Here is a 139,654-nt window from a genome sequence, read left to right on the forward strand (position 1 = left end):
CATTTACATTTAAAGTGTCAAACATATGCCAATGCTATAATCGACATCAAAAACATACCCTCATGCTAATATAAATAAGTCAGAGTCCAGGAATACTTTAAAGTTAAAGCTATGTTGGAAAGAGAAATTTGTACAGTAGGAAATACATGCATACAGGCGGATTTTTCTTCATTTAATTTTCAATCATTTAAAGTGGATGGTGAAGAGGTAGGTCAGTCTTTGAAGAGAGTGACTCATCTGTCTGGACAGCCAGTGGAAGTACCCCTCTGCGTGCCAGGGACGAGAGGAGTCATGATGCAGGTGATGATTACCTATTATGATCTAGTATCTATAATAAAAATCACTAACTTCAGGGCATTGTGTAATTAATTCCACATTATTTAATTAACTGGACTTCAACCTTTCCTTCTTCCTTTTTTTTTTTTACCAGAGCTAAACACTTACAAACCAAACAGGATAAACATACTATAAACCCATTTAGGCTTTAAGCCTGATATCTGTTCCATCTTGCTTGGGAATTTTCTTCTTTCCTACCCAAATTCAAACACTGGGTGAGTCTACTGACATGTAAAACAAAGTTAGGTGTGGAGTGACACCTGGTGGCAGAAGGAAGAAATGGCGTCTTTCTATCTCTCTCTCTATCGGTCTCAGTTCAGTTCACTTTACTGGCGCAAATAGTAAAAAAATATATACACTGTTGCCAAAGCAATGATTAAATTATAAACTAACTATCTGCATTGATAAACATATATGAAAATTACAAACATATTTAATATGAACACTAGTGAGTAGTCTCCCCGCTCTCTCTCTCTCTCTCTCTCTCTCAAGCCCAAAAAAGCTTCGTCTGGGCCGAGTATCATCCTCTATAAAATACCGTACATCAAAATAAAACCCTGACTTCACCACTAGAGGGCACGCTTACAAGGTATTTAATTTTGATATATTAGCTCTTAGAAACTGGCATTATTCCCTTTAGTCTCGATTGTTTTTTTGTACTCATCAGTCGATCTGGGTCTTAGTTCAGTTTTAACAAAAGAGCTATCAGCACCTTTTACAGACATTTACCCATGCATAGTAATACAAGTGCGCCATCTGCTGGAGAAATCAAAGCTAAGACTGCACCGGTGCATTAACAAGTTTCCCATGTATTTGTGTGTCCTTATTTAGTAGGTTTGGTAAAATAAAATAAAAACAATGAGCTAAACAATCCTTAAATCACTGCTCGTCACGGTCCCACCTACTAGAACAGATTTCAGACATAGACATTCGACGGATGACTTAATTAATCCCAGAGGGAGAGTCGGCCTTTTGCAACACTTCCTAGTGTAGAGGCGCACGTGTACTGTACATGCAGCGGGGTGAGTGGATGCGCGCGGCCACGTGGTGGCGGGTGGGATGGAGGCAGTGAAAGAGAGAGAGAGAGAGAGAAGCGGTAAATGTTCCTAACACGGGGAAGACTTACAGTAATAACCGGACGAGTAACGAAACATTACACAGAGAAATAAAGAGGGAGGATGGAGACTGACATTTACGGTAAATCGCAATCTTTTTAAGGCGTAAGATGTCAGAAGTATTGTAAGAAACATGCAGTTATGAAAGTGTGGTTTAGGAAGAAACTGAATGATGCACAGTGTGGACAATCAGTCTTCTGTCTCTATATATAGACAGCATTGTCAAATAGCAGCAGTTAAACCACAGTGTAAATGTTACATCCGGACACTTTTCATGTTGTAAACTTTTCCTTAAGTACACCTCAGCCTAGGTTTATTGTAAAGAATAGCTGGGACTTCAGCAGTCATGGTCATTAGGGTGATCATGTAATATACATTATCAAGTTCAATGAAAAAAAAAAATCTGTTTTATGATATACTTTTAAGTTAGCAAATGCTAAACTGTACATGTCATGGATGTGTGGACAGGTATTGTACCTTTAATCTGTTTCTTTAACCTGGAGATCTTTTATTTTTTGAGGTGCAGTACACTATATGCACACATCAAGGGAAAGACATACTGTGCTATACTAAGCAGTGCAGAAGATGCACAGTTAAGGGTACACCCGCAGAAATAAGTAAAGGTACAGCTTACTGTCCTTTCTGTTTTCCCACAGTGTAAATGCAACTAAATCCAGAATCTAGTATGGCTAACGTAATAAACAGTAGAGTATAATAGCGAAATGTTTTGATGATTATGAATCAGTGCCAGCAGGGTTGGGGTTACACAGTCACCAAAGTCACAAGATCTTCTTTTATTCAGTACTATTAACTTTTTAACTTAACTAAAATGTGTTTTATTAGCTCATGCTAATAATATAATTATAAAACAACTGCTTTTTATACCTTTTTTCACTGTGTGAGGTAGGGCAGGACAGATGAGTCGTTCCTACTGACATCCAACTGAAGGTGCATGGGTTGCACTTTTTGAGTATTTATGTTGATATGAAATATCTCCATACAAGAAAGGGGATCATAAAAGTTCATTAAAAAGTTAAATCAGTATTGGATCTTGATTTTCAGATATTGTGTATTCTGATCGACCTGTTTTTTTTGTTTTATGTGGTGCTGAAGCATCAGACAACACCAGAAATGGTGTAACAGGATTTCCTGTCTGAATTCTCAACTAAGACACAGCACAACCCTGTGTGTGTGTGTGTGTGTGTGTGTGTAAGAGAGAGAGAGGGAGAGATAGAGGTTGTATATATATTTTAAATGCTGTTTATGGTTACTTGGTGAGAGTGATGGCTTTATTTATATATATTTTAGCAAGACAAAATGAACAAAGCACTCCGTTTTGGTATGAGCTAGATATACAGGAAATAAGAAAAAAAACATAAACGGCAGGAACTCAGATGTACTCCACCCATTTCCAATTCACACATGCCAGCAACACCTGACACCACTGGACAGTGTGTTTTGTATTCATACTTCACAATTAAGATCAATGACCTTTGTTATCCCCTGGGTTAGAAAACTTTTTTTCTGCAAACATTTTACAAATATACAAACTTTTTATATCTAACAACAAAGTGTATGGTGACAGATTTTTGGCCATGTTGCAAAAACCACTCAAATATAGCAAATACACAGAGAAATAGGGAGGATGGAGGATTATTTTATAAAAAATAGTAAGAGATGACAGTGAATATTAGATCAGGTGAGAGTTTGTTGTGGCAGCACGGAGGCGTAGCGGTTAGCACTGTGGCCTGTCACCTAAGAGTCTGACTTCAGCTCTTGCCTTGGGTCTGCGTGCATGGAGTAGTTTGCATGCCCTCCTCATGCTTGGCGAGTTTCCTCCTGTTTCATCTCACAGTCCAAAAACATACAGGTTTTTTTTTTAATTACCCATAGTATGTGAGTGAGTGTGTGCTTGTGGATTGGCACCCCATATGGGCTGTTCCCCTCCTTGTGCCGTACGTCCCCTAAAAAAAAAGCATTCAGGTCTTCCATGGCTCTGAACTGGATGAATAGTATAGAGAATAAGTGAGTGAGTGTGAGAGTATGTTGTTGTTGTTCCTTGGTGTACCCAACGACATGCACTGAAACCTTGTGGTTAGAGTGGTATGTTATCATGGGATGGTAATTATGAATATGCACGCACAGGTGACTCTGATCTCTGAGCACTGCCACGGTTGCAAGCTGCAGACGTGGCAATGTGTCACATCCAGGAAGAAGCAAAGCTGCACAGCAAACCTCTTAGTCTGTCCTTACTTTACCTTATCCAAGTGTCTGTCAGCTCTCTTAACTCTTCCCTGCTCATGCATGTGTACAGCAGTGTCATTAGCAGAGAATTTATGATTGTATTTTTATTTTTTAAGACATTGGTTAGAACAGAGACAGACAGCTGCAGCATTTGGTGTTTTTTCTTCTCCTAGTTTTGACTAGCACACCTCTCACACAAGGTTTTTGTTTAGCTCATTTATAAGCACAACTGATCCCAGTTTAAGGTACATTTTACCAAATTACTCTGATCAATTTGATTAGATAATGCAATGTTTTTTTTTTATGTGCACATTTGTGGAAAAGTTAACTGTAGATTTACAAATGTTGCAGTTGCTTAGAAATCTCAGTAGAGGGCAGTTGGAAGTTCTGTTAAACTTAATTGTATAGAAATGCAGTGAGAAAGCACCTCATGTTCATACTGTGGACATGAGTCACATGAGTCTAGTGAGCTAGAGCCAAATAACAAATTTTATGACTTTAACAAAATGAAAAGAAAGACTTCACACTTTGCCTTTTATACTGTACTTTGAATGACTTACAAGATGGAGTGTGCCAGATTTTCATTAACGACAGAAAGAGAGAGAGAGCCTGCTGGAAATACTGTATTATCCCAGTGGTGATCAGACAGAGACAAACTGACAATGATTTGTTCCTGTGTTGATGTGACAGACGATGTTGGTTGTGGATTTGACTCTATGTCCATTTATCCTGTCAGGGGTGGGATATATTAGGCAGCAAGTGATGCCCTATTCAGATATGTAATTAGAATAAATCATACTCATGGATTGTAACACTGCAGTGTTGCCTGTTCGTTCAAGATCCACACAACCTTACCATTATAATTAGCCACAGTCACAGGCATTGGGTAAGAAAAAGGGAAAAATCTGTCGTTTAGTGGCAAATATGGCCGGTGTAATCCAAGGACTGTAAAATTTTCTACTAGGGGTAAATAAAAAAAAAATAAAAATTCAGCATTAGACAACCCTCATATAACATTATAGTACTAAGAGAGCAAAACGTCACTGTAGGTTTGGGATGGAGCTGATTATATGGTACATGCAGAATGCTAACAAATGCTACTTAGAAACATCACTGTAACCATAACCATGGTAACAAATGCCTATTCAGGAGATGACTATCTCTGGGGGTAAAACATGGAATTATCAGGTATAACTGAGACAGGGTCAGTGAGTACTCTCGCAATTTAAGAACCTCTTATAATGAATACACTGTATATACCAGCACTTTCATAAGCAGTGTAAGAGAGATAGGGAAAAGTGAAAGACAGAAATCTATCTAATTCATATTTATAGGGAATGATGTTACAGTGATCATTCCCTATAAAGATGTTATTGAAATGTTTTTATTTAGTATGCTGTGAGAGTGAAAAGCCTGTCTGGCTTCTGTTACTTCCTGCTGTGTAACTAGATGAAACGATTATGCTACATCATATACTGTATAAACAACCAGCTGATAGGGATGCAGCCCTAGACTATTTATTTTATTATTATTTTCCTCCTCATTTCCACAGCTTTAGAGCTGTAGTAGTAGTGTGCTTATAATATCTAATAGTGGAATCTCTGCACTTCAAAGTTGCACATGTTAAATAAAAAATGTAACACTTAAAGGTTGTCATGTTATTTGCATTTGTGAAGAGATAACTACTCATACACTGCTAAATAAAATCAAAAACGCTATTGAGACATGACAAGAATTGAAAACAGCAGCTTTCAGCACATAGAGACTGTAGTTCAAAAATCTCAGGGTGGAAAGAATCAGTAGTTATAGTTGATATACTATAAATGGGAGAAAAACAGATTTTCAGTGTTGTATTCAGCCTATATATAGACTGTGCATGTATAGTATTGTGTTTAATTGAATGAAGACAAAGTATAGAAATTAACTCACATCCCACATATTATAGTTAACAAAAGAGAGAATATTTTCTATAGGCTTTACAGTCTATCAACTGTCTGCTCATGAAATAATAATGGCAAACGAATACACAATATAACATTAGACCATCAAATATAATACCCTAGACTGTCATCAATATAAACACAGAAGTCAATTGTAACCCCAGCAAGTTATAGAAAAAGCAAAATGAATTTGTATACAAATCAAACATGAAAAATATATATTAAATCTAAGCATAAAAATCATAGTTTTACTTATCACATATTGCAGTTGCCTGTTGTCTTCTGTTCATGTAACCACTTAATTTTACATTCTAGTTTCACTTTCTAGTTTTCAGATCATGTTAGCTTACTGAAACTTATTGATTCAATACGTTTCACGTCTGTAGGCAACTCATTCAGGCTGCACACAAGTTTAAATGAGGGCTGATTTACAACTTGGTTAAACTGTCTTGATGTCATTATGAAATTTATGCTCAACCCAAGTGATGCGTAAACATAAAATGTTTATATGAAAATGAATAATTGATGATGTTCTAAGAATTGTATTATTATTATTTATTAATTTCCATATACTGGCCAAAAAAAAGATAGACCACCCTTAGCTTTGATTATCGCTCACATTTGCCATGAAAGTGTTTCAGCAAGCTTATGTAAAGTCACAACATTTATTTCTGTCCAAAGTTGCAAAAATGTTTGGCTGAGATCTTGTATTGATGACCCGAGATTTAAACCAATCCATAAAGTATTCTCGAGCACGCCCAAAGACTTTTAATGGGGTTAAGGACAGGTCAGCTCTGTGGTGGTCAATTCATGTAGGAAGACACTTACTCATGCTCCCAGAGCTGCTCTTTCACAATTTGCGCCCAGTGAGTCTTGGCATTGATAACCTGGAATATTTCCATACCATTAGGGAAGAAAAATATTCATTGATGGGATAAACCGGTCATGCAGTACAGTACATTCAGTTAGCTGACTTCATTCTATTGCTGATACGTTGATGAGCCTAGCCCTGACCAACAGAAGCAACCCCAGATCATAATACTGTCTCCAGAGGCCATAAAGTTATCAATATCCCCATACTGTAGGTTTTAATAACACATTGGACAGTTTTCAATCCAATTCTAATAATTTCAGTAACCTTCTTAGTTGTTTTCTTTGCTTTCTGCAGACCAGTAATTCAACCCCCTGTGAAACACTTTAACATCTTTTCAACAACTAAGGAATGCATCTTCTGGTTCTTTTGGTTGTTTAAGAAATGAGAAACTATTTGCTGCATCAGTTAGATTTAAAGAATTGTTGCCAGCTGAAACACATCAATCCATGTTATAGTTATCCAATTAATAGCTCTTAAGTATTTGTTTGTTTAAATAAAAACACCCATCAGTGGATTTAATTTTTTTCTGACGGCATGAGCAATTTGCAAGATGACAAAGCCAGGATCATCTGGGTCAAATTGTAAAAGAGTGTGTCTGGAAACACTTTCACACATTAAATGGTCACCACACAGTCATGATCGTTACCCAACTGAAAGTGTTTGGGATGTGGCAAAGAAGACTTTCTTGTACAGAGTGGTTCGACAGTCTCATCATCAAAACAAGATCTAGGACAAAGATCTGGATGGAAAAATATATGTACCTTGACATTTAAAATATTTGTATATAAGTGTATATAAATGTTAAAGTTTGTCAAAAATATTCCCTGGCTAATGTGGACCATACACAAAGCTAGAAGCAGCCTATTGTAATGTATTTTTTTGGCCAAGCAGAGTATGTTGCTCATGTACTAGTTTGTTAAATGATTTAGAAAAGATTGCAGTCAGGTATATCAATTATTATAATCAAATAAACCAGATAAAATCTCTTCTGCACACATTTAAAACCAATTATGTACTGAATTGATGTTGCAGTGGAACTTTCAGAGACTCTATTTACCGCCATTTTGTTTTCCATTTAAAACTGAATACAGATACTGCCACTGTGCTGTAGCATACACATACCTATTACTAATTCTATAAACCTGGAAAGAATCAATAATAGAAATAATAGAATAATCATAGCTCTGAATCATATAAACACACAGACACATTAGATCACCATAAAAAAGCTTACTTAAAACAGCCATAACCACAAATAGCAAAGTCTATGACATCATTAAAATGCACTGGAGAAAGTGATCTTTGTAAGAGTTTGAGTGTTTATTTATTTTAGGTTATCTTAGACTCATTTGATCATAGTTATTATTAATGCAAAAATATTTTTAAAGGTCACTTTAGACATGAATGATGTGATTAGGATTGTAAAAAGACTGGAATAAAAGAGAAGGAAGGAAGTGACAGTGCATGAGTAATAGGAGATAAAATAGGGAAAGTTTAGGAGGGATCTGGAAAGTTCTGGGTGGATTTTTCCTGACCAATCTCAAATATCAACCTCAGTTTCCTAACTAACAATCTAAAACTTCCTGGGGTAATGTTTGAAGCTTACTAAACTATGCTAATAAAATGTAGTTTTTAACTTAAACAAAGACTTAAATATATGAGAAAGAATAAATATGTTTTGAAATATGACTTTAAGTTGAAATGGTTTTCTTGGTAATTAGATAACTCTGATCCACTGCTGAAACCATGAAGGGAACATAACCTTTTATGAGTAATTACATCTAAAGAAAATGCAAAAAACTTTGTTCACTGTGTCCATTTAGCCATGATGTTGGAAGAGGAGTCGAGTCATCCTAGGATAATTTCAACCCAAAGGGTTCAGGGCTTTTTTTTGCTTTAAACCATGTTTTCATGTTTTTTTTTGAGCAACATCATGGCAATACATGTTTTTGGACCTTTTCAAGTTTTTGTTGATTTTGCTATATACTATAGATATGGATTGTTGTTTTTTATTTCTATATTTAATTTGTATTCATACATTTTCAGTAATAAAGTCCACTGTAGCCAATCATAGGGCACCATGCACACACATTTTTACCTAGGGGCCATTCATATTATCCAGTCCTTCCATCTTCCAAAAGAAGGTAAAAATGTGTGTGTCATGGTTACCAAACTGGGGCACTATTCTTCTTGAAAATCCCTTCAGGACTTTTATTATCAGGAAACTACAGGAAAGTGCAGATTTGCACTCAAGTATATTAGGAGTGTTACTGTTGAATAACATTTTAAAGTTTGTAGAATATTTATCTATTTAAAATTAGAGTATTTTACCTTTATTTATTACAGGAGGGAAAGAATAAAATGGAACAAATGTGTTTACCTCCTTACCAGGCAAATATTTTAGACTTTATTTTTATACATGCAGACACACCAAACTGGGCATTCCAGGCAGTTATTGTATATAGATATAAAACTTTTATTGCAATATGGAATCCCAATTTAAACACGAAGAATGTGTACACTGCCTGGCCAAATAAAATATGCAAAAACCTAATATTCTGTTTGGCCGCATTTGGCTTTGATTATGGAGTACATTCCTGTGGCATCGTTTCATCAATCTTATGTGAAGACACAACAGCTGAGATCTGAGAATAATGGAAGAGTCGGGCGATGGTTTTCTTATGGCCACACAGCTGTTTAGTCCCAATCCTGTGAGTTCTCATTGCCTTGTGCATGTGGAAAGGCTCTTTTTTTTTAACTTTTAAACGTAGCTGTGATTTATACTGTCAGTTTTTTCTGATGCAACTTCATTATGTGTTAGTGATCTCTGATCACAGTCAATTCCAAGCACATTTTTTTTATCAAGCTGACAATTCGCTACTGTCCTTCCAGCTTTTAGAAATGAGTTCAACAGTTCTTAACCCAGTTCCAGCTATTTCAGTAACCACCTTAATTGTTTTCTTTTCTTGATGAAGGCCAGTAATTTGACCCTTCTAAAACAAAAAAATATTGTTTCCATGACCACAGGATACATCTTTAGACATGCATCAGTTAGGGTTAATAGAATTCTTGTCGAAACATATTAATTGCTGCAGTAATTATCCAGTCAAAGGCTGTTAAATATTTGCCTGTTTAAATGCAAATAGTGACTGCTTCTTTGGGCCAGGCAGTGTGTGTATAAACTGATACATAGCCTTGCATGACTTTGATTCTCAAAATTATGATGCTGTTACATGCTGACTAAACTGGCCACTGTGCAATGTGTGGGTGTAAATGAAGAGGTGTGGTGTGAAGTGTTAATGTGTTCGTTGCGTATGTGTATGAAACCTATTGGCTCTAGGACTATTTTAGTGCAAGAGCAGGGAGGCAACAATAGCACACAGGATGAATATAAACACAGAGTGGAGGGGAGAGAATGATTTGCTCTGAGAGAAGCTCTAACAAATGGATGAAGAGCTACAGTATAGTGTCAATGATAAGAAGAAAGTGAAGAATGGAGTTATTGAGTGGGAGGAGAGGACACACAAGGGACTCAGACAAACCAAGTGATAGACTGACAGACAGCACACATCGGTGTGAGAGCGCTTTGTGCTGAGCTCCACACGGTTTGGGTACACCTGTCTCTATGAACGTTTTCATTTGGAATCACTAACTCGAGAGGAATAAAATATCTGCGCAAGTTCCCTCTTCTTCTACAAGGACTAAAAAAGGAAGCAAACTATTTTTCACTTTGACTGTCGTTGCTCCAAAGCGGCATTCTCTTAGAGTCATTCACTTCTGCACTCTGTGAAGGGAGATTGTGTGTATTGAGTGCTCTAAACTGAGATGGGGACGGTGAGCGAACTTTGCGCTTCCAGCTTCCAGGCGTTCATGTGTCCCACTGTGCGCCCAGCTGCACCAGCAGGTCGGTCTGCTCTCAGCATGGCTATGCGTTTGTTTGTGATCCTTCAATTTTTATCGGCTGGTTAACTTAGATTCTGTTGATAATCAACATTTCACAGTAAGAAAATTCTTAAATAGTCCATGGAGTTCAACACTTGGGTTATTTTCTCTGTAATGTTAAATTGTTAGATCTGCCTAGTGTTGTTACCGTGGTGATAGAGTCTCTCCAGATCCTGGAAGTATTTTGTGTGTGAGTGAGAGAGAGAAAATGTCCAATGTGCATATGCACTATATTAAATCAGTGCTTTGAAAATATAGCGATATAACCTGAGCTGAAATGAGCCAGCTTTAAGTTTGGAGAAAAAACACAGCATTTTGTTAAACTGCTGCTATTTTAATTCCATGTATTTAGAGAGATTTAAAGTCAATTGTCAGATTTAAGAGTTGTTAGAGTTAAGATTATGTGTGTGCATCTAGATTTGGTGTTTGACTTAAATAGTATTTAGATTAGGTGTTCTTTCGGAAGCTGGGGGAGACACACCAAAATCACCTTCTAAAGGGAGCCTCAGGACTACAAGATTTATATGAGGGAGACTTATATGTGCAAATCATGGAAATGCATTATAAAAATCACAGGTCACTTATTTATTCAAAATCGAAAAAAAAAAATCTTCATGTGTGTTTCTTTTGATTTGGTCAACTTTTTAAAAAAGTGTCAATATGTTGATTGATCTAGTTTTTTTTTTTTTTTTTGGTGTTTTGGGAGAAAGTCCGAAGGGGGGTGTTCTACATTGCTATGCCCAGGGTTCCCAGAATAGGTTCTGGATCCGTTGTGACTCAAGATTAGGTAATTACTGATTAATTGATGTTTTGTGTGACAGTAAGCAACTTTATCCATCTTACTAATACAGCATCTTCAAAAGCAAAAAAATGAATCCATGCTCTGAAAAATTGTTGCTCCAGTGAGATCATTGAGCATGTGTCAAGAAAAGATGGATCTACTCATTTTTGGCTTGCACCGATGGTTTTGTTACCCTTTCTTTGTGATAAAATTTATTAATAATAACAATAATAATATATAATAATAGTATTTGTATAATTATTTAACCCGAAGGTTTGGCCAATGTACAGTAAGTGTCCCATTTTCTATGAAGAGCTTAAACACACACTCATGAAATGGAAGTTGGCATTTTCACTTCACTGAAATGTTGCACTGACCTCCCAGGCATAATATTAGAAACACTTTTGTAACAGAATTTCCTGACCCACAGGAATCACTTTTATTCTTGTTATATTTCTATACAATTGTGATATAAATACTTTCAGAATATGCTATGTATTGACTTCTATATGTAATAAGCAATTGCTTGTCATATAATCTTGTAAAAAAAAAAAACCCAGTAATATGAGTCTTTGTGAAGAGAGGAACCTTTTACTGCATTATTGCAAGTTTTCTTTCTCTTTTTTTTTGCCTTGGGTTCTGCTTACTGCTGCACTCATCTTAAGGAACTGGAAAGCTGTGTTTTACCAGTGCACACCAAGTCATATGATCTGTTCTTGTAAATAATGAGAAGGAGCAGCTTGTGACCTAGATAGATTTTGACAGAACAGCATTAACCATGAAACATGAACATGAACATGGACAATATATATACAGTATATTCACTTTTCATTGGTCAATCAAAAGAAATTATTAGTATTGATTAAAATTATTGATTAATAAAGAAATGATATATGGACTTTAATAGTAATGGTTATAAAAGGGCTGGTACAAAGGATTGCCTTACTTGGACCTATGAATGAGCCATAGAGTAACACCTTGGTCATAGTGAATTTAGAGTGGGGTAGCCTTCTTTCAGGTTCCGCTTCTTTTGCTGTTGAATTCAGTTGAAGGAACTAGGAATCAGTTGCTACATTTTTTTTCTGAAGTTTTCAGTGACATTCAAAGTAACCAAACATTTTCATATGGCTGCTATATTGGTCATCATAGAATTGAGTCAGCATTTGTAGGCGGCATTTTAAGATCATACTCATAGCAAATGAGGGCTGGATGATGCACATGGTGGCCACCTGCTCTGTGGGTCTCCATCTTTTTCTTTTGCATATCATTTTCAGATGATACCGTGACATAGAGACTGTAAGGACTGGCAAAGAAAGATGTTTAAGATTGGAGAATTTGAGACTCATATTACCGGACGTACTCGAAAGGGATTTCAGTTTCACATAGTGGTGCATATCGTCTGGTGCTTGAACCTTCCAGGCTTCCTGAATCTGTGACGCAAGCAACAGAAATGAGAAAAACAGAACGGTATAATGTGAGATACAAACCACGATGTCCAGCAGCATGCAGGCCTGTTGCTTCTGAATTACAACCAGCTTTTGTTTGTGAGGAAAAACAAAAATCTTTTTTCACTTAGTTCACTTTGCTCATATTGTACCTTCACCTCTAATCCCTTTTCTCCAAAATAGGTATAAAGCCTGAAGGGATAGAGAGCAAGACAGGAACAAATATTTACTAAGAAAAGAATATAAGAAACATTACAACAATAAAGAGCAGTAGAGCAGATAGCAGAAGTGTATGTGTAGGATGTAATGGCCTATAGAGGTTACACTCTCTGTCTCTCTCTCTCTCTCTCTCTCTCTCTCTCTCTATCTCTTACACACACACACACACACACACACACACACAGAGATTATGATTCAGAGACAGTGGGTTTGAGGGCATTTAGAACCAGGAATTTATAATAATAATGATGAGTCTATAAAAGGGTGGATGACAGTTATAATCATCTTGTTATTCCAGTAAGTGTGTGTGTGTGAGAGAGAGAGAGGTTTAATAAAATAGAAGTAAAAACATCTTGCACTGTGACTGACCTCCTAGCGGTTGTGTGAAATTAAATGTGTGTGTATGTGCGACACCTACCTGCTCCTTTGGACCCTGCGGATGTTTATTATTCAGTATTTATTTAAATACGTACTGTTTCCTTTTGTTCCAATTGCTTTTCATTTACCAGAACTTTCAGGTGCTTATGCAACCTTTTCATATACAGTATTTAAACTGTGAATACCATTCATCATACCATTTATCATACACACAAAGAAAGATGTTGTGATCGTTTTAAGGGAACAGTTGGTGGATAAGCTTATGCTTGGGCTTGGTTTTGGATAGTGTTGCCAAATCATTGATTCGCCCTGTTCAATACTGATCGTAGGCGACTTTTTTGCATATTTGTCGCACTTATGATCTACCTTACCAAACCAATTTCAATATTACACAAAGATAATCCAAGTAAATACAAACTGCATTTTTTTGTTTGCATTATTTACCGGAAATAAGTCTTTCACGTCGCTGTGGAGGAATTTGGCTTATTGCGTTTTGCAGAATTGTTTTAATTCAGCCACATTGGAGGGTTTGGCCACATTGGCCTGTTTAAGGTCAAGCCACAGCATCTTAATCAAGCTATTACAATACCATTTTTTAATGAGCCATTCAGAGGAGGATGTTTCTGATCAGGTCATGAAATAATGGCCGGACGTTCTCCTTCAGGATTTTTAGATACAGTAGAGCACAGAGTTCATGGTCTCATCAGTTACGGCAAGTTGTCCAGGTCCTCAGACCATCAAACTACCACCACCATGTTTGACTGTTGGTATGATGTTCTTTTTATGAAATGCTATCTTAGTTTTTATTTAACTTCAGTCTCATGAGTCCACAGAATATTCGCACAAGAGTATTAGATTTTTTCAAGATCAAGATTTTTTTTTTTGCCAAATGTGAGATGAGCTTTGAGTTCTTTTTTGGTCAGCAGTGGCTTTCACCTTGGAACTCTCCCATGGATGCCCAGTCTCTCTCTTATTTTTTGAATCGTGGACACTGACCTTAACTAAAGCAAGTAAGGCCTGAAGTTCTTTAGATGTTGTTTTGGGTTCTATCAGCTCCTGGATGAGTAATTTTGGTAGGCTGGCTGCTCCTGGAAAGATTCACCACTGTTTCAAGTTTCTCCATTTGTGGATAATGGCTTTCACTGTGGTTTGCTGGAGTCCCAAACACTAAAATGGCTTTATAACTCCTTCCGGACTGATACATGTGATTTCCTCTGTTTTTATCTTTTCTTAAATTTCTTTAGAATTTCAACATGATGTGTTGCCTTTTGAAAGCTTTAAGCATGCTTCCCTTTGTCAGACATGTTCTATTTAAGTGATTTCTTGGGTGTTTTTACATAGTGTTGGCAGGTTTGGACAGCTTTTCCTTACTAAATGAAATTATTATTTAAAAAAACGCATATTGTATTTACTCAGGATTTTTTTGTATAGTATTACAATTTGTTTGGTGATTTCGATCATTTAAATATGACAAATATGCAAAAAAATTAAAAAGGCGCAAATATTTTTTCATAGCACTCTATAGTTCTGCATGTTCTGTGGTAGCACTGTTCGGTTCAGTTGTTGTCCCTGTGGCCTCACACCTGTATCTCACTTCTGCTCTGTGTGGATGGAGTTTGCATGTTCTGTTGCATGTTGCTGTAACACCCCCCCACCCAGTCTATAGACATACAGTGTGGACTTTTCCAAATTGCCTGTAGTGCATGATTGGATGTGAGTGCTTGTTCCATGAGCTCCCTGGGTTAGGTTCCAGGCCTTTCATGACCCTACACAGGATAAAAAGTATAGACAATACATGTAGATGTTGATGTTCTTTTTATTCCCAGCTGGGTCCAAGCTGTTTAATATATGCACATTTGTTCACATAATTCAAAATGTAAAAAATTTTAACCAGTGTAACATGTTTTCCATCTTTTCTCCATCCTTATTTGTTTTCAATTTCTGCTTTATTTATGCAAGAAGAAGTTATGAGTGTCAGTTTATAATTCAAAATTGTGAACATTGCTTTCATCCAAGCAATTCTGTTTTTACTTTCTGCTATGGGGAGGGCAGTTTTAGAGCATACTAATTGCATGCTACAGCACTGTCACGTCTTCCACTTCACTCCCACTCTCCTTATTTTCCCTCTCTGTACTATAAGTACATGGATCACTGCTTACTTACCAAGGCATGATTATAGTGTAAAGTCTTGTACATTGGTTTTAAAGTTCTGGTGACAAGGAGGAGAAACAGCTTTATGTTTCATTTCTAGAGTACACAAACACACTGAATACTAGTTGCATGCTAATCCCTACCAAGTCATGATTAATAAGTGCATATTGACTGCTCTTTAAGGTTGGCGCTTGTGTTATTGTGTAACCCAAAGGCAAAACCTTCACCATGCTGATCAGCTTAATAAATGTTTGCTGTCTAAAGATATCTAGCTGTGAATAGTACATACAGTATTAATGTTTAAAAAAAGCAGATCATTTGAATGAATTAAAGAGGAAATAGTATATGAGAGAAAACAGATGACTAAGGGGACACGTTGTTAGACAGTAAGCCACAGTATTTTTGCTGCTGGCTAGTCATTATGGATCTCCTGTGATGCCTGTGTGGTGGCCTGCTGAGCAACATGTCCATCTGACGGAGTTACATTCTGTAAGAAGAAAAAGTAAATGCCAAATCGCACCATCCCATTTGGCTTTATATTTCAGATATTTTTTCGCCCCTTATTTCTTTTCTGTTGCTGTGGTGCTGACCTTTTGTAGTCTTACTTTTCTAAGGAATCCGATCAGTGCTTTCCCAACAATTTCCATTTTTTCCAATTCAGGACTGGGTGGATTCCTACCTGTGCCAAACCACTTTGTTCCCATGATTTCCAACTCACTGGTTTTTGGTCCAATTGGCAATGAATTGGCACCCTGTCAAGGGTCTACCCCACCTCGTGCCCGAAGTCTCCTGGGATAGAAACAGAATAAAGCAGTATACAGTGGTGTGAAAAACTATTTGCCCCCTTCCTGATTTCTTATTCTTTTGCATGTTTGTCACACAAAATGTTTCTGATCATCAAACACATTTAACTATTAGTCAAAGATAACATAATTGAACACAAAATGCAGTTTTTAAATGATGGTTTTTATTATTTAGGGAGAAAAAAAAATCCAAACCTACATGGCCCTGTGTGAAAAAGTAATAACTTAACTGTGGTTTATCACACTTGAGTTCAATTTCTGTAGTCACCCCCAGGCCTGATTACTGCCACACCTGTTTCAATCAAGAAATCACTTAAATAGGAGCTACCTGAAACAGAGAAGTAGACCAAAAGCACCTCAAAAGCTAGACATCATGCCAAGATCCAAAGAAATTCAGGAACAAATGAGAACAAAAGTAATTGAGATCTATCAGTCTGGTAAAGGTTATAAAGCCATTTCTAAAGCTTTGGGACTCCAGCGAACCACAGTGAGAGCCATTATCCACACATGGCAAAAACATGGAACAGTGGTGAACCTTCCCAGGAGTGGCCGGCGCAGAGACAACTCATCCGAGAGGCCACAAAAGACCCCAGGACAACATCTAAAGAACTGCAGGCCTCACTTGCCTCAATTAAGGTCAGTGTTCATGACTCCACCATAAGAAAGAGACTGGGCAAAAACGGCCTGCATGGCAGATTTCCAAGGCGCAAACCACTTTTAAGCAAAAAGAACATTAAGGCTCGTCTCAATTTTGCTAAAAAACATCTCAATGATTGCCAAGACTTTTGGGAAAATACCGAGACACAAGTTAACCTTTTTGGAAGGTGCGTGTCCCGTTACATCTGGCGTAAAAGTAACACAGCATTTCAGAAAAAGAACATCATACCAACAGTAAAATATGGTGGTGGTAGTGTGATGGTCTGGGGTTGTTTTGCTGCTTCAGGACCTGGAAGGCTTGCTGTGATAGATGGAACCATGAATTCTACTGTCTACCAAAAAATCCTGAAGGAGAATGTCCGACCATCTGTTCGTCAACTCAAGCTGAAGCGATCTAGGGTGCTGCAGCAGGACAATGACCCAAAACACACCAGCAAATTCACCTCTGAATGGCTGAAGAAAAACAAAATGAAGACTTTGGAGTGGCCTAGTCAAAGTCCTGACCTGAATCCTATTGAGATGTTGTGGCATGACCTTAAAAAGGCGGTTCATGCTAGAAAACCCTCAAATAAAGCTGAATTACAACAATTCTGCAAAGATGAGTGGGCCAGAATTCCTCCAGATCGCTGTAAAAGACTCGTTGCAAGTTATCGCAAACGCTTGATTGCAGTTATTGCTGCTAAGGGTGGCCCAACCAGTTATTAGGTTCAGGGGGCAATTACTTTTTCACACAGGGCCATGTAGGTTTGGATTTTTTTTCTCCCTAAATAATAAAAACCATCATTTAAAAACTGCATTATGTTTTCAATTATGTTATCTTTGACTAATAGTTAAATGTGTTTGATGATCAGAAACATTTTGTGTGACAAACATGCAAAAGAATAAGAAATCAGGAAGGGGGCAAATAGTTTTTCACACCACTGTAGATGATGAGTGAGTGGAAAAAGGGTTCATTGAAGACATGGCTCATTGAAGTGCTCGGTAAAATTAATTTATAATAATTAACCCTTGAATTTATTGCAAGACTTTCACATACACACACAAAACCTGACATCCCACAATGTTAAAGCCTTCAATCCAAGATTTTCTTTCAAATGCTGCTGTCTTACAATAGTTTTACTATTTACTAAGCTGCCATAAGTCTTAGATCTCTCTAAAATGTGTCTGTTAATGTTCCAGCTGAAATTACACTCAGATCATGGATTCTGGCAGGCCTGAAATCTCTTTTGTTCCTAACAAGCTGTTTCAATGTCTGTAGCATTAAAATAAATATCCCCACCCCTTTGAGGAAGTGTACTTTTCTACATAGTCAGAATGCAGGAAATGGGACTTCCCTCTAATGTATGCAATAGGTCTATGTAAATCTTTTATTAATTTTTTACCCATAAAATAAAGTCATATTAAGGAGAAAAATTGAAAAAGGCAAGGAATGTTTTACTCTTACTTTTTTGTGCATACTGGGGACCCCTCTGAATGTCTAAAAAGGGACCAAAAAATAAATTTTGCATAATTGGTCAGCCTAGCAGATAGTTCAGAATATACTGTATGTGCTGTATACTGACCTCAGGTTTACTGAAGTACCTTTGCTCCCTCTTTATTTCCAAATCCATTATCTATTATGCATGCAATTTATCTTACCCACTTGCACCTGGGTGAAGGTTTCACACCAGGCTACCATTTCATCTTACCTTATCTCTTCTTTCTTGTTGTTCTTTTGCTTATACATACCTCAGTCTATCTGTCATTTCCATTTGCATATTGGCTGTTTTCTTGTGATGATGATAATAGTAGGAGCACTGATATCCAAATACGGAATAGTTGGTCAGAATTGGTACTCACACCTGCCAGAGTACTCAGCAATAAGCTTATGAACACACACGGCCTCTGGGGCTGTTTCTGCCTCATGTTCTTTTCAAAACTGCAGGGAAGGCTGTCAGCATTGTGGTACTGCTTTGGATGCTGTGTAATTTGTTATAAATGAGTGTTTGTTCCCCCTCCCCCTCTTGTAACAAATAGTCCCAAACTTTGATGCACCACAAACTCTGTTCATCAAAAATAGCAGATGTTTTTCATGCCACTAGGGTTCATGGGAGTATAAAGCCATCACCGCTGTATTGTTCATGCATTATTGCAAAGCAGTCAGATTCCCAGTGATGTGAAGACAAAGTTTATGCAGTCTGTCATATGATTCTTAGGCCCCAGTTAATCTTCTTTTTTTATTACATCCCATATATCCCTACTGGTTACCTCCCATAGTCTCATCCATTCTTTCATCCATCCATCTATTATTTTTCCATTTTTGTGTGTTCGTGGTAGTGCACTTTAGTAGGCTGCTTCAGTATTGTTTTTGTCTGCTCACGTGATCGAAATGAAGGTGAATCATTTCGTTTGAATAGAGTAATTCTATTTTAAAAAATCACCCTTCTTTTTGATCTTTATACAAAGTTCTCAAAAAGATTTGCAATTATAATGTAATGATAATCAACTGTACTGGCTTTAATGGAATGGTTTAATAGAGTTTATGTACTTTTCATTCTAATATATACCATTTTGGTAAATAGATATGTTACACAGTATGACAGATCAACAGTGAAAGTGTATAATAATAATATGCATTCATGTAATATAGTACTGTAATCTTTAAGAATGAAGGGCATCAATGTTAATTTTTCTATACGACCCCTACTCTAGTTTCAGAGAGAAGTGAAAAATGCTTCTCACGACTAACCCATAACATCTGTTTGGGGTTTTCACCTTAAGTGCCTTCTTCCTTGCAGTACACCATGAAAGCAAAAGGGTGCTAGCTTATGGTTTACCATCATCTGCATTATCATAACCTGAGCTGGTTCAACTAATTCACCCTCCTCAGGTACTGTAACGCTGAAATGCTGACATATATAAACATGATGTATACTTATATATTTGAGTTCCACTTAGAAAAATCACTATTTCACAGCATTTCATATAACACAAGTCCTGGTGCTTTGTGTTAAAAAGTGGACAATGTGTGAATGAAGTGATGAACCAAATAAACTTCAGTTGAAAGATACTTACATGGATCTTTGAAATCATGGCAGTAATCTTTTCTCGGCTTTTTTTTCTCTTTTCTATGGCTTCTATGGTCTCACGATTTCTTATGCACCCCGGAGGCCACTCTGGCCTCTCTCTCCTCCCACATTTTATCAGGATTTCTACATTCTACATTTTTTTTTGGTAAGCAGAAAGTAGAGAGCAGGAGCAATAGTGGTAGTATGATGCTGGAAAACGTAATCACAAAGGTATCTCAAATAAAATACAGTATAAAAAATAAATATATAGCATATAAATATGAATATATAGCATGATCTTTATGTTTGTTACCTACTTCTCATATTTGTTTACAAAAAGTGCACTTAAAGAAAAAACTTAATCTGAGCATCAATGTAATTAGTTATTTTTTTCCCCACCTCCACACTGTGAATCTTTAGCACTGTACAGTAGGTTTATGAGACATGGCTCCACTAGCAAAGCCTGTACTGTATTTTAAGTAAAGGATTTAAGCAAGAACAGTGTGTCTTGGGCTTAGATTGCCATGTTTTATGGGGATGCAGGTATTTCTTTTTTTTATTGTAAAACCTTAGAATTGTACCTTCCACACAGCAGGTGGGTCTATTTCTCAATCACCATAGTTACCACAGCCATTTAATAGAGTCTCCACCTCAGACGCTTACTCCCACACATTTTATTACATTTGAAATCCTCTCTGAATATTGTGGTGGGACTATGTCATCAATCATGCATCTGCATATCTTCACATGGAGATGTCTCCTCCCCAGCAAAAACTGGTCAATTTGTAGGCAATTAACTAATACAGACAACACCTCTACAATGCTTCTACACAATCACTTAATGAAAGCTGCCCATAATAACAGGAGAGCACGGCCACGCTGATACATAAAGGTGTTTCCAAGGTTATATGTTTACATTCACAACTTGTGCTCAGAGTATTTAGAATTTCTTCAGATCTGCACAAGTCAGTGTTGTAACGCTCTGTAGACGAGACCTTGAGCGTCATATTACAAGCAAAATATCTCATGCCACTAATATTAATTACTCTATCATATTTATCCCTTAAAATCTTGGTTAGTAATTCATTAAGATTTATGAATTTTGCAGTCCAAATACAATGTGCAGTAAGTAAGTAAGAAGATTTAAATGAATGCAGATTTGCTTCTCATTCACAGGCATACCCCAGTTTAGCCACAGGACACTGAAACAGAAAGGCCAGTGTATTGGGCGCGCGCACGCACACACACACACACACACACACACACACACACAGAGTGTTTCTCTATGGCAAAAAGGCTTCCTTAGACACTTGCAGTGTTGTGTGTTTTTATTTATTTATTTATTTTTTATTATATGTATGTAGCGTACTGTCACAAAAAAACTTTATAATAATTTTTTTGATAAACAACTGTGATATACTGCATTGAAACTAGTTTTGTCCTTTTTTTATTGTTTCTGGAGGGAGTGAAAATGTTGCTCTGTAATAAATAAGGCTTTAATTCTGATAGTTATTACTTATTGACTGCCTTAATTGTGGCAGGTCTGTTGTTTATATCACAGCTTTGAAGTGAACGTCTGGAGAGAGTGTGTCATCTACTTACCCAGCACCAGAGAACCACATATTCACACAGATAAATCGGACAGTCCCTTTGGACAGAAAAATTGTGTTGTAAACAGGTTTGAAGTGGCAGAAAGATTGCTAAAGAAAATGTGCTCTGAAAAGGAATCGAAAGAGACTCAAATGTCATTTTATTATTCAGTGGAATTTTGTCCAATGTAGCTCACGTTGTGTTAATGTCTGTAATCAACATTTTGACAAATCCTGCTCAGATACTGTACTTGTGCTGCTGAAACTAGAGGTGAAGGAAGAGAGGACATTAATGTTTCTATTTTGAGTTAATGGGCTGTAGCTGAGTCCTTTTTGCATTTTCCTGTGCTTCAGAGGAAGTTAGCAGAAGTTTTCCTTTTAGAAGGCTCAAGACAAGCTGTCATTTAGCTTTCTTTCTAAAGGTTTGCGGTAGTATAAAGTATGGTGTGAATTAAAAATAAAAAAATCCTAAGAGTGTAGCTTAGTCTAAAAGTTTGCATATCACCAGGACATGATTTGTACACTTGGGTTAAGTTTGTTATAGTGAGCACTCTTGTCTTGTAACTGACAGAAGCCGGGTTTAAAACTGTTATTGCATTACAAAACGATGTGATGAGCGACGCAGTCTTGAGTGACGCAGTCTTCCTGCTCTTCTGCAGAGCTATCTGTCACATAAAGGCCATGGACTTGATTTGTTAGAACTGCTTTACTAATGGAATGTGTTGAAGTGAACAAATTCATTAACATTTTTAAATGTTTACCACATTGTCCTTGACTAAAAATGTGCCTCTTTGTCAGTTTGTCAATGTCACTTGCTGTGGTCCTGGTGCTTTGAATGCCAGAATGTTTTGATGAAGTCAGGGCTGGTTTCCATTAATCCTAAGAGGGATGTTCTTAAAATCAAATGCATAACACATGCCGTGAACAATATTTTGACCCCTGACATACATTTTATAGTTTTACAAATGACCCAAACCACCAGCCCCAAGACAAGCCTGGTGTCCCAGTTACAGGGACGGTATAAGGTTCTTCTCCCCTCATTTGACCTCATACAATAGCATCTGTAGACAGAGTGAAACAAAATGGTGGCTGGTTTGGTTTTACATGGCTCTGGCGTCACACGCAGGATCTCTAAAGAGGCAAAAATCATATAATTTTGTCACTGTCCAAACATTTAAGGATGTCACTGTATACACGCGTAGACAAATAGTTGCTACACTTCCATTAAAGAAAGAAAACCCACAATAATCACTGAACTAACTTTAAACTCACAAAAGTAATACTGTACTTCATGGAAAGTGACCTGGACTAAAATGATGGAATGATGGGGGCTTTAAGGTAATATTTTGTTGTTCAACCACAACTTTTTTTTTTTTTGCCAATTTCAGGCAATTAATGGCAATTAAGTTATTTCTGTAGCTCTTAATGAGACTTCTGCACCTGTCAACAGGTAGTTTGCAAACAAACTGCTCCAGTTGTTTCAGGTTTGAAGGTTGCATTTTTCTGAATGTTTCAACTCTTTCCACAGAACTCATAGACAGCTTCTTCACATAGTCTAATTTTTTTGTCCTTACCGTTCTGGTGGGAGATGTGTTTGGGTTTTATCCTGTTGCAGGACCATGATCTGCGACTGAGCCTGAGCTTCAGACGTATGTTTACATTTTACCAGGAGGTTTCTTGCCTTGATAGTCTTGAGATTTCATTGTATTCTGCACAGATTCAAGACACCCTGTTCCAGATGTAGCAAAGCAGTTCCAGAACCTTCTTGTTATACAGTATTTACAGTGTTCTTTTCTTTGAAAGCTTCACTTTTGCATCTGTGAACATGATGTGACTTGTCAAAAAGCACCAGTTCTGTCTGATGGACCTTCTTCAAAAAGCAGTCTGGCTTATGGAAAAGTCTGCTTGGAGGTGATTTTACAGGCTGTACTGTTAACATGCTTATGGATCATTTTCTTTATGATCTCCTCAGACAACTCTTCTGCGTTGCTTTCTCTGGTCCAGGTTCAGTGTGGTACACACCATGCTACCAAACAGCACAATGACTACCTTTCTTCATTTAAATAGGCTGAATAGCTTTTTGCGAGACTGAAGACACCTGTGATGCTAATTAGTTATTTGCAGTCTTTTCTAGAGGTACCAACTAATTTGTACAGGCCATTTTTATTTTTTTCTTCTTTTTTTTTTTTGTTGATTCGTGATTCAAAGGCATTGTCTGATTTTCATTAGCATTATTATCTACTTATCCATCTATTATTATTTACTCTAATTATTATATAATATCTTTTTTTCAGTATATAGTCATGTCAGTGAGCAATGTGGCTTTTCCCTTCTTAATGGAAGGCTACCAACAAACTAATTGTATGTTCTAATGTTCAATTTGTTAACATTTAGGACTTACTGTGAAAGATCCACTCAATTCATGAAAGTGTATGTTTATTTCAAGTGAAAATCTTGAGAGTTAATAGGCTTGTAATCGATCATTTATTCTTAATTGAAATTTATTTATGGCAGCCACAGTGGCTGCGTCTGGGTTTTGAATGTTGCCGCCAGTCTGTGTGTGTGTGGAGTTTGCATGTTTTTGTTATAATATGTGTATTTCCTTTGCATTTTCTGGTTTCCCCCGAAAAAAATGTTGTAAGATTGGTGTTTCCAAATTGTGTGTAGCGCATGATTGGGTCTCTCTCTTTCTCTCTCTCTCTCTCTCTCTCTCTGTATGTGTGTGTGTGTGTGTGTGCCTGTACTTTGTGATGGGTTGGCACCCCATCTATTTATGGTTGTCTGAAATATTTTCATGAACAGGAGAACAATTTAAATTAAAAACCAATATTTATTACTAGTATGGTTGTTTAGAAGATGCAAAAGCGTGTCTGTATGTGTATGTGTGTGTGTGCGTGTATTGGTCAACACAGTTATACACAACCTTTATTCACTTTAATTAACTTTCTTAGGAAAGAACAGAAAAGCATTTATTGCCATGATAACAGTCTCATACCACAGCTAAGAAACCAGTTTCTCCTGTGAATGTTTCCCTGCATGCAGTTTTTCTGACATTTATTAAGAAATCTTTAACTCTTTGCTGTTTAAAATAATGGTGTTTTTTGAGGCCTGGTGGAAACATAAAATGCAAAATGCAGGTTTCCTGCAAAAGGTTGCAATTAGAGTTGGCATACCAGTTGGAAACACAATGTGTTGGCAAAAGTGTTAGCAGTTTCTTGTAAATGTTTTACAAACCGTAAATAAATATAGAAAGTGGTATCACTTTTAAGACAAGAAATGGATACCTTTTGATGGTATTTTTGCTCCAGAGTAATTTGTATTCCACACACACTCGGGTTTCATAAACCCAGGTGCAAAAATTGTAAAAAAAAGTTATAAAGTCTGACATCTACTGACCTTTTCGAATACTGCATGTTTTCAGTGTCTGTGTAGTCTTGGTGTTCAGTCTCTCTGTACAAATGTACTAATGTAAAATGTTGACTGATAAATGTCCCTGTTTTTCTTTGTGATAAAAACATTCAGTATTGTTGTATTTTCGCCACAAGATTTGCTTACAGTTGTGTTTCTTTCTTCTTTTTTTTTTACATTTTCCCCTAGAAGTTCTAGATAAGCAGCATTGTGGGGTAACAGATTCCTTGTCACAGCTTTATGGTCTCTGTTTTGATTCTGAGCTCATGTTAATGTCGTTGTGGAGGTTTGCATGTTCTCCCATGTTTGTGTGGGTTTTCTTTGTCCAAAACACCCAGATGGGTGTTTTGGCTAAGCTTAAAATGTGCTGCTAGGTGTGAATGAGTGTGTGGCTGTGCATGGTGAACTGAGATGGTCTGGCATCCCATTTGGCTTTGATTCTCCCATCCTGCTCCCAGTGTTTCCAGAATTGGCTCTGAAACCAGACCCACACCGACTGGGCCAAAAACATGAGTGCTGAAAATGAACGAATGATATTTCTACATTACCATCATCATCATCATTAATAATAGCAACAGCAGCAAAACAGGTTCTTCTACTACTACTGCTACCATTACAGATAACAACAACAACAATAATAATAAATATTACTACATCATAATCATGTTGGTAACCATAAATACAAAAATACATGTATTTGCACTAAATTTTGGGGCATTATGCTGTTCCTGTAAATGCCACATTGTGTATTTAGGATATCCTTTTTTATTTTTTTATTTTTTTGTCAACAGAAGAAAGAAAATGTTGATTATTTTTTTTTGTTGTTGTTGCATACCAAGCATCTTTTTGCCTTGAATGGAAGGATGCTGGAGGACCTACTTTTGTTGAATTTATTGTATTTTTTTAAATTAAATTTAATATTTATTTATATTATTTATTATAAATATACATAAAATATTGGGATATTGGGTTTTACAATCTGAAAGCAATGAGGCAGAGATTTGATTAACCATAATGTGCAGCAGTTTATGACTTTAATTGACTTGTTTTGAATAATCAAATTTAGAAGCCCGCACACGATGCATATCTTTTCATTTCTTATATAAAGGGCCTCCAAGAACCTACATTTTCACGAGTAACAGCTGTGTCTTTCTTACGGGAACATTGAATTACTTGACTCTAGCCATGCGGCGGGGGGCGTGACGTCAAACGCACGGTGAAAAGTGTACGTGCTATGCGAGTGTGGGAGGGGTTACGTTGCAGCGCGTGCGTCGGAAGCGCACGGAGCAAACAGAGGGGGCGGGAGTTGTATAACTGAAGTCAGAGATTGGCTGTTCAAAATGAATGACTGGTATGCCCCGCCCCGCCTGTGAAGCATGGCATTTTGTCGCACATACGTCGGGTTAACTGGCTGTTACAGTATTTTGGAGAGGTGTTTTTGAGTAGGCGTTAGAGTTGGACTTTTCGTTTGTAGTGAGTGAACAGTGTAGATTTTTACCGCTCAGGTTTTTGACTGTTCTCAGCGGTGTTTCAGTGAAGGCAGGAGTGCACAATGGTGCTGAAATCGGAAGCTGCAATCGGTGAGTGAGAGTCTTCCTGTTTATTATTTATCTGTTTGTTTTTTATCTTCAGCGTTGAAGCTTTCGGAGGAAAAGTGTTACCAAATCATGTGTCTGATTTAGATGATTTTATAGTTTATATATTTATGTTAAGACTTGTCTACATGTCTCTGAACATGCAACAGGTTCGTGCTGTTTTTTTTTTTTTGTTTTTTTTTACAGCAGATGTGTTGAACTGGTGAGATACAGTAGTTGGCAAGAGTAATGTTAAACTGCCCAATTGATTTTCTTTCTTTTCTTCTTTTTCTTTGCCATTGTACCAAATATAATATTTATTATTATTTAATATGAAGTAAAACTTCAATAAAAGTCCATACACTGAGTTTCTTTGCCCAAATTCAGATAAATGTATTGTTTTAAATGACCTTAGGTTGACCTCTGATATAGAATACATTACAGTTATAAATACAACTTAAGCTTTTCTGTAACTGTGCTTAACACTGAGGTTATAACAGTCGGTTGGCTTTTGCTTGTCAAGTTTTCTGTTTTGGTTGTTACAAAGTTTGTACAAAGTTTTCAAAAGTCTCTAGAAAACAAATGCCAAAGTCAAGTCCTTCGCATAGTATGAATTTTTCCAGTGCAATTATAACCCCAACAAAATAGCTGTATAAACAGCCACCTTTGCTTTACCACAAAGCCTGTTTTAAGTGTTGCATTTAGATTTGTGGTTCAGTGGTTGGGATGGTTGACGCCATCGCATTTAATGCACACACTTGTGCATTTGCTATTTTTAGGTTTGTACTCTGCTCTTTCGAGCTAATCCATTGGCATTCTGCTGAAAGGGTTGCCATGGTGCGTCAGAGATAGAGAGAAAGCATTTCCCAATTTTCCTTCCCCCTAGTAGTAGGATGGCTGTGTAATTCAAACTTATCTGGCAAATTTAGTCTCATGTGGGAATGAGTAGACAACATAATAAATGATAAATGTTGTCTTTGAAAGGTAATTCTCTTTAATAGTTTCTGAGGTACTGCAGGCAGACTGGAACAGAAATGAAAATGTGGTTCAGTTCAGTGGTTGGGTGATTCACTCCCGGTTGCCATCACACATTGTAAACAAATGCTTCTGCTTTTAGTCGTTTTCCCCTTTTTTCGTCTTCCACCATCCCTTTTTTGGTGTTCTGCGCCGTGAATGTGTCCAGACAGAAGTTATTCAGTGCATTATTACATTACAAATTGCAAAACACTTTCCTGTGATCAGGTAACCTATTGACAGATTTATTTGAATGATTAGAAACGGTACAACTGCTGTATACTGTTGCATGTCTAAAATGTTTTCTCTACTGTATACTCACTAGAAAACTGTACAAAAAAGCTTAGTAGCAATAATGTTTTTTCTTTGTGTGTGTTTTGTTAAATAAATTGTAATAAACTAGTGTTCCATGAAGGAGAGACATAGAAATGACCAGGGTTTTATATAATTTAACAAGAATTAATAAGCTAGTTATTAGTGATGGAGATTTCAAGCTAAAATTCTACTTATTGTTCTCTGGGAACTATTTGTCAGTTATTCAAGGATCACGCCCACAACACCAACCCAACCCCCACTCACACACACCACATGCCCACACACATAGAAAACACAAGACAGTTCATCTTTTTTTTTACTTAATTTATTTTAAATTGTGTGAAACCCCCAAATGAACTAATCCAGAACTGTCTATCTAACTGTCTAACAAACTGCTAAACCAAAGACCCTATCAAAATGGGTATAATGAACGCCTCCTTTTTCCCAAGAAACATAGATAAGACTATAAATCATTTATCTTCCTTGTTTCACAGAATTCTGACTCTTCAGGCTTAACAGAAAAAAAATCATATGTGGCAATGCACAACCTAATACGGAAAAATTAACTTCGTAACAGTAATGCAGCTCAACGAGTGCTTGTGTGAGTTTATCGTTTCACTCAGATCACAACAAAACTTACATCATGGGAAATGTGCACTGAGGTCAGCTGAGCTGTAACGTTAAGCATGCTGGTAATGATTTTTAACATGCCATAAGTTCTGAACATAACCGAGTGGCAGGAAAGCTAACATGCCCTTCATCATAATCTGTACGACATTGAAATACTGTTTCTGCTGGTTTCATATTTTTTTATTTTCAAAAAATATGAAATTCTGCTGATTTTATTTTATTTTATTTTTTTCAGAATTCGACTGAAACATTCTGTCTCCTAATTTACAGGGAAATACATCCAATCAAATTTTTACTTCATTTAGTAAAAATTAAAATACATCCAATTAAATTTAGTTATAGATAAATAAATAAAAAGAATATCCATATGATTAGGAAAAAAGGTGGGTGCACAATCCAAAAAAAAACTTCAATGGCTGTGTTTTTTGCATGTTTCTGCTGTTTTAGTTTCGCTGTAGAGAAATAATACACTGCCCTAGTTACTCTGTTATTACTGTGTGTCTCTAAAGCAAGGGAATCAGTTGCTCTTTGTTTTAAAGAAACTATAATTGCATTAAATATTAGATTGTGTAAAATTTAATGACTGTTCAAATATTTTTTAATTATTGCCTATTCCTATTAATTCTCACTTTTTTGATTGGCTGAATTGTATCCTAACCCTGCCTCTTAGTCCAGATAGAAGAGATTTAGTCCCTTAGTTTTTTCCCCTGTTTTAGCAAGGTTCAGTAAGAAGCCAATAAAAATTTTTTTAAATAATTAATTAAGTCAAGTAGACCAATACTGTTTCTGTTTAGTATTCAAATACATGAGTAATTGAGATGGCATGGCCTTTAATTTAAATTAGGCTGCATAATTTGTCCTCTTGAACAGCTGTCATGCCAGCTGAGAAGAAAATCCTCCTGGTAAAAACGCCTGTTTACTTGAGTGGAAGAGGACATAGTAAATTTAAAAGGAATTCACCTCCAGCAGTGATTAATTATATAACCATCCCTTTTGCTTTTGCTTTGTGCTTATCTTGATTAACATTGACCATGCTAATCTGCTAATGCAAAAGCATGGGCCAGTATGAATTGACTGCAGGGACAGTGCCACATCTTTATGCAGGCTGTTTATATTATTACCCTCATGCTCTGGCAGATATGATCAACATGTCCTCACTCACCCACAACAAACTAGTAGGCTGTTCACCAGTTCACTGTTTCTAAAATAACTAATTAAATATTGATTCTGAACTTAATTTAGTTGCAACAGTTCAATAAATTAAATTGGCTTGAATAGGCATCTTGATTAATATTGCATATTATTTATTAATGCACACTGATTTCTAGCACTAGGTAAGAGCACACACAATATGCTGATTGTACAATTCTTATGATGTCTAAGTTTCTGTGAATAGGATGAGAGGGGATGTACTTGTTTGTTCTCTGAAACAGGAAGGATAAAATCAAATCCCCTGAAATGGGACCACTCTATCTATATAATTCTTGTTTTGTGGATTTTCTTTTCTTTTTTGTTTTCTCTTGTCTTCCTCATCCTGTGCAGCTTCTTTAATTTCAGCTCTCTCCCTTCCTAACTAAAATATTCCACTGTTAGTGCACAGTTTACCACTAGGTGGTGATGAGCGTTCTTTTGTATGTGTGTTTTTTTCTGTAATATATGAGGGAGGAGACTAGAGGAGGATTTATACGGATGAGTGGTTTTGCAGATATATTACAGAGAGTAAAGAGACCAGTTGTAGTAAAGCTTTATTGCCTGCACTGCCAACTTCCTGTACTCTACTCCAGCATCTCCTTCCCATCATTCTCCTCCCTCTGGGATTGGGGTAGCGGTCTGTTCTAACATCAGCTTTTGAAAGATTGAATGGCTCACTAGGGATTACTAAAAGACGCCAGGAGGTCTTGGTTCTGTTAGTGGGATGCTAATCCTGATCCTCAGATCTGAGTGGAAAGGCTGATTGGAAGAAAGCTTGCCATAATGAAGTAAAGTAAGTGTTCAGTGCAGTTCTCACTTGAAGCAGAAATACTCATATGGATGTTCAGTGTGAACAACATTTACTGAATACCTCAGACATTTTAAGATGCATATACAGATAATTAAAAAAATAGACAAGCACATATAGACACATTTTCTCCATGTGCATTAAGTTGAATGGCAAGAGTACATTGTGTCCTGGACTCAAACCCAAGCACATTTTCTCTTTTGATAAGGCTTTTGTGTGTGTCTCAATTGCGGTTTGTTGGTTCATTTGTACTGTTTGTTAGCATTGCCCTTATCAGTGTATGTGCAGGAATACTGGCTTCTCTGTTCCATGTTAGACAACAGCAGTTTGTTTGCATGTTTGGTTTTCACTAAAATCAGTGAAGTAGTTGAAGTAGTGTGAACTTTTACCACTTAATAATTTTGAAACACACAGTTCTGACTAATTCTATGTTGGAATTGAAATGTTATTTTCTTTTTAATTATAACCCAATTCCATAAGACAAACATTATCTTATTTAAAGACTTTTATTCTAAAAATGTATAAGTCCATGATCATGAAGTATTAGGCCATGTGTAAAAATATTTGTATGGTTGACTATTTTATAGAATATTCTGAACATGAGACTTTAGGCATGTATCAAACATAACTGTGGCATTTGTTTATGGAACTATCCTTAAAGATATTTATGTCCTGCCATACTATTGATATGTATGTCCTGCTATACTATAATACTATACTATTAACAACTTTTTGGGTGTGATTATAGATCAAATAGGCTGAAGCCAAGAGATGCACCGTTAATAGCACTTTCCGTCTTTTCACATGTTATGTTGTCACAGTCTTCTCTTTTTATTTTAGTCATGTCACATCGACCAGATTTGGCTCACAAACATCTATATTTGTCCAGGTATAATGGGCTGAATTATTAGGAATGCTATAATCACAGCAAGTTTAAGGACAAATAGCATGTTGGTGACACTTTAGGACTATGACTTTACAATACATTGTTGGTACTGTTTAAAGAGAAACTGCTGTGGTGGCTTTTAGTAGCATATATCACACTGCCTCTCTGAGCACACCAGATTCATATTCAGGCCTAGTCACCAAGATAATGTCCACTATAGTCAAACATTGTGATAGTTACTGTGTCTGATGGGGCATGACTTTATTGGCTCTTTGAGAATTAGCAGGTGTATAATAGATTAGCTGTCATATATTCTTGATCATTCCATGCTTCTTGATTCTAAAGATTATACAGTCTCTTTTGAAAGAATTGAAATGGCAAAGTCAGTCATTTTGTTTTGTATTTCCTGATATTTGCTACTACAAATAACAACATGGCACGTTTTGTTTGAACTGACACTTTTCTTTTTTTAACACTTGATAGCTCTGAATATCTTCTCTTTGTTAGGTGGAGGTAGAGTCATGGCTTGGGCTTGCATGGTTATTTCTGTAATAACCTCACTACTCACTAATCTTTATTGATGATTCAACACATGATGGTAACAGCAGAATAAATTCAGAATTATACTGAAACATTCTGTCTCCTAATTTACACAGAAAAACATCCAATCTAATTTTTAGGAACTTCAGCAGGAAAATGATCCAAAGTACAATGCCGACACCACAAAGGACTTAATTAGAGGAATAAGTTTTCGACTGTCAGTCACCCGATCCAAACCCAACTGAGCATGCATTTTACGTCCTGAAGAGTAGACTAAAAAGGGAAACCAACAAACAAAAACCTCAAAGAAGCTGCAGTTCAAGTCTGGAAAAGCACCACAAACATAGTTCTGTGATGTCATTGGATTGCCTGCTTTATGCATTTATTTTGAGCAATTGATATGCAACCAAATATTATGTATTGCTTAATTTTCTATACTTTGCCCCTTGAAAAGTGTGTGGTCTACTATTAAAATGTGTCAAGTTGTTTGACAATTCTAAAAGTAGTTTTAGAAAACAAAAGTTAATATGCTGATGTTATCTCATATTTATCTTACGATCTCAACCCCAAATGGAACGATATGCAGAAATAGCTAGGGTTCCCTTGTCATTATTGGCTGGATGCTACTACCATTTTTTCATCCAACAGAATTTTCCTCAGAGCCAGAGGGGCAAATATTGGTTCCACAGATATGCTAATATGTGAGCTCAAGTTGGCAGATCCAGCAGGCAGGACTTTGGATTTTTTTTTAAGGTACACAATACAATCTAAGTGGTGTGTTAGTTAAGCTTGGATCAACATCACTTTTGTTGCCTAAATTTGAAGATATGCAAAGTTAAACTTTCTCCTACACGACATGGAATTAAACTACCTCTGAATCTCCTTGTGTTAACACTCGAACTGAGTTCAACACCCGGTGCCGTGCTTTTTCCTGCTAAAAATACACGTGAGTTTGGCTTACAGAAGATCCTCACGCCACACACTTACAGATTCTATTTATTCTCTAGTGCTAAACAGCATCTGTATAGGAACAGACCCTAGATGTTTTTCTTTTTTGCCTATAGTTTGGGTTTTAGGTCAATTATTAGATTGAAGAGTCTGAATTCCAAGTCCCACAGTTTCTCATATTTAAATAATCGAGTCTGAATACTAGATGATGTGGATCTACTGTATTTTACAGTCCACCACACTCTTAAACAGGCTGATATGTGACATTCTTTTAAAGTTGGTGTTGCGTTGTGTCGGGGACATGGTTTAGATTGTCTTATTCTGCTTTTCTTCTTATCTGTTTGACAAAGCTGCTCTGATGGCAGTTCAGAATAACTCATGATGGAAAGGCCTGGTCAACATTACAGTAACCAAGCTGATCTAAGAGCTGAGAGCTTGGTTTCAAAAATAATATAAGACTTTTCTATCTGAAACTACTAAAGGTGTCTAAAAAAATGCTAGCCTCCGAACTAAATAACATAAATAACTAAAATAAGTTCAAATGAGCAACAACACATATGCAAAAATAAAGAAAAACAGAAAATAATTTCCTTTTACAAAACAAAAAAATCTTAATTTCTGTTCTGGTAAGAAATCATTTTTCTTGACTTGTGTTTATTTTCATGATCATAATTCATTACTGAAAGTTTTAACAGAATTATAATTTCTATAACAATTATAATATTGTACATTTATATTTTTCAGCGCTTGTGAAAAAGAAAAATTAAGCAAAACCATCTAGAACAGTAGAATCAGGCAGGCCATTAGTATTGTCTTTCATGAAAAGTAGTGTTTTTCAATAAGACATCTTTGCTTTGAAATGCATGCATATAATTTAATTATCTTTGTGCGAAATATACAAATACAACGGGCACAATCTTTTCCTCTTTCTATCCATTTCAACACCTTTCCTCAGCTAAATCTTTTTTAGATGTGCCACGTAGACAGAGCACACTTGAATTAGTTTAGTGGTGTGTTTGTTGGATGTCGGAGGTGGGGTTGGGTGGTATTTAAGTACTTCTAGGTATTTCTTCACTGACCTGTGAAACAATTTTAGCTAGGTTGTTACCATGGTGATTAGCACCAAGTTGTGGAGAAATGTGCTTGTGAGAATTATAAAGTAGTGTTTGGTTGTGGGGGTCATGAAAGTTTAGTTGACTCAGGATTTTTAATCATGCATTGTGAAGGATAAATTGCACAAGCATGGTCAGCATTTGCAAAAGTGCGATTATACTAAATATGGCTTAGTGCCACAGGTAAATACAGCTGTGCTGATATTCAGTATTACAATACAATCTCAAATGCGATATTGCTTTTAAACAACAGTACCAAACAAACTCACAGTTTGGATCAAAATTGCAAAAAAAAAATTTCCCCCATTAGTGAAAATAGATCCTGAAGAAACTACATTACTGTAACTTTACCGCCTTCCCTGGTAAAGGTCCTTTTGTTGAAATTTCCTTTTGTCTTTATCTGACAAGCGGTAAAATATGAGTCATAGGTTATATGTGTTTTATTTATAAATAGGTATGATTTGCCATAAAGGAAGTGAAATTTTATGTGACAATCACAGGCCAGCAGAGTGATATATACTGTGTGCAATGGCAATCCGGGATGCTTTGCAGGCCAACTACACTGTTTGTTTGGTTACCACCATAACTCTCTTGTAATTAACATTCTCATAATTCTCTTTTCCATTTCTGCAGTGCCAGATGATCTGACACCAGAGGAGAAGCAGGAGCTGGAGAATATACGCAGGCGAAAGCAGGAGCTGCTTGAGGACATCCAGGTGAGGATTTTCTTTATATGAGTTTAAAATATTCTCTGTTTAACATTTAGAGAAGCAGTTCTTTAGTTGCTTTCATGATCTTGTTTGCATATTAGTAGAATTAGGAAATATAATTAGCTATTCTAGATATTAGGATGCCGGTATGGAGGTCTGGTCAGAGATTTTTTGGGGGGGTTTTCTGTAAGATGTTAACATGTAAGATGACTCTTTTTAAATTTTTTTTTAATAATATCACAAATCACACTGCACCATGTTTGTGCTTTGACAAGAGACTCAGTAGAGCAAAAGAAAACATGTAGCACATCCAGGGTAAAGTGGGTGGGACACACATCCATCACTCAGAAAACGACAGTACCCTGTATGAGGTGAGATCTTGAGAGGAAAGTGTGCTGTGAAGCAGATGGTGTTGCCACATTGATGCATTACTCACTGAGAATGCTGATCATCATTCATTATCCTTCTTAGATTATTTGACTTGATCAGTTGAGGAAAATTTTTTAACAGTTTTGTTTTCCAACAATTGTTTTTCAATGTTTTCCATTTGCAGTTACTTGTACTAAATGCCAGTCTTCCACACTGTGTGGATAGAAAAGTTACATCTTTGCACATACTGTAAATGTTGTTAAACCTTCCCTCTGGGGCTTTCCGTAAAGATCAGTATGAGCATTTCATGATTTGTCGGTGCTCTCATTAATGGGAAACACTTTTTACTTTCAGGAGTTACATTTTGTTCATACCTTAAGGTCACCTCTTACCCTTTTACTCTGTTTCTTTTCCTTTGCCTGAACTTTGACATTGTTATACTGTTAGCACAACAGTACCCTTTTATCACTGCTCATGTTCCTGTGTTCCCGACATCATCGGGAAACCTCACAGAAATATGTGAGGAATTGTACTGTTGTCAAAGCTGACGCATTTTTTAATATTGTGTAATTTATAACAACTTTCAAGGAAACGTATCACATGAAGTTTTCTTGTGATGAACTGTATATAATTAGATTGTAAGAGTATTACTGTCAAGAGATACTGTTCAGTGTAACACTGTTAGCTCTGTGAATATGGCTCCTACATGTAAATAGTGTATTGTGAGGTAAAAAAAAATAGGTCAGAGAACTGGAGTGAACTCAGACCTTCAGACTGAGCTTTTTCAGACTGCTGCTAGAAATCTGAATGCTCTTAACTGAAAAGTCTTGTGATGTGATATTGTTTGGTGAAAATCATGGGAATGTCATTTCTATGTGAACTGTGTCATGTTTTTCCAGTAGTAGTCTTAGAAATAAGACATGAATAAGCATTAGCTTTCAACAAGAGTTAAAAGCCAAGATCAAGCCTTCACCAATCTCTGCATACTTAGCACCAACCTTTCTCATCCTAGGACTTGAATGTTGTAGTATACTCATACTGTACAGCACTACATACATCCTTTCAACACTATTTGTTCTTCCACAATCACATCCTTTAATGATCCAACTATTAAGCGCCACAGGAAGAGTTGGCTTACCTATCGAGTCAGGTTTCTCTTTTCGGGTTTCTTAATCCTTTCGCTTGGGGAGTTTTTGTCTCGCTACTATCGCAACATCTGGGTTTCATTAAAACTGCTCTGTGAAGGGTTATTACTGAAAGCACTATACAAATAACATTGTATTTGTTTCTTGCGGCAGGAGGACATGGCAGTGGAATTAACCCAGTATATCTCTGTAATCATCAACGTTTCTTAGGGATAGTGAGATTGCGAAAGGTGAGCTAGGAAAAATGAAAGCAGTGAAATCAGATGGACGCAAGTGGACAGCCCACTGTTGCCATTCTGAGACACTCATTGCCTAGCAACCCTTTCACAGGACATTTTTTACCTGCTGATTTGTTCTGTCTCAGCAACACAAGTCCCTTCCTTAATCAACTATGTCTGCTTATCTTTTCCCTTCAGAGCACACCAAACTGAACTGTTCAACTCAGTTAGCTGCCCCTGTATAATTGATCACTGATTCTGCCTGCAGGAGAGAGTGGGATTGATGAGGCATTCTTCTTTTCACAGATTATTATAGCTTCCCAAACATTGTTTTATAGCAAACAGTAAAAACAATTGTTTTATCGAATATGAAGTATTTACATAAGATTTTTAAACATGATTGCTACTTGTGATGGTGCTCGAACTATTTTTGTACAACTATGTGTACCTTCCTTCTCAACAGAGTAAATAGGGAGTATGTCTTTCATATTATGAAAAGCCACTTCATCAGAAGTCAGCTTGGGGTATTATTCCAAATTTATTTATTTATTTTTTTACCCTATTTATTGAGTGACATCAACATGGCTGTCCATAGCATCAGAATTAAACAAAGGAAAACTTTTTACCTTTAAATGCGTTCTATTTAATGTACAAGCATTAGCTGTAGTTTAATCAATATAAAAACATAGGTGTTTGTTAAATCAAAAACACTGACCATATACAGGTAGTTCCCTGACTGTAATTCTTGCTGAATTAAATATTTTTTCACTGTACTATTATTTACAATTTTAAATAAACTTATTCATGTGACTTTTTTACCTCTAAAGTGATGTTTAAATCCTTTGCTGCAAGAAAAGTCCTCAGCAACATGATGCCTGTGTAATTTATTTAAATTAACCAAATTAATTGGTGGAAAAAGTTGTATTGCATATATTAATGTAAGACTTTGTACTCTGGTCATAATATGTGCTAAACCCAATCATCCTGTACCAAATAGTTTAATACGAATAGGGAGGTGATATGTTGGGGTCTGGCATGTTACCAGAGGATTCCAGAGGATTTAGGATGCCCTCTAAATCAGCGAATTCAGTCAGACAGTTTTGCATTAAGTATATAAACTTGCAGACACTCGAGGAACTTAGTTTCCATGTTTACGTTATGTAAACATGGAAACTAACTGTTTTGTCATGCATATTTTTGAATGTGCAGCACTAATGACATGATATATAGGTGGGGGCCATTCTGGCCATATCAGGTTTCACAACTTCTTAAAACATTCCCCATTTTTCTATGTGCCTAAGGAATATATTCCCCTTCCATTTACATTCATATTGCAAATTGTGGAGACATGGAGTTAATTTCTAACATAAGATTGCATACCGAAAAAAAAAAGATGTAGAATAGAAGTTTACACCCACCTAAAGGATTATTAGAAACACCTGTTCAATTTCTCATTAATGCAATTATCTAATCAACCAATCACATGGCAGTTGCTTCAGTGCATTTAGGGGTGTGGTCCTGGTCAAGACAATCTCCTAAACTCCAAACTGAATGTCAGAATGGGAAAGAAAGGCGATTTAAGCAATTTTGAGCGTGGCATGCTTGACGGGCCAGTCTGAGTATTTCACAATCTGCTCAGTTACTGGGATTTTCACGCACAACCATTTCTAGGGTTTACAAAGAATGGTGTGAAAAGTGAAAAACATCCAGTATGCGGCAGTCCTGTGGGCGAAAATGCCTTGTTGATGCTAGAGGTCCTTTATGACCACCATGTACCCATCCTCTGATGGTTACTTCCAGCAGGATAATGCACCATGTCACAAAGCTCGAATCATTTCAAATTGGTTTCTTAAACATGACAATGAGTTCACTGTACTAAAATGGCCCCCACAGTCACCAGATCTCAACCCAATAGAGCATCTTTGGGATGTGGTGGAACAGGAGCTTCGTGCCCTGGATGTGCATCCCACAAATATCCATCAACTGCAAGATGCTGTCCTATCAATATGGGCCAACATTTCTAAAAAAATGCTTTCAGCACCTTGTTGAATCAGTGCCACATAGAATTAAGGCAGTTCTGAAGGCGAAGGGGGGGGGGTCAAACACCGTATTAGTATGGTGTTCCTAATAATCTTCGGGTAAGTGTATATATAGATAGAAGTATGTTTCCACCCATACATGCACCGTTACACTTCTAAACATTACTAATATTATGTGTATGATCTTTGTGTTTTCAAACAGAGGATGTTTTAATATACTTTATGATACATTAGGACTGTCATAGCTACAGATATGTCTAGACACACACACACACACGAAGAAGAAGAAGAAGAAAGAAAGGGAAAAGTGGGAGGGCAAATAAATCTGTGTGTGGGTGTGTGTGTTGGATGGCTTTGTTGTATGAGTAGTATTGATCTATGTCTAAGCTGCTGGAAGATGATGAATTGCTAATGCAGTAAGGTTATATGATAGCAGCTGCAAACACACACTCACCATCTCCCACACATACACAATCTACACAAGTACACGCTTAAGTTCACGTTTACATTTCCCTGCATCTGTGTAAGTGGATGTCCTGAAACCCTGGGGTTGTGTGGATGACTTCCAAAGGGGGGTGGGGGGGGCTCTAAGCCTTTGTCCTTCCCAGCTATTCAGTAGAGATAAGCGCATTACTTAGGATTGTATTTGTTATTTGAACATTCTTTCTCATGCACCTAATTTTTCTTTGCAATTATTATTTTTCTTGTTTTTATTATTTGTATTTCATGCTTGGACCAGATTGGGGTCCATACGGTGAAATATCTCACATTTAAGATTTCTTGTCCGATTTAAAACTTTTAAAAAGTAGTCCGTTATTGGCTATTAGAAGAGATCTAATTTCAGTCTCTTCTTTCTCTCCCTCTTTAACGTACAGCGGCTAAAGGATGAGATAGCAGAGGTGACGAGTGAGATCGAGAACCTGGGCTCCACTGAAGAGAGGTTTGTGTGCATGAGTTTGTGTGTTTCCTTAAAGTAGTGGGTCTGATGGAAATCTAGTAAAAGACTAAACAGCAAAAACAAACCACACAGCTTTGTCATAAAACCAGGCTTCACAAAAAAATTAATATAAGGTCCTGGGTTTTGCATGCAAAAGAAACAGCAAAAACAGGCTGCATCATAAAGCCTGATTATAGAGTTTTGAAGATTTTGTAGGTAATACTGTATATGGGTCCTGAGACTTTAAGTTGCATATGTTACTTTACTTTAACTTTGTCACTTTATGGTAGAGGCTGCTGATTTATTATGTGGAAGTCAATTGCACATATACTGTACTCTGTAATTTGGTTTAAAAAAAGTGAAAATCTTTACATTTTTATTTAACAATATTATTAGGATTAATTTTAATAGTAATTGTTTAGAGTGATGTGATGTAGTTATCAGTTTTACTGAATTTAATCCAGAATTATAATAGTGAATATAGATAATGAGGACTAGTTTTAGTCATGTACTTTTTCTTAATCCCTGTTCTTGTTCAGGCTTTTATTGTCATTTCTCCTTTCCCCCTTTGCCTTTTTCCTATTAAGTATTTTATTATAGTAATTGAGTAGCTGATTAATTGATGATGAAAACCTCTCCTAGTACTTGATGTATCGCTCACTGCTCAGTGGGAGTGCTTCTAATTTGCTAATGCACTGAGATCTTGAGGTTATTAATGATGTCATTGGGATGCTGTGACATGCATGTGTTAAGAAGATGCATTCTTTAATGTGTTCATGCCACCTCACCTCTCTGCTCTTTAATTATTTTGTCCATGCCTAACAGATTAGGTTTCAAGATAGCTCGGTATCACTGATAGCTCCCATACTTTTTATTTTCACAGGAAAAACATGCAGAGAAATAAACAGGTGGCCATGGGCCGAAAGAAATTCAACATGGATCCCAAAAAGGTATTGCATATAATATATGCAATTTCATTTATTGTATTTGCACTGCATTTTGTGATGGTCATTTTAAATTTAACTATTAATGAAAAATGCATTTTCTCCCGAGTATTTTGCAGTTGTTTTTTTGCCATGTGAATATTTTGATCTGAATTAAATTTCTAAACTTTTTATCCAACATTTTGAACATCCTGAAATTAGATCTGTTAAGTTTAAGGGTGTTGGCAATGTGATAGAGCCGAGTAGCACATCTGTACTTTTTAATGTGCTGTCTCTTTACAGGGAATCATATTCCTCATAGAGAATGACCTGCTGAAGAACACCTGTGAGGATATCGCTCAGTTCCTCTACAAGGGTGAGGGCCTGAACAAGACGGCAATTGGAGATTATCTAGGTGAAAGGTAAGAATGACACGATTTCAAAACTAACTTGATGTGGTTGTGTGATAAAGCAGTGCTATCAATGCAGTTGATTTGTCACAGCACATCATTCTTTAGATTTGTGTACCTTTTACGAACAAAATTCATCATATTATCCTTTGGGAGGAGGGGGGGGCTGTTAAATGGAAGCATTATCAAAGTAGGTTTAATGCCACATTGACATATTTGGAGGGACCTTTGGAAAGGTGTTAGTTACATACAGATGTGCTGCAGAATTGGAAATCCATCAGTTATCAGCTTTGAGATAATTTGAGAAATTATTGATAAATGTGGTTATTGCTGTTCAGTTTTGCAGTACAGAGTTAATATTTTGAGAGTAAACTTAGCAATGACCTAATGGCCTTGTTTCGCTTCCAGGGCATAATGCTTAAAATCACTGTGTTTTTAGTCAACATCGTTAAAACACTTTAATTAATCATATTCATCTTACTTTCAGAGACGAGTTCAACATTGATGTTCTTCATGCTTTTGTGGAGCTTCATGAATTCACAGATCTCAACCTGGTCCAGGCACTCAGGTAAAATATCTAAAAGTTAATAATAATAATAATCGAATCAGGATGATAACTGGGTCCAAATGTAATCAATAAACTTTGCATCTTATTCAACTACATTTTTGTCGCTTTGGCTGCTGCAATGATCTGATCATGTGTATTTTCTGCCATTGTGTCATGAAGACAGTTCTTGTGGAGTTTCCGGTTACCTGGTGAAGCCCAGAAGATTGACCGCATGATGGAGGCTTTTGCACAGCGCTACTGTCAGTGCAACCCTGGTGTCTTTCAGTCCACAGGCAAGTCTGTGTTTGTTTCATGGCAATTGTAATGTTTAACTCTGTAAAAGTGAATTTAACCTTTCCCTGCCTAAGTGTTTCACTCCACTCCTCCTTTTTTTTACACCTACTCATGGTTAGTCATACAGGAGCTTTTTGCTCACCTTCCATAAAGATCAAGCTCTTAGTGAGTCAGAAGTGCTTACATATCTGAAAGTGTCCATTATGGTCATTTTTCTTTTTTACTTTGTTGTTAATATATGCACAGTCATCTGTTTCAAAGGAAAGAATATCACAAGCTTAAACATTCTCTAAATTCCTTTGCAGATACCTGCTATGTCCTTTCATTTGCCGTCATCATGCTAAATACAAGCCTACACAACCCTAATGTAAAGGACAAGCCTTCAGCAGAGCGCTTTATAGCCATGAACAGAGGCATCAATGATGGGGGAGACCTACCAGAGGATTTGCTCAGGGTCAGATTTCATGGTTTATTTGCCTCACATTTAAGACAAAAACATCATTAGTTATCATGAGATTAACTATAACATGAGATATCATGACATCATGAGATAACGATGCATAGCATAAATTACATTGTCTGCCATCTTCATTTCTTGTCCGTATCGTTATCAGAACCTGTATGATAGTATCAAGAATGAACCCTTCAAGATACCAGAAGATGATGGCAATGACCTAACACATACATTCTTTAATCCAGACCGTGAGGGCTGGTTGCTGAAATTGGGTAAGTGGTAAATATTCTCTTATTTGGATAAGATAAAATAATTATACAGAAAATTATTATTCCTGGTCTGTATAATCTGTCATCATGGTCCTCAGTAATAATAGTCCTTCTTATCACAGATTAAATAACATCAAAATCTTACTGCTAATAAGATTTTCATTTATTAAATTATCCAATTAAATTTGTTATTAAGGTTAATATATATATATATATTTCATTTAGCAATTAAACCACACTGATCACCTAATCACACTATTTTACAATAGTTCTGCAATGGCTGACATAATCATTCTACTAATATGTACAGAAGTGCCAAATTAGACTTTGTCTGAAACCCTGATTTGCCTACACAGTGATGTCATATAACAATTATAGCATAAATTATTGTCATTTTAAATAAATTGAGATATATATATAAATCATAAATAATAGCGCCACAATAGGCCTTAAACAAAGGCTAGCTATTTCTATTTGTTTATTTCGCCATCTAGTGGAAAGTGAAAAAGTTGCAACAGCTCATCCAGTTTTTATGCTATAAAATCACCCAAATATAAAGTTTGATTTATTAGAATTTTTTAAACTTATATATATATATATATTTGTTTTTTTCCCCCACTTTATTTTTTTTTCATGTTCTCTTTCTTCAGGAGGTATGTACACTAGTTCTTCCCAGCCAATACGCTGTGCTTCTGGGTGCTGTATGTGGTGTGCTTTGCTCTCATTATCTACTTTTTTGTCAATTTGGCTGTTTAAAAACTGTTATTCCAGTTTTTAATAAATGAAATGGTTTTAAGTTTCTTACTAGTTCTATAACACTATGCTATGCTGGAATGTGGCATTTCCTACACATTGCTCACAATGTGTGAAGCCCTGTAATAATGCTACTGCTGTGAGCTTGATGTTTAGCCATAAGCCCCTAACTCTGGATTATTTATTATGTTGCTCATGAGTGCAATTTCTGTAACATAATGAAAGCTCTAACATGTACATCAATGAGGCTTTGACAAAAATTGCATTATGTCCTTATATGTATTGCAGTTTGTCTTGTTTAGCTGCATTAGATCTTCCAACCTAATATAAGTAATTTTGAATGCTTTCTACTCCCAGATTTATATGTGCCCATATGACTGGCATAAGAATGTTTGTTTTTTGAGGCTATCAAATATAAAGAAAACTCCACGCTTTTTCCCCCCTTACTACTGTATATAATACTACAAAAAAAATCTATTTAAAGCTAAGTCTTTAGACGTTACTTTGGAATTGATGTCCCATTGTTATTTTAAGACATGAAACATGTCAAGACAAGTTATACTAAATTCTACCTTGTGTTGTGAACGACATATGTATAAGAGTTTTTATTTTGCAGTATAATTTTTTTGTTTTTAATTTATAGTCCTCTACTTTTGAATATTTACATTATATTGATTTTGTGGGATTCTTTAAACTTTTTGGTAATAAGTAAACCAATTATATCCTCATGCAATAATGTAACTTAACCATGCACATGTCTGTCCGCTGCAGTGCTCCAAACCTCATCCTGCTTCATTTCACCTTTGCCGTCGTCTCGTCCGCTCTTCTAAACGTTAACTAGTTCTCACTAACAGCATTGGGTTATATCTTTCTTAACTGTACTATTTTTCTATTGTACAGGGGGACGAGTAAAAACATGGAAAAGAAGATGGTTCATCTTAACAGATAACTGCCTCTATTACTTTGAATACACTACTGTACGTAACCTATAATTTGGGGTTGTTTTTGTTTATTAATTTTTGTTCGGGCATGAGTAAACCAATAATTTGCCCCCTAATGTAATATATACAGGCACATAACTCAGCATGTTTTATGTTGAATTTAATATCAACTTTTATTTTAGGATAAAGAGCCAAGAGGGATCATTCCCCTGGAAAATCTAAGTATTAGAGAAGTGGAGGATTCAAAGAAACCAGTATGTTCTTTCTTTTCTCTGTGTATGTGCACTGATCAGCTTTAACATTAACATCACGGAATATTTTACATATTAACACTGATTATTAATTATGTACCAGTAAACTGGTCACAGGATCATGGGCACTCAAGGCTCTTATATCGGGACCAAAACGTCCAGTCTGATCCCTGGAGCACAAAATTGCTTAAAAAAAAATTCTGATCACGATAGAAAAGCATGAAAACACTAATGCACCACAGCCTGCCATGTGTGGTGACCGGGAGGCCAATAGCACATGGCCGCCCACCCGACCTCCCGACTATTCACTATTGAATTAAGGAATCAATACTCATAGGATGAACCAGGATCCCAAGGGATCCACGGCGACTGTCCTGGTGCCAGACATCTCAAAAACCCTCAAAGGTGTCGCAGAGTCATGCTCTGAAGGGTTAGAGCTGCCCAGGCGGCAAAAGGGGAACCTGCAGAATACAGGGAATAATGTTTTTTTTTCATGGTAATGCTATGGCTGATTGGTGTGAGTATATATTTAGACCCCTTTCCTAGTTTTGCATTGCAATGCCCTGAATATACTGTATATTTCCTTAACTTTTTCAATAACCATCTTCACAGAACTGCTTTGAGCTGTTCATCCCTGACAATAAGGATCAAGTGATCAAGGCCTGCAAGACTGAGGCAGATGGTCGCGTGGTGGAGGGAAACCACACATTCTACAGAATCTCAGCCCCAACTGTTGAAGAAAAAGATGAATGGATCAGCAGCATCAAGTAAGTGGTCTGCCAACAACATACCAGGGGCAGTAATTCTGGATTTATGCATGGTTATTGCATGCTATTCTTAATATTCCTTTTTTTTATTATTATTATCATTATGTAGGTTATGTGGCAGGGACATAACCGTTAGAGTTACTAGGGTTTTTATGGAGAGGTGGTCAGTTATGAAGATTGGAAGACAAAGGAGGGCCACTAGTATGTGTTTTAGGTTTTCCTGCTGTAAAAATTAACACATTTAGTCCATTCATTTATTGATTTTTAAAAAAAAAATTGAGTTTCAACAGAACCATCATAGTTTCTTAGAAAATATTGCATGCACAATCGGTAACTGTTAGTCTCAAAAGGGTAGTGTATGCACTTTAACAATGAGTTTGCATAAATTTAACACTATTGCACAGTTTAAGTAATACAGAATGCAGAAAAAAACAAGACTCTGCATTCCTGGTCTGTTATTTAAAAAAAAAGTTTATTAATTATATTTGCACACTACATTGGGTGAATATTAATTTATTAGACAAAATTAAGAGTTGGACATAATTAGAAAACATTTGCTTGCCAAAAGGTATAGCCTATAGTCAATAGTGTTTTGAAATTTAATAGGCAAACTATGATTTAGTAATTTAAGCAGGTCGGCTCTTACTTAATAGAATACAAAAAGAATTGTAATAGAATGAACTTTTCTCCCGTCTCCAGAGCTGCCATTAGCAGGGATCCCTTCTATGAAATGCTTGCAGCCAGGAAGAAGAAAGTGTCCTCTATAAAGCGGCCGTAGATCTTCCTGACTCTTTGAAGCCTTGGTGCCGACATGTATATAAATGGTCCAGGTTAAGTGAAGAACACCCAAGTAAGAGCTGGCCTGTGATTTGGCAAGTGGACAAATGAAACCTAGAAGCCATTACTGTGGACTGGATCAGTCCCACTCAGGAATGCCCTGGTGTTATAAGGGGATTAACTGCACTAGGACTTTTTGTGGCCGTAAGTAACACTGCATTAGGATTGAATTTATGCTTCTTGAGTGAACATAAATACATAAACAAATCCTAATTCAGATATTTTGAATGTTTTGAAGGATTATAGCATTGCACAGAAGAAGTTCTGATGTTACAAGATAATGTTGTAATGTTACAAAATAATATTGTGTAATAATCATTATGTATAGCGTGTATCACTATGTATAGCTTAAATCAGCAGGTCTGACTGTAAAAGGCAACTTAATTAAAAGCTGCTGACACATACTTGTATGTCAGTTACCGTTTGTTTGTTTAGTACATGTACAGAGAGTAGGATAAGTTAGATAAACCTCACATCCTACTGAACATTTCATAAGCCGCGCTTTTTCGTCAGTTTCGACTTTTTGCTTGTAAAAATTTGCCTTTCTCGTCTGCCAAAGCTATTTTTATATTCCTTCTTGACTGATGCATTTTATTGTTTCAATACTGATTTGTCCGGACTATTGTTCACAAAGCTAAAATGTCCCATTCAAACAGTGGCCTTACATTCTGTATTTTCCAGTATAAACAAGACAAAATTTTTATTTTATTTTCCCTACACCATTTTTAATATGGGACTGTTTGTCTACTTGATATCTTTGTTTTTTTTGTTTGAACTGATTTGGTTTGTGCATTCATTTTCATACAAGACCACAGTCTATCATTCGTTATTCCTTATTTATCCGGGATAACAATGTTGCATTTTAAACTGAGGTGATGATTGTTATTATTATTAATAATAATAACAATAATGCATTGATTTGTGGAAATGGCTTCCAATGTTAGTACAATTTCAGTGTTAATCTTATTTCATTGTTGAAGTGCACTGATAACTATTAGAAAAGGCGATGTTAATTTATCAATTCTGTATATAACTCAAAAACTGTATTTTTGTCTAAATGTTGTTTGTATAAAAATATGGGTTTGATTTTTACTGTTTGGACTTAACCACTGTTGGCCTGTAATCTTGAGCTTAAATAAAACCCATTCATTGCAAACAAATAATTTATCATGTCAAAAATTCATCAACAAAAGAAATTATGCTGAATTTACTGTTGGTCATCTTGTGTTGTATATTGCATGTCGAATTTATTAGCTTTTTTTTTATCATGTTTTCGAAAGACTGAGAATAAAAAATTCACTTTTTGATGCTGTTAGCATTGATATCTTTGGGAAGTATTTATGTCATCAATTAGAAAACTCCAAAATCCAATTTTTCTCTGCTACCTTCATATGATTTTGTACACCATAACAACTACAAAAACACCTATCTCAGCCTTGTTCCAAAACCAGACAAATCATATTAAAATATGATTCTGACATCCCTGGCCCCGAGAGAGGCTTTTCTAAAAGATTTATTATCGTGACTGTTATAACTGGTGATAGAAGTATAAAATGACTTCTATAATAAAATGAAGTGTAAGCCATGTAGTAGGTTAAATCCATAGTTTGTTAAATGTGATAAACCTCTCACTCACTCATCTTCTATACCGCTTTATCCTGTATTCAGGGTCGCGGGGACCTGGGAGCCTATCTCAGGAGGCTTGGGGCACGAGGCAGGGTGCCAATCCATTGCAGGGCACACACACACATACACTCGCACACTACGGGCAATTTGGAAACACCAATTAGCCTAACCTGCATAACTTTGGACTGTGGGAGGAAACCAGAGTACCCGGAGGAAACCCACCAAGCACGGGAAGAACATGCAAACTCCATGCACACAGAGACGGGAATCAAGCTTGGCTAGGAACCGAACCCAGACCCTGGGGGTGCAAAGCAACCGTGCTAATCACTACACCACCGTGCCACCATGTGATAAACATGTGATAAAACTGTGCATGGAATAGGGATAAAGAAGAGTTTTCAGAAAATATTACTTTAAAGCTGTTGAGACAGAAATGAGATAAATACCAGAAGTTTATCATGGTGGAGCAGAATTGTACCATCATCTTGGACTTTTAGGCAAAAAAGATGATTGCTTTTAAAGTTCAGCTCAACCAACACTAGATAAACTTAACCCACATGCAGAGTTGGATTTTTGGACTGACAGCCTAATGAACATGGAAAATATAAATGAGCAGGTGTTGTTCATAAAGTCAAGCTTTCTCAGTATATGTGAAGGAGCTTTGCTATACACCAGAAGTCATCAAAGCCCATGGTGGGTGTTTAACGTGATAGAAAGTTTTTAATTTTTTCCACAGCTTATGAACCCAAAATAGTGAAAATTATTATAACACCAGGAAGCAGTTACATGCCAACGTTGGCAAATATCTACAAAGCCAGGGTCTGCAGGGTTTGCCCACTAACTGTGTGTCTTTTGAGAATGCCACCATCCTCTGTAGCACTAAGCACAACCTTTTTTTTTCTTCCCAAATGCCATGACAGTATAGAGAAAGCAGTATTAAATTGATTGATTGAAAATATTGATGAGACTGTAAAGCCTGTGCTAGACCCCTTCTTGTAAGGAATACAATTAAGAAGGGAAAGTAAGTAATGTTACTAAAACCTGATGATCTCATGGTCAATTTTTAAAATGGAAGAAGGTGACACTTTACAATTGGCTTGCAATCTCCCAACTTCCAGGCAGAACTGACCAAACAGCAAACTTCATTTAAGACTGATTTAAAGCAGCTACAAGACATTCGGCTTGCCAGTATCTCAGCTGCCTCAGAAAACGTCCTCAGTGACAGCAGGCAGAGTGACAAAATCTCAAGAAAATCAAGCATGAGGCAAGTGAGATTGAGTAAAGGGATTTCAAAATGCCATATAGAAAAACTCATTATGTTTTCAGCATTCATGTCAATAGGTGGTTGAAGCAAAAACAACAGAAGCAATGAGGTGAGAGAATTGTAGTCCTGCATCTATTCATGCAGTTCTAATGTTCTTCATTCTCAGTAACTCTATCTATTAGTTTTCTTTGATGGTAAAGTTCTCTCTCAATGCCGATATTTCAAGCATTTACTAAAGTATTTGATGTAGCCAAAATGTGAACTGAGGCTGCAGATGATGTGAAATAGCGAGTGGACAACCTTGTAGTTAAATCACCTACTCTGTTTTAGATTTAGTGTACCAACCACTGCTTGTTTGATTGCTTTCCAAGTATGAGGATAATTCAACTCACTATTTTATGCAGTGAAATGAATAATCCTCTTTAAGAGCAGGGAATAAGCTTAAAATTGCTTTTATCATGACAAAGTATTTTTAACCTATACACATTAATCATTTGAAATATTTTTATCCAAAAATTAAAAGAGACCAAATATTCAGAACTGGATGTCCTACTAAGATTCTCTTTCAATGCAGGCGTGGTATTACCAGTATATGCCCTAACTAACCAGAGATAATACAAATATTTTCAAATTAACCGTTTTCTATTTTAATTGTTCTTACATGAATTGCTTGTGTATAGTTAGACTTTAACTAAAATACTGTAGATGAGATTAAAAATCAGATATAGAAACCTTAGCCACATGCTGGAAAAAAAAACAGTAGAGTCTGAGACTGCAGAGAAAATGTTTCCCTAAGAATGGAAGAAAAAGAGCGCCATACAAAAGCTGTGTTTAATGAGATGCACGAAACCTAAATTATGCTATCAGGTCTGTCTGTCTGTCTTTATAGATTTAACACAGTATGTTTAATTTTGTTATTCTATTTATTAATTTATTTACTTTTTTTTTTTGGCTCAACGTATTTCCACTAACTTCAGAAAATTCAGTCTCATATTTAGTCTCAAAGCTACTGACCAAATATGTGGATGACCACAGTGTGGAATTTGCTGTGTCCTTTGAAGAAAGCAGCTTGTCCACAAAAAAGCTTTTTTTATATACAAGAAGGAAGATGGGATTTACCCCTAATAACGGCAAATTTCATAACGTGTCTCTGGGTCAGGAGGTGTTGACTGAGGCCACGTTAATCTTTTCAAAAATATATGCAACTAGAAATGTTAGATAAAGAACTATCTTTTGCTGGAATTTCCTGTAGCAAGTAATTTGGACTACAAGGTCAAGCTTGTGTGCTGCTAATGAACTCTACTACTAAATGTTTACCCTTTTTATAGAGAATATAAATCATTATCTACTTCTAATGTGTCCACATAATTGTAAAAATAAATAACATGCTTACTTGACACTATATATATATATATATATATATATATATATAGAGAGAGAGAGAGAGAGTCATAAAGACTGTTGGATGTGTCTTGATGTATTATGAATTATTGTTTTGCCTTCTTTTGCTTAAGTGATTGTATGAGATTCACTGATGAGATGTTACCACCTTTATGTGGCTTCTATCCTAATGCTGAGACTGACCTCCTGACTGTCACCACTGAGAAGCTCCTCCATACTGTATTGGATTTTCAGCTTAAAGAATTAGTCTCTGATGGAGATGTTAATATTTAATTTTACCTAAATTAACTTTTACAAATTTTCAGTTGACATCCTATGGAGGACTGGTAATTACTCAGACTTTGCTATTTCAGTTGAGGAACATCTTTTTTTAACTTTGGAAAAGCTGACAGCAAGATTTAATATGAGAGAGATCATGTCATAAACCCTTTTATTATTGTTGTTGTCAAATAAGCAAGAACACACACACACACCAAGGAAACAACGTCTTTGAGAGAATGCAGCTAAGAATTTTTTTTTTTTTCTGTGCGTGCGGCTTGTGCCTAGCCCACAGCAAATTATTTAAGGTAGAGACTTCAGTGACAGTTAACTATCACTATAGACACAAAAGAGCTACAAAGCCTACAGTTTTATTGCATCTTGATGGTTTCATTTCAAATTAATTTGTGATGTAAAGAGGCAAAATTATAAACTTATTCACTTTTAAAATAATACTGGACTGAGCATATGTATTTGTATCCTAATTATTCTGCGTAACTTTCTGTATTTATGGGAAGTGAAGACATGTACGTCTGACTTTGTCATACCTGTTGCAGTTTGGCCGTTGTTTAGACAAGGTGTGTCTGGCTGCGGAGGTGACTAAAAAGAATAGGGATAACATGACCAGTGCACCCGTAGACGATGCCTTTTATTTATGGTCTTTTCATGAAATATAAGATTTTTTTAATTGATCAGTTTTAGGACAACAATAGAATGTAAATTGAAACATGTTCAAGCTTTTATTTTAACAATAATAATGAGACTAGAATGCATGGGAAATAAATAAATAACTGAAATCCAAGCTTGTTTATAAGCCAACTGGTGAAAAACATCAGGAATTCTGACACTAAAACTCAGAACATGTAATACTGCAACAAAACAATGGCAAAATATGACTTTTAGACACTTCCATAGCTTGCATATTGGTCTCCTTCAAACAGGCTAAACCTTACCAGTGTGACTTGAAAAGATGATTAGTTTTAATATTTTAATGACTGACAGGCAAATAATAATATACACAGGCTTAGAAACAAAGAAAACATTAATAAACTGATATTAAGATGACAACTTACAGGCTTTGGTAAAAGTGAAATTGCTTCCAATCATGCTATAGAGTTTTTATTTTGTTTTAGGTGTTTTTTTTTTCTTTCTTTTAAATTACACATGAAAAGTTCATATATTTTAGCTAAGGTAAAGTACATTCTCCAGCAGGAATGAACTGCTAATAATAAATATGTGCATTATTTTAAAAATCCATACCCACTGCACAGAAAGGTTATGGTTATATCAGTTCTTTATTATTCACCTGACCTTAGTAATATCTTTTCATTGGCTTGTAAGAATACCTTCAGTGTTTAGCCCATCCATTTTCCTGGGTCCCGTCAACGTCAGAAATTCTTAGACGATTCTTATGTCTAAATGTAAAATATGGACTAAATATAAAATCTAAACTGCGCATCGTAGTTGTTTAGACGTGGCCAAAAGTTTTGAGAATGACACAAATATGAATTTTAATATTATTGTCAGATGTTACTATGGTATACTGCAGAAGTATATAGTATAAGCGTCTCATAAATGTCAAAGGCTTTGGTATGCTGTCAATCGACTTCTGGACCACATCCTGACTGATGACAGCAAATTCTTGCATAATAACAGTTTGGCCCTTGTAAGTCATTGTGTGCTTTTGGTGGTCTCCCGCCTTTTGAGGACTGACCACGAGTTCTGAATGGGATTAAGGTCTGTGGAGTTTCCTGGCCATGGACCCAAAATTTCTATGTTTTGTTCTCCGAGCCACTTAGTTATCACTTTTTGCCTTATGGCAAGGTGCTCCATCATGGTTGGGAGAGGTTGCTCTGGGAAGATGTTTTTGTTTTATTCCTTAATTCATGGCTGTGTTGTTAGGGAAAATCGTGAGTGAGCCGACTCCCTTTGCTGAGAAGCAAGCCCACACAAGAGTGGTCTCAGGATTTACTGTAGGCATGACACAAGACTGATGGTAGACTCTTTGCATAAACTTAATGTAATTGTCAGTGTAAAAATCCTTTGACACTTATGAAATGCTTGTAATTGTACTTCAGGATATCATAGTAACATCTGACAAAAAGATCTACAAACATTGAAGCAGCAGACTTTGTGAAAATGAATATTTGTGTTATTCTCAAAACCTTTGACTCACGACTGTACTGGTTCCCTGCACCACTGTAAATTTGGGGCTAGAGTACCCTGGGAAGAATTGCATCAATGTTAATTTGATAAAACAATATGAGCATTAATTTGGTTTGAAACATTTTCACAGGAGCTCACTGGGACACCCAGTCTGGTGCAGTTGCTGATGCCCTTTTGAAGGAGTTGACACCAGCTATGCCAGTAATGTCCGCTAATGCCATTTCTGTTGCCCCCCAGGAGACAAAAAAAAAAATGTATCTGACTGCCTTATGTACATGCAGATATGTATGGGCCAACCCATGTTTAATGTAAAAACTACAGAGAACCCAGCTAAGTGCTTTGCTTTTGTATGCCTGCTTCCTAAGTGCTAAGGCAGTATAATTTCACAGAGAAAAAACTTGTTTTTATGATGTGATGTTAACTTGATTCTGTTATTTAGTTGTTTACTTCTTTGTGCTCTTTCCAGTAAAATTCATTTGCTTCTTGATCTTTTCTTTTTGCCATAATGGTTAAAATCTTACCAACATATTCCCTTTTCCAATCAGCAGGGGGCAGTCAAACAGCATTGAATATAAAATGCTGCCATTTCATCAGTAGTTTCTTGTTTCGGTTGTTATGGGTTTATGTGCTTATGTGATATATTCCTTCTTACATAAAGAGGTTTTTGTCTCTGGATATTCTTCAATATTTGCATTTTATTTGTGCGCCATGTTGGATCAAAATCATACATCATGCAAAAAAACAGCTCCAGATGTTATCGGCAGAGGGCTAAAAGAGGTCACTGGCAGTACAACGTAGCATCTAAAGACTGACAGCACTGGAATAGCGTATGGCCAAGTTTGTGCTGCGGTCTGGACACACTACTCTACACTCAGCCATGTGACGGGATTTGGGCTTGGGGAACCACTGCAGTGACATTGCGGATTCTTAAAAACCCACTGTCTGCCAGCTTGTGTGCATTTATATTTACGGGAAAACTTTGAAAATAAAATGGAACTATTTCAGACAATGCAAAATCACAACAGAAATGCTGATTGCTTTTTTGTGTCTTCTCATACACAAATGCAATTCATGGTCTCTTTCAAAGTCCAAGTAATTGAGGTATTGATGGTAACAGGAGTATATTCCTGTTTTCCATCAGATTCACTTCATTAGCTAATCACATCATGAATGAATCAATGTTGGGTTTTTTTGTTGTTTTTTTATGTAAAGAGCGTAGACTCCCCAGTAGTGTAATGAACACCCTGTCTGAAACCAACCTTCCAAGGACGATACGTCCATACATCATCAGTCTATACATCAGGAATGCAGTACCTCAGAAGAAGTTTTTAATTAGAGGAGTGACCAACTTCACCCATAGCTTCACATAGCGGTTAGGTTGCTTAAAAGTGGAACCTGACACCTCTGTGGACCTCTGGTACAACATGTCTTGCTCCTGAATAACAAATGACACTGTCAGTGTTTTTAATACAACAGTTCTCTGTTCATATTGAACAAAATGCTTAAATAAAATGCTTGCATTAAATAAATACCATGTTTAATTGCATTATTACACAAGCAAAACTGTTATTATAATTAAGTTTAGCATGGCTGTGATTTGTTCGCAGCTGGATAATGTTGCGTGGTTGTTGTGGCTTTGCTAATGCAGGCATAATTACTGGTATAAAATTCTGGGAGGTTGTAGTGGACTTTAGTCTACACCGACTGAAATTATCACAGTTGTTAGCTCGTGACTGGGTTTGTGTGGGGAGTGCAGAGAATGCTGTAGCTATGAGCTTATATAACTTCCATCTGATAAGGACTGACAGGAACCTCAGCTTGTCCAAAGAGTTAAAGAGCATCTGACCCCATTTATGGTTACTCAAGCTTTATTACCACTCACATACAGGTTTCCCAGAAGGATCACATGGTCTAACCGTATATTATGGAGTAAACTGCAGTAGATGCAAGGGCTTTTCTGATATACTGTAATATGATCTTATTAGTTGTATGATTGTATAAGACACACATAAAGATGCCTGTAAATAGTTGTGATCCATTATATAGTGCATATAAAATATCTTTGTGTATGAGTGACTGACCTGTTGGAGCTGAGTCTGGAGTTCATCATTTTCTGTTACTATGGCTATCTGAGCCTCTATGTCTCTGTGCACAGAGCGATAACCAAAATTGGGGGAGCCTATAAGAGTCAGACATGGACGGTCGTTTCCTTCCAGGTAGTACCACAGTCCTGTAACGAAAGAAAAGTTAACCTGATTCATGAGGCTGAATTACACAGACCATTCTTTAGCCACAGATCATTAGCCAAATAAATAGGAAGCAAAAACAAAAAACAAACAAACAAAAAAAAAAAACAGAAAATATTTATTCATATTCCATATCCTGTGTTCACTCAAGCCATGTTCTTTCTCCCTAAGAACTCACAAAGTACCGGGATGTGTGAACATTACTTAGATTAAACCTCCCTATTTCAATTTGGCAATGTTTCACTGCTGGCACTGGATTTAAGGGTTCAACAACAAACATGGCCTCTATTCATCCCTTACAGGAAAGGCTAAACATGAAATATGATACATTGGTATTTCTGAACAAATAGATTCTTCCATGTCTTCAGTGCAAATACATTACAGACAATACAAAATATGTAACACTTAAGATTTCACCAAAAAACAAAAACACAAAAATCTCCACACAATTCCACACAAAATACATCAGAGAAGCATTTTATTCTAAGGTAGAATATCAGGTAACACAACTGACGGGAAGCTATTCAAAACTTATTTACTCAGGATTTCCTTGTATGTACAAACTATTAATTATGCATCCCAAAAGGCTTCAAGGTAATTCGATCCTGCACTGTGCCTTTACTCAATTTAAAAAACACAGTCTGGTTAAGGGAGTTACTCCCTCATACACATAACCTCTTTCTCCTCAATCTCCCTGCCTTTGTGCATCTCTCATTTAATCACTTATTCCAGCTCATTGGCCCCTGCCTGGGGTGAATAGGTCTATCGTAGGCAGAGGGCCAGAATGCCAGTTAATGGTCATTGATTCTTTTCCTGCTTGACCAAGAGGACCTCTGCACCCTGTCTATTCCCACTTCTGCTCCTGTGTTTACTAGAAATGACGGCATTGACAATGCTTTATCTAATAAGTGGGACTTCTCAACGGGAGCATGAAATTGAATTGCAGTGATGCTGCCCATATTTACTGAACTCGGAGTCTCTCACTCTTTTCTCGTTGCTCCCCTCCCCATCTTGCCAAGTCTAGGAACTTAATTATCACATGAGTGTTTGATGCAGTTCTGTGCACTTTTAACAAATATATGTGAATATATGCATTGAAACATGTAACAATACAAAATCTGTAGCAGGAGTGAAATGTTAAATGAGAAAACAATAAGGTTGAAATGCTTGAAGATTCAGCAAAAGTTAAAATCTGATTTCTGGTTTACTGATAAAATATTAAAGGGTAGCGAGTCCCTGATTCTGAATGGATACGTCATAGGTCATGCCATCCGAAAATAGATCCCATAAGGAGTTTAACAGCTAACAGCTGTAGTGTTTAGTATAGGGTTAAATACAGGGTTTATAAACCATAGTGAGTCTAATAATAGTGAGGTGATGATAAAAACCAGGGCAGAGAATAAATTCTATTCACCCTTGGCGTGGAAAGTCCAATCAGGCCGATGGTACTCGTGTAGGTGGACCCGATCCTGTTGATCCATCTCACACACCTATATATATATATATAAACACAGCATTAGTTTATAAACATTGTAGAGTGACAGAAAAACACCACTGTTTAACAGCATCCCTGCGATCATAACAACTGAGGTACTGTACATCGATTCGGGTGGATGGTTCATTAGAATGTCTCTAGGCAAGTGTGTGTGTGTGTGTGTGTGTGTGTGTGTGTGTGTGTGTGAGTGAGAGAGAGAGTGTGTGTGTGTGAGAGAGAGAGAGAGTGTGTGTTGCAGCTGGGGAAAACCTTTCACTTGATGCATTTTTCACATTTTCTGCCAAATATTGCATGTGTTTGTTTGTTTCATGTTAATTGATATAAACTTTAATACAGTATAAAATATTCATGTCTCAATACACTGAAGAAATTTGGGTTTGAGGTTAAAAGAAGAATACGAGACCATAAATCAGAATTTCAGCATTAATTTCCTGATATTTACATAAAGATGTGTTATACAAACTGGAGGCTTTCGTTAGAACACACCCATTTTTCACGTGATCAAAAATACTGGAACAAGGGACTGACTGGTGTTTCCTGTTGTGTAGGTGTGTCCTGTTGGAGTGATTACTTTAAGTGAAACAGTTAATAGAGCTGAATGTTTACTCTTTATTAAACCCTGTGTTTCACATGTCAAAACTGCATTGGTTGTAGTCATGCCATATAAATCACCCCAAAAATTTTTTTTTTTTGAGAAATCGAAATATGGGCCTGTGCAATTATTTAATCGCTAAATGTATTACACTAATTAATATACACATAGTCTAAGGGTATAAAGTGTATAAAGCAGCAACTAGATATCTGTCTATCAGAGAAAAGCAAAACATAAAAGGTTTGAGCCACTGCAGAGCGATTGAAATTTTACACAACAACAATCTGAAGTGTGCTGCAAAATAAAAAAAACTAGCAACCAGACATTTAAACAGGTCAGCCAAGAAAAACAACAGGAGGTAATGACAAAATTGTGAGCGGTATGCAGCAGGACCCAAATACAACACGGTTAGTGACATCACCAACAACCTCTACAGGGCAGGGATGCTTCACTGTCTGATGAAGAAGTACAGAGACCAGGGCACAAGATGAAGCATGGAGAAGGAAAGTATCAGCTCATGATCTACAACAATGTGCTTATTGGTCAAGCATGTCGAGGTAAAGTCATGACATGAGCTTGCATTCCTGCTTCTGGGACTGACTAACTAATCTTTATTGATGAAAGAACTCATGATGGTAGCAGATAAAAGTCTTCATTCATTTCACCTCCTGAAGCAAAGACTGAAGGAAGACATTCCTAAAATAAAAGCATCACAAAGAATGCTACAGTTTTGATGATGTGCAGCCAAATATTAAATGTCATTTACTTTAAAACTGTGTTTCTTTTGTCCACCTAAAGTATTGGTGCTGGGTAACAGACCTTGATGTAAATATCAGATAACGAAAGCCAACTATCGTCTCATATTTATGTTTTGACCCAAATGTCTTCAATGTATAAAAAAAAAAAACAGAAGATTTGGCATTGGTTTTCTGATACTTTTAAAGACAATGTGTATTCAGCATGTACCATGAACAAAAACAGAAGACATGCTAAACAGAATACTTTCTCACCTTCCTATAGAACTGATGAGCAAGATGAACATAAGCTTCGGGAATGGCACCTGCCACACCTTTGGCCCCAAAAAAACCATTGACCTCTGGTGAGGCCATGAGGATCCGGTAATCTGCTGCAGCTCCCAGCACTAGCCTCATGTAGGTTTGTGTTAGGTTAAAGTAGCCTGATGTTAGGTAAACTGTGGAATCTCCATCTGCCTCCATCAGCAGTCTCTGTGTTACATGCTCATCCAAACGAATTCCCAAAGGTTTCATCTGCACAAGTGGGAATACCCAGGTGTCACTTTGCTCTTCCTCACATTCCACATCTGAGTTGGAATCGAGCTCTAGCATGTGTTCTCGTGTCCTGGCTGAATTCATTACTCCCATAATTCGCCGCTGTGCTGAAGTTGAAAATTCTACTCGATTACCTAAAGATAAATATCAGAGAAAAGTGCAAATAACCTCAGAGATGCAGCTAGATGAGGATGCACATACATCTCTTTCTTGTGTTAATAAAATTCAGCAGTCCAGTTCTGTTGCATGTATTTATTAAACACTACTGCCAAAATGACTTTCATCTGATAGGCGTTCTATGAAAGGCTGTTGCTTGTATACAGATCTTGCAAATGCATGATCCAAACCTCAGAGACGCAGGTCAATAACTGCTGACCATCTGGAAAGGCGCTCTGTCAAAGCCTGGCGCCTCTGCTAGACATAATGTGGCATAGTGAGTCAGAGAAAAAGATGCAATCTGTAAATAATGAATAAGTTCAACGTACATCCAAATCCAACTGATCTGGGGCCAGATTGGTGACGCTCTCCACAGTGATGATATGCTAGAAATGGATTTTGGGGAGGCTCACTATAAGACTGTTTTGATAAATGCAATAAGGAAATAAAACCACAAATGAGTGGAGAAACCAAGCTGTGCTTTAATGGTGAACACAGGGGCTTTCCCCGCAGGCAGTGCACCAGAAACCCCAAGCCTCTAAAGCCTCGAAGGACCAAACACATCCAGTTAAGAGGGCTGTGGAGTTCAGCTGCTTTTACCGACAGGCAGGAGGATCCGATTACTGGAGCTACACAGGCAATGAAGTGCATCGTCAGCAGATGGGCTTCTCAGTGAGCTATTCCTCCTGTTCACTGTAAGGAGGGTGTATGCTGAGGCTGTCTCGCTTCTCCGTTTAATTTATTAGGAATGTGTAAGGAAAAAAATGCAATTACAAATGCAGGTACTGGTCATCTTTCTTTATCATTTTAATGACATGCCAGTTATTGTTTTCTCACTCTCTTCCTTCACCTCTCAGCCTATTATATTATCATCATCCCGGCAGACTCCGGCAAGGCCGAGATCTCACCTTCCCGTTCAACTAGCCATTCCACCCTCCCTACCGCCCTCCATTCGCAGATCGTTTACCACCAGCAAGATGACATCACCACTCTATTTCTGGGATGTGTGATGAACTGTAGTCTCGTTCTGGAGTGGTTATGTCATGGTCCGGCGCTGGCTTCTACGTGATGGTGCTTAGGTTACAGAATGGAGCTTATAGTCAGTGTAATCACTCATTCACTTGTCTGTGGGCTTGGGGAGCTTGGGAATGCAAAGCACATAACCGATAGAAAAGCCAGTGAAATGGAAAGTGTGAAGACTACATGAAAATTTCTGTCTCACGAGTTTCTTTGTCAACTATGTTAGTGGGTGTGTCATAAAGCACTTCTTGTTAGAAAAAACGATCCGTTGCTCTTGCCGTTCCTTAAGCACGTCATGAAACTTCTTAATTTATAGCAACTTGGGTAGCTTTTTGGCAACATATTTCAATCATATCCAGTTTAGAGGACAGCACCACTTGCCTTTGTAAGGGTGTACCATTCCCTCCATCATGTGAACGCTGTCATCAGATGCAAGCTGCAGCGACACGTCAGCCACCGCTCCCACTAACTCTGAAAAGAAATCAGCCACCTCCTGGCAGTCCTCTAAAAGCACGTAACGATCCTGACGATTAGTGAAGTACGAGTCACTCAAATTAGCTCTGCGAAAGAAGATTACAGGAATGATCAAAAAACTTTGATGTGTTATGGTTACAAGATGGTCTGGTGACAAGATCATTTAAATGATAAGCCTTTACTGAAAGCTCAATCATATATTACACATAAAATAAAACCTGGACCCGTGTTTTGACACAAACTGTGATTGTGATCTTCCTTATCTTTATAACATATTAAAACATTCTGATAAACCCATGTTAAAGGTCAACCCGTATACATTTAACTTGTTTTACAGTGCATCCAAAAAGAATTCACAGTGCTTCACTTTTTCCACATTTTGTTATGTTACAGCCTTATTCCAAAATGTATTAAACTCATTCTTTTTCTAAATTCTACAAACAGTTCCCCATAATGATAATGTGAAAGAAGTTTGTTTAAAATCTTAAAAAAAAAAAAAAAAGAAATAAAAAAACACATGTATATAAGTATTCCCAGCCTGCCTTTGCCACAGTCAAAAATTAGCTCAGGTGCATCCTGTTTACACTGAACATCCTCGAGGGGTTTCTACAACTTGATTGGAGTCCACCTATGGTAAACCCAGTCGATTGGACAGGATTTGGAAAGAACAACCATCTCTGCAGCACTCCACAAATCATGCCTGTATGGTAGACTGGCCAGATGAAAGCAACTTCTCAGTAAAAGGCATATGACAGCCTGTCTGGAGTTTGCAAAAAGGCACCTGAAGGACTCTTAACATTTTTTTGGTTGAAGCACCAGTAAGGGAATTCATTTATTTAAAAAAAGTTAATTCCACTCTCTTCCTTATAGATCTGATATTAACATGTTAAATCTTCCATGCTGCTAACTTCCTGTCTCCTCTTACATCTGTTCTTAAGGTGATAACGCTCCTATGCTCACCTTCTCATTCTCTCTTTATGTCTCTCTCTCTCTCTCTCTCTCTCTCTCTCTCCCCCTCTTCCCCTAACTCGTGCCAACACCTCCTGGTTCGTCTCTGTACGAACATCTGTCCCCAATGTCCACTCTTTTGTTCTTCAGGATTTGTCCAGGACATTTTTACAATGGTTTATGTCCTTTGTAGTAACGGGTGTCGATGGCACAGGTCTTTGGTCAAACACATAAAAACTCTATTTTTTGGTCTTAATGAACATTGACCTTTTTGACAGACGTGTTTGTGCGTTTGACTGTCTCTCTTCTGGTGCCGAAAAAGCTTATTAAAGCACCTTGGACAGACCGAGCGACTCGCTTATTCAACTCTGCAACTTTAAAACGTTACAGCATCTTTGGCATCAATTACAGCCTCAAGTCTTTTTGAGTATGATGCTACAAGATGGTTGTTCTTCTGGATGGTTCTAATCTCTCCACAGAGAAACGCTTGACCTCTTTCAGAGTGACCATCGGGTTCTTGGTCACCTCACTAATACCCTTAATCCCTCGAAAAAGAAGTGAATCCCTGTGAATACTTTTCGAATGGACTTTAAAATTATGTATGTATTTTCTTTTTTTCATAGCACACTTATGAACTTGTCTTTTTTTCATCTGCATTTTTTCATTGCAAGTTTCTACAACATAAAAGTTACATTGCCTGGCCAAAAAAATACAAAATAAAGGCAGTGCTAACCTTATTGGATCAACTTTATTTTAATTATGGCTTGTTTGCTGTAAATTTGTTTGTTTGCTGAAATTGTTTTGACACGCATCACCACAATATTAATTTTTATCCAGGGTTGCATTAATCTTTGGCCAAGAAGATCATATATTCATGGTGGGAGAGTCTAAAGTCTATTTCAGGAAATCCAAAAGATTTACAATGGAGTTAAGATAAAAACAACGTGTTGGTCAATTCATGTGTGAAAATGACTCCTCATGCTCTCAGAACAGCTCTTTTACAAATTGAGCCCAGTGAATTTTGGTTTTGTGCACCCGTAGTATGCCTGTTCTGTCAAGGTAAAAAAAAAAAAAAAAAAACATTGATGGGATAACCTGGTCGTTCAGTATATTTAGGTCAGCTGACTTCATTTTCACAAACTTCATGCTTTATGCTCCTTAGGAAATTTGTTTTTCTGATTAGTTTCGCTATAAAGTATTTTTCTTATGGCTACACAGCTGTTTATTCTCAGTTATGAGTTCTTGTCACGCTGTGCATGTAGAAATGCTTTTACTGTTGTAAAACCAAGCATTTAAGCAATCTCCAATAGCGATGCTTCACCAAGCATTTAAGCAATCTCCAATAGCGATCATTAATGATCTGTTAATCACATTTTTTTCCAGGATGGTTTAGCACTATGCTTCCAGGTTTTGTGACCAATACCTGTAATTTCAGCAGTTTTCAACTCCTTAGTTCTTTCCTTCACTCGATGCAGGCCAGTAATTTAACTCTTTTAGAAGACAGTAACAACTTTTCCACGATCATGTGGTTATGCAAATGAGAAGCAGTGCATTAGTTAAGTTTGTTGCCAGCCGAAACTCATTAATCACTGCAGTAATTATTTAAGTCAAGGCTTTTAACCATTTGCTTATTTAAATCCTAACTGGCCAGACGATGTAATTCATATTTATTAATCAACAATTGGATACTCCCTAAGCATTCTCACATATATTGAAAATTAGATTGGTGTAGTTTATTGCATGCAATATACTGCAGGTACTCATGCCTGAGATGAGTGTGTTCATTCATACCCACTGATGATGAGACTGTTGTCAAATAGGTAAACTTTGATATGCTGTACTCCAATAGTTTCGTTAAAGCGTTCAGGCACTAGGAGGCGAAGAAGCCCACGCAAGTCTGGAGTGTGATATAAAGACACCCTCATCTGCTCTGGAAAACGCTGCAGCAGTGGCAACAGCATCGTTCGAGAGTTATTTTTTCCTGCAGCAAACAAAAATCCACACTATAATATATTTTATATTGCAGTTTACACTAATAAAACAGCAAAATGCCGATAAAGATATTCCATACTAACATCTTAATCATTCCACACAAGTAGGGAGTATAAGGGTTTTCGCTACAATTCTTTCGAAAGAATTTAAATACAATGAAGAATAACAGCATGCTGTTGAATTGGTTACGAACTGCATTTTTTTTAAAGGTAAAAACAATAGCATCAGGGAAAACACTATTTCAAACCTCTAGATCCTCTTGTGTAGTCAAGTAGTACAGACACTTTTAAATCACTCGCGGATTCTTCCTGAGAGCGTGTGAGTGCTTCCTCCATACAATCAACCTACCAAAAGGTGCAAGTGATAAATCATTATACCCCTCTTAAATATACTGTAGAATGCAATGCTTTTATTGCATTCTTTCAGATAACTATGGTTTGCCAACATCATTATACTGTTGCTAATTCATTAACTATTTCATGCAGATTTATGTGGAGATTATTTACTTACAACACTTATACACAATAATATTGTAAACACAAAAATACTTGAAGAAAACATACAAGCTCTTGCTCTAGTGGTCCTGTGCCAAGATACAAGGATGCAATCACTACCCGATTTTTGGCTGTCTTGATTCGTGCCTATAAATACACAGACAGGTATATAATTAACATATTAAAAACAGTGGTGTCTAATGCAACATTGGTACTCCAGTACACCAACCAAAAGTTTGGATTCCCCAAACTGTTTATACAAAATTTTATATAAAGAACGCACTATACACGCACTGTGCCTATTATTATTAATGTTTTTAAAAAAAAATGTCAAAAGTAATGATTGCGTGGCTACTTGATCAGCTATACATAGCTGTGTAGGTTGTCACTAGGGCTGGGCGATAAAACGATAAAGATATGTATCGCAATAGACACGTGATCGATATCAATAAAAAAAAAATATGTTCGATAAAATGTTCGATAATTTTTATTCTTTGTCGGAAGAAAACAGATGTTGCGAAGCTAGTTTGGTTGCTGTCATGTACACTCGCTCCGCGAACGGCTCTAGGACCCTGAAGTAGTATGGTCGCGATTCGGGAAGTATAAAAGGAGACAAGATGACGCTTCACATTGCTCAGTCATTGCCCATGCCATTTCCGACGCTTCGCCGGATCTTATGTGATTTTGGGTCCAATTCCTGATTGAGTGCGTGTTGCTAGAACACGGTGTTAGCTTCTCCGCTTTATTTTGTCGTTTCTCGCGGCAGCGCAACAGCCCGTTAATTCATGCCCATGCAGTGATGGGAAAGACAAACGAGTCGATGCGTGTCCATTCTTTTATTTTCTGCGTTGTCAGGCGATATTACAAACATCCGGGTGGATTCCGTACTTAAATCAAACCAAAAACTACTAAAAGAAAACAGGTTCAGGCTCTATATTCCAGCTCACCCATATTTCCGCGTTCACGCACATTGGACTGCATTACCCATAAAGCATTGCCTGCACTGGACTACACTCCCATAAACAGCTGTTGTAAAATCAACCTCTTTCCCGCAACAGCGAGTATAATTGTGTAAACTCTTGCTCTCAGCGTGAGAGAGTTCTTACAATGACTCGCGTGGTTATCCTGCCAGTTCGCGCTATTTCCGCGTTTGGATTTACCGTCCACGCTACAAGGGCTAACTGCTAGTCTTCTGGTCCGCTTCCGGTTGCCCGTGACAGTTGCATTAACAAAGGCACGCGCTCTCTGGTAACCTAGCAACGTAAAGAGTGATACACTAACGTCAATCATGTAACAGTATCACGTTTGGTTGCGCCATGTCGTTGTCTCATGCTGGTCTGCTGGATTCCTCTTCAAAAGCAGAAAATGCACTTATTTTATTACACTTTATTAAGCAACTCTTACATTTTCTTTCATTTTGCACCTTAAATGTTAAAAGATAATTGTTAAGTGTTCATTGTGACTTGTTTACAACTATGTTTACATTTTAATTATCATGGTTATTGACATTTCTGTCTTAATAACTGAGGGGACTATGATCGGAGGAAGGTTAAGTTAAAAAAAAAATGTTAAAATTTAATATATTTTTCTCCTGGTCCTTATTTTAAATGGGTCGTAAAAATATCAATAATTATCGATAACGACCGATATGAAACACTAATATCATGATACAGTTTTCAGCCATATCGCCCAGCCCTAGTTGTCACACACCGAGATTTTCGAAGATACAGACAGCACTGATGACATCGTGTCCACTTTCGTTTTCAGATATGATTGGCTTTCACATCTGATATGATCCATGCCCGAGCATGCTGTATTATTCTCTAGGCCACCTTTTCCTTTTTGGACTAGTTCCAAAAAATAGGACATTTGTGTTCACTCTGATCAAAATTAACCAGACTTTGGGGTCAGATGTTCTTGGAATGTGAAACCCCAAATCTGAAAACGCCCTTAACTTGCTCCAGCATGGCAAATGTAGATGTGCACAAAGTGAGGTTCGCAAAAACACGGTTAATCAAGGGTGGTGTGGCCCAGGCCTCCTCAGGCTCAGTACCTGACCTCATTAATGCTCTTCTGCTAAATGAGCAAATCCACACTCCAAAATCTAGCGGAAAACCTTCACAGAAAAGTAAATATTTTAGCAACAGCAAATGTGGATTAAGCTGATAAATCTTAATAAATATGATAAATCTTTATTAATCCTTTATTAATTCTGCAGCAGCTTAGGATTAAATCTGGAATGGGATGTTCAACAAGGGCATACGAGTGCGTTGGTCCAGATACTTTTGAAAATATAGTACACACTGACAATCACAAAATCAGTTCTCAGGAATTACCATGGCTTGTTTCTTACTTGTAAAACATCCCCTTTTCCTATTAAAGTTTAGACATTGATTTCCTTCAAAATGTAAAGAATCGAACAAATTGCTACATAAATAGTTGCCTCATTTCATGTCATAATACAGATACAATCTACCAGACGTCTATATATTAGTCTGATATTTGGATGTTTACCTTTGGATCTCAACATTTTTCAATTTAAAGAATGAAATTACCAAGTTTATATTTCTTACACAGCCAAACTTAGGCAAAAACACAGTGACCTGCTGGTCTTGTGAATCAGTAGATCAGGTTTCTTTACCAGCAAGTTAGAAAAGATAAGGATCAACTTCTCGGCATTAGAGCCTGACATTTGTTTCCCATTAATTTTAGTGTGACTCAGTCATAAAAAGTCAAGTGTTTAAGTGACACATTGGCTTTACTTACAAAATATGGTTTGGAAAAATAAAAATCTATGACATAATAGACATGTTTCATTTAAGACTTTTGTAATTATGCACAGACCATGTGCGAACACACCTTCATAGCCTGATAGAACTCATCGGGGGAGTGGAGGATGTGTATGCGTCCCCCTGGAACTCGGAATGCGGGCACATGGTCAGCAATCCAGTGGAAGCGACTATAGAGGCCCTCGGCAGAGCTCGGCCGTCTGGACACCAAAGGGTCTGTATCTGCCAGAAGAGGTGCCAGGAGCAGGAGTGAGGACCTGCAGGATGAACAAAGCAGGAAAGACTTGTAATTAAAAAAAAGAAGGAAAACACAAATCCTATACATGGAAGGAAATTGTCTGCAAACAATATGAAAGAAAAATTCCTGTTGGTGTAGGGAAATACACTTCCTTCTAAAACTGTACAAATGGATGTGTTGAAATTGTGATGAAGCTCGAAAATGCGTATGAAACAATGAGCGAGAATGAGATCATTTCTGGTTAATGTATTTCTTCAGATCTATTTTCCCCCGGTTTCAACTTCTTGATGAAAGCAGTATTTAAAATGAGGAACAAACAATAGCTTTACTGTCCTTTTACTTCAAGATATTTAGAGTTTCATTTCACTGTAACATTGTTATTCATAATGCATCAAATTGTTTTTGATGAGGGTCTCCTCTGATTTTTTTGGAACTTGATGAGGTGCTTCAATGGACAATTTTTTTTTTTAGACCTCATAGAGGTTCTTTTACCTCTATAGGTTCTGTAAATCTTCAATGCTTGACTTGTTCACTATAAGTCATTACTGAAATGTCATTAATTTAATAAGCCACTTAAAAAAAAGACAAACATTTGCCTTAAATGTCTAAAAGGCATGTAAAACCAACACACTGTTAATAACATAACCTATATGAGAAACAGAAATACAACTTTCAGTTGGTTCACACAAAAGAAGGTGTGAAAGCATGAACAAGAACAAACCTGTTACATACTCATTTTTTTTACCTTCTCTTTTCCAGTAAAGAGCGAAACTTTACTCACTAAAACAGAGACAGAGTGACTTCAGCATCTTGCTAAAGAGTGACTGTACTTTGGAAAGGTTTCTTAACCTGTGTATGTAATGGAGATGTTTCAACACCACACTGCCTAATGCTGACAATGGCTAGAAAGAATGTCAAAGTTTGCAAAATAATGAAGGTGGATTGAGAAAACCTCAGGCGCCCTAAATTACAGCATTACAGGATATCTGACAGAAAACCAACACCATATTCGGAGCCACATCCTCTAAAATAAATACTTACTGAAGGTTTGTTGAGTACACTGCTAGTGTTAACTGGTGGAAAAGTAGGAGATCAGAAATTTAGGATCTGCACTAGTGACTGGAACATCTCAAAAAAGATGTGATAAAAAAAATTTTTAAAAAAAAGTGTGCCACAGTTGACCCGTAGCCATTAAAGCTGAGAGCATTTTAGCTTTATTTGTTTTGCTGTTTAAAAAAAAAAAAAACATATATAGGGTTAAGGATTGTGCAGGATAAAGTGACATATTCTTTCAGCACAAATTGGCGATATAATGAACTGAATTTTTCTTTATTTTAACGAACTTCCTCAAAAATGTGAAACAAAGGCGAAGAAATAGCACAAATACACAAATCACGTTTCAATAGTTTTTTTCTTTGACCAAAAAATAATAATATGCTCATTTTGTGAATTCTACATTTTTGCAACTTTATTCCGAGGTAGTGGTAAAATTTACCCTTTCTAAAATTAATAATAACTTTTGTTCTATATGACATAAACGAAAACCCAAACACACAGTTTTTATTACGGTGGCCGTGAAGTGCAAAACAAATTAACAAAACTGAAAACAAAATAACAAAACCCAAAACAAAAAAACAAATTCAAAACCAAATTAACAAAACGGAAAACAAAATAACCAATATCTGACTAGCCGAAAAGTGCAATACAAATTAACAAAACGAAAAACAAATTAAAAACCAAATAACAAAACCCAAAACTATATTTTCGGAGGGGGGGAGTTTTGTAGTTTTGTTTTTGGTTTTGTTATTTTGTTTTCAGATTTGTTAATTTGGTTTTGAATTTGTTCATTTGTTTCCTGTTTTGTTAATTTGTATTGCACTTCTCGGCCAGTCCGATACAAACCGGAAAAGGTAGGTATAGATTGCGAATGAAATGCTTACCGCTGATTGGACGAGACATCTGTCACTCAAGATATACAGGAAGTACTGTAGTAGCGATAGATTTGTGTGTGTATGAATGTGCAAACATTATTGTGGTTTCAAATATGGCCCTGAAGTCAGTTTTGTTATTTATTTTTGCACTTCACGGCCATCATAGTTTAAAGTGAAGCAGAACACACAAGAAACAAAGATAAAGAAACAAGTTCCTACTTCCTGTATATCTTAAGTGACAGATGTCTCGTCCAATCAGTGGTAAGCATTTCATTCGCAAACTATACCTACCTTTTCCGGGTTGTATCGGACTGGCCGAGAAGTGCAATACAAATGAACAAAACGGAAAAAAAATGAACAAATTCAAAACCAAATTAACAAATCCGAAAACAAAATAACAAAAACAAAACTAAACCCCCCCCGCTCCCAAAAAAATTGTTTTGGGTTTTGTTATTCGGTTTTCAGTTTTGTTAATTTGTTTTGCACTTCAGGGGCACCGTATCTTATGCTTCAAGTCTGAAGCCTCCCAATTAACACACAACAGAAAGCCTTCTACATTATATAAGCACACACACATTTTTTAAATCGTCATTGACCTATGCTGAGTTACCGGTACATATCTTTGCCACTTGGGTTTTATTAAGCTACAAGCTCTTTACTTTGTGCTTATTTTTAAATAGCTTTGGATGAACGCATTGAGCACATGAATAAAATTAAATAACATTACAAGGTCAGGATTAGAGACAGACCAACTTTGGCCATAAGAAAAGAAAGTATGCTTTATTATAATTAGAAAAGTCTCCCATTTTTCTATTTTCTCAGAACACATTAAAATATAAAATAGAATTAATTATATATATATATAATGTATGTGTGTGTGTGTGTGTGTGTGTGTGTATCCACTATATATACCCCAATTTTGCTGCCATCTATACTTTTCTTTAGGATTAACTTGATTAAAGGTTAATTCCAGGATAAACAGTGACTTTTGCAGTACTGTTCAGTGCAGAATTGCTTCTCTCCACTACTGCATTTTGGCAGAAATGTAGATTATGTTCTGCCATCGTATTATAGTGTACTGCTTTTATTACATGCAATTATATAGCACGACTTTCTAGCTCATTTTCACCCTCATCAGTCCTCCATACAGCATGTAGTACACATACAACTGAAGCATGTTGTGTACTGCACTTGCTAAGTCCAGTGTAAATTTCAGAGTGATTCACACAGGAGCGCATTAGGAGGAGTGATGTGGTATAAAAGAGACGAAAAAAAGTGAGTAATATGGACTTGATAAACATTGTGGAAATGCTTCAATAGGAGAAACATGTCCAGTGTGAACTGACCAACACTTTCACTAGAGATTCCTTACCACAAGTGGTCCGTAAAACAAGTGTCGCTACTCAAGCACACATGATACACTCATTACACACAAAAAAAAAATTGGATAGAATACAAGCATAAATTATCATCATTAAAAGTAATTCAGCTTTAAAAACAAGTGTAAAAATCTGGTGTGGTAAATATGGAAAAATATATATATATATATTTACTGTCTCCCAGATGTTTCACATATTGATAGCAGCAACACAAAAAGACAAGACTGGAAGAGAGATCATTATAGAGAACTGTTTGATAATAAACACAAATTCAACTAAAGAACATTGTGCTTGTACAGTATGTGTTGCTGTCAAAAAGTATTTGCCCCTTCCTGTTATTTTTGTCACACTTCAGATCATCAAACTCATTTTAATATTACACAAAGACAGCCAAAGTAAATACAAAATGCAGGTGCTAAATGATGATGAAATGTTAGTTGTTCAAACCTACCTGGCCCTATGTGAAAAAGTAATTGCCTACTAAATTAGAATTACCCCTGCTAAATTTCCCCCTTATCTTAAAACCAGATTTTCAAAATTAGGTAATAATATTCACTTCTGTGCATCACTTCAGAAGAATAATAAACAAGCAGTTTTTCTCCACTTTAACAAGATGCTTTCTGTACTTTCAAATCAATCTGGAGCAGCACAGCACAGCTACCTAAATACAGTACTAGTGCTAGTGCCAAAAACTACAGTGCTCAAATAACGGGAAGGCAATAATATGTGCTGGGATAGACAGCATGAAGTCTAATTCTACAGTCGTACTCAGATCTTCTGCCAAATACCAAGGTCATCTGGAGTTCACACAAACCAACCCCAGACATGTTTTTTTTTCTTAGCAGAACCCACTCTGACCACATGAATTCAAATAATTTTTTTACAAAACAAAAGGATGCCGGTGTACATAAACACCACAGAAGAAATCAAACAAAACAAAAGACACACATGAGTCACTGGTTCAGCCTAAGCCTATTAACTCCTGCCTTCTATTATCTGATAACTGTCACTCATGCACAAACCGGTGTCTTTCATGCAGACAATGTTCACACCTGTTCTTATTTATTACAGCATTCAGGTCTAGTGTACGTGCATGCCTATATATAATGAACTATTAATAAAAAAAACTGAATAACACTATTCAAATTCCTATTACAATGGCTTAAGTTCCACTAACCTTACCTGACCAAATATAAATCCAGATAGATCCAGATTAAAGATGGACCAAAGTCATATAACACACAAACTCAGACAACAGATCAAAATCTGTGGACTTAAAACATTTTTGAATAATGAAGAAAACAGTTACAATATGAGAAGTCTGTTCCTTTTAAATCTATTTAATTATTATTATTATTATTATTATTAACTAAGCCATGTACCATTTCAAACATAAACCTTTTCTATTTCACTACTGCAAAACAGGTATTCTAGATACAACTCTCTCTTACTCCCTTATTGTCTACATAGCTTATCATTTAAAGGGTCTGAGGGGCTGGAGGAGGTCTATAACAGGAGATTTGGAGCTCTAAGAAAACACCCTGTATTACCAGTACACAGCCACACTCACACTTACTCACTCACTCCGGACAGTTTGAAAACACCAATTAGCCTACTCTGCATGTTTTTTTGCACTACAATTGTGACTCACTCAATTTTACTGTGTGGCTCCAGGAGGATTCCATTCTAAATTCTTACCAAAATGCTCCCTCTCTAGACTGTCCTGCAAACAAGTCTTATAAAAATCCTCTTATCCGTTGTAGGACAATATGGTCATTACGGCTACATTCGCCTTTATCACAGACTTGTGTGACTGTTCACAGATTTTCTTGCAGCTAATGTGTGGCTAAATCTGGAAGGAGAAGCACTTCAAAACTGCAAAATTGAGCATAGTTATATTAGTGTACCAAAAAAAAAAAAAAATGAATAATATACTACTGATCAACACTGAAAATATTATTTGCTCAGTGACAGCACATTAAATCTTCTCCTTCTTCTTCCGGCTGCTCCTGTTAGGGTCAACACAGCGGACCATTTGTCTGCATCTAACACTGTCTACCACGTCTACCTTTGTCACTCTAGCCTCCTAAATGTCCCTCCACACCACACCCATATACCTCCTCTCTTGGGCCTTCCTCTTTTTCTCCATCTCTAATATTCTCCTCCTGGTATACCCCTCATCCTTTCTCTGCACATGTCCAAACCATCTTTATGTGTCCTCTCAAACGTCCTCTCCAAATCGTCCTACCTGCACTGTCCCTCTAACATACTCATTGCTAATCTTGTCCAATCTATCAATCTATCTTAATTTTTTTTTATTATTATTCCCCCACCTAGGCACAATTTGGTACATCATTGCCACTATCCACTTGCTTTAGAAGAGAGTAGAGGCTCAAACGTCCTTGCTTTAGCTTGTAGTTTATTCCCACTAAATATGACTAGGTCAAAATTGTCCCAAGTTTAATACATTTAAAACTAATTGCTGTCACAACTAATTAAATTATTTAACTTTGAATAATTTCTTTTTAACCCACACAGACTGTGAAAATCACATGCACTATTTATTAACCATACTAATGAAAAGATTTTTGAACATTTCAATAATAAATTATTTAATTAAATTTACAGAAATTCAGTAAACCACTGCCTTTGTATCTAAAACATACAAGTGAACCTTCAGTCAATATTTTATATAAGACTCTGACCCAGAAAGAATTAATATTAACATTCTAGTGTCCATTTTAAATTGTTTTAAACACAGTAGGGTAAATGTTAGACAATAAAAGGTGCTTGTTAGCCATATTACTTTTAATAAATTGCAATAAAGTTGTTTGTCACGTTTTAGTCAAAAGAGACTATACAAGACATTACAAAAGAAGAGATAGATGGACCTTATCAGCAGAAGGTTAGACGTGAAAATTTATTATAAAAAAACAGACTGAATGGACATTCAAACTAAGCTAATGTAAATAAACAGACGTCATAAATTATTGACATTTAATAAAAACGCCAATAAACAACTACACATCAAAAATGATATAAACAAAACCGTTAAAACTAACAATATTCATGGCGTTTAGTGTGGAATTTAGATAATTACGCTAATTTAGCTGTTAATCAAGATTATATCTTTGGTGTAGTGGCTAAAGCAGCGCGTGAGTCTGACTGCGAGGAACACTGACACACGAGCAACGAAACAATAACACGCTTCGCGGCGAAACTGACATTTAATCCAAATTATCTTTTGATCTGGGAAACAGTAACTCACCCTCTTCTTCTGTCACGAGTCCTAAAGAATCTGTCTGAAATTTTAGAGAAAATTCCAGAGAGAGCCGGAGTGTAAACAGAGTACACTAGTCTCCTCCAAGTCATGGGGGCCGCCATTTTTTCAACGCAGTTTGAAAAACGAAACTTTATGTGAATGACTGGTCGGTACAACAAGCTCTGTTCGGCTGTTCAAGCTCAAACGGCTGTTCAATGTGCTGGTCAAAAGACAAAAAAAAACTAATCACTGAAAGGCGAATACAGTGCATTTCACCATGAAGGTATTATGTTGGACATGATTTAATATCCACGTTTAGTGTAATAATTAATACTTTATTATGAAGGTCTAAAATATACCCCTTCCCTTCATTTAAATAAATGTATTTAAATAAAATACAAGCACAATCTGTCACTTTGGGGCAGGGCGTAGTGGATAATACTGTGGTCTTGCACCTCCAGGGTCAAGAGTTCAATTCCCACCTCAGGGTCTGTGTGCTTGGAGTTTGCATGTTCTCCCTGTGCATGGTGTGTTTCCTTGGGGTACTCTGATTTCTTTCTGCAGACAACTGGTGTTAACAAATTGCCTACTGTGTGCACATGCGTTTTTGTATGTGTGTGTGTGTGTGTGTGTGTGTGTGTTTGCCTGGCGATGGATTCGCACCCTGTCCACTGTGTATTGTGCCTGAAGTTTCCTGGGATAGGCTCCAGGATAAGCAGTATAGAAGATGAATGAATGAATAAGTGAATGAGTTCCTGTGTGTCTTGTTTTTTTTAATAGTGATGGCTTGAACAGTGTTGAAGGACCCGGATGTGTATCAGCAGAAAAACATATGCTAATCCCATTTTATCTTCTCTTTAATGAAAACACAATAAGATTCCAGAGACGACAGAGAAGGGCCTGTGAAATAGCTCTCTGCTTCTCCCACGTCCATTGTACTGCAGTGTTCTTTTTCATTCTATTTGAATGACGAATGTTCTTTTTATAAATTCATTTGACTGCTCAAATAAGTAGCAATAATTGAAATTAGGGTATTATGTCTGTCCTGTGTGCCATAGGCACATTGCTTGACAAATACTTTCCTACCTGTTATTTCAGTGTGAGTTTCTTACAGGGTCAGTTTGCCATCTCGTTGCCCGATAGTATCTGATCAGTTGAGGGTGAAGGATCTTGCTCAAGGATCTACCAGGAGCTTAATGACAATGGGGCTCAAACCCTTCTTCCAATCAGCAGTCCTACACGTTCATCACTGGCTACCACTGCCCTATTAATGGAAATTTGGCAAAAGGTTTATAAAAAAATATATATTTTTACTGTCTGTCTATACAAAAAAAAAAAAAGATCAATAGACTATGTATCCATGGCGGCGTTTGAAACAAAATCCTGCAACATACTTAGACACATCATTGTACAGTACACAGCACTGTAGTGTATGGTTTAGGATCTTGCACTCTTCATCCTATAGATGGCGTGCAGAACAGCTTTAGCTGCCCTGTTACATATGTCTATAGGTATGGGAGCCGTATGTGTTTAGACAAGTTTATCGTAAGACATCTTCAAAACTCTCTTACTACCCCCCCCCCTTCTCTTTCTATCACACACACACACGGTTGTATTATTTGTACATCGCATACACACTTGCTTTCCTGGAAACGGATAGCATTTCAGTAATCCAAGCGATAAACCATCGCAGCGACTGATTAATAAAAGGAAATTGCAAGAAATCGGAAAAAAAATAATAAGAGCGAAAGGAAGAGGTGTGTTACATCAGTGCGGTCGTGTGAAGCTTCATTCTGCAAGGGCACTTCAACTTTTTTCACCTTGTAGCCTGAAGGGGAAGAGCAGAGGGGGAAGGGGGAGTGTAAATACCAGGAATTGTCTCGTAGAAAAAGGTCACGCTGATTATTTATGGCAATCCGCCAAGAGAGTGAGAGAAAGCGTGTGTGTGTGTGTGTGTGTGTGTGTGCGCGCGCGCGCGACTGCTTACTGGAATAGAGAAGGGGTGGAGCCGTTCAGAAATATCAGCGGGCTCCCACTCGGAGGGAGAGCGAGACTTGCACTGCCCCTCATCAGGGGAGAGGTGAGAACCTTATCACACTATACACACAAACTCGCCTGCCATAAAACCACCGTTTCCCGTCAGCACCACTTTTAACAGCGCATTTCCAGGGTTTGAGCAAGGAGTCATCCAGAAGAGAGAGAGATAGAGTGAGTGAGTGAGAGAGAGAGAAAAGAAAAGACAGAGGGAGAGAAAGAGAGAAAGAAAAAGACGTCCGTTTAAACACCGCAAGACCGGCTCGGATAAGACTTTCAAGGTAAACTATAAAGCTGGTCTTTTTGTGCCCTATTGTATATATATATAATGCAGATCTTACAGGTGGGGTGTATATTTGTGGCTATTTAAGGCTCTCTATGTTTAGACTGTGCTAGGTTTCGGGAAGAGTAAAAAAAAAATAAAATAGTATGTTTAGATAAATAAACAGCCATAGGTCAGAGTGTGTGTTTGCGCAGCGGCAGTGTGCTGTTTGCTGTTTGTATCAGAGAGCGCGGTTTGCTGAACGAGTCTGCGAGAATCCCAGCAGCACTGCTGAGGAAGACTAACAGCGCCGGGGCTGCTCTGTGTTTGCTGCATGAAAAGGGGGTCGCTTGTCCCTCTCCGCTTTTGTGTCGAGCTCACTCAGTGTCTCCAGTGCAACGTGAGAAAGAGTCCGCTTGGCACGAATGACGAAATGGGTCATTCACAATGCACTGGAGCACTCCATTCACACATCTCGCTCCCAAAGCCTGTGTGCGATCGAATTGTTGCCTGTATCAGATGTAGCACAGCAGTTAACTCGAAGTGTCGACTGTACGCCGGTTTATCTCTCTCTCTCTCTCTCTCTGTATGACTAAAGAGCGAATGTCTGGAGCTCACGTGCTTATTTCCTATGTCTTACACCTCCATAAAATCTAAAATTAACACCCCGTGCAAGGGACACCCTTGAAGGATGTGCTGGCACCCAGCAGTCATGCAAATATTCACACTTTGCCCTTTTTTGTTTCTCCCCCCAGCTGCATCCCATACCCGTTGAGCCATCCTTGATTCTGGATGTTGAGGAGGCGCCGGAGCTGTGGGCATTGTGTTGGTGCTGCGTGGTGCCTGTGCACCCTGGCTGGGACAAGCCCGCGGCCCTGGACCCCCAAGCTGGGACGGGGCACGGGCAGAGCGCCATGGTAACCCACAGCAGGCTCGACGGCGCCATGAGCAGCAGCCCCTTCCAAGGCGGAGTACGCCTGCCTGCCCACCGCTACAAGACCTTCAGCTCCAGAGCACAGTATCAGATGGTGCTGGCGGCTGTGCGCAAGCTGCAGGAGAGCGGCTTCTACTGGGATGCTGTAAGTGGGAAGGAGGCCAGCACCCTGCTGAGCACCGAGCCATCCGGCACGTTCCTGGTGCGTGACAGCTCCGACAACCGTCACTTTTTCACGTTAAGTGTGAAGACTGCCACAGGCACCAAGAACCTGCGTATCCAATGTGACGCCAGCTCGTTCTTTTTGCAAACGGACCCGCGCAGCTTGCAAACCGTGCCACGTTTTGATTGTGTGCTGAAACTCATACATCATTACATGCCCTCTGCCAGAGAAGGGGGAGGCATGTCTGTAGTCGCATCTGGAGTGGACACTGAAGGTGGCAGCAGTGGGGCAGATGGAAGTACATACTTCATTTATTCTGGAGGAGAGAAAATCCCCCTGGAGCTGCTGCGCCCTCTGGCCTCCAGCATGTCCACACTGCAGCACCTCTGCCGCAAGACACTTAATGGCCATATAGAAGTGTCTAATAAACGGGACCAGCTGCCTCAGTCGCTCCAAGAGTTTCTTGAGGAGTATGATGCACCAATATAACAACCATGGCATGGTTCAGGAGCACAGAGACTGAACCAGATATACCGAACTTTATGATGGGCAGTGGCGAAATTGACCAGCAAAAGCCCACAGAAGATGTAGAGCAGTGCAGCGATACAAAGCTCTGGAGTTCAATTAGTGTATGAGTTGTCTGCTCTAAGAAGCTCTCAGCATCTATCAGTATTGCAGGCCCGCTATGGCCTAGTGTGCCTTTGCCCTCAATCGTGAGACCTTTGGCAGGGGGTTGCTGTTTGATGAACAGCACAAAGTATGGACTCGTGTGCAATGGGATGAACAGCAGAGCAGCCAGGACGGAAAGCAGATGTTCAGAGGCATGGTTTTTTAGCCTCCTGCTTTTGGCGTCTGTTCTTGGGTCTGTTTGAATAAAAACCCCAAAACCCTGTTGAATATTAACACAAATGAAAGCTTATCAGTACAAGGGTTGAACGTGCTGCTATGGCTGAGCTGCAGCCTTTGCTATATGAATAAACAGCACTCTCCCACAGTTTCATCCCCAGTTAACACACTGACTGTTGAAAGAAGATTTTTGGGCGCCTGCGTTGGAGGGAGTTCCTAGCGTCGGCTGTTTAAAATGACATATACATTTCCACAGCAGGCTGCCAAGCATAATTGCCTCATAGGTTGATGTGAGGAACTGAACGGGGCGGCTACTCACTACTGGCACCGCAGTGTCAACACTGGCAACTATGCGGGGGTCACAAAGCAAGACTGATGTTTAAAAATGTTTCAATATAAAGGTTCAAAATAGACAAGAGAGGCCTCTGATATAACAGCAGTCTAAGAAGGAAAGCTTAGTGTACTGTTGTTGCTTTATTTTTGACAGGCAGTGTGTCTCAGTTTTGCTGGGAAATGCCACATAGTTATAGAACATTGAACATGCTGATGATTATATGAGAATGCAACAACACAAACTTCCATGAGTTGACAGATTATGTACTGTGAAACAAAGCCAAGCACAGTATGCAAAACCCTTATTTACCAATCCTGAAGTTTGACATGGAGGATGTCTTCCTCTCAATCCAGAGGTGATCCTTCTGTATGCTCTAAGAAGTAATCAGTCATGCCTCATATCCCTCATTGAATAACAGTGACATAGTGTTTCTTCAGCAGCACATGCTGTCTACAATTAAATGAATGTATTGTAAGTCAGTGGAAGGGCTTATGTTTCAACTTGTTATTGCTTTCTCGCTTCTTTTTTTGTATTTTGTCAAATAGAGACAATGTTTACATGTGTCACCACAAGAGGACAACATGTTTTTGTACTCTGTCTTTTATAAAGATTTGGCATCTTAAGGTCTAGTCTCATGACCCACAGTGCAAGCTTGAAAATCAGAAAACCTGAAAAACAATGGCATTACAACAGAAAATGCAGCAAGGAACTTTGCACATATTTATATTTATAAAATATTTCGATAATTTATATTAAAGAGGACTATTTTTACAAAATGGATCTTGCGTGCCTTAACTTTGTTCTACCTTAGTAACTACCTTTTTACATGCACACCTTACTAAAGTACTTCTCATACTTCTCATTTACTACTCATGACACAACAGGCACATACAGTGTTAACTATACCACATCTCCTCTCTCTGTCATATACTAAGGCCTGAGGCTCTCTTATTTCCTTCACGTTTTATGTCTGATCTCTCAGGACGCCATCTTGTACATCATGTTTACAGCTTTTCATGCTGCCGATTTATTTTTTAGCTTAATCATAGCAAAACTCATGCCATAATGCCACAATGTAATGTGAAAACATATAAATATATATTTAACTATTTTTATCGTGGTCATGAAATGTGGGTATAACATGTCCTTAATATACTGTTGTGTTTACACGCCACAGAGGTTCTGCATAGCATTAACTCTAAGAATGAGACACCAATACTGAGCTCATGATGTTCCATTGATTACTAACTCGTTGATTGAGTATTTTGCATTGTAAGTAAAAGCTTTTATTAAACATCGTTCTCTTCTTATTGTAACTGACACATTATAAATAAAGTAGAAGTTTAAAATAAAAACACTTAATGTGAAAATGAAACTAAAATATATGAACCATTATTAAATCAAGCTAGGTATTTCAAATGGTAAGATTTTGGTCATTATAAGTGTTAGCTTTTAAGCAAAAACCCATCCTTTTGGTACAGAAAAAGTGAATTCAGTCCCTATAACTGAAAAGCACATAGCAATTGCTATTATTACAGTGTCATCATAGAAGAGGGCTTTTGAAGAATTAAATCAATAGAGTAATTAATTGTAATGTACGTGTGTGTGTGTGTGCGCACATAGTCTCAGCTTACTCAGTCGTCTTAGGCTTTATTCTCTGTGATACAGAAAAAGAAATACAGTGAATAGATCTCTCGAGAATTATGTGTGTGTGTGAGATAGAGAGAAAGAGAGAGAGAGAATATCTATTTGTAGAAAACAGTGAATCACAATTTTTTTGTGAATGAAGGCATAAAACATTGAGATTTACAGAAGACTCCGGGCACAGTATGGTGCTGAAAAAAAATGCCGAAAAAGCATTTAAATGGTGCGAACATATTAAAGAATGTCCATGAATGACAATCTCAGCCAGGCCAGGCCTTTTCTCCAGAGAACAGTCAGCGACTGGAGCCTTGGATCCTGAAATCTTGAAATTCGATGGGTAACGTGCGGAGGAGCGTGTCTGTAGGAACTGTACACTGTACAAAATCATTCATAAACACCACTTTACTGGAACTCAGTTGGAAGTTATTGCGACATCCCCCCCACACACACATTTTTCTTAGCTATCAATGCAAGGTGTAATCAGGACTTTGCTGTAAATCACCTTAGTGACCTCTTTCTTATATTTACCCCTGAATTTTTAGGTTAGTGTTGACCAAGGTTTCAAGTTTTTTTTTTTTAAAGCGGGTGGACTGCAGCTTTTCGGATGCATGCTTAAGGTAAAAATCAGAGACTGCTTTTTCACTTTGTGGTTCTACAATCAGAGATGAAGCCATCGCATATTTATTTGCACAACGTACAGTTAATGTGTTCCTCTTTTTGTTCACTTTTGTTACCGCCAGAGAATTAGGGGTAAATTCCATGCTCATTAGAACCAGACACCCAAACAGAAGCCATGGTGTGTTTTTATGTTTGAGTGTATGAGGGGTGCCGGGGGTGTTACAGAGGCAAGAGAGGTAGATTCAGTAGCTGGTTTATATTATGGGAAATGCTTGGGCAGTGAGGCACGCACATGCCGCCCAGAAGACACACACAATGGCAGAATCACAAAACACTGTCATTTGGTGTATCCCTTTCATGTCCTTTGGGAAATCACTTTTTTTCCACACACATGCTTAAGCTCCTCCTTCCCTCTATCCGTCTCCTCCATGGTCCAGAAACAAAAGCTGCAGTCACCAGGTCCACAGCTGAAGTAGTCAGAGCCAACGCCCGCCAAACACAAAGCCCCAGGGCCTTCGAGTTCCCGACAGCCCCCTACTTCACAAATACAGCATTGTTTTTGTGTACATAAAATACTAGACACACACACACACACACACACACACACACACTAAAGAGCAGAAGCCAGCTCTGTCCCACATATGAGACTGAAATCAAATTCCCAAGAGAAAAAGAAAGAAAAAAAATAGCAGAACTGCAATCCAGGAAGTTTACATTTCTTAGCTATCAACACAAGGTGTAATCAGGACTTTCCTGTAAATCAGATCACTGACCTCTTTTTGCTCTCTACTTTTCTGAGGGGCCCACCTTAAACCTCTTGACGGAGGATGCTCACTATTGCTGTGCACTATGCTCTCGTTAGTTTGCATTATGAAGATTTCTGCAATCAGTGCACATTTCCTGAAGTCAGAAGACTTGAAGCAGCGTAGAATTCGTCCAGATATATAGTTATAGATTCTATGGTGTAATCACATTTACATAGCCAAACGTGGTAAGTTTTACTACTAATGTAGTACAATATTTATAAATATGCAAGATAAGCACATTTTCCGTGCCTGTTAACTTCTGCTGACTTATAGTGTGCACATACTTTGTGCACGGAAGGCATGGCATGAAAATGTTCTAAGTTTTATTTAAAATAAAAACTGGTCTAATATGTTACATTTATTGTATATTATATGCAATCGTATGTAGATTAACCAAATGCACACTTTAACAAAAAGAATCACTCAAAACTTGTATTTATACCATTATACATCTGAATAAGTTATGCTTTTCAGCATTTTAGAATATTTAGATGTTGAATATGGTATAGTTTGTGGCTGCATAGAGTTCAAGTCTGCAGAAGCAGTGTTCTCACTTTTGCTGTGTGTATACTAAAGTGTGTGCGTGTAGAAGCCTCACTGACTGACTGGGAGTAACAGGACTCCAGAGGGCTGGTGTGTGCTGGGAAGCAGTCCAGTCCTCTCGTGTGTCAGCCCCATATTGTGGTTGACCTAACAGGAAAGGAATGTGAGGTTGTTTTTTTATACATCCTGTATGACTGCAGAGGCTCAGGGAAGACTGTGTTTTGAGTGCTTGTGTTTGTGTGTGCATAAGCGAGAGTGTGAGAGGATGTGCGAACCATGGAACATATATGGAAATGAATGCTGTACTTGTGTTGCATGTTTATATACACTGAAGAAAGAGAGGAAGAAGAAGAAGGAGGAGAAGAAGAAGAAATCCACTGTATACACAGCATGCCGTTTGATTTAAAGGTACAGTCAGAGGTCTTGGTAGAAGTTTGAAAGAACACACTTCTAAGTAAAGGTGTTATAGTAACCAGAGAGAGAATTGCTAGCATTTGCCCTTATTAATTTCAGTGCAGAACCGCCTATATAATTAGAAAGATGAATAAATAAATAAATCTAAAAAATTAACACTAGTTACACTCTTTCACTACATTTTAAAGCCAAAAGCATTGTAAACTGAAAGACATGTATGATGCTCCGTGTCCTGATTGGATGGATGACAGATTTGGTCCAAATGATTTATTTCTCATAAAAATAAATTGGCCACAGTGACTGGAGTTTCTCCTCTGAGCAGATAATTTATTGGAAGTGGACTTACGGTGAGAAGAACCTCATCAAATATTACAAAGACTGTGCTGACAGTATTCTGCAAATTAATGAACTCTCTTGTGTCCCTGTTAAATGTGGCTAATGCAAACCTGCAGAGCAGAATTTCTGCAGAATTAGACTGCAGAAACTGTGCTGAACTCGGTGGCACCATCCAGACAAAACATGCAGAGACGCTCACACACCTACACACAACCGATACACACATAAATCGCATGTGCCTAAAACAGGCTACATTCCCAGGGGCCTGTGATATCCAAGTGCGAGAGGACCGTTGATTGATCTGGTGCTGTGGGAGGTCACCATGTGCAGGCTGGGATGAAAGAGGGTTTATGGGAAAGATTTACAGTAGGAACTCTGTGGCCAAACAATTAATGGCTTGTGGCCCTTATGTGAGTGTGTCAGGGAGAAAGGGGGGAAAGAGAGGTTATGGAGAATAAGAAACATAGCTCCAACACGATTATTCTAGGTAATCCTGTAACAAACAGCTGAGACAGCGAATCCACGTTACTCACACACTGCGATACTGATTTACCTCCCCCTATTTCTCATCACTCAAACTCCCTGCCTACTTCATCTACATGGCTATCACTGTTCCTTAATTTACATTTAGGCATTTGGCAGACGCTCTTATCCAGAGCGACTTACAAAAAGTGCTTTAATGTTTACAACATTGGATACATACTTACACTGGGACCTTAGTGGTACCTTAATGGTAACCTGTCTCTCAACTATACCCAACCCCCAGTACACACACACAAACCCTTCCTTAACTAACACATGGTTCCCATTCCCTACATACCTCCTGTGCCATCAGAGCCTGGTTTCCAGGAAAGAGGCTTTTTAATTGAGTTGACTCTTTACTGCTTGCATATTGTGTTTGTGTGCCTGTGAGTAAAAGAGGTTGATTAAAGTATATATAATTTGTATTTGTGCAAGCGAGCAAGGAAAAGGATAGGGAGAACAAAAGTAGTGTATGTGTTTGAAAGAGCTTAAATGTGTGCGTGTTTGTGTGAGATAGATAGAGCGAGGGAGAGAGAGAGAGAGAGAGAGGACACAGGCAGGAAGGGGAGGTACAGAGCGGGAGCTCATGCACTAACTCACGTTCCTTTACTGTAAGAACTCATTTCCCCCTCCTTACCGCTCACTTTTTTTCCCCCTTACTTACTCCCTGCTTTCTTTTCTCTTTGTTTTGAACAATGTCCTGACAACGGATATGTTTTCACTTTAGAGTGTGTATCACTACGTGAAAATTATTCCTATTTGTCAAATGAGAAATTCTGCTATATCCATTATTGTAATCAAGTGTGACAACCTAGATCAACGATATGATCATCAATTAAAGTGTAAAGGCTGACATGCACATTACTGTCTTGGGTGTTTGTAGGTCAAAAAGAAGAAGAAAACAAATTCGAACAGCACCGACTCTTCACACCATTAATGCACTTCAGCACAGGAATTCTGTATAATAAAAAACTAATGAAAACCAATCAAGTGTCTTACAGTGACAAACGATTGTCACATATTACAATGATGCATGCTTATGCACAAGAATTGTGCAGAATACATTTTGTTAACTTGCACACAGACTACGGTTCATGCACATGTCATTTGAACACAAACCTGGTTTTTGCTTTGTTCACTCTATGGTCATTACATTAAGCCATGATGTGCCATCCAACAACTTAACAAAGACATTACAGTATAAAAACAAGACAAGGCCTTAGTCAGAGATATGGGTTGCAAACAAAATATCAAAGCAAAAGATTCAGGAAAAGCTGCGCTACTACGTAAATTGTCAGAGACAAAAAGAAAGATACTGCAAACACTTTGCACTCTAGACTTGAGCGGACAGGAAACCAGAGAGATGAGAGGGGCTTCCTGTCTCCACAGTTGAAAAGAATACAGGTAACACCTGAAGGCTTGAGTAACGTTCTTCACACATAAACATAAAACCACTCACCACATACACCTACAGCACCATCAAAACAACATTCACAGGCTGTACCAAGAAAACAAGTGTGAATGTGTACACAAGCACAAAGCCACATACATTGAACACACATGCGCACCTTTGTGCATTGTTCTGCAAAAGATACATATGCATGTGTTTATGTGTGAAATAAGCCTCGAAATATTTTTGCATAGTAACATGCATAGACAGAAATGATCATTTTAGAGCTACAAGCAGAAGGTCAATAGGAGAAAAAGGTGAAACAAATAGCTCTTGATTAAGTGGTATGTACTCAAGCTGTACTTTTGTTTGACATCTGCTTTACCTTTATTCCTGTGGTGTGGGTGATTCAGCTTACTGGAACATGAAGAACTTACCTCAGTAAGTAGTGCACAGCTTTTCTATTCAAGCTGATATGTGACACGTTTTTTTTTTCCCTCTCCCATTCCCAAAGATATTCATATAACAGTAACCACAACCCCCATTTACAGCTTTAAAGAAAAACTTGGTTTAGACCACATCTGAACCCCTGGATTTCCTAAAAATGGAGAAGCCGCAACACTGTGCTGCTTCCTATATATATGTGATGGGTAGCTAGAGCTTGATCTCTTACAGGAATACTCAATAGTTTGCTGGAATAGGATACGTTTAAACAGCTTAATGCCTTGAAAAAAAAAAACATTATGTGCATCCCGTGAAGGTGTATTCTCTGAATGGCGATTCTTTCCCTTAGAAAATGAAGTAAGACTGTTCAGTGCATATCAGTAAAGTTTGAGTCTTGTGGAAATGTCTTTAAAGCTTTGTGTATTCCTGTGTTATTCAAAAGTACACAATGTATCAAAGTTCACAGCACTGGTGTAACTTCAAAACATACAAGAAATATCTAATGTTTAGGTAATTTACACTTGAGCAAAGCAAAAAAATTGGTGTCAGCTTGATGCTAATGAAGCTAATTTCCAGTATTTGATTACACCAGGGCTGTTTAAAGTTAGGCAGCTCAGGGAGCATTGTTTGTCTTCCAGTGAAGTGTATTTTCACCTTGTGATTAGGTACTAAATCATACTGCATGATGTAATGTGTTATATTCTCTGCCGAGTGTGCTGTGAAACACCACCATGATGCGCAGTGGAAAAAAAAAAATTCTGAACATAAATAACATTCTGGTCTCTATTATTAATTTAAGTCATTGACTTTGTATATCTAACAAGGTAAAAATATAAGCCACAGCAATGTTTCTATGGATTAGAACACTAGCATCATTGTATTGTATTAACATTCACTAGGTTGGCCAGTCTTTCATATTTAAATAAGCTTTATAATTTGATACTTTTTATTTCTGAAAAGCATAAAAGGGATGAATATTTGTGGTGTATTTCTGGCAGGCAGTCTCTCTCACCTGGGTCTCAGCATTAGATAGCATTTAAGGTTACACAAAGCACAGTAATTATGTTTGATTTCAGACACATGGACACACCAACTCTGATATATTTATTTAGAGGTCTTATCATCTGAGCAAAAAAAAGAAAAAGAAAAAGACTAGGTGTAATTTCCCTAAAGCCAGGTTGGGATTTGACAGCATTTCATTGTCCAATTCTCAGGAGCAAATCAGAAACTGAACTGGGACAGCTTGCTCACTGAATTAATGTCATAAGTCAAACATAAATTCAGAAAAAAAGTAAATGTTGAAATCACAGTATTTTTATCTCTTACTGCTTTCTGTGTAATAACCATTTCCAATTGCACAAAAAAGACGTGTTTCCTCTAAAAGGTTTCACAATTTATATTCTTCTCCTTTTTTTTCACTAATACAAATAGTGCTGATGAATGTTGGTGTGGATGAAGGCAACAACTGACACAAACAGACCAACTGTAGGACAATGCGTCTTCCTTCCTAAACACACCCTAAAACCTGCAGTAAAAATAGAATGGCACTCAGACTGTTGTGGATAACACTTGGCTCTCAAAAAGTGATGGATAATAACTGCATGTTGCAGTGTAAAGTTGTGTGGTGTATAAGAATAATATTTTTATTCACTTGCAACAAAAAGTTTGTTAACTCTTTGGAATGGCATTTTTTATGAATTACTTATCCACAAATTGTAACTTTTACTTTTACTGAGCAAAAGAACTAATCATTCATACAAAGTCATTAATCGACCTTGTCTAAAAACGGTTACTTTTTATATTTGTGCTTATCTGACCAGATCTAGGGTCGGCAAGGTGGCATAGTGGTTAGCACTGTTGCCTTGCATCTCCAGGGTCCGGGTTTGAGCCCTGTCTCTGTGTGCATGGTGTTTGCATGTTCTCTTTGTGCTTGGTGGGTTTCCTCCGGGTACTGCGGTTTCCTCCCACAGTCCAAGGACCTGCAGATTAGGCTAACTGGTGTTCCCAAATTGCCCAGAGTGTGTGAGTGATGGATTTTTATGTGTTTACGTGTGTGTGCCCTGTGATAGATTGGCACCCTGTCCGGGGTGTAACCTGCCTTGTGCTCTAAGTCTCCTGGGATAGGCTCCAGGCCCCCCGTGACCCTGAATACAAGATAAAGCGGTATAGACGATGAGAATGAGTGAGTGAGAGTTGCCAAAAGAAGATTATCAGTTTCCAAACTGGAATGTAAACAATAGTAGTAATAATCATCATCATCACATGTCATGGGGTCGATTTCCGCCTCGGATTTGCATGTTCTCCCGGTGGTTGGTGGGTTTCCTCCAGGTGCTCTGGTTTCCTGCCAACGTTCATAGACATGCAGATTATGCTAAGTTCTTAAATTGCCCGTAGAAGGTGAATAAGCATGAGTGTGTGTGTGTGTGTGAGTGTACGATGGATTGGCACCCCATCCAGGGTGTACCCCACCTCATACCCAAAGTCTCCTGCTATAGTCTCCAGGCCCAGGATTCAGGATACAGTGGAATTATCATCATTATCACCATCATTAAGTACAATTTTCGTCAAATCTTAGTAGCTGATCTGAAGAGGTGTGGAAAAGTTGAGAGGGCTTTGAGAATTATGTCCTTTATGTTACTATAATAGGGGCAGGCAGCATTAATGTGGAGGGGCAGGTACTAGTGTAAATCACCTCTTGGGTGAATTGCCTCAAGTTAGCAATTACAAAGACTTGTACATAAAAACTTCTGCTGTACTCACATAGATATCACTTAAACCGAATAGGATTCCAATAAACTCAGTACTGTTAACCTGTGTAGTACATAACTCTAGAAGTATAATGTCTTATAATTCCACTATCTGTTGGCATCCCGATTCCTTTCACAGTATTTTTCCTCATGGATCTAAATCAGAGGGCCAAGAACAAGATTTATCATAACAATTATTGCAATAATAAATACTTAAATAAGTTAATGCTGAAGTTAATGTAAAGCCACATGTTTTACAAATATTGTCTTACATAAAAGTTATTTAGGTGAATTTATTGTATGTACTTGTTACTCTGCCAGTTTTCCTGGAAACAATGAGTTTACCCAGCATTCATCCGAATGGCATGTTCCTAGATGCTTTACTGTAGCTGTTATGTGACAAAATGACAAGAGGTCAGTGATTCTTCCCCGTGGAGTGAGGGGTGTTAGCTATGTAGATGTGAGTGGCTCATTGTTGGGAAAATAGGACAAAGCACACTGGAAATGACTTGAGGGAACAGAGCATATTTTCCTGGCTGTGCTAAATGGCCACGGTGGTGATGAGTCATGTTAGGACCAACAGGACATTCATGCGACTAGCTACTGTACCCATGCAGCTGTGCCACTAGACTGGTTTATCAGTAACACTATTGATTTCCTGTCTAATGAAAACACTTTTAAGCCGATCACATTTTAATAGATGCTGTGAAGGTTGGTGGTAAGCAAGGCGCACATCTTTAGCTGCAAACCACAGTCCAGAGGACACAGCCCTGATGACTCATTTGGTTTTGGGGAGCTGCTGCAGTGCCAAAACTACCATATTCTCAGTGCCGGTGTAGCAGCAGGGCAGCCAAAAACAAGCTGTGAATCCATCTGTCTGGAAATGTATAGAAGGCTTCAAAAACAACACTAATTTCTATGGCAACAGCAGGGTTAGCGGAAACACAAATGAGCTCCAGGATGATGCATGATTTACCGCACTGGAAGGTTGGATGAGTTAAAAAGAAAAAGCTTGCATTCTGGGATGTCACACTGCAAGGGCGTCATCCACGTTTGGCAGTAAACAATAGAAGCAATGAATTCTGGGATGTGAAGCTACAAAGACAGCAACCACATCTAACATTTTACTTCAGTCTACTTTACTTCTGTCAGAAGCAGTTGAGAAAGAAACTTTTTTCACACCTGCAGGGTTTTTCTGACTGAAGCAAATGTGACTTAAATTTCCATAGGAACTGAAAATGTCCTTTCTTTTCCTGCATTGTGTGCTTATTAACTTATTTGGAGTGAGCTTAGCTGTTAGCAAGTTAATTAGTTGCTGCTGCACCTGTAACTTAACTAGCTTAAGCTAACTAACTCTCATTTGCTTAAAATCTTCCAATATATATATATATACTTATAATTATTATTTTATTTTCATGCATATTAAAATATTATAATATAACTATTATTTGTTATTAAATATTTTTAATTTTCTCCCTAATTTATTTGTGTCTAATTCCTCCCGTCACTAGGGGGCTCTCACATTAATAATTAAATTATAATTATTAAATTATTTAAGATGGTCTTACCTAGGTATTGCACTCTTTCAGTCAACATTCCAAATAGTCCTTTAAAATAAATACTATTTCATAATGTAAACTGTAGAACTAGTTTATTGCATTATTTACGGGGTCTTGTGGCAAAAAAATAAATACAAAACTGTGAATTGACGTAAATATTTCAGCTGAGTTTATTTTAGCTTCAGTCTTTAGCACCTCCCAGACTGACGAGCTACAATGCTGCAACAGTAATTGGGGTACACTGGGCTGTCTGTCACCATGCTGGTGACCAGGCTCCAGTTTACATTGTGGCTTTAATTCAAAGTTGAAATAAGGTCGTGGCCAAGGCTGTGTGGGGGCCATGGGGCAGACTCACAGGCTCCCTCTGACTCACTCTCACACGTGTGATCCAGCAGTTGCACCTCTCTATAAACTGCAGATTCAGAGTCCGTTTGTAGCTAAGCATAGTATCATAGTAGAGTGCAGATTATATCTACACCCACAGCGCAACTACAGAATAACTAGTACAATTGGGAAAAACAAGAAGACAGTCATTACAACTCTAAGAAGTATGGAAAAGGTCTTGCCTAATGAACATTAGATCTATTAATTCATATAAAATAAACGCCTACATTTAGATACACAGGCTGACGCATTATGGAAAATTTTCCATCAGCCATTTATGTTACTGAAATGGGAGCTCAAAGACTAAAGACAGGAAGGCTTAAAGTAGAGTTTAAAAAAAAGGAAAGATTTCTTTCTTGCAACTTTTCTTTAAGGAATTTAAAGTGCTTTAAATTTAAAGATGAGCACAAGACTGTGTGAAATTTTAGCAGACTTTAAATGGGAGAGAACAAAAATGGTCTGAGTCACCTTCAGGAGCAGATGTGTCCTCACACGCTACACTCAGTCTCCATGTGCGCACGCTATGCGTCATTACTAAAACCCTTTCACAACATCAACATCACTGTGGAATTTCAGACCAGTCCTAGTTAATAATCATGGAAAAGTGTGTTTGTGTGTATAAGGCAACTTGACTAGAAACATGTGCAGTGGGTTAGTGAATATACACTATATACTATATACATAAAATAATCTACACTTAGATTGTTTTAGGAACTGCTGGGATTCAACTGCAGAGTTTAAACAGAATGGCATGCGTTTAAAGACCTTACAGGTACATCTAGGGAACAGCAGGTCTGTAGATAGGATGTTCATGATGAGAGAGGTCAGAGTCAGACTTTTGAGCTGTAACAAGGCTGTGATAGTTCAGTCACCTTTTACAACTGTGCTGCGCAAAAAAGCATCTCAGAACGCAGGGTTCCACTCCTGTCAGGCAGAAACAAATATTTGAGACTACAATAGGCCGGAGCTCAGCTGAAGTTTGTTCTATATTTTTCTACTGTACAGTTTTGGTACATGTTTTTTTTTGCATATGCATATTAGATCAAAATACGCTAATATAAAAAAAGACTAAATGAAAAGACTTATGAAATTTTATATTTTATTGGACATTTAAATATTTAAATAGAAATATTCAGAAAATGACTGATTGTCCTACCAATAGTAAGTATACTTTAACTGTACTGAATTTCATAAACGTATGTATATTATTAATGCTGTGTCATGTTCTGCAAAAAAATATCATGATTCAACTCGTGCTTTTGTCTCTCACCCTTGTGGCTGAAAGTTGCACATGATTGTGGTCCCAGTTTCAGTAAGCACTCGGTATTCTTTGTTATTGTATTATGGGTTGCTTCATCTTAGAGATACAGCTTTGCATAAATGCTGTGTCCTGTTGTTGAAATTGAGTGAGGGGTCATAGATCATTAGTGGATTGAGACACTGTTTTCGGAAAGCATGGTACATGTTTACTCTAAGGTCAAAGAGCTGGGAAAGTGGATTGAAAATAAAACTGGTCTTGGCGGAACAAATCTAGTTTTAGTAACAAGTTCAACATTATTACTGTTAGATATAATTTGTAGTGTATGTCCATATGGTGCATTTAATTTGAATCCAAACTAGAATCTGATGAACTGATTATAGACTCCTACAAAGAAAAGAACAGACCAGTGTTGTTATAGCCTTACAAACCACTATTAAGTGTCAAGAAAAGTAAGCCAGGAGTCTACAGTGTGTGAGAATAAAGTTTTATGGAGAGATAATAATAGAGATATAATAATAGATTATGGCTTATAATAGAGAAATGGAAGCAAAGTATTCATATTTAAACTTGATTTATTTCCATTCTATGGATGAGTGCTTGATAAACAAAATAAATGCTCAAACATTGTGTACACTAAACTATTAAGGATAATTTAAATTACTAGTGATAATCATGTGTGGTGTTAAAAACACACACACAAAAATGAATTGCTTAACAAGCTCGTTGGGTTTTCAGTTCTCACTGCAACATGGTGGACATTTGAATGAAACTAAATATGGAAAATATTGTCCATGTTTATAAGCAGTTTCCTTGTAAATGCTGTGTGCGTGTTTGTTGTTGAGAGGAGAGGAGGGTTGAGAAGAAGGGGTGCAATTATCACATGTGGGTAAGGAGATGTTCTAACTAGTCATTGCCCAATTCAGCCATTCAAGGAATTGCTTGCAGACACTGAGAAAGATGACTCATACTCACTGTCAGGAAGCCCTTTTCCTTTTTACCACAAAGTGCCTTGAGCAAGACATGTCCTGTATGGCTTGATTACCAACTTCAGCCTAGGCTATGTGACTAGCACTGGGTCACCTTACACCTCACCTTGTGGTTGACCACATTCCTCCCTTAGCTCTTCTCATTAGGATGATGTCAATGAAACTATACATGGCATAATGCATAGCTCTTTTTATGAATATGCTGATAATATTTTCCCCACTCTTCATGTGCTGATATCTATTATTACAATAATAAATGCACAGCAGGAATATAGGAAAGGGTTAAAAAAGCATTTGTTAGACCAATGGCTTAGTCTTTGGTCTAATTTATATATATATATATATATATATATATATATATATATATATATATATATATATATATATATATATAAAAAGGAAATCTGACATACTGTAAGTCACAGTTTCCTTTTTATAAAGCAGCATGGCCAGAATAAAGCGGATATAAATTAAAGGAAGAGGATGGCTGAATCACATCAACTTTTGAGTCATATTAGAATGTGGCATTTTACTCATTCATCCTCTGGAAGAAGACCTAGTTTTGAAGACCTATGTGTCTGTATGTGTTTGATGAATATTCTTGTTATAATTACCTGCACAAGTTAACCTTTAGTAATCCATGTTTTATTTCATGACATTTTGATCCTATTTAATGTGGCACAAAACAATAACATATCGCAAAACACAATATTTCTTACAGGAAAAAACACTATGTGTAAGATTTTCTGTGTAGTGGTTTGATTAAAATTTCTGGAATGTAGTTTCTAGTTCTCGTTAATCACTGGTCACCACCAGACATGTTCATTGTGGTTCATTCTCTACTTGCTGTTTATGTACAGGCCAAATAGTTCTATGGTCTGTACGAAAAGGGTTGGATTTGAATTAGAGGCGATAAATACAAATAAAATTTGTCCCCATAGCAACATTATTTCTCCTGCTCTGACTGAAGTAATGAGAGATCTGCTGAGAATGAGAAATGTTGAGAGGAAAAGCCACTCGTCCAGTTCAAGCCAAATAAGCATGACTCATGGCTTCCCTGCAGTGCAAAACTATGGCGAATTCCTCCCTTAGGCAAAGGCTTCAGTTATGGAAAAGAGTTGTTAGTATGACTCTCTGGTAAGTCCTTAGGAAACCTGAATGGATCCTTTTCTGTATTTGGTTTGAATGTGGCACTTTTTTTGCACCCACAAAAAAACCTGCACCTTTCTATTATGTAACTTCAGCATAAGTTATAGTAACACTTAGTTTCCAAAGAATTCATTTTGCCCTCTTATTCTTTGGAAGTTTACTTTACCTTTACATTTAAATGTACGTAAGTTTAAGTTTTAAATCAATCAAAGTTCCTAAATAAATTATATCCCATATCAAAGAGAGTGTGTATGCCACTTCCCCATGTGTATGAATGAGTAACTTTCATAAAACTAAATACTGCAGTCAAGTGTACTTAGGTTAACTCAGTAAACCTGTCATAACAAAGGCCCCTCTGGAGTTCCAGGAAACCCTCTTTGTGGGCCTAAGCTGAAGTAATTGCATTAAAGCCATGGCAGATAAAGCCAGAGGAATTCCAGGAACCAGAAGTACTTTCAGCCACATTCCTTCATACAGCATCTGCCAGACTGACTGTAGCTATGCCGTCATGGGACTCATACTGTTCAACGCAAAACAGTTAGAATTAAACCAAAGCCAGAGACTCAGTTTAAATGAGCAAGATGAACACATTTAACCCAACCTCTGTGGATTGCACTGTGCACGAATCATTGTTTTGCACATTTCTTTTAATATTTTAATAAATTCCTGCAACATATATTACAGTAAACTTAGTCACATCTAATATCTAAATAAACTGTAATAAAACTAAAAAAAAACTCAAATTGTGCTGTTTTTGTTGATATACTAACTGAGACATAATAATCTTTAACAGGGTTTCTGCTTGGTAATAGAGGGATGTGTTAACAGTGATGACTACAATGCAATTTTGTATGTTACTTTGGATAAAAGTTTCATCCAAATTATGTAAACATAAATTAAATATAAAGGTAAATATGTGAAGTATCTGTTGACTTTATTTTGCTAAGGTATGCTTTTAAACACATGCCGTATTGATATGGGGAAGACTGGAAGCCTTTAGTGGTCTCATTTTGGCCTTTGGTCCTTGCATATATACTATATGGGTCAATTTTGTAAACATAGTTAATACACACATATGATGATATTACTTACACTTCTGCCTAAAGTATGTAAAAAAAATTACAGCTATGGTCCGCTATGATTTATTTAAATTTTTTACGTAATAAATATATGCAATATTACGACATACCAATTTTACGACATACCAATTAATATCAATAGTACCTTGAATGGAGTAAAAAAAAAATGTAATGGGAAACAATGAATAACAGACAGAATTTTGCGGTTTTGTTTAATCATACTGTAACATAAATGTGCATGTCTTTTGCAGTATTTATGAACAAAAAATTTCTTGCTATTTGCTCTCCTGGATATAAACATCCTATACACCAACATGGGTATGACAAATACAGATAGTGATGTGTATGGTCCAACACACAATGCCTACGTTAACCACTATGTGCACAATTTGAATGTGTCCCACATCAGATAGAGTTATATTTAAAAACAGCAGCATGAATTAGAGGGTAAACTGTGTTCCAATTGATTTTGTCTCAGTCATCATTTCAATCATCAACCCTTCTGTACTTTGCACTGCTAGAGTTATTATAGTCTGTACAGGCTATAGGGATTACAAGCCCATTTTTGCTGCACTTTATTAAATATGAGATTTTTCTGCACAGATACAGCAAGCGGCCTTGTTTTAGGCATTGCAGCACTGGGAACAAGTTGGACGGCTGCTAGTGTTGAGATTGAAAGCAAAGCTGCCAGTGAGACCCCCACCGATCCCCCCCATACTCAATGCTTTATGGTGCACAACTTCACGGAAACCATGTGACTTTCCCACATAGCAAAACAGAGGGAGAAGAAGAGGAAACGGGGGAAGGGGATCAATGGAGGTACAAGGGCAGCTTTTACAGCGAGCGGTAAAAACATTGAAACAGATTAAAAGGGTGAGGAGAGGAGAGGGGAAACAAAAGAGATGCAGGGCATTAAGAGATTTAGGGAGAGGGAACAAAGACAAAAGAGACCATGAGAAAGGTGAGTGTAAACAGGAAAGGAGCATAAGCTGCACAGCTGAGAGACCACTTTAATTACATCACGTTACAGTTTGAAAAATACAGTGTGCGCATCAGAATAATACAAATAAAAATATTAAATAATATATAAATATATATTGTAATATAAAAAGATGTTTTACCTATTTATTGTGTGGGGTAGTGAGGTCTTAGGTATATACACAGAAATTGGGAACAGAAAGAAAGTCAATATAAGAAGCAATAATCCTTCTTACAGATTACCTCATACTACAATAATGTGTAGTTTGGCTATATAGGAAATTACAGTAAATATACATATTGGAATTCAGTGATGTGTGAGGAAGTTTAAGTCAATACGACATTAAGAACTTTCATAACATTTGCCCTACTTTAACTGTTGTGAATATAGGCCAAGGAGAATAAATATCCTATAGCATTATGGCTGGGTTAGTTTTTTAAAAAAGATTTAGCATGATAATAATAATAATAATTTGGCTTGTAATAATTTTTAAATATATATTTTAAATGATTTGTATTCTTGACTCATAATGTCCAGTGTTTTGCTTGCTGCATGTACATCACATTGCAGTGAAAAAAGTCAACTGATATAAACATTAAATGTTTCTGTTGTTCAAAAAACAATCACTACTTTACAGCCACTTTCCTGTTATAAGGTAGCACAAAGAACTAAAACTGGCTAAAGAAATCTGAAAAATTGCTCCAGAGAAATGACCTGTAGTAACCTTACAGCTGACCCATCTACTTATTGAGTAAAATACTCATTGCTGTAAAAAAATAATATCAGAATTTGGTATGAATACAAATGTTTACATAGTGAAACAGAAGTCACAACGCTGACTGTAAGCCCTTTTGCAAAACAAAGCCGGGTTTGGCACTGCCATTGTCCTTGGAGACTGACTTCCTGCTCGGAACCAATAAAGCAAAAGAAGGAAAAAAAACAGTAAAGCGTCAGCAAGTCATGGCAGATGGCAGGTCTTACTTCTTTGAAGTCACCCCTGTTAGGCCTGTTTAAGTGTTTGACTGGTAAAATACAGTCAAAAGCAAAGCCTTGGTGATATACTAAAATGTATTCTGTTGGAAAAAAGTGAATAATCCACAAATATTAATTTTCGCATGGTTACAGGAAGCTATTTGCCTGTTTACACGCAGTAAAGATAACAGCATCACTGATGAACAGCAGGTGTCAAATAGTAGCAACAAGCCCTCGTATGTCTGGGAAAAAAAGGGTTTCATTATACAGGTGACTGTGATGCCTCAGGCTTCTACCGGAAAACCTTGATCTGGTTAATGGTTGTAGAATGACTGAGAAATGAGACACAATGTGAGTGTGAGATAAACAGTGAGAGAGCAGATGTCTCACACGCAGAACACTTATTAAACTTCCTTTCCTGGAACAGCATGTCACTGCTTTGTCATGTGTCTATGCAGACACACGTTGTACGCATACAGAAAATTCCTAACATTGCCATTCCTAGCAGCACATTAAATAGTTAAAAATAGCCAACCATCATGGTTTTACCATCATGTATACAACCATTCATCAATGATGAAAATATGTTCCGCATACAAGGAGGTCTGATGAGTACCTAATTATCATGTTTGCTTTTGATCATGGGCATGATTACAAGTGTGATGATTTTAAAACTTCCTGATTGACACAGAAAGTGGAACAGCACCATCCTCCGTCTGCAAGTGCTCATATGTGATATATACAATTGTATGGTCTATTTTCAGCCCTAGGGTTTATGGTTATTGGAAAGGCGTCATCCCTTCTCTGCTTTCCGAGAAGGAGTCAATATTTCTCTGTCTCTTCTGTTCACAGTTAATCCAATTTTGTGTCAAGGAAAAAAAAAAAAAACCGGGTCAGCTGAGAGAGATCCAGCGAATTTCTAAAGCATGTGGGCAAACACACACACACACACATGCAAAGACAAGGGTTTCTTTCCTCACTTACATCATCATTTTCTATTTCGACTTGTTGCTTGAAGGTTTTGGACCTCCCGCAGCTGTGGATGGTACGACCTACATAGATGGCCTAAAGATTGCACTCTCCAAAAATGTTTGTTTAAGCCTCACCTCTTTCTGCAGTGGATAACTTCATGTGAATACTGTAGATATGCACCCAAAAACTGCTTCTGTAAGCTTTCCGTCCTCTCCTTCAACTATATATTGTTATGATTTATAATTCGCTCTCCATTATCGCACCCCCCAAGACAGCTGGTTATCTTTTGAAGCCATTTTTTAAAATAACATTTGAAGGAGTTTTTACCTAAAACGGTCACCTCTGGTTTGTTGGAATAATAAAAGAACAAAAAAGTACTGTACAGTAAATGTGAGAGTTGCTTGTGTAATGTTCCTGGAGAATTCTGATAAATAATTAGGGTCTAAAGGCATTAGTCTGGATTGCTGTCATACTAGGGCTTTACTATAACTATAACCCTCAACAATAGCATCCAGCCTTTACTGGAATACCTGTTGTGGAATCCCGTGTACTGCCAGGAATCAGGGCTTGAGGGAAAAAATAGAGAAAAAGAGCAGAGAGAGAGAGAGAGAGAGAGAGAGAGAGACATATTTTTCCTATTGGAAAGTGGAAATATTTGCTTTGTGGAGAAATGCTACAGGAGTATTTTAGTGTTTTTTAGTTGTGGCAGTTGGTGTAAGCAGTGTAACAGGAAATTAATTGTTGCACTTACATCACAATAATATGATTGAGCAAAGGTCTACCAGTAATAAAATAATAATTCTGCAGTTATCATCTGCTAAAGTAAAAATAAGTATTGTGCATATGCAAGCTTGGCTTAAATTATATATTTCATATATTCTATAAACTGTACTTCATAAATATGATTCATATGCATTTTCAGTGTTGGAAATAGAAGTATGGATCATCTGTTGTGATGGTGTGTATCATTTTAGCAAGTATGTGACTGTAATTGTTGGCTCGTGGTATAAGAAAAGTGGGTGGGTCAATTTCATGTTTGTATTGTGTTCGTGTTGCTGTAAACACAGCAAAAATAGATGCATTGAATTCCATCCTCTGCTACGTCTTCTCTATGTTTAATCTGTTTTAATGTCTAAGTGGGAAATGATGCGCCTCTCCACACACGGTCTATTTTGGGATTCACAGTAAGCATTAACAGTTAACACAAATAACTAAACATAATGTCTTCTTATACATTTATACGGTATAGAATTTAATAAAATGTCTTGTGTCTTGTGTAAAGTTGTATAAAACACCAAAATTAACAAATAATAATGCTACTGCATTAACTGCAGCTGTGAAAAAATCTATCCCGTATTTCCTAAAAATAATATCTAATACCCCTGTGCACAAGGCTTTTTTCAAATATGCTATGCAATCAGTATATGTGCTCTCTTAATGTAGTGAGATGATAAGGTTCACAAAAAACTAAATTAATTGTATATAAAAAAACAGTCCTGCAAAAGAAGCACATTGCATCAGTATATACTCTGTTAGAAGTTTAGCAACAGGTTAGGAAAGCAGGCAATTGAGGCTAAGGCACCGAGGAACCCTGAAAGGCCAATCACTTACAGTGGTGTGCAAATGTCTTCTTTTATACATTTGGTTTTACATGTATTCTTATCTGCATTCTTGTGTGGAAAAGGCAATTTTACAACATACAAAAATAATTTTCCAGGATAATTAAATGCTAAAGTTAAACAATTAAGCTTGTCTGGTTTTACTGGTTTTACTTGCAGTAACAGTAGAAAATAAGGCAGGCAACATCTAAAAAGACCTATGGTCAGTTTTTCAGTATGCCCGAAATGTAATAGATTTTTTTTTAAAGACATTTACACAAAACTGAATGGTAAATTTCTAAATGCTGGGGCTCAATGTATTTAATCTCAATGTATGAAATGATCATATAGACATAATGGATAGGCTTACATACCTCAAATAGATATATATATTTTTTCAATCATTTTGAAGCCTAATGCTGTCAAATGAACTTTGGTCAGAGGAAGACTGTCAGAATTAAATGAAAGGCTTTTTAACCCCAAACAGATGCAGTTTAAATAAAGAGTTTGGAGGCTGATGAGTTGTTCAAGTAGAGAATGCTTGACTGGAAATACTTACATTCCTGACCATCACAAACTGACTTTTAGCCGCATCAAATTTACTCATGCCGGAATCCCCTGTCACTCATGGTTTGTGTAAATAAATAAATAAATAAAAAAAATTTCATTATTACATGGAACTATTACAGCGCTATTTAAAGTTTTCTTTTGTAGTTCTGGGTCATTTCCAGCCTAAAGACGTGGGAGTCTTGCCATGGCCCTGCGCCAGCAGAACAAACATTCTCATTAGAATACAATCTGAGCACAGAATGCCAGCTGACACACCCGCAGCTCCACTCCCCTGTCGTCATACCTCTTACTGGAAACCAGGGCAGCTGTTATCTTCACATTCACTGTGAAGCCTGACACCTCCTCTTTGCTTTTATTAGAATCAAACAGAGAATACACCGCCTGGAATCCTTTACTTTAGGCGATGTGACATCACTACATCAGCTGGGTAGGCCTGATTGACCAGTGGACTTATAAATAAGAGCTCATCATTTCAGCTATTTTTACAAGTGTCACCAAAGAAAGGCATTTTACATAGCTCGCCTGTCAAATGATCAGAGATGTGATCACATGACGTCAAGGCTTACCTGCCTGCATGACTGCCTCTATCTATTTTTCGTTCTATCTATCTTTTAGTCTATTTCCTGTGTGCGACATGACACTTAGCAGGGTTAATGAGAAAGTGTAGTAGGCTTAAAGAGCATGCTTAAACAATCTCCAGGATGCTGATAATTAGATTAGAGTGGTGGTAACGCACAGAATTTTAAAAGATTAATAATTACACTTACACAACATTTACATTGCCACGAAATGACCAATGTGGTGTGAAAATGGACTGGTGGCGCCATCGCGTGTACAGAGTGAGAAACATATTGAATGGTGTACTTGCCATTACTGCTGTACACAAAGCTGCCAACCTTGTGAAAATAATCTTACACCCAGAAAGTAGAGTACAAGGTCGTTTCTGACTACGTTATTTTTTAACATAACTTTTAAAAGACGCCCATCCCATCTCACTATCAGTCGATAGTTTACAGGGTTTTATTGCGGACCAGAGTGACTGATTAAACGATTCGATGCTTTTGAACGACCAGTTGAGGTAAATCAAACCACATAAGTGTTCATTCATTCGATTAATCGATCGGGGGAATTACAACATTTTTGTCCATTCAAATCTTTTCATTCAAATTCAATCTTTGGCAAAATAACCAGCACGTTTGCAAACTACTAAAGTAATATTTTACAGTCGGTACGTTCAGATTCACTAAAAAACGATTCGATCGGTTAACTATTACATAGCAGCAGCACGACAGACCTGGCAACCCTAAATATCGAAGATCCTCGCTCCATTGTGCATGTCTTGATTTGCACTCAGATTAAGGTGAATTAACAACAGTTGCAGCAATACTGATTCTGATACATCGTAACAAGATGTCCGTTTCGGTTCGGTCACTTGTGCGTCGTGTAAAGTTCTGCTGGGTCTCAGAGCGAGTCCTTCATGGCGGTGGGTATTTGCGTGCAGCGGATCAGGTCAGGCTTTACCACGGCGGCGGAGGCGGTAGCACTGCGGCTCGGGACTCGGGCGCCTGGCACACGGTGGATCTGCGCAGTGACACAGTGACTGAACCGGGAGAAGCCATGCGCAGTGCCATGGCACAGGCCAGGGTCGGAGATGATGTGCTTGGTGAAGACCCCACTGTTAATGGTTAGAGGATTTCTTATTTACTTAATTTTATTTCATTGCATTTTTTTTTAATGATTATAAATCCCAGACAAAATCTTATAGATTTATTCGGCTTATATTTCATTTTTATATTTATTAGAAGTATAGTTTAATAGTTTTAAAAAAATCTGCCATTTAATTTAAGATTTAAATATTTGTGTTCCATACAGTTTATTTTACCATGACAAATACGCCATATAATAATAGAATAATAATTACAAACTCAAGGCTATTTGTACTCAAATCTTTACGCACAATTCCATAAGACGTGCTTTGTCACGTGACTACAGATCGGCTAATAATTGTCAGAGTTGAAGCAGTAACAGATTCTACAAAAAAATAAAAATAAAGGTTCACCAAACACTTTAAATAAAGTGCAGCGAGTTCACGTAGACAGCAGTTTGAAAATGGCTATTAGAAGTTTTTTTTTTTTTTTTTTTTACGCACATGTATGAATACATTTGCGTAAATTAATCTTCTGCACTTTGGAAGTATCTACAATACTTCCGGTTTTATGCTATGGCTTAGATGATGAACTTTTTAATATTCATACAGTCCCCAAATAATTTTATATTATAGGTTATATAGACATAAAACCTTAGGGAATAAAAAAATAAAAAATAAATAAAGATAAGACGAATAAATCTTTAAATATTTGTTATGGTGCTCGGTGACCGCAGGGTTGCCAAAGATGTAGCAATAGGTCGGATTTGTCCACAGCAGGGGTTCCAGAGACCCCTTTAACTAAAATTCACTGTTTTGCCTTCTTATTACAGCCGTAGAGCTTCTGTTAGTGAAATGTTCACCAATACCACTTTGTGTCAAATTGTAGGAAATATAGTCTATTATTAAAAAATCTGCTTGTAATTTGTAAATTTAACTTGTTTTGTTTTTTTCTTTTCCCAGAACTGCAAAAAGTAGCAGCCGATATGTTTGGCATGGAGTCAGCGTTGTTTGTACCCACAGGAACCATGAGTAATTTGATTGCGGGTAAGATCTATATAGTGAAAATGAACCATATATATTATGGCTCCTGCAGAAATAGACTACACTCTCACACTGCCTTGGGTGTTCGACAGAGTCACTTCCTAACAACAGTGTAGCTTGTATCATTTACATTAAATACAATTCTCTCTTTCAAGAAGTGTATTTTTTAAATTTTCATTTTGCCAATGTTTTGTTATATAACTTCATAAACTTTCCTTAGACATGTCATTTGACTACAAATTACCACTTGTGCATTAACACTTACAAGACTGACTGAATCCTATGAGTTAATTTGCCTCTTAATGTGATTGAATATGTGCAAAGCAAGTAAAAACAGTTTGTCGTTTAGTTGACTCATTATCACCTTTCATAATGAATGAATTCATAATGCTTAAAAAGCAATCTAGCTCGTCAGTCTTTAATTGTCACTTTCTCTGGTCACTGGAATACAAACACAAAATTGTGCTCATTGTGCTTATAAATAAGTGATGTATTTTCATGCACATGAGATAAGAAATTCTAAATGCAACTTCAAAATGCAACTTTTCCTATTATTAAGTAAGTGGGGTTGATTTAAAAAAATGTATTGAAACAAGGATCATAAATACATATTTAATTGCTTTGTAAACAGTCCTTAAGGCCCCTGGCCAATTTTGACCAAAACTACCACAGCTACAAAACTCACTTAAACAAAACACCAGGTTTAATACTTCCTAAATGGTTTTATTTGTTTAATTAATTTTTAATTACTCTTTACAAAAAAAAAAAAAAAACTTTGTAGACAAATTCCACTCAAAAAAAGAAGAAAAAAGTCAAATTAAGTGTCACAGCTCTCACCACACTTTTCTCTCTCTTTTTTTCAGTCATGGTGCACTGCAGAGAGAGGGGGGATGAGATGATACTGGGGGATCTCTCTCATCTGCACATCTATGAGCAGGGTGGGAGTGCACAGGTATGGTTCACAAGGAGGTTGAATCATGGAGAGCATACATTTATGTGCCATGTGTTTAATTTTTGTATTGATCTACACCATAACATTTTGTTGTTTCTGCATAGCAATTCTAAATCTTAATTTGATACATTTATGCATCAACTTCAACTTATCTCAACCCTTTGATCTTTGATTCTTTTGTTGCTCCAGAGTGAGCATGTGTATATATGTTTTTTTCTTAACTATGCCATAGTATCCATCTGTGTGACTATCCATGTGTTGGACGCTGATGAAAGGCACCTGCTTTGACACATTTCTCCAGCTTGCTGGTGTCCACTCTGCCACACTCACAACTCTGGCTGATGGAACATTTGATCTGGAGCAGCTGGAGTCAAAGATTCGCCATGACTACCCTGATGCACACTACCCTCGCTCACGCCTTGTGTGTGTAGAAAATACACACAACATCATGGGTGGACGTGTTCTCCCTGTCTCCTTCCTGCAGCAGGTTAGAGACATTGTATTAAATATACATTTATATTAGTAAAAAAAAATGCATAATGCATGTTATTAACATGATCTGCAACAATTTTTCTGTCAGCTGCGTTCTATAGCAGATAAGTATGGACTTGCTGTGCATATGGATGGTGCTAGGCTGATGAATGCAGCAGTGGCACTGGGTGTGCATCCTTCTGTCATGATCAAACATTGCCACTCAGTCAGTGTGTGTCTGTCCAAGGTAAGAGCGCTACTCACAGACAAGGGTTTCTGTTTAAATCCTAAATTAGAAAAAGCTTTCATAACATACCACCCACTACAAGATATTTTTGCATTGTGATTTAAAAAAAAAATTCTTTCAATTAAACAAGTCCACCAAAAGATTGTTTTCCTTAGAAATCATGTAACTTATTGAGTTGCTTTATATGGGAAACATAAATCTCCAGCCAAAGTTCTGGATTTTTAAGTGCATTTTTATAATGTTATGATTATTAAGTAATTACTATTAAGATTATAATTGATGCATTCTAATGGTGAATATTTTTCTTCATAATCATAACACTAATTCTATATTAGTGTGTAATATGATCTATATCTTCTTTACTATATTAAAGTATATTGCTGCCATCCAGAACTGGCTGTACACTTTTATCACAGCTGAAGCAAACCTACTTTTAAATTAGAGTCAAGGTGACTGAAGTTTTTTGCATTTCAGCTACATTACTCCATCTGTTAGAATTTAAACCTGGTTTTATATGCTGGCAGATGCATATTAAATTTATTTTTGTACTTTCACTTTAAAAATGCAAAAGATATCAGGATGCAGACATATGCAGCTACATTAAATGTTGCGAAAGCAAGTACAATTTTTATTCTCAGTTTTATAACAGTACAGTGGTACTGAATAATTTGTAAAAATGCATCTATGTTAAACTTTCCTTAAAACGTACTTTAATTAATTACTATACAAGATTACAATTGTATAATTACAATTACTAAGTTTACTGCATCATGCTGAGATAATGTACTGTAAGTGGAGGATCTACTCAGGACAGCAGTGACACTAACACTGACTAACACATATTATGTAGAAAATATGAGTTACAGTCTCTATGGTGATAGAGATAACATACATAGCAGATTCAAAACTTAACAACAAAACAGGAACAAAAACATGGCAGAAAAATTTCACATTTATACTCTGCCTGGCCAAAATAAATGTCAGCGAAAAGTTCTGCGAATGGTCTGCTGGGCGAGCAGCCGTAAGACTAACAACAAGAACAACATCAAACAAAGAATTTTAAAATGTGGAATTACTGGAATACGGGTAAGAACTCTCCAACACATTATTACAACCTGGGAGGGTAGTGCTGAACCATCAACTGTGGAAGAAATGTGGTCAGTAAAAAATCATGATTGGCGATCACTTGGTAAAGCACCATTGGTTGAAGTTGCAAAATCGATCATTTCCACACATGAATTGGCCAACACATTGTGCACTATAATTAAAGTTAAAGGCTGTCTTTTTAGTCCTGGCAGTATATTATTCGATAAGAACAATACAATTGGGTAATAATTCTAGTGAGTAAAAAATACTGACAGTAGCAACAATCGAAAGGGAGCGACAAATAGCATACATATAACATTGTCATACTATGTCTCAATGATCATTGCTCATAGTCTGTCTTTGAAAGGGACTGGGAGCACCTGCTGGCACTATACTTGCTGGATCGAAAGAGTTCATCCAAAGAGCAGTGCGTGCTCGTAAAGCATTGGGAGGTGGAATGCGCCAAGCAGGTATTTTAGCAGCTGCTGGAAAGATTGCTTTGCTGGACATGATGGCTAGACTGGAAGAGGACCACAGGAATGCCAGGACTTTTGCCAGAGGTGAGGCATGATTCTCAAAACCATTTCCATGACTTAAATAGATGCATTCATAAAATAGTTTTTTATTAATTTTCCACAGCTGCTTATTTTTAAGACATTTATTTACCACTTAGTAGACACACACTTATCATTTATAAAATGTGTCAGCACTGCTTACCGTTAAGTTTTCCACCACAGGACAGAGCAGAGGGCATGGTGCATTTTGCCATATTAACTTAAATAAGTTACTAATATAATGAATGTTTAAAACAACTATACATTAAATGGATTAGGAATGAACTTGTCCTGTGGATGACCTAGAATATTACATGTTCCTGTAAATGGTTACAGGACATTAAAATTGTTAATGTTGGCCATGCACTGTGGTATAAGAGATACATAGGCTCAGACCATTATTTGTGTATGCATAAGGATATGATCAAATTGTTTCCCTCGTAGTTATAATACAGCAAAATGTAATCATTGTATAGTTAATAATTTGTGTGCTCTGTCCATACTTCTCTAGCAATATCCTTAAAATATTCAAGACAGAATTTAGATTTCCCTGTACAGCTAAACAGCACACAGAAGTCTTTTGCTTAATAATGTTTGATAGTTTTTATCATCCTCATGTTAATGCATATTCATATCTAATTAATAGGAAATGCCAGTCACGGTGTGTCTAATGCTAGACTGCTGTTGTGGGTCATAATTTGAATGGTGACTTAAGTCAAAAATACTATTTTCACTTGGGAATTTGCACATATTCAGAGATGGGATATGCAAAAGCTGATTTTCTGGGTGCTCCATTCAAATTATAAAAATTGTGTGTTATTAATGTTGGAATTCTATAGGATTTTGAATGCACTGCACAGTGCCTTACACAAGTTCCAAACCTCTTATAGTCATTAAAATGGATTACAGAATACACACAGTGTTCTAGCCAATATTTTCCTTTACAAACCAATTTGCGTTTAAAGTAATTTTTTAACTTATTCAGTCTTTTTCAGCCTAGTCCCTGATAAACCCAGTTTATGCTTTAAAAACTGCTTTTTGTCAGTTGGACTCCAGTCCTTCCAGCTTTGCCCACTGTTAATTTTGCCCATTTTTTTCTTGCTCCATGTCCTTCAGGAATGTTGGATATTGTTGGTTGACTGCAGATTTCAAACAGTGACACCAGCTCTTGATGGGATTCAGATCTGGACTTGTTCACTGTAAAGAAGGAAACTAGTGTCATTAAAAAAGACCACTTGTTTTTGCATTAGATTTTGAAGGACAAACTCTTGTAAATAGTGCTTGGTTGCTGTGATGCAGTTTCCACTTCCTCACTATTGACCCAGCAGTGTGTACAGGGATGCCCAGCGTCTTAGATTTAAATTTTAACTGTATTCCTTATGTACTGTACTAACTGTTTAGTCTTCCTTTTTGCTCCTCTCCTTCCTGTTGACAGTTTATCAATGAAGGCTCAAATGAGGTTGTTTGAGGTTCAAACGTAAAGCCCAATTTTTTTATATATATATATATATTTGCTGACTAGTAATTTAATTTACTGTTTATTCATTTCTTTTTATTTTGTTTACATTTTATTTTTATTTATTCATGCTTTAACTATTTACTGTTGGAGAACATGTGTTTGCAACAAAAATATTGACAAAGATTATATGCATTTGTATTCAGACAAAACTTAATCAAATTTAGGGGGACTATATATTTTTGTAAGGCATGGTATTTGCAGCTGAAAAAAAATTCTGCACAAAAAATTTTAATTACATGAAACTATTAATTATTACGTTTGAGGTGTCTGAATATTAAGTCTCTGTCTTTCCTCACAGCTCTGACTGAATGTGATCCTCCCTTGTACCATGTGGACTTGGCTTCTGTTGAAACCAACATAGTGCGCTTCCGTATGCGGGTTCCTGAGCTGAGCCCGGCTCATTTCTGTCACCTGATGGAGGAGGTGAGCAAGGAGGAGGTCGATACTCTGAACCAAGGTATACGGGTGCTCATGTTCCCTCATTCCGGGGGTACAGTGAGAGCTGTGTGGCACCTCGGCATCAGCAAGGAGGACACTCATCTAGCTATAAAGAAAGCCCAGTTTGTGGCCCAGCAGTTTGGGTTGAAATCAGAAAGAAACAGATGAAAGCAAGGAAAGAATCTTCAATAATTCTGATCTATTTCAGTTACGAAATGCTATGATACAATCAAATATTTGTATTACACACCAGCACTTTAATTTACATTTTACTTAGAATATTTAATTATGATTTGTTTGAAATGGTAATTTCTACTTGTATAAAGCAGCTAAATAATTTAGTCTAATTTTTAAACGGAACAGTTAATGTGTTTTTTATATAATACCAAAAATTACACATAAACTCCTTGGCAGCAGTTTAACCATAACACCATGTCAATTAGGATTTAGTTGCTTGATTTCAACATGTTAACTTTTAATTTGTTAAATATAGCTAGGGATGAAATAATATAATTTAAGATTTATTATTATACCCAAGTACACTGTACAGTAATATACATTAATACAAACAATACTGGTTTTAACATAACAGTTACATGAAGCCCAAAAAATTTACATTAAAGGCCAAAACATTAAGCCCAGTATTATGTAGGTCCCACTTAGTCTTGACCCTTGGCACACAACTCCACAAGGTCTCTGGGAGTGTGTTGTTGTGGGGCCTCCATGGATAGGACTGTTTTTTTTTTTTGTTTTTTTTTTAGCGCATTCTATGAATACTTAATCAGGTTAAGATCTGGATAATTTGGAGTCCAGATCAACCTTGAACTCTTTGCCTGACAAGCCCTATACAAGGCAGGCTGTGATACACTGCGTTCTCTGATACCTGAGATGAACAACATAAAATGCCATTATTCATTTTTTTTTTAAATGAAGGAAAAAAAAGAAACAAATTATGTGGGCAATAATAAGTACCCCATAATTAAAAAGCTTGGAGATCGACCTTTAGCAGCAATAACTTGAAGTAATCATTTCCTGTGTGACTTTATCAGTTTTTCAAATTGTTTTGGTCCATTCTTCTTTACAACATTGCTTCAGTTCATTGAGGTTTTTGATAATTTGCTTATGCACAGCTCTGTTAAGGTCCTGCTACAGCCTTTAAATTGGGTTGAGGTCTGGACTTTGACTAGGCCATTCCAAACCCTTTATTTTTTTCAGCTATTTAGATGTAGATTTACTGGTGTGTTTCGTTTCATTGTTGCATGACAGAATTTCTACCAAGTTTTAGCTGTCGGACAGAGTTACATTCGCCTCTAGATACTCTGGTATAAAGAGGAGTTTATGGTTGCCTCAATAACTGCAAGCTGCCCATGTTCAAATCACCCCTCCACCCCTCGGCCGTGCTTGACAGTAGGTACAGTATGAGATATTTCTGCTAAATGCAGTTTGGTTTTTGACAGACATGGTGCTGGGCATTAAGGCCAAACAACTCCACTCTGGTCTCATATGAATTAACCTGTAAAGTTTACTTATAGTTGGAAGTAATGTCTGAACCACATTGTTTAATTTATTGTTGCTTTAAAAAAATATATGTATTCAAGTTCAATTCAGTTCAATTCAATTTTGTTTGTATAGCGCTTTTAACAATTGTCATTGTCGCAAAGCAGCTTTATTTTAGTCATTTAGTAATTTTTATATTTAGTCATTTTTAGGAGTGATTTTTTCCCCCTGACATAAAACTGACAAAAAACTTAAAATGCCATCTATTGAATTTTAAAATGAACTACAATTTTTGTGTTATGTGTAAAATCGCATTTATTACATGGATTTCAATTGCACGCTTATATATAGCATATATATTTTAAGCATATTAAATTTGACTCTGAATCTGGTTGTAATAAGATTGTCATGTAGCACCCAAAATGAGGCATTTTTCTATTGGGAATAATGAGCCTGTCGCCACAGTTTGCATATTAAGTACACATAACATGTGTCCCATAAACACATACACACTCTCATTCTGGAGATGGATTGTCCTAATGACCAGGGGGATATTGCATTTGCTGTGCTGCATCTCAAACCACAGCCCTGAGCCACACACTAGTCACACCGTTTCAAAGCACCTACATTAAGAACAGCTTTACAAGTGTCAGAGTTAATCAAATTCTGTGTACAAAATGTCCATAAATAGTATTGCAGTGTATCTACGTTATAATTGGATACACCTTGGATGTGTGCACGGAATTCAATTAACTTTGATGGTTAGAATGATAGTTGCCTATAGCAACAATGTGCACCAAGGCAACAATGTTCCAATGCTACAACCATATAAATAAACTCCATATAAAATAAACCATATAAATCTCTTGTTGATTAAATTATTATGCGTGTGCATTTTTATTTATTATTCACAATACATAAATTTAAAAATACTTATAACATGGATGTTTTTATTTTATAAAATTAGTTATAAAAGTTTTGTCATTTAAAAAAAATACAAATTATGTGTGGCTCTGTGTACATAGATCTAAAAGAATGGATTAGCCATGTTAAAATGTCTCAACTACTGCAAGTGCAACAATAATTATATACTACGGGCCAGAAAAATAAGTCACATATAATAGTTTTATATTTAATTGATTAGCCTTGCTAAAATGTTTCTTATGCACACATTTTAACTTGGTCCTTAACCTGTGATTTTTCTGCATTACATTATGAGTGAGGAAATGCCCTTACTTTTACTACTAAGCATACAGTGGGGCAAAAAATATTTAGTTAGCCACCAATTGTGCAAGTTCTCTCACTTAAAAAGATGAGAGGCTTGTAATTTTCATCATCTGTGAGACAGAAAAAGGAAAAAAAAATCCAGAAAATCACATTTTTGCAAATTATGGTGGAAAATAAGTATTTGGTCACCTACAAACAGGCAAGATTTCTGGCTCTCACAGACCTGCAACAACTTCGTTAAGAGGCTCCTCTGTACTCCACTCGTTACCTGTATTAATGGCATCTGTTATCAGTATAGGAGAAACCCTCCACTATGGCCAAGAGCTGTCAAAGGACACCAAAAACAACATTTTAGACCTGCACCAGGTTGAATCTGCAATAGGTAAGCAGCTTGGTGTGAATAAATCAACTGTGGGAGAAATTATTAGAAAATAGAAGACATACTGTACAAGACCACTGATAATCCTCCTCGATCTGGGGCTCCACGATCACCACAGAGGGATCTAGTGACTGACCTGCAGAGAGTTGGGACCAAAGTAACCATAAGTAACACACTGCGTCGCCAGGGACCCAAATCCTGCAGTGCCAGACGTGTCCCCCTGCTTAAGCCAGTACATGTCCATCTAAAGCTACTAGAGAGCATTTGGATAATCCAGAAGAAGATTGGGAGAATGTCATATGGTCAGATGAAACCAATATAGAACTTTGTGTTTGAAGGAGAAAGAATGCTGACTTTCATCCAAAGAACACCATACTTACTGTCAAGCATGGGAGTGGAAATATGCTTTGGGGCTGTTTCTCTGCAAAGGGACCAGGATGACTGATCCGTGTAAAGGAAAGAATAAATGGGTCCATGTATCGTGAGATTTTGAGTGAAAACCTCCTTCAATCAGCAAGGGCATTGAAGATAAAACGTGGCTGGGTCTTTCAGCATGACAATGATCCCAAACACACAGCCCGGGCAGCGAAGGAGTGGCTTCGTAAAAAGCATTTTGAAGTCCTAGAGTGGCCTAGCCAGTCTCCAGATCTCAACCCCATAGAAAGTCTTTGGTGGGAGTTGATAGTCTGTGTTGCCCAGCGACAGCCCCAAAACATCACTGCTCTAGAGGAGATCTGAGACCCATGAAGGAATGGGCCAAAATACCAAAATACCAGCAACAGTGTGTGAAAACCTTGTGACTTACAGAAAAAGTTTGACCTCTGTCATTGCCAACAAAGGGTATATAACAAAGTATTGAGATGAAATGTTGTTATTGACCAAATACTTATTTTCCACCATAATTTGCAAATAAATTATTAAAAAATTCCACAATGTGATTTTCTTGATTTCTTTTTTTTTTACTTATTTTGTCTCTCATAGTTGAGGTATACCTATGATGAAAATTACAGGACTCTCCTATCTTTTTAAGTGGGAGAACTTGCACAATTGGTGGCTGACTAAATACTTTTTTGCCCCACTGTAGCTGTGATGTCTACTGGCAATTCATAGATGCAACTTCGCCAAGCATTTTAAGTGATCTCTATTCATGATCTTTTTGGCCCACATTTCTTCAACACTGTCCTTCAAGGTTTAAACAATGCTTTGGACAGATAATTCCTTTTTGTGGTGCATGAGGCCAGGAAATGTTTTGGTTAATGGAAGTTGAATAAAGGTGATTTTAAAGTAAAATACTGTAAAGCACATCTTACAAAATTATAACCCAATTTAGCCAGATACTTACTGTGCATCTTTTTACTTTTAGAAAAAAAAAAGTATTTTTCAAGGATTCTTTTGATAATTTAAGTTCCTTAACGTTATAAATGTGGTCTACTTGGAACATAACAGACCCAGCATGTTGAGACAATCTATTGTTGAAAAGATCATTGCAAAATTCACTTTAGTACTTTTAGACAATGGTGCATTTGGAAAAGGATTAAAAAGGAAGTTTGATGTATAAAAGAGATTAATTCTCTGAGGAGTATTTCAGCTGGAGCATCAACAGACACACTTTGGGGGACCTCTAAAACCTGTTAACTTGTTAAGGAAATAGTCAAGGAATGTTTATTTAGGAAGATGGTACCTTACTTTCTACAAATTCAACAAGTGTTGAAATATAAAGGAAGGTGTTAAACAGATGTTAATTGTCATGCTTTTGTGTAATAAATACACATTTTTTGTTAACGGTGCAATTGTAACTTATTTAGAATTAATCTTTCAAAATTATCATTCAGGGAAATCATATCATTCAAAACTGACAGGGTATAATTCAAAATAAATATTATAGATCTATGCTAATGACACAATGTACTTTATAACACTAACACTATTAAAATGACAGTATTATTGCTTTTTAACTTGGATTAAAACCCCACATACATGAATTACCTTAAAATGCTGACGGTTTGCACTAGAGATGTGAATTTTATATGGGGGCCACTGTCTCCTGGTACTGGGCTAATTGGACTATCCGGCCAGCAAGCAGCAGGAGAAGACCAGTTATCACTTCCAGGATGAAGGAAATCCAGGCAAAGCCCATTGACCAGCCGAAAGATGTGTGAATATGTGCCATCTGCTCTAACCCAATCCTCAACTTTGCTTCCTCCAAAGCTTTTTGGGAGTAACTGATGTACAGACTTATACCAGAGAGTGTGAGAACACCTGAAGGGGAAAAAAGAATTGGTATGGAGCATATAGGAGAATAGCAAATAATAATTATAGTAATTTACTGTAGTATTATTATATTTATTTATATGTCTTATTACAAAAGAAGCTTCAGAAAAAAAAAGAAGAAAAAACCAAGGCTAGACATAATGAATAAAAATGCTGTCCTACATGTATTCTGAATAGAATGGCAGTAGAGGAGACATGTTTCCAACTTTCTCTCCTCTCCTTTAACCCTAAATTAATTTACAGTATCAATGCGCTTGAAATATGAAAAAGCACCATATAGTGTAAATTATAATTAAACTGTGATACAGACAAAAACTTAAATACTTGAAGTAGTTTCCTAACTAGAGCATTATAAATTAAGTTGATTTGCATTCATATTACTGTATATAAGCAATATCACATAAGCATGATGATGCCTATTTTATCTTCGTCATTGCCTCACTCTGATAATGCATTTTAATTATAATTCATATTATTTTTACGGCCCAAGCACTATGATATCAGTCCCATTATGTCATAGTGTGTGAAGGGCCTTATTGTTTTTCTAAGGATTATTTTTTTTCCAGTGTCCAGGGCTTTTTGGGAGTCTTAACATACTTAACATGTCATGAAAATTGGCAGACAGATTGGAATCTGCTGCCAAAAGAATGCATGAGCAGCTGGACTCCGGGCTCATACACACTTGCATGTAAACATGCAAAACCCAGTAAACATTTAGAGCTCCGGGGAGCTGAACAATTTTTGCATTGCATGTCATGGGCTCTACTCAACTTATCTCGTTATTTTTATTTATTTTTCAATCATCCCAGCCCTTTTGGGGGTCTTAACATGCTCAAAAACTCATGAAAATCAGCACAGATTGGAATCTGCTGCCATTAGGATGCCTGAAAGTCTGGGCCCTGAGCATGGCTCAGCGTCTTCACAGGAGATTTTTCTTACAACACATACACTACCGATTCTACACACACACACCACATACTACACAAACAATGATGGCCCAAGGACCTGCGCCATTATGATCGCCACCAAACCCGGCAGATATGATCTCAAAACATTGATGATGCAAAAATGCAATGGGATTTTTGGTATCTCTGTTTAGCCAGGGCAATGCCTTAAACTTATGCTAAAAAAGTCGTAAGTAACTTCCTGGGTGACATCATATTAAGTGTCATCATTGAGTGATATAAGGATCCGGGGCTTTCTGGAGGTCTTAACATGCTCAAAGGTGCACAGTTTGATGCCATATCAAAAAGACACGCCCAGTTTGTGCCATATTCAGTGACATCAGCATCCGTGGCTGATCAAAAGGCACACAAGGTGTCCGGTGCACCCGGGAGGCGTTTTTTGAGCAGGTCTTAACATGCTCAAAAGGTGCACCCGGGCAGCAATGGCACAGGTGCTTGGGCCCGCTTATCATTGCTTGCAACTATATATAATTTAATTGTACTCTCCAGAGATTTTTTTTTCTTGTAGAAAAATCCCTTTCAGGTCATGGGCAGTTGTATAAGCATTTCAGTGCATTTAATACTGTGTATGGCTGTGTATGTGACAAATGAAATTTTAATTTTGTAAACTGAGCCACATTAATGCAGATACACCTATCTTCCATCCATCTTTGTACTCTCTTAAATTGCTTGTCATCTGCGTAATAATTACTGTCAGGAAATGACGGCTCAGTGATACCATGCAAAACAAACAATCTGAGAAGCTGGTTTACCTCTTATTAATAGAAAAGTGCTAAAAGCAATAAACTAGGCTTGTACAGCTATGTATAGCTTATACAGCGGCATTCACATGTACTGGAAGGAACTCATATTGGCCTTTCACCAAAGCATTCAGACTCTCAGACAGCAGGAATTAGAACCAAATCATCATTAGTGCATGCCACTACAAATCTGTAACAGCAGAACCCACATCAAGTTAAACACTAACAAAAATGAGACACCATAAGCTGCATACACTTAATGGGCAATAAAGAGTCAGATTAATTCGGTTTCTATTAAGCAAAAGGAACCCATACTTTTGGAACTAGTAATTTGCTCAGTTACATAGACCATGTGCACGTATGTCTGTGGTATGCTTTTATACCCAAGATGAATCAGACATAAATGCTGAATATATCTAAATCTCCATATGCTTGATATTCGTAACAAATATCAGCATTCTGTTTTAATACTAAGAGGTTTCAGACCATATTTGCGTTTTATAAACCCAAAGGTGGCCAGCTCTACGTTAAGTCTGTTGTAATCATTATCTTCATCTTCTATTTTTTTTAGAAGCGTTGTCCTTCTCCTGCATATGCAGTAAAACACTTTGCATACATTGCTAACACAAAGCTTGCTGTGTTTATTGAATCCCATTTCAATTTGCCCTTAACGAAACTAAGATCTACGTTCAACATCTTTTCAGGCAGTTTCTTCTAAAAAGATGCTGAGGCACAAGCTTTGACAGGGCTGTTAGGTATGCAGTTAATAAAGTTCACTATGTCTGTTCACCTGAAAAATACATGAAACCAAAGACACTAAAACTAAGATGAAGCCCAATTATCTCTGGAGTTTGGTATAGAATTGAATGATTGTGTATAAATCCATAAATCATGGTGTCTATCTATCTATCTATCTATCTATCTATCTATCTATCTATTATACTGTATATGACTATCCATTTACAGTACAGTTTAAGGGTGAAGTACAATAAATTAAGGGTATTTAAGAACTAGAGGAACACACACTTGCAGCAATAATCTTACCATCTTAGAAAGAAATACATGAAAAGTGTTTAAATACATGAATATTTTTACTTTTTTTAAATAAATACTTCTATTTACTCATGTTTCGTGCTTAATGTCTACTGAACATCCATCATCAAACTTTAAGGCTTAAGGTGACGGACCACTGAGATATCCTGTAAAACTGTAAGTAAGATCAGTAAAAACCATTTGAAAAGCAATGGTTTCTTCCATGCTGTCCTTCTTTAACAACATAATTATTTAGTGATTTAATTCTAATGGAGTCTTTCAGCACTAAAGAATGGTGTGATCAGTGTGTCAACTTTATGGGAGAGTAGCAGAATCACTGAATTTAGTGTGGCAAGATACAATATATGAAAGCTATTTTAATTTGGGAATGGTCCTTATGTGGTGCTTATTCTTGATAAGAGCAGTCAGGCAGTTACCAGAACATTTTTTACCAGAACGTTTTCTTTATTTAGTAGGGCATGACACGTAAACATCTCTTACATTCAATCTCACCACATTAATTAAAACGCTTGCTTTGGTGTATACAGTTTTAACAAAAAACAAGCATTTTGTTAATAAAAAATTCGAAAAATCACATTTAGTTGGTAAAGATAATCTAGGAACTTCATTGGAACCTTACAGAAATGTTCAGGAGGAGCACCATTCTCTCAATTTTACTATCTACTCAGTAACACTAATATACAAGCTGGGGGAACAAGAATTTAATAAAGTTGTTAATTTTGCCCACAGGTATTTAAAGATAATGTACTGTAATAACATGGGTCCCAAAACACATCTATCAAAACAGCCAATTTACTCTTTGGTTTCCTTTGTGTTATCCAGCAGAAGCACTATCCTCATAAAGAGATCATGAAAATGTGAAGCAATTAGAATATACAAGATGCTGTAATTAGACCGATATTGCCAGTTATGAGAAGGTTTGCTTTTTGCAATCATATGCTTTGATGCTGAGCTGTTCCAAATAAAAATAAATGATATAAAACAACAACAACCACTACCACAGCAGTCTACCAAGGACATGCAGACGTGTACAAGGATGAAACTTACTGCAAAGAAGAAAATAGGATGCTGTTCCCATGAGGAGGAGTCTACTCCGGGCCATTGAGCTGGCCATGGCACATATTCCTCCAAACACTAAGAGCACCAGACTGAGAGGCAGCAGGACAGCAATCACATCATGCATATCTGCACCAACAAGGATTACAACTGCTTAATAACAGTTACCAAAAAAACCTTGCAAGTGAAGAATAATGTAAAACCTGCTAATGTTATCAAATATCTAATGTGTCAAAGCAGAATGAGGGGGAAAAAAAGCATGCTTGTGTTAAATGACAGCATCATATCGAATCAGTTCAACTGTAGTAATACTTTGCTTGATAAAGTTGTACATGATGCATTTCTTACTCTTCATGTGCCTTTCTGTTTCTGAAAACATTGGCGGGTCTGCTGTAAAGGGCTGATCATCTGCACACAGCAACATCACCACATGAAGAATTAGACTTTATTATACTGTAGGTAAAGAAATCAGCGCGCTTTTATTATTACTTAGTCGGCTGCACATTGTCTAATCTAGTATAAAAGCGCCTTACCAATTTCCACTCCCCAAAGTCCAGAGTGCACATGCTGTGGGTCGGTGTGATTCGCCCGGTTATCCTCTATAATGTACCAGTACTCTGTTCCGATGGCGAGCGCCAGAAAGCTGAAGCTGAGGATCGCGCTGAGTCCAGCTCCCAGAACCACAGACCCAAAGCCAAGTCTCATCCCGATCAGCGGTGCAGACTCGTATTAAAAGCCAAGTACAGACGGGTGCCAAAACTTTAGCACTTTTCATCCACAATAATGAAGTGCACTCAAGTCAGTCTTCATGCATTCTGTTTATTCAAGACGAAGTGACACAAGGTGGATAAAAGCGTCATAGACAGCAGTCCTGAGCACCACCCACCTACCGCAGGCTTTCTGCGGTCGAAACATGCGCTTTAATATCACTTTGCGTGTGAACGCGTACAATTTGTTCTTGATAACGTCATGTTAAACACTTAGGCGTCTTCACAGCTCTCCGCCAATGGGAGGTATTAAATCTGGATAAATATATGCATATTCATGACCGGAAACACACACTCATCATATCATTTGAATTATTCATATTATAGTGAGTTAAGCGCTTTCGAAACGCAACATTAAGTCTAGCTCATGACCCAGGGGAAATTAATGCAAAGGCTATTTCATGAGAAATAACAAGCCATGAGTGTTCTTTCAATCACAATTTTCAACCTCTGGTAAGTCTTTACCATAGGTCTAAAGTCAGACCTTATGTAATCTGGCATAAAGTGAGATAAAGTAGAAGTCACTCTGGATAAGGGGATCTGCCAAATAAATGCATATAAGGTACATTTTTATATAAGGACATTCTGAACAATAGTGGTCTTCCAACTTCTTGGCAACAGCTAGGTCAAGGTCCCCATCTGGGTGGAAAGGTAAGGCCTACCCAAGCAATTATTTCCACAATAACTTCAAACTAGTAAGGGTCAGTAATGCTACAAGGTTTCACCATTAATAAATCGACTGCACACTTAATGCAGCAGACATTTTAATAAAGCACATTAAGATGCAAAGTTTTATCATGTGATCACAAAAACTATTAGATGTTATCTTGGGATTCCCATGTGTTGACCTCAAAATCCTTCGTTCATCACAGACATGATAAAGCACATCAGATCAGTTAATCTGACACAGCTCCCCTTATAAGAAGACTCAGACTCAATATCAAATATTTTTCTTATCTGTCATTATTCTAAGCCAATCGGGAAAAAGTACTTAGAGCAATAATCCACAACTTAGCCATGACTTTAAAATTAATGATTATTTATTAGAGATTGTGTAAATAATAATAATAATAAAAAAAAAACCGAAACCTTTCAAATCTAAATCCAAAAAAAAAAAGGCTATATACACACACACACACACACACACACACACACACATATATGTTTGTTTATATATATACACACACATTTTACCTTCTCCAAATTATTCAATTACTCAAAAGAGATCAAATTAAGGAGAATAGGAAATATGTCTTGTGAGAAGCAATGATAGTGATATCTTCATTCTTCACCCATGGCAGACTGGATGATCTGTCCCCTTTTTAATTTCACAGCTTCTTCAAATTTGTCAATTGCTTGGCCGCAAACCTTTTTCTAGTGAATAAAAGAAAAAAAAAGATAAATAATTTCAACATTTTTATTATGGGATGTTTGCATCATGTACCAGTAATGCTACATGCACTGCAGGTGCAGGAAATATTTACTTGTCATATGCCCTCAGGCAAATGCATGATGGGAAATGGGGGGGGGGGAGAGCGGAAAACTACAAAACTTTTTTTTTGTCTTTGCGGTAAAAGTTGGTGGGGAGCAAGTAAATTATAGATCATTGCGAGTTGATGTTATTTTATAGTTATTCAAAATAATCCTAAAGTTATCAGCTATGAACAGTAGTATTTTGTTGTTCGTCAAACGTGGTGCTTATGTTCCCCTCATTTCTTATTCCAAACTTAGAGTCAGTGTCATCTGGGGCATGTTTTATGACTCAGTGTACTATATATCCGGCAGCACGGTGGTGTATTGGTTTGGGTCCGGGTTCGATTCCCGTCTCTGTGTGCACAGAGTTTGCACGTGCTTGTTTGGTTTCCTCCGGGTACTCCGGTTTCCTTCCACATTCCAAAGACATGTAGGTAAGGTTAATTGACATTCCCAAATTGCCTGTAGTGTGTAAATGGGTGTGTGCCCTGCGATGGACTGGCACCCTGTCTAGGGTGTACCCTGCCTCGTGCCCTAAGCCTCCTGGGACAGGCTCCAGGTCCCCGCGACCCTGAATACAGGATAAAGCGGTACAGAAGATGAGTAAGTGTACTATATATTTAATGCGTGTTTTAGAGTAAGCATCACACTGGTGCAATGGATAAGTTGCTGTGTAACTAGTTCAGAGTACCAACTTCGATGCTAGTCTCGATGCTATTTTCTCTCCCTGTTCAACTGTTTTTCATTTGGGTTCCTTCTAGTGCCCAAAAACATGACCACATGTGGACCAGTTACACTGCCTCTAGGTCTGAATGTTTTCATTTAGGGCGTTTTCCCTTTTTGTTTACCAGAGAAGGCAATCGCATGTTTTATAGTAATTACGTAAATGTCTGTGCTGAAAATGAATGATTTAGGTAGTGTGTAAACTTTAAAATACGAAATGCCCATCAGATACTTACTCATTAATATAATATGATCATGCCTGTGTGACATAATTTACAGGCATTTGCAGCATTATATTGTTATCGTTACATAGCTATCTATGCAAACACCACATCATGTGTCTATGTTGTTGTTTTTTGTTTACAAGGTCAAAAATAGCACTTATAATTTACAAATTAATAAACAAGTGGATTTAGCAATGTTTTTCTACAAAATTCCATCCATGCAAACATTTTGTGCAATTTGTGCACTATTTTTTTTTTTGTCTTTAAAAAGTACTGTATATAGTGGGCTTCTGAAAAGATGTAAATACCCCTTTATGACTAATATTTATAAATGTGCCCTATTTTATAATCATTAAGGCAAAACATTTACCCTAATAATTTGAAACAAACAGAAACTTTGGGTAGCTATCAGTTTGTGTGAGTAAAGGGCCCCATGTCTGTTTTTCTAGACCAAAGATTAGTTTCCAGTTCAACTGATATTGCTTTAATTTCCTCCTCCAGGAACAGGCAAGGTGAGTTTAGTTATGCTTAATACTTACAATAATAAATTTCTGCCTCTCTTTCTGAAGCCTGAGAAACTCCTCCACAGTCAGACTCTCCACAGACTTCTTTAATGTAATAAAATTGCAGCTTGGAGAATGTGCTTTATGCTCCTTTCTAAATAATAATAATAATAAAGGATATGTTAAAAAAAGACCTACATATAAAATGATACTTTGATATACAGTATAGCCTTGCTACCAAAAGACACTTTAACAAACATTTGATACACCTTTGGCTGCATTAAAATAAAACTATGCCAAAACATAAGTAAAAAAAAAATAATAATAATTTTAGATTGGTGAGACAAATGATTTTAGTATCAGATATTATATGCAAATAAGCTCTTTATACCTAGACTTTTTCTTAGGTGTTAGAGCAATATGCTGAAACATCACCAGTAAAGAGCGGCTTTGCCTTTGCTAAATTAAAGCAAAAACCTATTTTCAGAAAACAAAACTTGTGTATTCTAGATTCATTATATGTAAAGTACTTGAAGCCATTTTAATGGCTGCTTTGATGCTTTACAGCTCAAGAAAAAAAAAAGAAAATCCAGTATCACAAAATATTATATAAAAATAGAATGTTTCCTAAAATCAATCAAAAAAGGATTTAAAACACAAATTCTGAAAAACGATGCTAACTATGCTAAATCTGCTTAGGCGTTATTGAAGACCAGGGCCTGTATTCACAAAGCTTCTTAGAATTCTCTTAAAGATATATCTTAGCACATCTTAGCTTAATAAGTCCTAGACTAAAAGTGATTTAGGAAACTTTTTAAAGCAACTCTAAGTAAGGAAAGTACAAAAAACTTTTAGTGAGGAGGTGTGGTTGGCCACGTGCTAGGGATTTATTATTATGCAGCAATTCAAGGACTGTGATTGGTTGATAAAATAACCTTTGCAAATGTCTTGAAATGTGCTTTTTGTGAAAACAAAATATATGATAATAGAACAGACAGTGAAATCATAATGTTTGTATATAAAGAATTTTTTTTAATCATGACCACAGGCTACTTTATGCAAAGTTTCTAGGCTAAATATCTTATAGGTAATTAAACAGCCTAATGTTGAAAATGTGTCTACTTTTGAAGCAACCAATTTCCACACAGTAGTTACTAGATTTAAAGTTCTTACATTTATTTACCATACTGCTTTTATTACTTGTAATCTATTCTAGATCGATGGGAGCAAAATGGCTGTATGTAGCCAACAATCCAAGAGATGGAAGGGAGTAAACAAGAACAAGAAAACCAAATTGGACAGAAGAGCAGCGTTTCCTTTTAGCTTTACATTCAGTGTTTGGGGAATATTTTTTCTTTCAGCCATTTTGTCCTCTCCTACAGAAACTATTAAGTCGTCTTCTCTGCTCTTAAATTTTACCTTAGGAGCTTTAATGGCTAAGATGTTTTGTGAATAATTTTTATCTTTAAGATTTAGTCCTAAATTTATGGAGAAATTCTTAGAATTTCATCACTAGGAGCAACTTTTATGGTTTGTTAATTAACTTTTAAGAAGCTTTGTTAATACGGGCCCAGGTTGCTTTGACAGCAGCCTTTAGCTTTTCTGTCTTGTTGGTTTGGGTGTTTCTCATCTTTCTTTTGATAATGGCTCATAGAGAATCAGGTCAAGCAAGTTGGCTGCCCAATCAATCAAATACAGTAATAGCATGGTCAGCAAACCAGTTAGTGATAGTTTTGGCACTGTGGGCAGATGCTAATTTTTGCTGTAAAAAGAAATCAGCATCTCCATAAAGCTTGTCAGCAAATAAAAGCATAAAGTGCTTTAAGTTCTCCTGAGCTTGATTTCCAAATGAAATGCTAAATTCACTTTCATCTGGAAAGAGGATTTTGGACCACTAAGAAATGCTTATTTTTTTCCCTCTTTAGTCCAAGTAAGATGCTACTGATTCCTCATGAGTGGCTTGATACTAGAAATAAACCAGTTGTACTTCATTGCTTGAAGACATCCGTTAGTGGTGGCTTTTGATGTATTCACTGTGGCCACAGTCCACTACTTGTGAAGCTCTCCCAGAGTCTTAAATCTTTGCTTAATAAGCTTTGCTTAACTTTTTTTTTTTTTTTTAAGGCTGAAGTCATCCCTGTTGCTTGGGCACCTTTTCCTACCACACTTTTCCCACAAATATGCTTCAAAGCAGTACCTTCTTTGGCCTACCCTCAAAGATGAGATTTGTGATTATCATCTTCCAGACAGCTGTCAGGTCAGCAGTCTTCCCCATGTTAACTGTCTTATACAAGTTATACTGAACTAGACTGACAGATACATCGTATTTATACAGTATTACTTGCAATTTATTTAAACAAAATTAAATTATCCAATATTTTGAGATACTAAATTCTAGATTTTCATTTTATCATTTTCATTCTAGATTATCAAAATTAGAACAAAGGCTTGAACAATATTAATACATGTGATGAATCTGGAATATACATGTTTCACTTTTTATTCGAAAATATATATATATATTTTTTTTTACTTCAAAATGCACTGTATATGTTTTAGCAATTATAATAGGACTATTTTCCTTTATTAGAGAAGACCAGTTAGATAGTTATTTCTAATAAGCAGATGAACAGGTGCACCTAATGAAATGGCCAGCAAAAGTGTATATGCACAATACACACACATCTTTTTGTTGTTGTTAAAACATGAATGCACTTCTGGTAAAAAAAAACAAAAAAAAAACAGGAGGAATATTTGCTACAAAGGTGTCACAGTGAGCAGCACTGGACTTAGTCAGCATTACAATAGCAGTCACCTTTTTTGATAAATGGTATTCTACTATATATTTAATGCATAATCAAGATTAATACCATAACAGTCACTGTTTGATGGCACTGTATTACTCACTCAGGATCATCTTCTGGTTCCCAGCCCTCCAGCTCCTTGAGACAAAAGAAGCACTGCGCTATGTCAGGACTGTTCTCAGAGGGCACGTGAATGAATCCTGCTTTAGCCATCTACAACAGGAATATCTTTAAACCATCAAATCCTTCCAAAACCATCAAGATAAACACTAACCAAAGATATCTTAAAACAGGCAAACAAACTTATTTGGCAGAAATAAACAGGCAGTAAGTTAAATACAAGTAAAATTTAGCATTTTAACCCTACAGATTTGTTGTCGTGGTGTCACTTACGTTCTCCGGAGTACAAACACAGTCTTCCTCAAATGGCCAACCATTAAAGGTTAAAAGCCTGTTTTTATAAAAATACAACGTTGTTGGCTCGTCGATAATGTGCTCCATATTTCTAAAGTAAATAAACAACCCAACTTTTAGGAGAGCCGCGCAAACACACACGGTAAGGGTTAGCTGGTAACGTTTAAATTTCCCAGCGCACAATTTCATTGGTTGAACTGAGCCACGTGACACGCATCAGCTGACCGACTTCGAGAGACAGCGACATCTAGTGGAGTTGCAACATCTTCAGGTGACGTCAGTAAAACCGTCTACAGTATTTCATTACGATACCGATTATTACAAGCTCCTGATAACAACGACAAAAACACACATTGATCCGACACAATCTTTTAATTATCAAACTGCAATATTTATTGGAGTCTTAAATGTTCACCTGTGGAGTACTGCATCAGTGGACAAGTTAAAATCACTGACAAAAAAAGAGAAAGGAAACTCAGTCAAGCACCAAAAATGTACTGTTGACATACCTGTGCAAATTAATTTCCAACTCTCCTTAGAAATAGAGACATATCGGAGTGAGAAAATATAAGTTTCAAAAGGTTATAGTTAAATAATACAATCTTTAAAAGATATATTTTAATACTAACTATATTAGGATGACATTAATTTGCCAAAACGTTGTGCTAAAACGTATGACATTCACTAAGTCACAAAAATGTGTTTTTATTAATGACAATACTTATTAGTAAGGGGGAAAAAGAAAATCTTAAATATCCTGTAGTTACAGGGGAAAACACTGAATGGTTATTAAAAGTAATCATCTTTTAATAAGTTTTATCTGCAGTAATTTCATTATGATGTTCTCAATAAAAAATATAACAAGCCCTTTAATCATATCATTTTTTGAATGTTACACTTCATAAGTTAAAATATTTGAAATACATTATTTAATACAGAAACATAAACTACCCATTGTTTAATGATTGGCAAGAATAACAAAATAAGAAAGACAAATAAGTCTGTGGAAGAAATTATCCCTAAGGAACTTAGGACTTTGATGTTAGATGTTAAGACTGCACAAACTTTTGGGAAAGACAATTATTAAACATGCTAAAAATCAACAGAATGCAATGTGTAAATGTAGGGTAAAAGCTGCGTTAAGCTAACTGATACTTTCAATTATTAAATAAATGAATAACTATTAAGACGAACTTAAAAATTTGTGTTGTCGAGTTAAAACTCATTGGTTTCTTATCTATCAAGTTTCAAATCCAGAATACTAGCATTTAGCTATTGAGAAAGTATTGACATATTTGTATATAAGCTAATATACAAAGACAACATCTGTTTTTGCCCACATGTGTATTTTTCCACAATCCAATTAGAAGCAGGAGCCAGAACGTCCTTAAAATGACCACTAGGTGTCAATATTCCCAGAGAGATGAGCCATCTGCAGTTTCTCCATCACATTTCAGTGTGCCACCCTGGTCACCACGCAGGTACTTGCCGTTTTTGCCCTTTATTGCAATGCGGCCATGCTCTAAGAATTCAAAGCAAAAGTCTTCAGGTGTGTCTCCATCTGAACACACCAAGCCAGTGCTGGACACATACCAGAACCGCTCTCCTGCACCTGGAAGAGTCATACCAAACTTGACAATGAACAAAACTTGACAATGATTTAAAGTCTATGTACTAATGTAAGATGAATAAACCAAACATTTACCTTTAATATGGTATGCCCCATCACTGAATTGTAATGTGAAGATGTCGTAAACAGAACGGTTTGCATCTAATGTGTTAGAGTTTTTGTGATGACACACATATCCATTCTCACCCCGGAGAATTAGGATGGGCCTGTTGATTAACTTCAAAATCAACTGTTCATCCTCACCTGTAAAAGGCATGAATAAATTCATGAAGAGTCATGAAGCAAGAAGAAATTGAGCTTCAAAGGGAACAATATGTCTGGGTATTGTTACACAAATCAATAATAATGTGAACACGTCTAGGTGCAAAATATTGGATCTGCTACAGCTTTGTTTTGGTATATGCCAGGACCCACCTATTGAGTCACTGACTGCAGCAAGTTGTCCATTCTTCTTCGTGCACACATATTTCCCATTGTTAGCTTGTAGTGCCACACGTTGTCCAAGCCACACAATATCAAACATGGTGTTGGCACTTCTGAAAAGGCAGAGAAAGAAATACCATTGTTTTATGTTTAGGAGGCATTATTGGGAAGGGTATGTTAATTTTTTACACAAGAAGAATTAGTAATTGTATTTGTGTCATAAGACAATGAAGTTTATTATTTCAGAATTACAGCATGCGTCCTTGTTTTAATCCACTGTTTTTACTCCACAACAATTTGCCAACAGTATTTTTTTGATAAAAAAAAGTTATAAAAGTTGTCTGTTCTAAAGACTTTCCATTTTTTGTCTGTTTATGTGAAGCTTGAGTTGCATCATGCTTTTACAGACAAATAATCAACACTTTGATCAATCAGAATAGTGATTTTAAGGCTGCAACAAAACATATATAATATTTCACACAATAAAAGTAATTAATAACTGATTCTGACACAGACAGCAGTTTTTAGTAATAATGTAGTAATAATTTAGTAATTATGATCAGACTTACACTTCATTGGCTGTGGACTGAATACCTCCGTGCGCTACAAGCATCCAGTAGTTGCCTCCATTTGTCCTGAACTTGCATTTTTTGCTCTCTTTATCAATCTCCATTTGAAAAGTCTCCATGTCTGTTTCATCATCCTGATTTGCAGAGATGTTCACCCCTGTGACAAAAAAGTAACAAACATTTACTTATTGATAAAGTTTTTTCTATTAATCACAAACACATCACCATGACCATGTTTCTACTATTTTACAGACAAAATATACAGAAACACATTAACACATTTTGTACTATTCCACGGTGTTAAATTCTGAGAAACCGGATGAATCTGCTCTAATGTTTTTTATGGTAGTTCTATGCCACATTATCTCACCTAACTAGCTATCATACAATAAATTATACATAATTTTAAAAGAAAACTTAAAAGAAACACTTAAAGATTTAAAAGAATCACTTACTTGAGAATATACAATTTTTATTTTTATACTTTTAATTGTTCCAGTGTATTTTTTTATAGTAAAATATTTTTGGTTTATAAAAATTTTGTTTGTCTTGACTTTGTCTGCCTAATGTTGTTTGATGTTTATTAATGGTAATGTTTAATTATAACTTTTTTGCCTTAAAACAATTATGAAATAATTCAACCTATTTTGATATTTGTTTTATATATTATCAAATAATTTACATTAATTAAGGATAAAACTACTAGTCAATCAAGTAAAATAATTATACTTAATAAAATTGATAAAATGCATAGAAATAGGTTAAATAATCAAAATATTAGTAATAATATAACAGACAAAATGGTTTTCACCAACCAAATGTTTTTTAATGCAAAGTGTCCACAAACATACTCATTTACACGCTCAAACAAAAAGGGAAGATCTACACGTTTAAATGGACATGAGAGCTTGTTGCTTTTGTTCCATTAGGAAATGCCCCAGATAGATTGCAATTGCTCATGCCGAAAGTAGATGCATCCTAAAATATCCCTTGATTATTTCCTTAATCCTTTAACAGCCCAGATCTTGAACCTTAACCCTCCACTCTTCAACCCTCCCCCTCTCTGACCCCTCCCCTCCTCTCATTTTGTGCTCCCATAATACCGTCAGTAGAGAAATGCAAAGCTGCACTGTGGGGCCCAATAAGCAGCTTTGAGTGGCATATGTACAATCCATCAGCACTGATGCTCAGGTTCTCAAGCAGCATAGAAAAGAAAAGAAGGGGGCTGAAGAAATGCCTGTGTTTTGATGGGACACAGCAGGCTTTCTAAGACATGCTGGGACAAAAACCACGGCTATCAGCACAACCTGCGGGCATCCATCGCTCACGCATGGAATGCCTTTTTAAAATTCTCAATTTAATGTTTATGTTTCATGCATGTGTGCTGCTTTCTGTACAATCGTTCCCTAGCAATATGTTATCAATTATAATTGTATCATGCAGCCTATTGCGATTAGCAATAAATGATATAATTTCATCAGCGCAGAATACATGGACTGCTTATTTTTCATATTTATCATGGACTGCTTGTTTCTACCACAACCCAGGTTAGAGTGATCTCTGAGAGAAAAGTTTTTTGATAATTTCACTGCAGACCCTTCATCTCAGTGTCCCGTTACACTTCATTTTCCAATTTCATGTCTGATTCTTCCTTACTTGTCCACATCAGATAGAAAGTTAGGGGCCAGCTGTGACTGGACTCTCCCCTTATCTACTCGTTTGATCAGTTCTCCTTCACAATGTGATGGCCACAAAGCTCAATCCTGCACGCTTCAGAATGACCTCAGGCCCATCACAGAATACTCCCTCTCGATTTACTAACCCTTTTCTGTGCAATGTAACAGGACCCAAAGATACCAAGACAGAGAGAGCCTGAAAACTAGGGCAGGTAGAACAGTATACATGGTTCTTGTCAGACGTCTACTTGATTAAATTAAGCGATTTAAATAGGAACCATACATTTTAAAATTTGTTCATTTATATACCCAGAGCGGAACCTGCACCAAGACCCGTATATAGTCGATCCCCTGGACAGACATCCTTGTGTTGGTGCACTTAGGAATCCTCAGTCCATTGCTAGAGTGGTTATTGGCATTAAAGACATTTACCGAGAGATGAATTATGAATGGAAATTCTCTTGTGGTTTACCAGTTGCCAAGTACCCCTCTTCATTTTGTCAGTTCTGCTTTGCTTTTAGCATAGACAATAAAAAACTACCAAGAATGCAAACCTGTCCATCTGTTTTTTACAGTCTTGATGCCCAAATTCAGTAAAGGACATTGAAAACAGATTTTCCTCACTAGAATGTTTGCCTAATTTGCTATTTTAGTCAATAAGTTCCCCGTCATCGCTTCACCCCACAAACCTACTTCCTTATAATCTTGGTTACAATCCAACAGATACTAGCACATCTCCAATCCAAGCAAATATCTTCCAAACAGAGAAAGGTTTTGAAAAACAGCCACCCAATGTCACTTCTCATTATTGATTACAAGATCATCTGAGTTTGTATTGCTTCCTAGAGTGAGGCACCCAGGGCTTAATGAACCCCAGACCTGCAGCACTGATTGGAGGACTTGTCGGAAGTCATCTTGGCCTTCCTTCATCATGCACAGACTCTCTGGGAGAAATGAACTGCTGCATCCATTAGCAGAATTACTTTGCTTAATTGCTTTTTGTATGGGATGAATATGCAGTAGATGGATAGAGATGCTTCTTTTCCATTAGCTACAACTACTCCATCTGCTGTGCACCATTCTCTCTCTCTTCTTCCCACTACCAAAACATCAAAACTTTGGCGATGCATCTCTGCCTCATTTTTCACAACATAGAATTTGTATTCATTGTCAATATTTCAAATGAAGAAATTACAGTTTGTAAATTGTATTTTCAGATTTGATTGTTCAAGAACACAAAAGTGATTTTAACAGCCCTTAATTATGGTTCTAACAATTTTTTTTTACATTAATTTGGTGTATTTCTAATCACAAACTAATCATGTAAAAAAAATTATAATATGGCACTCTCAGTAAAGCTAATTCTAGTATAAGAAAGCCATTGCAATCAGTATAGTTGATAAAATCAAAAATGGGTCAAATTTGATCTTAGTAGAAAGAAAATGCAGTTATGACTAGCATAACTGGCGTATCCTGTTATGAATAGATTAAGGTTGCAATGGACAAACAGTTTCACTCAAAAATCATATATCATTTGTAAGCCACAGATACAGTGAGATGTATGTATATACTGTATACATACTGTTCAGCTTTCACCTCAACATTTATATTGTGTTTGGCTCATCCTAGCCTAATTAATCTAGTCTATTTAATATGGTATGCAATCACTCACTCCATCGCCTTTCTTTCCCTGTTTTTTTTTTTTTTTTTTTTTGCCCGTCCATCTAGAAGATCAGCTCTCCCAGAGGATTCTCTGATTTGCCTCCCTGTAGTGGCCTTTCTTATAGCATGGGTTCCAGATAAAGAAAAGCAGTGAAAGGCTTGTGTTTCTGAAAACTGACTCCACCATCATTGAAATGACCCTGTCCACTAAATTATTTATTGCACCTTGCCGCTTTCGGGTGTATGCGTCTGCATCTTTGTATCTGTCCACATGTGCAGGTTTTTATCTCTTACTGTGTGTCCACGATCATCATCCTACTGCCAATAAAGAGGGGAAATGACACCGTTGCTTTGTGAGAATGTATGAGCAAGTATGTATATCTTCCTGTGTGTGTAAGAAGAAGGAATTAGAGAGAATGGAACCAGCTTCTGTTCCCTACAATGCATATTCAGAGCCAATGACTTGCTACAGTAATTTATCTACCGCAGGTGGCTCAAAGTGCTTACCAGGAACACTGTGCTGGAGATGGTGGAAACCATTTCAGCATGCAAAGTAGACATTACACTATCGCTGCGACAAGCAAGTCAACGTAGACGCCTGGTCAAATAGGGAAAAAAAAGTGCAATGTGCTATCAGTTTGTTTAGCCAGCGAATATAAAACAGCAGCATCTGGCCAAACAATAAAGCAATGCCCAGCTGAAGAGACAGTTGCAGTAAATTATATAGCTAAGGTCAAGCCCATGCACAGGGCCTTTTTCCCCCACCAGCTTTATAATATCATTACATTTCATGAGACTGCAACATTCGCCTTGCGCTAATGTGGTGATCTATTTTTTCCTAAAACAGCTTGCTAAGATGATTTAGTATTATTCTTTCTTGATTCACTGCTGTTCTCTACATCCATGCATTCTTAAATTCGGGGAAAAAAACTGGCATGTAGAGTGGAGAAACATTTTGTTAAACTGATTAACAGACAATGATTTGAGTAACACACAGAAAAGGAACACTTTCAGGTATTATGTTAATTGTAATACTTACCATTATAATAATAATGGTAATACTTGTTCATTTCAAGGAAAATTGCATCACTTTGTGTGTAGAACAAGAACAGCTTCAAGGATGGCATGCAAATTCTAACTTTGAATAAGTTAGTATTCTCATTGTCACAATTTTTTCACCATACCAACACCAACTTTTCTTCAATAATACCTGAGGCCCTAATCAAGACAAAAAGGATAGAAGTACTTGCCTGAAAAATACAACTGCCAAAAGCAGTCGCGTAAACAAATGGCAAAACGGTAAAACTGAGAGTTCACCATTTACAACACTTCGTCTAGAATACCATAATATACATGCTGCGCTTTATTATTTATATTTATATTATTTATTATTTATTTATTTATTTTTAATTTACAGACCATGTGACTTATTTAAATAGAAGTAACTAACTAAACTAGATTATTTTTATGTGAGAGAATTGGGGGGTGAAATCAGTTATCTACCTCGTATAAATAAATGAAGTAACCTGAACTTCACAAACAGCTTCACTTAGGAAACTTTGCATGTTGCTGAAAAATCTGAGACTAAAATCTAAATTTTAATTAAAGAGTTAATTTGCCTGACTGTACAATAAAGACAATTTAGTATAATGCATTTAATATAATCTGTGCCCCTTTATAGTTACCAATAATTAAATAATTATAATATCCATATGTGAAAGATAGATATATTATGTTCGACTACTTTTTGTTAAATTATTAGTTTACTTTACTTGTTTGTCCCAGGCATCAGGTTTGCTGGGTGGTACTGGCTTTTCTACTCATACTAGGTCCATGGCACATCAGTAAGACTCACTTACTCACTCACTCTCTCTCTATAGTGCTTATCCTGTACAGGGTCATGGGAGGCCTGGAGCCTATCCTGGGGGAATTAGGGCATTAGGCGGGTTACACCCTGGACAAAGTGCCAATCCATCACATGGCACAATCATGCATACACTCTCTCTCTCTCTCTCTCTCACACACACACACACACACGCAGAGTACAGGCAATTTGGAAATGCCAATTAGCATGTCTTTGCGAGGATACCGGAGTACCTGCTAGAAACCCACTAAGTATGAGAACATGCAAACCCCACACACACAGACCGGAGGCAGCCCTTGCAAATAAAAATATAAAGCAAATGCATCTAAGCAAACACTGATTGAGATGTAAGTTTCTAGGAGTGAGAAAGTGAAATTCCTAGAATCCCTGTTGTTTTTTAAAGGGCAAATTAACCCAAAATAACTTACTTATTACTTAATGCATTTAGCTGGCATGTATGTAAAGCTAGCGTCTGTAAAGCACACAGCAGTGCTCTAGTCTCAGTTACCTAAGCTGATGGTGACCGAAGCTGTATGGTAATGAACTCTGTCACATAAAACTGCTACAGGAGAACAGAAAAAGAGAAGGATGGAGAGTCATATCTGCCATTACATCTTGGAAAAGATGTAACAGCAGATTACAGAGATACTTCCAGGAAAGATCGCTGACAATGCAGCAAATTAATAAAATAGTTTTTCTGTTTAACTCGATTTCAACTAAAACTTCCAGTCTGACATCATTTATCCAGTAAAATGTAATTACCTTGTACCCTCAGTATATTTAATTTAGGAGTGTATTGTACTTGTTTAGTGCTTTAAATATTCTTATCTATATCTTTATTTGGATTTAAACCAGATATGGGCATGGTGAAGTTTTTTTTTATTGTTCTTCTTTGTTTTTAAATACATATTATGCTTACCACTATGAAAAACATAAAAAATTAAAAATAAAAGCCAGCACTGGTAGTATGGTCTTTTAACTCCAGCTATGACTTTAGCCACTCATTAAACTTCTAATGCCCTCTCATTTCTATTAACATTTGTGCTGCTTATATTTGTGTAATATTTTTTTAATAATAAAAAATAAGAAAGTTGTTTTCCATAGTATAAACATCTTGATCACAGATTCCTTCGCTCCTTCTGGATGCAAACTACTAGTCTCACCTAAATGCCTTGGGTAGGCAAGCTTTCAAAAAAAAATTTAATAGCGCAACTTCTATTCATGTTTTTTAGCAGTTTAGAACAATTTATTCACTTCAAAAACAAAACAAAAAAAACAAAACAATATTAATCCCTAACACTTTAAAACACATACAAATAGATTGCATCCCGAACAACTTACCTTGTCGAATGGAGACAAATCTCTTATTGGCAGCTTGAAACACCACCTGTGGATGACTCTCCTCTAGGTCAAACAACTCATCCTTGCCTGGTTTGGAGCAGCGTCCTGAGCGTAGGGTACCTGTTGGTCCCATTGGGCTCAAGTATTTTCCTTCAAAGTCCTTAAAGGCTAACTTTCCTGATTTTAGCTCCAACGTGTATACAGTCCCACGGCCATTTTCGAACAACAGTTTCCCATCGTTGCTTAAAAAACGTCTGTCACTGGTCTTGAGGCAATACTTGCCATCCACGTAAACCAGAGTTAGAAGAGCATCAACACCCCATGGTATGTTGCTGTCCACAGCTATTTCACTGTCAGGTGCAGATAGATGAGCATAACGCTTGCGAGCTACACTTAGCAAGTTGGCTTGTGGGTGAAGGGCCAGGTGCATAGTCCAAAGCTCTGGCTCACCAATGGTCTGAGCAAAGCATGACAGGTGGTCTTTCGATCCTCCAAAGAAGCGCAGGTGTGGCTCAGACTGCAAGGCCCAGCGGCCATCTGACTGTGCCACAATTATAAACCTGCAGCCACTCTCCCGTATCTCAGCTTCACAACTCACCTTGCCATCTTTGTCAGATGCCAGGTAGCGGCCCAGGTGGCTCTGCAAGTACACCACTTGGCCATCAATCTCATCTTGCTCAAGTGTCCAGATCTGCTTCTTCTTGAGACTTGGAGCTGAAGCGTTCACTTTGAATCCAAAAGCCTCTGCTGTCAGGTAGCGATTTTCATAATTAATCAGCCCAAACTGAAGCTTGAGGGCTTTATTGCCATTTATAGGCATTGTGGTGTAGAACTCAGTTGAAAGCAACAGAATAATAATGGGGTCCAAAGATGAAATCAATTAGCAAACTAATTAGCTTTTTTGTTTTCGCTGTCTTAACTAGCTGAACTCACTCAAAAACAATTCTCAACAAGTGTAATAAAGTCTACCCGATTTTTAGTCTATTGTTTGTTTGTAACTTACTTTGTTGTTACATATCCCCTTTTCATATTAATTTGGTCCTTGATAATTTGAGCTTTCTTTTAGTAATTTGATAAAGTCCTTTGTGTTTCTTCCTTCAAAAAGACAGTAGTCTTTCTCCCAAGAGAGCTTAGCAGAGCTCAGTTTTTCTGTTTCCTAATCAGCTCAGATTAAAATCAGCAGGACTCAATACCTCAATCCAGTGAGCTGCTGACGTCACCTTGATCCCACCAGTTCCCTTTCTTCCTGACTCACTCACTCCCTTCCTCCCCTTGTCTCCATCTCTCCTACTGTTTCTCAATGCATTGACCAATCTTAGCCAGTTTTGGCCTACCAGCAACCACTTGTGGGAGTCTTGAATCCTAAAGAGACATTGTCTGGTGCCATAGATTGTAACTGCTCAACAATTTTTTCCTGTCCACCTTATTAATTCCTGGCCTTTTCCTCTTTGCAGACTTTACTCATATTTTAGTTTTCCAAAAGGTCTCTTAAAAGTTCGTCATTAAATAGAGGCATCTATGAATCCCAACAGGCAGACCATTTGCAAGATGTCAACATTTTCAATCCTCACAAAGATGACCAGGTAATTTTGTTGTTACTCCATACAAAAGTAATCACTTTTGATATTTGTATTACCTGTCACCCCTTGACTTTTCTTCTTCTTCTTCTTCGTCTCTGTTAATATGTCTTTTTGTCCATTCTTTCCTCTTATTTCACGTGCACTTTTAAGGTGCTGTAATCCATCCTGTCCATGGTTCCTGTGTTTTTATTATGTTCCCCAGTCTCAAACTCCTTGCTGATGGTGATTGGACAGAAAGCTGAGCAACCAGAGCCCTCCCTGGTGGCCTGAGTATGTGATCGGTTTTCCAGCAAACACTTGATATAGAGTTACATGCCTTCTCTGATTTCAAGCTTCATGGTTCTTGGTTAGAGGGGCTTTATTTGTACATGTGCACATTTTGGTGGCCTTATAAAGAAGATAACTAACAGTAATTTAAATGTGTCCATATTTATTTCGCTTCCAGAATCTGAAATTGATAAGACATCCTAAATCTCAAACATATTCAGGGAAAAAAAAAACTGTGGTATATGCGAGAGGCCCCTTAATCATCCTTTCAGTTGTCATACTATATTATTAGCTTGTTCTAATCTACTAACAGCCCTCTCCATTCTCTTTTCTCTAGTTTGTCTTGATTACAGGACCTTCTATTTGACAGTGACTCATTTCAGGTGCATGAAAAAGGCAGAGCCAAATGCATACAAGCAAATGCCAGGTTTCCAATTATACAAGCCTAGTTTAATATCTAATAGGATCTATAGAAAACTAATTTTCCTTATCCCCCCCAAAATGTAATACAACATTTGACGATGAAATGTGTTGTAGTGGCCGTGGCTTATTCATGTATCTTCATCTTTATCTTTCGAATGGATGAAGATTTGTTAATACTGTGGGTTAAACAGGTTGACAAGCTTTACAGACCTTGTTTGACAAATAGGCTTCTGTAACCTGTAAGCCAGATTATACAGTCTGTACACACAGGCACAATGCCTAAACATTTTTTAGAGCTCTTATTAGCATTATTAGATTTAATAGACATGGATACTTTTTGGGCATCTGTTTTATCTTGCATATGGGACTTTAATGTGACATTTAAAACATAATGAGCATTAAAGATACAATATAAAATATAATTATATATAAAAAATAGCAAGCTTTCAGGTAATTTTGTTGACTGTCACTTTCAGACGTTCGACACATAGGTCTATGGTCTATAGCATTATACTGGCAAAAATAACAAAAAAATATATATTTGTAATAAATGTACAAGTGAAACCACTAGAGGACAGTAGAGTTATAGGTGTATAGAGAAGATGAACCAATCTCTCTCCATTTGTCCATATTTATTAATTTTGTACCTGAATTAAATCTTCAGGTGTGTTTGTTTTAAACGGTGTTTCACCCACATGATAAAATCAAATAAGTTAGTATGTGTTTATATATGCTGCTATATGATACACATATAAGACTTATCTAAATCTGTTTCATAAACATGAGCCATGTTTCTATTATTAGAGGCTTTTTAATAAATATTTAATATATTATTTGCATATAAAACATACAGACCCTTTAAGGTTTAGGCAAAAATTAAGAGAGACTAATATCCTTTCTGACGAACTAGACTCTTCATCAAAACTGCCTATTTTGGGGGTTATTCCTTACAAAGCATATTATTCAGATACAACACTGATTTTTCAGTAAAATTACAGTAACATTTTTTGGAGTTTGAGGCGTTATAATACTAACTCATCTACGATATAAGTGAAGCTCTTTGACCAAAACTAAAACACAATAACAGGAACCAAAAACTAAAATAGAGTGAACTGACCAATACACTCATGGAATACAAAGTAGAGCCATAAGTACAAACACAACACCTTGAGGTTTTGCTCTACAATAAGGAACATTAACTCTTGGAGTTGTGAACCTCTGAGTCCAATTCTTTTTTTCTTTTCTCCCCAACATACCAGACTACTACAACTAAATTATTACTAGTATTGTTCTATTTGTTGATGTTCTGCACCAAACACATTGCCATGGCCCATTACCTAGACCTGATCCAGCATGGTGCAGAGTGGTCATATGTTGTGATGTGTATGTATGTGTGGTGTGGCTGCAACAGCAGTGGCTCTTGATAGGCAAGCAGATGTTTTTGGGAGGCCAGTCCTGCCAGGTTCACTCTGAAATGGTGCTTTAGAGCCCATTACCCTGCTCCTCTGATGACACTCAAATAGCTATCATTACCACGCAGCCCAGGGAGGGAGTGTGACTGTTACAGAGAAAGAGAGAGAGAGAGAGAGAGAGAGAGAGAGATGGGGGGGGGGTACAGGAGTGAATGGAATGAAGCTAGAAAAAAAGGAGTTTAAAATGAACATTTCAGAGTTAACAGCCTCCAGCCTTTTCTACCCTATTAACTGCTATGCTGCTCTTCCTCTCCACTGTTGGGAGTGATGCACTATCCTCAACACCACCAGCTCATGTACACCTCTCTCACATTATGTCTCTATGTCAATCTCTCCATCATTCACTCTCTTCATCATCTGTTTCATTTCCCTGTCTCCTGCATCCTCCTTTACCCATGATCTTTCTTCTCCACCCTCTGACAACCTCTCTTTCTTTCTTCCCCTCCTCCCACTTGCCCATCCTCAATTTTTCTCACCCTCCTCCCCTTGACCCCATCTCCAATGATCCCTGCCTTTAGAAAACAAAGATTCATTTCCATCACTCTGTCTCCTCTTTATTTTTCTTTCTTTTTCTGGGAAAGACTGAATCCCTTTTCTGCTTCCATCAATTTTCCACCATCATCCATTCGTGTAGTCTTTCCTTATCCCTTTCCACACCACCCCCTACCTTGCATGACAGTAACATGTTTCAATTAAGATGTGGCAGTGCTGAGAAGGGCAGATGGCTCACACTGCCAGTGTCCAGTTTGCTCAGTCACCTATGACCAGTACACTGATTCAAGCCTACAGTTCACACCACCTTGGTCACTGTTGCACGATTTTTGGAGCAAAGAAAATAACATGATTTGCAATTAAATATATTAAATGAGTTATTCAATAACATGATTTTTTATTTTATTGTTTTCTCAGAATACACAGACTCCAGATAGTATTTATGTTGCACTCCTCAGTGAAGGGAGACATACAATCTAACACATGATAAGTGCACTTAACCATTTATTGATTACAATATTATAACTGTTTGTGTAGATGTTGTGTAATGCAGAAAGAAAGGAGAAAAGATGAGAAGCTTAAATGTGTCTACAATGTTTAGAGGTGGAAGCCCAAGTTATATGTTACAGCCACGAGTATTTGCTCGCCCGCTTCACCCACACCAGCGCAACGGAAATTGGTGTTCTGGTAGATTTACTGAGGGTAAATGGCAAGAGCATTCTCCAACACGCCAAAGGCTCTTGCTGACCAAAAGGTGGCACTATTGCTTTACAGGATGGTGGCATTATTGCTTTACAACATTTACAAGAATAAAAACAGGCTAATGCTTAGTTGGTCGGTTGGGCTACATCCATGACTGCAAATATAATAGGGCTATACACTGTTAAGTAAATATATGATACTCCACGGGATTGATAAATAAATAAAATATTAATTAATAAACAACAATAACTTTTTTGTGTAAAATATACAAAAAAGTTATTGTTGTTTATAAATTAATATTTTAAAATTTTATATATAAATAAAAAATATAAATAAAAAGTATATATATATATATATATATATATATATATATATATATATATATATATATATGATTTTCTTAAGTCTACTCATTGCCAATTGTTTGTCCACCCAACGGAAATTATTTTCTTTTTAAAATAAGAAATAATAGAGTCAAATACATGCAATATTTAAAATAAACAATTATTTTCACATTAGCATAAGCTGCCTATTTTTATAATGATTGTGTTGATTTTAAGCAATTGGAAGTGTAAATGCAATAATCATTGCAATAATCAAAGAGTATGATTGTCCTTGCAATAGTGGTTTCATATTTAGAGTCTGGACATAGCAGCAATATCACATCAATCTACAGTATAACATCAGATTTATCAACAGTTTTATTTTGTAATCTGTGCTAATAAGTGCAGATAGAAAAATAGTAAACCGATCATAGATTCAACACTGGGTTATTCACAGGAATACAGAAAAGTACCAGAATTAGGTGAGGACTAATCTAAAATAAAATAATAGAATTGTATGACAAGGACTATGCATAAAGGAATAGAGACATGCATGAAATATAGCATATACAATAGGTATTTACCAGAGTTAAAATAAATTATTGTGTACAGTAAAATACAGCCTGATCCAGGCATTTCATTAGTGGGCTGTTTTGAGACAATATTATTATGGTAATATAATTCAAATATAATCTCAGCTCTATATAAGTGTATTAGATAACAGATAAATATATTACAATAATAGTTCGTTGCAGAAATATAGACCCTAATATTTTGAAAGTGGAAACCCAAAAGGTAGGGAGGAATGGGTTAAAAAGTCGAGCACGTTAAGATGAATAGAAAACCGCAAGAAATCGCCGACCAATCCGTGTTGAGATTAACACTTTGTACCTTCATGATTGGTTAGAGTGGACTCAATGCATGTCCGTTCTTACGTACAGGATTTCTGACCCACGTGGGGCGTGCGATTGTTGCGGAGCTTCTATTGGCTGCAGGAGCGTCAGTAAACTCCTCCTCGCGTGATGAGATTGGCTACAGCCCTCGGACTCATGCCCGCCCCTACCTTGTTCTCTGTGGAAGGAAATACCCCTGAGTGAGTGAGAGAAAGAGAGCGCGCGCGCGCGTGTGTGTGTGTGTGTGTGAGAGAGAGAGCGCAGTCGGCTCGTCGCTTCGCATCTACGAGACAGCACGTGAAACTAACACGGCTCTGACATTTTGTACCGCACCTCTTAACAACCTTAATATGATTTCTTTTAAAAACATGATTATTTGATATGATATTTAACTCCACATTCTCTCCGCCTTTGCCTGTGTCTTGCAGCATCGCGCGTGTGGTATTTCATTTGATTCAAGCCTTCTCCTGCCATCTCTCTCTCTCGCCCTGTATCACACTGCCGTTTGAAATCAAGATACATTTGAGCAGACCTCACACGCAGACGTGCACGTTTTTTTTTTCACCATTACAACACGCAAGTGTCGGTAAAACGCGGCGTCCGAAGCCAATCACACGGCATCAATGCTTGCTCACACTCCATCATCATCTAACATACAATTTGGGGTTGTTGTTATAAAGATAGCTCTGGTCCCATCTATCCACCCATTTAGTGTCTACTGGCCTAAATTTGACCTGCCCATGCTCTGCACACTGATGGCCATCTGCTCTAGGACAAGATGAGTGTTCAGGCCTCAGGTTCATTCACTTCACCATTGCTGCTCAATTCGGGTTACCATTAAGTTCCCCCACCCAATATATAAACCCCATAGACATAGTTTACACAAGGTACTAAAATCTGAAATCCTCTCTAATTTAGCATCTGCATTTTTTAAGGGTGAGTCAAGGAGGTTTCAAAGGCACAGAATCCTGCACAAATTTTGTATTTTCTTTCTAATGAAGTGCGCACAAAGGTCACAGTACTGAAACTGATAAGCCACTGCTCCACACTCTGCTCTAAAGTGAAATTGTGTTGGATCCAGATGTCATCACCACACTCTCGTAATGTCAGGATCCAAGACTGACCACACACTTGCTAAAGTGGTTGCTTACGGTATGTGATCCTGTCCCCTCCCTACTTCTTCTGTCATTAATGCCTGGCCAGCTGAAGTGTGCCTTTGAATTCTGGGACATGAGTTAATGAGTTAATTAGTTTATAGGGTGATTTTTCTTTCTGTCATTCTCTTTGCCCCTCTTTCTCAATCACTCGTACTTTGTTGAGTGATGATATCGCACACATTTTTGTAATTTACCCACAAACGTGACCAATCACACGTATACACATGCTTTGTCTTAGTTTGCCGCACATGCATTCACAAATCGCAGAGGCATCGTCCATGTCCTGACTCAGACACACTCATCTATAGACCTCTCTCTCTCTCTCTCTCTCTCTCTCCCAGATGCTGCCCTGCTGTGATGCCTGAAGCTAAGCAAGCCAGTAAGATTAATAACGAGCTGTCCCTCCCGAAAGGCAGGGCAAAAAAATACACTGTTTGCAGAGGAGAGAGAGAGTGAGTGGGTGTGAGTGGGACAGAGAGAGAGAAAGAGCGAGAGACACAGTGAGAGAGAGAAAGTGTGTGTAAAAAAAAGAGAGACTCTTTTTGTTGGCAGGTTAGTGCCATTCACTACCTCTAACACTCACACAGACCCTCCCCCGGGGCCTGCTGACATGGATTAATGTGTTTAGTACAATTATTTCATTTATTACTGTCTGGAGCTTTTTTCAGATAAGAACATTTTTCAGGTTGCTAACCATTATTACCTTCAGGACTTGCCAAGCAAAGGGGCTCGCGGTCAGAAGTGCTTCGTT

General features: G+C 37.0%; 7 protein-coding genes across 11 annotated transcripts; 3 read left to right on the plus strand and 4 right to left on the minus strand.

The window, feature by feature from the left end:
- The first annotated feature begins 1,409 nt into the window (after window positions 1–1,409).
- On the plus strand, window positions 1,410–46,974 carry cyth1b (cytohesin 1b). Of its 4 annotated transcripts, none has more exons than XM_053511321.1 (13): window positions 1,410–1,533; window positions 34,581–34,663; window positions 39,304–39,368; window positions 40,249–40,315; window positions 40,592–40,710; window positions 41,186–41,266; window positions 41,426–41,538; window positions 41,845–41,993; window positions 42,154–42,266; window positions 43,914–43,992; window positions 44,139–44,210; window positions 44,820–44,974; window positions 45,674–46,974. In XM_053511321.1, the coding sequence occupies exons 1-13, from the start codon at window positions 1,515–1,517 to the stop codon at window positions 45,750–45,752; spliced, it is 1,194 nt and encodes a 397-aa protein (XP_053367296.1). In that variant the 5' UTR covers window positions 1,410–1,514; the 3' UTR covers window positions 45,753–46,974. The 4 variants fall into 4 exon arrangements, with proteins under 4 accessions (XP_053367296.1, XP_053367294.1, XP_053367295.1 ...); XM_053511319.1 differs by lacking the exon at window positions 1,410–1,533 and adding an exon at window positions 9,897–10,413; XM_053511320.1 differs by lacking the exon at window positions 1,410–1,533 and adding an exon at window positions 26,117–26,509.
- A 5,264-nt stretch (window positions 46,975–52,238) lies between these two features.
- Window positions 52,239–72,953, minus strand: LOC128541443 (CDP-diacylglycerol--glycerol-3-phosphate 3-phosphatidyltransferase, mitochondrial). Its single transcript, XM_053511860.1, has 10 exons — window positions 72,838–72,953; window positions 66,092–66,278; window positions 63,302–63,379; window positions 62,986–63,082; window positions 62,538–62,727; window positions 59,706–59,884; window positions 57,870–58,282; window positions 56,187–56,262; window positions 54,608–54,756; window positions 52,239–53,961 (listed from the first exon to the last, which is right to left on the minus strand). Exons 1-10 carry the CDS (start codon window positions 72,951–72,953, stop codon window positions 53,842–53,844), a joined length of 1,605 nt encoding a protein of 534 aa, XP_053367835.1. The 3' UTR covers window positions 52,239–53,841.
- Window positions 72,954–74,821: 1,868 nt separating this feature from the next.
- socs3b (suppressor of cytokine signaling 3b) lies at window positions 74,822–78,515 on the plus strand. Of its 2 annotated transcripts, none has more exons than XM_053511812.1 (2): window positions 74,822–74,911; window positions 75,883–78,515. In XM_053511812.1, exon 2 carries the CDS (start codon window positions 76,042–76,044, stop codon window positions 76,711–76,713), a length of 672 nt encoding a protein of 223 aa, XP_053367787.1. In that variant the 5' UTR covers window positions 74,822–74,911; window positions 75,883–76,041; the 3' UTR covers window positions 76,714–78,515. The 2 variants fall into 2 exon arrangements, with proteins under 2 accessions (XP_053367787.1, XP_053367786.1); XM_053511811.1 differs by having other exon boundaries at window positions 74,867–75,146.
- A 21,060-nt stretch (window positions 78,516–99,575) lies between these two features.
- Window positions 99,576–108,662, plus strand: tha1 (threonine aldolase 1). Its single transcript, XM_053512105.1, has 7 exons — window positions 99,576–100,061; window positions 100,986–101,069; window positions 101,930–102,018; window positions 102,320–102,505; window positions 102,599–102,736; window positions 104,190–104,382; window positions 106,194–108,662. Exons 1-7 carry the CDS (start codon window positions 99,788–99,790, stop codon window positions 106,499–106,501), a joined length of 1,272 nt encoding a protein of 423 aa, XP_053368080.1. The 5' UTR covers window positions 99,576–99,787; the 3' UTR covers window positions 106,502–108,662.
- On the minus strand, window positions 104,608–116,343 carry tmem235b (transmembrane protein 235b). The gene is made up of 5 exons (XM_053512106.1): window positions 116,055–116,343; window positions 115,870–115,929; window positions 115,513–115,650; window positions 111,423–111,695; window positions 104,608–105,573 (listed from the first exon to the last, which is right to left on the minus strand). Exons 1-4 carry the CDS (start codon window positions 116,224–116,226, stop codon window positions 111,460–111,462), a joined length of 606 nt encoding a protein of 201 aa, XP_053368081.1. The 5' UTR covers window positions 116,227–116,343; the 3' UTR covers window positions 104,608–105,573; window positions 111,423–111,459.
- A 1,091-nt stretch (window positions 116,344–117,434) lies between these two features.
- Window positions 117,435–122,596, minus strand: birc5a (baculoviral IAP repeat containing 5a). The gene is made up of 4 exons (XM_053511885.1): window positions 122,409–122,596; window positions 122,119–122,228; window positions 119,248–119,365; window positions 117,435–117,662 (listed from the first exon to the last, which is right to left on the minus strand). Exons 1-4 carry the CDS (start codon window positions 122,514–122,516, stop codon window positions 117,570–117,572), a joined length of 429 nt encoding a protein of 142 aa, XP_053367860.1. The 5' UTR covers window positions 122,517–122,596; the 3' UTR covers window positions 117,435–117,569.
- Window positions 122,597–123,306: 710 nt separating this feature from the next.
- Window positions 123,307–132,414, minus strand: fscn2b (fascin actin-bundling protein 2b, retinal). Its single transcript, XM_053511870.1, has 5 exons — window positions 131,595–132,414; window positions 125,052–125,208; window positions 124,474–124,595; window positions 124,135–124,302; window positions 123,307–124,041 (listed from the first exon to the last, which is right to left on the minus strand). The coding sequence occupies exons 1-5, from the start codon at window positions 132,412–132,414 to the stop codon at window positions 123,836–123,838; spliced, it is 1,473 nt and encodes a 490-aa protein (XP_053367845.1). The 3' UTR covers window positions 123,307–123,835.
- Between the last annotated feature and the right edge of the window lie 7,240 nt (window positions 132,415–139,654).

This window comes from Clarias gariepinus, chromosome 14 (genome assembly GCF_024256425.1).
Source record: "Clarias gariepinus isolate MV-2021 ecotype Netherlands chromosome 14, CGAR_prim_01v2, whole genome shotgun sequence".
Lineage (NCBI taxonomy): Eukaryota > Metazoa > Chordata > Actinopteri > Siluriformes > Clariidae > Clarias > Clarias gariepinus.

What these genes read in the sequence shown, in the direction of transcription:
- cyth1b (XM_053511319.1), top strand. Translation starts at nt 10,335, where the DNA reads ATGGGGACGGTGAGCGAACTTTGCGCTTCCAGCTTCCAGGCGTTCATG. An exon ending in GGAGATTATCTAGGTGAAAG is followed by an intron (nt 40,711 to 41,185) that starts GTAAGAATGACA and finishes TCTTACTTTCAG; the next exon opens with AGACGAGTTCAACATTGATG. An exon ending in GAATGGATCAGCAGCATCAA is followed by an intron (nt 44,975 to 45,673) that starts GTAAGTGGTCTG and finishes TCCCGTCTCCAG; the next exon opens with AGCTGCCATTAGCAGGGATC.
- LOC128541443 (XM_053511860.1), bottom strand. Translation starts at nt 72,953, where the DNA reads ATGGCGGCCCCCATGACTTGGAGGAGACTAGTGTACTCTGTTTACACT. An exon ending in AATGGTACACCCTTACAAAG is followed by an intron (nt 58,283 to 59,705) that starts GCAAGTGGTGCT and finishes ATTTATCTTTAG; the next exon opens with GTAATCGAGTAGAATTTTCA. An exon ending in TCCAGACTCAGCTCCAACAG is followed by an intron (nt 53,962 to 54,607) that starts GTCAGTCACTCA and finishes TTTGTTATTCAG; the next exon opens with GAGCAAGACATGTTGTACCA.
- socs3b (XM_053511812.1), top strand. Translation starts at nt 76,042, where the DNA reads ATGGTAACCCACAGCAGGCTCGACGGCGCCATGAGCAGCAGCCCCTTC.
- tha1 (XM_053512105.1), top strand. Translation starts at nt 99,788, where the DNA reads ATGTCCGTTTCGGTTCGGTCACTTGTGCGTCGTGTAAAGTTCTGCTGG. An exon ending in CATGAGTAATTTGATTGCGG is followed by an intron (nt 101,070 to 101,929) that starts GTAAGATCTATA and finishes TCTTTTTTTCAG; the next exon opens with TCATGGTGCACTGCAGAGAG. An exon ending in TCAGTGTGTGTCTGTCCAAG is followed by an intron (nt 102,737 to 104,189) that starts GTAAGAGCGCTA and finishes TGTCTTTGAAAG; the next exon opens with GGACTGGGAGCACCTGCTGG.
- tmem235b (XM_053512106.1), bottom strand. Translation starts at nt 116,226, where the DNA reads ATGAGACTTGGCTTTGGGTCTGTGGTTCTGGGAGCTGGACTCAGCGCG. An exon ending in ACTTTGGGGAGTGGAAATTG is followed by an intron (nt 115,930 to 116,054) that starts GTAAGGCGCTTT and finishes TGCTGTGTGCAG; the next exon opens with ATGATCAGCCCTTTACAGCA. An exon ending in AACAGAAAGGCACATGAAGA is followed by an intron (nt 115,651 to 115,869) that starts GTAAGAAATGCA and finishes TTGTTGGTGCAG; the next exon opens with ATATGCATGATGTGATTGCT.
- birc5a (XM_053511885.1), bottom strand. Translation starts at nt 122,516, where the DNA reads ATGGAGCACATTATCGACGAGCCAACAACGTTGTATTTTTATAAAAAC. An exon ending in GTGTTTGTACTCCGGAGAAC is followed by an intron (nt 122,229 to 122,408) that starts GTAAGTGACACC and finishes TTCCTGTTGTAG; the next exon opens with ATGGCTAAAGCAGGATTCAT. An exon ending in GAACCAGAAGATGATCCTGA is followed by an intron (nt 119,366 to 122,118) that starts GTGAGTAATACA and finishes ATTATTATTTAG; the next exon opens with AAAGGAGCATAAAGCACATT.
- fscn2b (XM_053511870.1), bottom strand. Translation starts at nt 132,414, where the DNA reads ATGCCTATAAATGGCAATAAAGCCCTCAAGCTTCAGTTTGGGCTGATT. An exon ending in CAGTCCACAGCCAATGAAGT is followed by an intron (nt 124,596 to 125,051) that starts GTAAGTCTGATC and finishes CTGCCTTTTCAG; the next exon opens with AAGTGCCAACACCATGTTTG. An exon ending in TGGGGCATACCATATTAAAG is followed by an intron (nt 124,042 to 124,134) that starts GTAAATGTTTGG and finishes TGACTCTTCCAG; the next exon opens with GTGCAGGAGAGCGGTTCTGG.